Source organism: Nelumbo nucifera, chromosome 1 (assembly GCF_055504915.1).
Source record: "Nelumbo nucifera cultivar China Antique chromosome 1, China Antique-T2T, whole genome shotgun sequence".
NCBI lineage: Eukaryota > Viridiplantae > Streptophyta > Magnoliopsida > Proteales > Nelumbonaceae > Nelumbo > Nelumbo nucifera.
In genome coordinates, this window is record NC_142649.1 from 77,498,462 (window position 1) to 77,642,640 (window position 144,179).

Here is a 144,179-nt window from a genome sequence, read left to right on the forward strand (position 1 = left end):
ATGTATAACATATACCATAATTTTTTTAAACATTTTCAAGCTCATAAGCTACTCAAAGTGTGTGTTAGAGAGAGATATCAAAGTCAAAGATGGTGAGGTCAAGGACTTCTACTCAAGATGTTGTCTTTATATTTTATAAACCAAACTTTGAATTTAGTATCATAAATGGTTAAAGTTAGTTTTAGTAGAATTTTTTTGTCGTATCTCTCCACATCTTGATTGATCTTGCACAGACTTCTATTTCTCTTTTCGAGTCTTATAAATTTGGGATTCTCTTTTGTCATGAAATTTTGGAATTCATCATTTTCAAAGAAAATTCGTTTCTTAATTTTTTTAATGGTATTTCAGATTTAATTGAGTTTGAAATAAATAAAATCATACTCAAGAAAAGTTTTAAATGGTATTTCAGAATTAATTGTTCATTTCTGCCAGAAAAGAACTTGCAATAGAATTTAAATGTGAAAAATTTTAAAAACCATGTCTTGTTGGACACTTGGGTTTCGTTTTCATTTGTTATTCAACTAGTTGATGCATAATGTTCATTGTTCAATAACATCACCTCATAGAATCGACCATTTTCTGTTTGATCTTTAATTTGAAAAATTATATAAAATTAAATTAAAACCCTGTAATTATTTTGCCACGTGGCAAGGGCTGGCTGTTTTGCGATGAATAATCCATCGTGGTGAACTGAATATGTGGCTCCCATTTCTCACCGTGAAAGCTGAACCACGAAGTCAATGAGCTCAAGCCAGTAGCGAAGATTTTAGGATGGATGAACAACTTATCATCTCACTTGACATTATTGTTAGGATGGACTTTCAGTCCAACACGCAATGTTGGACTTTGAAGAATTTCCTGCTACAAATATGTCAGAACAGCTTTTCAAATTTGTATTTTTGTACATCACCATGAGCAGGTCCGACATGACATGACATGCTATTGATTAATCATTTTAATTTTAACTTGCCAAATTAAACCTAATTAATCATGTCAGTTATTTCCATGGGTACAGTAGATGAAGAGTTGGGTACCATTTTTTAGTGGAAAATTGAGTAATATCTCATGAAAAAGAAATCATCTAGTAGTGCTGCTTTTTTGTAGGCGAAGTTTCATTCAACACAAAAACTGAAAGAGAATCACCCTTACATTGGCAATTAGAATATGGGAGGCTTTATAACTAGTTTTTCCATACAGGTTCGAGTTCTGTTGGTTAAAATATGAGCTCCTTCTACTACTGGTCGTTTTACATGTTTTACAAACAGATTATTAAATGATAAGATGGATAATGTTCTTGCTTCTTGGATGATGCTTCTGTGGCTTCAGCCTGTTGCTGTTTGGTTGTGTTTCAAAAAAGTGGCCACTTATCATGAGTCTATGAATAATATTGCCGTTTGGATCTCCATTCTTTGAAGTTGTTTCAGGCCTCTAAGAGCAGCCCAGCACTAGGCATCAGTTGGGGAAGTTGATATGCAAGGTTCTCCTGCTGCAAATAAGCATTCATCTTGACTCTTGAGTGGTTAAAATAATGATAGCTATTGCTCGTATGCCAGTAGAGGGATCTCACGATCCATCTACGTAAAGTTTTGCTCCAAAAATCGTGAGGCTCCTCGTTCGGTCTCCTCTTTGATTGGTATTCATGGGGATGTTGGGAGTGTTATAGTTGATAAGGGCAACTTTTGGGTTTTATTATAAATCTCTAGTTTTTTAGGTCCCTTTCTTGATTCACTGTTGTCGGTTTTTTATCCTGTAGGTGTTTAAACGTTGTTGGATTTTCCATGGACTTGTTTACTCGCCAGCGAAAAACTGTTTATTCCTTACATCCCACACTGCTTGTAAGGTGGCTGTTTGTTCCATTTCTCACTTTTCATTGCCTTAGAAAAGCTAGTGGGCTCGGCTCCTGCAGTGACAGCAGCCAAAAAAGCTTGATATCTAGTAGAGAAATTAGTACATGTCACATAATTTGCTATGGGAAAGGGAGTCGTACCTGAGGACTTTGATTCAGAGTGGGCTTGAGTGTGAATGGGGTCTTTCAAACACCGAGCAGGGTAGGATACGTAGGGATTTAACAGAATAAATGGCGTGCGATGTCGATGTCCCCTACCAAGTTGCTCTTCTGGTGTTGTTCGTAGTGTTGGATCCACACTAATTCTGTCCTCACCGCCATTGATTTCTACTTCCTGCACACTCTCTCCATCTCCTTGCTCCTCCTTTCTACCATCATCATTATTTTCAAGGCTCCCCCTACCACAAATATCGGTTGTATCACTCCCCCTATCTTTATTTCCTCTGTGGCCGTGAAAAACATCATCATCAACCACGGTATCAGCTGGTGCAATGGCTGGGCCAGGGTTGTCTTCCAGAGTTCCTTTTAGATTAGCGGCATTGGAAATACATTCTAATGGAAGACTACATCACGGGAGACAAAGTATTCACCGCTTTCAACATCATATACACGCCAACCTTTCTTATTTAATTTGGAATTAGGGAAAAAAGACTATATCCATCACAACATTATTTAATTTGGAATTAGGGAAAAAAGACTATATCCATTACAACATCAGTTCAATTCAATTCTACATTCATTTCTTTTGGCTCCTTTGCTCCTGATTGTAATTCAAGAAGCTAATAGAAATTTAGGCTAAGTTTGTTTGTGATACAAACACCGAATTGGGGTATTTATGTACTCCGGTTCGCGTTTGCAAGTGTTTGTTTGCGATACGTAGATGCATCATTTATGAGCGTAAAAATGTTTTTCCTGACAAGTTTGTATCGTTTGAAGAGTGCATTACTGCATCAATTTTTTTGATGTTCTGCCAAACTGACGTTTTGCCATGGCACAAAATTTCTCAATAATATGTGCTACTTCACTTTTTTCTAGTAACAAGTAAACCCATACAACACGAGAAGAATCATCAACAATGGTTAAAAAGTAAACTGCACCACAAGAGGCAGGTACTTTATAGGCGCCCCATGTATCACAATGAATTAGAGAGAAACAATCATCAGCTTTATGTTTACTTTCAGGAAAAATTTCCCGTGTTTGTTTTGCTCTGTAACAAGCATCACATGGTTTATCTCCTTCAGTTCTACTATTTAATTTATCTACTTTAGGAAGAAAAGATAATATCTGTTCAGACGGATGCCCTAATCTGCGATGCCACAACTCCCATTCATCCATACCTCTTGTTCTATTCACCCGAACCGATGTTGCTCCTCTAAAATGATAGACCCCATCACACTGCTCACTTGCTCCGATCAGAATCCTCGAGGTTTGGTCGTGTACCACACACAACTTGCCAGTAAAAGTGACAATACAATTTATCTCTTGCAATAATTTTGCTACGGAAATAAGGGTGCAGTTCATTCTTGGTACAAAAAGCACATGATGTAAATAAATATTTCCACCCAAATGTAAAGTTCCTTCCTTCACTGTAGTGGTTTGCTTCCCATTGGGAATTCCCACCGGACACGGTGTAATATTCCGTACATCCAACAATAGATCAATTTCTCCAGTCATATGGTGTGACTTCCCAGAATCAATTATCCAATCCATAGAATTTTTCTTACCAAAAAGTCTTTTCATTCCACCAGATTTGTAAGAGTTCAGAATATTACGAAGTGTTGTCCATTGTTCTCCACTCAGCCCAGGGAATCTGCTACGATAATGATCATTCGTGGTTCCAGCCATCTGTCCTTTACTCACCGCAGCTTGGGCAGCGTTTGCTCTTGCTTTGTTCCCTCGTCCACGTCCGCCGGCACCCATGCTCGAAACACCTCGCCCAGGACCTGCTCCCTTCCCGGACGACGTACCACAGGGTCTGTCTCCCCACCATTCCCACTTACTTGAGCTCTGACCGTTCCGGTCGTTATTGGCAGCTATGATACCGATCAACAAGAAATAATTGAAACACAACATCCTTTGATTATCCTCTGAATCGTCGATTGGCAGGAATGAATGTGGAGCTTCGGTTGTTGATGCTGTTGCGCATTGTTCCAATCCTTCTGAAAAGAAAAGGGAATAACCGAAGAACTCTGCGTTTCTGCCTGAGTGTAGAGTGCCTGCCTGACTACGACAGATGAAGAACTCTGCATTTCTTGATCTCTCGCACCCTTCCTCCTAATGGTCGTGATCTCGTTGCCCATAATCCGTCCCCGCCGGTGGCTCAGTCTGGGCTCTGGAGGGTTAAAAAATAAAGACTGGAATTTGTTCTTCAACACGCTGTTCTAGAACTTGAATTTCTGGGATAACGCAAGCACCTTAGCCGGAGAAGTTGATCGACTCCAGTAGACGTTCCCGATGGCCCTCTTTCCAGTTTTTGGGAATGGGCGACCTCGGTTTCTTGCCCCGATTTTGCGCAGCCTGATCAACCTGGTTCAGTACGCCCTGGGTCGGTATCTTGGTCTCGAGCGCGATCACGCTTGGAGTATCGTTTATGGACTTCACCAATATAATAGCGTCGACGAATTTCCTGTACAGTTTGGGGATGCTATTGGAGATAACATCCTTTATCTGGCTGAGACAGAAGTATCCAACACTGAAGAGGCCACATAAGGTTCCAGGAGGGATGCCGGTGATGGGTCTGCCACTGGTTCCGTTCGAGCAGGGAGAGAAGAGGAACAGTAGCTTCACCGCTGGTTCCGCTGGTCCGTGCTCTGTTTCTGCATAAAACCACCGCAGAGTCGCAGACCAGATAGCAGACAACAAGCAGACTGCAAGGAAATCAACAGGAGAGAAGGTTCCACGAAAGCGGTTGGCAACTAAAGCGGCTCAGAAGTCGGCACCGGCGACCAGAGGAGTGAAGAAGCCTCACAGGTTCAGGCCTGGAACCGTTGCTCTTCGTGAGATCAAGAAGTAGCAATCAACAGGAGAGAAGGTTCAGGCCTGGAACCGTTGCTCTGATACCATGAAAAAATCTTTGTGGAGAATTCTATGTGTCCAATATGCAAGATACACTCGTATATATACAATTTAGGAGATTTAGTTGCAGTAGGAAACTACCACTAGCCAAAGACCCTAGGGAACTACAACTAGCTAAAGATACATAGATGAAGATAAGATATGCATGAGGATTTCCCAATAGTATGCTCAAGTTGATTTCATAAAATATCTAGCTATAGAGTTTAGGTTTTTTAATCAACTTTGTTCATTATATAATAAACTTGCTCAAATCTACTAGTGTCTTGATAACAAATTGACAGATGTACTAGTGATTACATGCTCAAATCAGTTCTAGGCTGAAATGTGGGGATAGGGTTTGGTTGAATATGATATTTAAGGATTAAATCAACGTTCTATCTGTTATTAAGGATTCTAAGTCGTATATTAGTTCTCTTTCTTTTGCATTTATTAAATGCTTAATAATTTAATTGCATTGTATACTAACTCATTAACCTCACAATCATTATTTAATTTGGAATTAGGAAAAAAAGACTATATCCATCACAACATCAGTTCAATTCAATTCTACATTTAGGGATTAAATGGAAATCTACTTCCACATGCTTGGTTCTAGCATGGAAAACTAGATGAGCAGCAAGCTAAGTAACACCAAGATTGTCACACCTTACCGTGGGCTTGGAGACTGGAAACCCGAGATCAGTCAAAAGAGACTGAATCCATAAAACCTCAGTGACAGTATTAGCAAGAGCCTGAAATTCAGACTATGTGCTTGAATGAGCTACAATATGTTGCTTCTTGGAACTCCAACTTATGAGGTGACGACCCAAATAAATAGCAAAGCCACCTGTGGACCGGCGATCATCTAGACAACTGGCCCAGCCAGCATCTGTCAAGGCATTTAGCATAAGTGAAGTAGAGGATGCAGCAAAGTGCAAACTATGATCTAGGGTTCCCTTAAGGTAACGCAAGATACATTTAACCACAGACCAATGTTCATCAATCGGAGTCTGGAGGAACTGGCAAACCTTGTTGACTGAGAAGGAGATATCCGGTCTAGTGAGAGTGATATATTGTAGTGCACCAACAATACTCCTATATTCAGATGGATCAGAGAGAGGGGTGCCTGATGTCTTGCTTAGCCGAGCAGATGTTGCCATCAGAGAATTGCAGGGTTTTGCGCCATCAAGTTTGGTGCAATGCAATAAGTCTAGAATGTATCATTTCTATGATAGATCAAGACCAACAAAGGTCTACTGTGCCTCGATCCCAAGAAAATAATGTAATGTGCCAAGATCCTTAACGGGAAAGACAATAGAGATCTGCTGAAGGATAGATGAAACAGCAGACGAAGAATTGCTGGTAACAATGATATCATTGACATACACCAAGAAGTAAACAATAGTAGACTTATTCTTGTAAATAAATAAAGAGGGATCAACCACAAAGTTACGAAAACCCAAATGAAGAAGAGTGGAAGCCAAATGAGAATACCAGGCACGAGGGGCTTGCTTGAGTCCATATAGGGCCTTCTTCAGTTTGTAGACATAGTTTGGGTAGTCAGAATGTTCAAACCCCTTGGGTTGGCGAACATAGATGTCCTCTGCTATAAGTCCATGAAGAAAAGCATTGTTGATGTCCAGTTGCCGTATAGACCACCAATGAGTAGTGGTAAGAGATAAAATGGTACGAATGGTTACTGGTTTGACTACCGGACTGAAGGTATCAGTGAAATCAATGCCAAGTACCTGATGAAAACCTTGAGCAACAAGTCTGGCCTTGTACCGCTCCAAAGAACCGTATGATTTCCTCTTAATTTTACACACCCATTTTGTACCAACTAAGTTCATGGAAGAATGATACGGCATGAGATCCCCCGTTTGATTTTTCAAAAGGGCATCGAACTCTAGCTGCATAACCAACCTCCATTGGGGAGCCTTGGCTCCTTCTGAATAGGAGCGAGGCTCCATTTCAGAGGAGAGAGAACTAAGTAAGGTGGCTGGAATGGGATACCGAGTGGTGGGATGTGATCGAGCAGGGAGAGTGCCATCCATAGAACGAGTGGTCATAAAATGCTGTCGAGTGGGTGGTGGTACAGCTGGTGTGTGAGCCAACTAGTTCTCCATCATACGAAAATGCTGCTGCCTGCGGACAAGAGCTTATATGGGAGAAGAGCTCTCAGCCGAATTGGAAGTGGTGCGATCAGGAGGAGGTGCTACATCTGGCAGCCGAATTGAAGGCGGAGATACCTGAAATGCTGGGAGATGTGAAGGTACATGTAGATAGAATCCCGGTTGAGCTGCTGCATTGTTGGGCGATGGAGCCGAAGGAATTCCAGGAAAGAGTCCTTCATCAAATACCACATGGTAGGCAATAAATTCACGACCTGTTGACAAGTGAAGGCACCTATACCCTTTATGAAAATGATTGTAGCCAAGGAAAATACACTGCAAAGAGTGGTACTGGAACTTATGAGCATTGTATGGTCGCAGAAGGAGATAGTGGCGCATCCAAAACACCGCAACATAGTGTAGTCTAGGTCTTCTGAAACAACTTCTGAAAAGGAGATGAACCTTGCAAGGTGGGAGACGAGAGCCGATTAATCAAATATACGGCTATCTCTATTGCATCGGCCCAGAAGGAGAAGGGGAGCTTGGAAGTAGCCAATAGAGCGAGAGTGGATTCAAGAATGTGACGATGTTTCCTCTCAACTGTTCTGTTCTACTCTTGTGTGTGTGGACATGACACCTGATCGGAGATACCCTGTGAGTCAAGATAATAAGAGAGCTTGCGATACTCCCCTCCCCAATCAGATTGAAAAGCACAAATTTTGGAATTAAAGACCAATTCAACATGGCATTTAAATTTTAAAAAGACTTCAAAGACATCAGATTTTCGTGCTAAGGGATATATCCAAGAAAATTTTGAATAATCATCAAGAAAAAACACATAGTAAGAATACCCTTTATTAGGCTGAACGGGGGAAGGACCTCACACATAAAAAAAAAATAGTTCCAAAGGACTATGAGACCTAGACGAAGACAAAGGTAAAGACAATCGACGACTCTTACCCATTTGACAAGATTCACAAACTAATAAACTAGAATTTTGACTAGAATACGGTAAACCATACTGAGAGACGACTTGCTGGACTGTACGAAATGCTACATGACCAAGACGCTGATGCCAACCCTGAAGATTTGCCCGTTCACCAACAAGAGCAGAAGGTGCAGTTGTCGAGCTGTATGAAACAAATGCTATTGATGGGAAGAAGTACAACCCTCCTCTACTTACTCCTCGAAGCAGGATTTTCCCCATATAGTCCTTCACAAAGCAATAGTCACGGTGAAACTCAAAAAATATATCGTTGTCCCATGTAAACTTGCTAATGGACAATAAATTTTTGCAAATTGCAGGAACATGACATATATCAGTCAATGTGAAAGAATGCTGATTAAAGAGAAGAGATGAAGAGCCAGTATGTTTTATTTGCAAACATTGGCCATTACCCACTCTACCTGATCTGAACCCTGGTATTTGGATTGATTTTGGATGTTATTAGCACCGAATGTCATGTGATGTGTTGTGCCAGAGTCTGGATACCATATTAGATCAAATGAAGAGTTACCATTGTTGTAGGAATGTGCAGTGTGACTATTGTAGGCGGCAGGTTCATAATTTTGATCACTGTTGTTTGCAAAAATGTATTTCGCCTTCCTGCAAGTGAATGCACCATGTCCAGGTTTGTTGTAGATCTGACAGATAATTGGAGGTGCCTTACCTCATCCACCATTAAAGAACTGATTCTGGTTGTAATTTTGTTGTTGACCTCGCCCTCGACCTTTACCACTGCCATACATATTTTGAGAATTTTTTTGCTGATTCTAGAAGCCTATATTATTTTTTTGGTTTCACCCCAGCTACATTAGCAACTGATGAAATACCCGAATCTGACGAGGTAAGTCCTTGCTCTTCGAGCCAACTCTCATGGTTCAGAAGAGAGCCAATAATATCATTCACACCAAGGGTATGCGCATCTGGTCTATTGGTTATGGCAGTCACAACGGATTCATATTCATTGCCTAACCCGGCTAGAATATATAAAACCAAATCAGATTTACGAATAGGTTCAACAACAATAAACAAACTGTGCGCTATAGATTTTTCTTTTTGAATGTAAGTAGAAATAGATAAAGACCCCTTCTTTAAACTTTGCAATTGCTTCCTAAGTTGCAGGGTGCGAGATCTAGCATGAGTTGAGTAAGAAGTAGCAAGAGAGCACCATACCTCTGCTGAAGTCGAAAATTCCACAACTTGGGCCATGACGCCCTCAGTAAGAGAAGAAATTAACTAATTTAGAACAAGTTGATCAGTGTCATACCATTTGATATATTATGGATTCAAGATACTCCCTTCGCATGCTGGATCAGCTATCATCTCTGGTGGAGGTTGCTTTTTCCCTTCAACAAGATCCATCAGATGGTGATGTTGGAGTATAGGAAGGAACTACGCACGCCATAGTAGGTAGTTGTCACTGCCTAGCTTGATGGGAAGCTAGCACGTCATGTTCTGAAGAGAAGGAATCGAAGATGTCGATCTTGAAATATTTGAACCAACATCCACATTGGTTCGGCTGCCATTGCTTCTTTGAGAAAAATCCATAAGCTCTGATACCAAGTTAAACTAAAGAAATAACAGAAATAGAAAGAGATATGAGGGAATAGACTTTAGTGAAATGGAGCATTGAAGCTAGTGGTATTTATAGACTGTATTGAAGAGTTTGGATCATACAATGATATGTAAAAGATAACAATAGAAAGCTAGATAGAGTATAGGATGGATTGTCTTGATCTTGATCTACAGTCCTTATCCTTATCTTTCTCAGAGTCCAGATTGGATCTGGATTGGTTAGAGGTTCTAGATCTGGTAGGATAACCTCTAGGTGGATTATCTCCTAAGCTGGTTCGGTTATGAGGGTTATCTCCAATAGATGGCAATACTTTCCCAATGAAGCTGGCAAGGAACTCATAGTTTTCTTTGTCGACAAAAGCTTTCGGTATGCCGTGAAGTTGCACCCAAACATTTTTCTCTTGCAATTTTATTTTTTCACCACTTCTGGCATCGACCCAGGGAGCAACTAGCATCCAACATGATTGGATGAACCATGATCCTTCCTCTAAAGTTTTCTTTAGGTCCTCCTGGGATTCGAATGTGAACTCCTAGCTTCCATGCTCTACTGGTTCAACTGTTACATTTTTTGTTGGATTCCAAACATGTTCAATGAACGCTTCAATGTTTTCCATGCTTACTTTGATGTGAGAAAAAATTCTACCACACGGTGTTAGGTTGGCGGCTTCTACTGCCTCCTTGACTGTTTTCAATGTGACCTCATAGTGCATCCATGTTATTTTCACATTTTTCTCAAGCCTTTCTCCTAACTTTGATACATTCCTATCGGGTGCAATGTCATTGCTGATCTTTACTTTGCTCAAACAAGATTCATTCTGCCCTTCACTTGCCATAGGAGGAACGTAAGCGGCTGTTTGGCATCATTGCCGTTTCCTGGAGCAACGGTGCCACATCAGCGCCACGTAGGAAAAATGGTGCTCCAGGAAACAGCCATAACCATTTTTCCATAGAAAATGGTGCTCTAAGCCACGCCTAAGAAATCGGGAAGGCATGGCTTGGAGCAATGCCAAATTTGACATTTCCTGGAGCTGCAGCTCGTTGCTGCCAACAAGGTAGTGATGTGGCACTGAATAATGGGTAGAAGTGCAGAAAACATTTCCTAGAGCATTAGTACCAAACAGAAAAAGTTGATGTTGCTCCAGAAAATGTCCTACCTGGCAGCAACGATTGCAAACAAAAAAAGGCACCGTTTTCTGAAAAAGCGGTGCTTCCAACCCACACATCAACAACACCGTTTGGTGATTGGGGTGAGTGAAAAGGGGATGGTTGAGTGAGTTAAAGAGTTGTTCTAGAGTGATTTAATGAGGTATGGCAAGAGGTGGAGTGTCGGATCCAAGTGGTGAAAGATCCGCACTGTCTGCCTTCTCAGCAACGATTTAGTTGGTATACATGGGTAAGGAACACTCAGTGTTACACACTCACAGTGGAAGATCTTTGCCCGAGTCTGAATTTAATCATCTAGTAGTGTTGTGTTTTAAAATTGTTTGATTCAAAATATACAAGTGATGGTGGGAAACTTCTTTTATTGTTAATTAGTAACTTTTCCTCGACTTTTTGTTTATTTTTATTTTCTATCAAACCAAACACAACCTAAACTGTAGAGGAAGGTGAAAGTAGATATTCTACTTTTAGTTATATTTCTTTTTTTCCTGGGGTGTAAATGGTAAATTCACCAGACTACCTATACAACATTGGACCAAAGCTTGACCCATTCACAAACTTTAAGGGGGTGCTCTGTAGTGTGGATAAGAAATTGGTGGGTGTGGACTAGTCCACACCACACCCTATGGTAGGGACCAATCCACACCACACCATAGTCTATCTGAATTGTGGACAGACTATGTGGACTGGACCATTCCATACCCACAGTGGCATTCTATAGGCGTAGTGTGAACCATTCCACACCACTTTTTTATTCCATGTATCTCATATACATTTTATGAATGACCTACATAGTTGATCATAAATGTCTAATTTTTGCATTTTATATGATAAACATATTGAAAAAGGCATTGATAAATTAATATTAATTTTAATAAAAATTATAAAAAAATAACTTATACATTTAAAAAATATTATTTTATTGATAAAATATTAAAATATTAAAATTTAAATAAATTAAAAAAGAGTGGAGAAGGAGAACCATCTAGCTTGTGCTAGAGTTAACATTAAAATCATTATCTTATTTATACAATATTAAAAATGAAAATTTAAAAATTATTATTTTAAAATTTAAAATTGAAAAGAGAGAAAAGTATGTAGAAGAAATGTATTGTATCAAAATACAGTGTGGAAATGCTGTGAACCGACCACATCCACGAGATATAAGTGTTGTCGAGATTTTGGGCTATGGACGGAGACGGTCCACGATATTTTGTGGACCAGTCTCGTCCACGACCAACCGAATGGTGAATTCACCCCATGGCATGGACCGAAATGGTCCATCCACAAGATGAATACACTACTAAACACCACCTAAATGGCTCAGGCCAAAGTCAGATCTTTTGTTTAAAGCTGAAACATTTTTTGTTGGGCTAGCCAGCCTAGTTCGGATTCAGTGGACCCTTCGGTTCACGGGGCACGTGAACCCTCTAATAGGAGGTGTGCACGTCGCCCTCTTCGGGGCTTGCTATTCCGTTAACATAATGATTCTGTCAACGATGTCAGCGCGGTTCAACCGAGCCCTATCTTTCCCCTCATTCATTTGAATTCTCTTTTCCCAGTTTCATTTTCACCTGAGCCCTAGATCAAGAGCAAGAGCCCACCCTCACCGACGGCGATTTTAGCGAGTCTGACAACGTGGAGTCAATCGACAACAAGAAACAACCGGTGGTAAGCGTCCATTTCCAAACCTGTTATTCTTCTTCAATCTGATACTCTTCCTTTCTACAGACCACCAGTGGCGATTTCTTTGTTTCACCGAGCTCCGACACCATGGTATCAACAGGCGACAAGTGTAAACTGGCAATTGAGTTGGGGGTCTTTATTGTGCTAAGTTCTAACATTGAAAAGTCTAACAATTTTTGTCTCAACTGTATTTCCTTTACACCAAGATAAAAGGTTTGATAAAAAAACAAAGAGAACAAGCTATTATTGGATGGGAATACTTTTTTTGCTAGACAGACTGAACATTTGAAGCTTTTGATCAATCTTCGACAATGTGAAGATCCATAAACCAGACCTTGTTCTTCCCAAGATGTGGATCATTTGATTCTGGAATCTTAACAATCTGTATCTTGGAACTTTGAACTAAAATTGCAAGAACATCTTAACACAGTTGGAAACGTTGACATGGTCATAGACTTCAAAAGAGAGAGAGAGAGACCCATCTAAATTACTCCATGGGTAATGAAAGTAAACTATTTATTTATTCATAATAGAAAATCTCATACGGGGTCGGGGGATCCAAATAAAATGTAAATACAAAAATAAGAACACCATTAATTAATGTATCAGGGTCACATTATATCCGAATACTGCATCAAATCCCGCCATGGAGTGTGTCTTTGCCATTTAATACCCACGTGCAAGCCCGAAAAATCCCGTGCCTCCGACGATTGGCATCTCTCTTACTTCATTCATGATCGGGTTCCGACCCACCACACTCAAGGACCTAGGACCTATTATTGTATGGTCAACTAACAAACGCATAGGTGATATTGGGCGAGATTCCTAGGAGATCCTCTTGCCTAAATTTCACAGAAAATATACAGATTTTCTATGAAGCTTTTTTTTAGAAGTGTAGTTTTTAGCAGCTTTGTTTTTTAGGAAGATATTCAGTATATTTTCTGTACATATTCTTTTTGGATAGTTAGCAGTTTTAGGAAGTCTTTTTGGTTATAGAAAATTGTTTTTAGGAAGTTTTTGATTTAGAAAGTTTTGTATGAAATTAAGAGCAAGAGACTCCATCGAACTTGTATATATACCACAAGATAACACTGAAAAGAGTGAATTTTTTGGCTCCTAAAATTCTTTCATGGTATCAGAGCCGAACCTGGAGATCTATCCAACCTCAGACAAATCTTGTTGATCGGTCACCATGGCTGCCAACAACGACAAGAACAGTAAGAGCTCGAGTAAGTTTATTGGACCGTCCTCTCCTTTCTATTTGCATCCCTCGGATAATCCTGGAATTATTATCAGTCCAATGGTCTTGAGAGGAGATAACTACGACGAATGGGCAAAGGCGATGAGAACTGCTTTTCGTGCCAAAAACAAGATCAGTTTCATCGAAGGCAAGGCCACAAAGACGAAGAACGATGCTCCAGAGATGGATCTTTGGTGGATTGTGAACTCGATGTTGGTGGCTTGGGTTTTCAATACCGTCGATCCATCACTGTGTTCAAGTATCACATATATGGAGACAGTAAAAGAACTTTGGGATGATTTGAAGGAACGATTCTCAATCGGCAACGGACCACGGATTTATCAGATTAAATCCGAGCTTGCTAACTGCAAGCAACATGGATAGACTATGGTTGCATATTACGGAAAATTGAAGGTAATGTGGAACGAATTAGGAAGCTACTCTAAGGTGCTTGTGTGTACATGCGGATGCAAGTGTGGAGCGGTAGCTGAGTTAGTTAAAGAAAGAGAAGAAGAGAAAAGCCATCAATTTTTTATGGGTTTGGATGCCGATATATTTAGAATTGTGTGTTCCAACATATTGAGTATGGAGCCAATTCCAAATATGAACAAAGTTTACTCAATGATCATACAAGAAGATCGACATCGATTGTTGGCACGAGGTAAGGAGGAATGGGCAGATGCTATTGGTTTTGCAACACAAGCCTCGCAGATATCGCGAGATAGTAGAGCCGCTTCAAAAGATAAATCAATTGTGTGTAACAATTATGGTCGATCTGGCCATGAAGCAAAGAATTGCTTCCAATTGATTGGATACCCTGAATAGTGGGGAGACAGACCCCGCGGTACGTCAGCCGGGCGTGGAGTGGGACGAGGAAGAGGGGGAGGATCCTCTGGTGGACGTGGCCGAGGTACGGTAAAAGCTCATGTTGTTCAGTCATCAACGAGGTGTAAGATGGCTGCTAATGCTATTGTGACTGATGGAGATCGGACTGGACTGAGCGGGCTTAATGACGAGCAATGGCAGACTCTTGTAAGCATGCTTAATGCTTACAAAACCGGAACTAATGAAACTCTATGGTAAGAAATACTCCACTGAATGGATTATTGACTCTGGGGCGTCACATCACATGACAAGGAATTTAAATATACTCGTTGACACCTATGATGTTGCACCTTGTCCTATTGGGTTACCCAACGGTGCACACACCGAGGCTGTCAAAAAAGGCACTGTTGTGCTTGGAAATAATTTTAAATTGCTGCACATATTATATGTCCCAAAACTCAATTGTAATTTATTGCCAGTGGGTCGGCTACTTCATGACACAGATTGTATTGTGGCATTTACTAATAAGTTATGTGTGATACAGGACCACATCTCGAGGACTCTGATTGGTGCGGGTGAACAGCTTGATGGGGTCTATGTCTTCAAGGGTGTGGCGCCAGTTCGTGCTTACAAGACAGATGGAGTTGGGTCATGTGATTTATGGCATCAAAGATTGGAACACCCTTCTTATCAAACGGTTAGCTTGCTTCTTAATATCAGTAATAGTAATAAGAATAAAGCCTGTGATGTTTGTTTGAAGGCAAAGCAAACTAGAGATGTTTTTATTCAAAGTAGCAATAAAGTGACTGATTGTTTTGCATTGATTCATTGTGACTTATGGGGTGCTTATAGAGTATCTGCATCTTGTGGTGTTGTATATTTTCTGACAATTGTTGATGATTTTTCTCGAGCGGTTTAAATATATTTGCTGGCTGAAAAGAGTGAAGTTGGTCGAACACTCAAAAATTTATGTGCTATGATTGAACGACAATTTAATAAGAAGGTTAAGGTGGTGAGGAGTGATAATGGAACAAAGTTTAAATCCTTGAAATCATATTTTGACGAGCAAGGAATTTTATTTCAAACTTCTTGTGTTGGAACACCACAACAAAATGGTCGTGTGGAGAGAAAACATCGGCATATCTTGAATGTGGCCAGAGCACTCAGGTTTCAAGCACATCTTCCTATCAATTTCTGGGGTGAGTGTATTTTAACCGCAGGGTACTTGATTAACCGAACACTTTCGACCCTTCTTGGTGGTAAAACACCTTACAAGAAGCTGTTTGGACAAAGTTCGTCTTATAAACATCTCAGAGTTTTTGGTTGTTTGTGTTTCTCGCATACTCGGGACCGTGACAAATTCACCGCTAGGAGTAGGAAATGTATCTTTGTTGGGTACCCTTTTGGGAAAAAGGGATGGAAATTATACGATCTTGAGTCCGGTGAATACTTCGTCTCACGAGATGTGGTGTTTAGTGAGGTCGAGTTTCCTTTTGCCACTCCAGAACATCAACCCTCAGTAACCAATTCTCCCATAGCCACGGAAAATGTTGCGTTGCCTTTAACTGTCCAACCACCGAACTCTGTGACCACTCCTCCTGACATGGTATCTGATTCACCCCATATAGAAGTGAGGGGGAGCGACACAATGGATGAAGAAAGACGTCAGAACATGGGTAATGATGTTGAGGCAGGTCCTTTTGATGAGACAAGAAGCCATACAGGTTACAGGAATAATGAAACTCAAACTACTCCTTAGCCTACCAAGGAGTTATTAGGCCGTGGACATCGAGAAAAGTGCAACCCTAGCTATTTACAGGACTTTGTCACATACTCTGCTCATCGTTTAGACCCCTCAACTGTTTCTCCTGTATCATCTCAGTCCTCAGGTACTCCTTGTCCCATAGCTCATTATGTAACGTATGATAATTTTTCTGTGAAACACAGACATTTCTTGGCAACTGTTACTGCAGGCCGAGAACCTACTCATTTATCTGAGGCAATAACTGATGCTCGGTGGCGTAAGGCTATGCGCCAAGAGATACAGGCTTTGAAAGACAATGGGACATGGACCTTGGAAGACCTCCCACCTGGGAAAAAGGCAATCGGGTGTAAATGGGTCTACAAAATCAAGTACAAGCCTGATGGGTCCATTGAAAGATTTAAAGCACAGTTGGTAGTCTTGGGCAACACTCAAGTTGAAGGTCTTGATTACAACGAGACATTTGCCCCTGTAGCCAAAATGGTCACAGGTCAAACCTTCTTAGCAGTTGCTGGGGCCCAAAATTGGGAATTGCATCAGATGGATGTCCACGATGCTTTTATGCACGGTGATCTCCATGAGGAGGTCTATATGAAACTTCCTCCAAGATTTTTGGCCTTTGGGACTGGAAAGGTATGCAAACTCCGAAAATCTTTGTATGGTCTACGGCAAGCTCCCCGGAATTGGTTTTCTAAATTAGCTGCTGCCTTGAAAACCTTTGGGTTTGCTCAGTCCTATTTTGATTATTCCTTATTTACATATCGCAAGAATGGGTTTATCTTGCACATCTTGGTTTATGTTGATGACTTGATTGTTGGTGGGAATAACCCGGAGTTCATACTCAAATTTAAACAGTATATGCACCGTTGTTTTCACATGAAGGACTTGGGTGTTCTTAAATATTTTTTGGGCATTGAAGTGGCTCGCGGACCATCTGGGATATTTCTTTGTCAAAGGAAATATACACTTGATATTATTACAGAAACTGACTTATTGGGGTCCAAACCTGCTCACTTTCCTATTGCTCAGAATCATAAACTTGCCCTTGCTAACAGCGCGCTCTTGGATGATCCTGAATGATATCGCCGTCTTGTGGGCCGTTTGATTTATTTAACCATTACACGACCGGAGCTCAGTTATTACGTCCATGTCCTGGCTCAATTCATGCAGTGTCCTCCTGTGGATCATTGGGATACGGCATTGCGTGCGGTTCGTTATCTGAAAGGACATCCTGGTCAAGGGATATTTTTGCACTCTGATAGTGATCTACAATTGTATGCCTATTGTGATTCCGACTGGACGAATTGTCCTTTAGCTCGTCGCTCTCTTACTGGGTATTTTGTCATGTTGGGACATTCCCCATCTCCTGGAAGACTAAGAAACAACATACTGTCTCCCATTCCTCTACCGAAGCTGAATACCGATCAATGGCTACTGCCAGTTGTGAGTTGAAGTGGCTCAAAGGTCTGTTGTCGTCTTTGGGTATATCTCACCCTCAACCTATATGCTTGTTTTGTGATAATCAAGCTGCTTTGCACATTGCTGCGAACCCTGTCTTCCATGAGCGAACCAAACATATTGAAGTTGATTGTCATTTCATTCGTAATGAGCTCCAAGTTGGCACCATTGTGCCTTCTTACGTACGTACCGGTGAACAACTTGCCGACATTTTCATCAAGGCTCTCAGACAGAAGCAGTTTGATCTTTTCCTTCCCAAGTTGGGCATTCGTAATCCTCATGCACCAACTTGAGGGGGAGTATTGGGCGAGATTCCTAGGAGATCCTCTTCACCTATTTTAGGCAAGAATTTTTACAGAAAATCTGTATATTTTCTAGGAAGCTTTGCTTTTAGCAGCTTTGTTTTTTAGGAAGATATTCTGTATATTTTCTGTACATATTCTTTTTGGATAGTTAGCAGTTTTAGGAAGTCTTTTTGGTTATAGAAAGTTGCTTTTAGGAAGTTTTAGATTTAGAAAGTTTTGTATGAAATTAGGAGCAAGAGACTCCATCGAACTAGTATATATACCACAAGATAACATTGAAAAGAGTGAACTTTTGGGCTCCTAAAATTCTTTCAGGTGAGAATCATTAGAAGGCTGAACTCGTTCTGCTACGAAGACATGGCATAGAGCCCTTGAGCACAACCCATGAGGGTTGAATTTATATCGGGTATGGCTATCAGTCGGTTGTCCATCACGTAGATTGATCTGAACAATATGGATGCAATTGGATCAGAGCTCGTGATGTTGGATAGCCGGTGGTAAAACGACATGGAGGCCCCAAACCAACTATCGGTTCAGACTTGTCACTGGTTGATCCCACGCTGTTGGAGCTTAGTGAAACAGAGAAATTTCCGCCGGTGGTCTATACAAAGGAAGAACATCAAATTGGAGAGGAATAACAGGTTTGGAAGGAAAATGAGGAGAATAGATGTTTACCACTAGTTGATTCCACACCATCAGACCCACTGGAATCGATGCCGGTGAGGGTGGCTTCTTGTTCTTGAGCTCGGACTCGGGTGAAATGAAACTAGGAAAGGGAGTTCAAATGAATGAGGGGGAAAGATAGGGCTCGGGTTTTGTTTTTACCTAACTGGTTGAACCGGACCAACAACCTTAATAGACTTGTTATGTTAACAAAATAGCAAGCCCCAATGAGGGAGAAATACACACCTCCTATTGGAGGGTTTACGCGCCCTGAAAACCGAAGGGTCCACTGAATTCAAACTCAAGCTAGCCGGCATAAATGCGAGTAGGGGTGCAAGTCGGGCCGGGTTTTTGGTCAACCCAGGCCCAGTCATAAAATTCGGGCTTAAGGCCCAAACCCAAGGTCAAGCGCGACTTTCCCAACCCAAGCCGAACCCACCCTGTAATTTGATGTACTCGGGTTGGGCTCGGGCCCGGGCCGAGCTCAGGTTGGTCAATGAACCCACTCTAAAATTATACATATATAAATATATTTATACAAATATATATACATATATTTATGTATGTATGTTATGTATGCAAAATATCTATACAAAAGTTATATATACAAATATGTATGTATATATATGTAAATATGTATGCAACATTTACATATATACACACATGTATAAATGTATATAATTGGGTCGGGTTTGGGCTACCTAAGGGCTAGGCCCGAGCCCAGCCCGAAAAATAAAATGCCAAACTTCTTGGGCCCAATCCCAGCCGAAAATCCAAGCCCAAGCGATGTAAAATTCCAAGTTGGGCCAGTTCGGGCTTGGGTTGGGCCTGCCCAAATTGCACCCCTAAATATGAGGTGGTTGGCCCTTATCAGCCCCACCCTTCGCAATGATTATTTTAAGTTGTAACTGCCGCCAGGTGGGACACCCCAAGGCAGTTCAAGGGTTAAGGGATTTTGTCTAGCGCACCGATCCTAACTTTATTTTTTTATGTGAGACAAAAATCCTAAATGATAAAATAGATATTTTGACAAGTAAACTTTGTTATCCTAATTGTGTCGCTTTTACACCTGAAAGAAGAGCCATTGGTTTAGTTGTTCTATGGAAAGTGGGTTTTTGGTTACTATAGTGTCATCGTCTCCAAGGTATGTGTTTCTCAAAATTCAGTTACCTACTTGCTCTTGGTTATTATGTTTCATTTATGAGCCTTCATTTAAACACCATAGAAATAGTTTCTGGCTAGATCTAAAGTTGAAATTGCAACAAGCCTCTTTACCGTATTTATTAATAGGAGATTTTAATGAAGTTGCTTCCATAAATTCACTAGAACCTTCAACCTCTTCTAATGCCTCCACCTTATCCTCTAGACAGTATAGGAATCTTATAATTGAGCAAAACTTATTAGAAATGAATATTCAGGGTGGGGGAATGTCGTAGACTAATAAAAGGACATTAGGCCATATCCAAAGAACTCTTGATAGGGCTATGATCTCCCCCGGTTACTTATCTTCCCTAACATAACTCTTTTGTTAGGTTCTAAATGAGGCACAGATCATCATCCTCTTATTCTCAACTTAACCCCTACTATCCGTAGCCTTCCAAAACCTTTTAGGTTTTTTGAAATGTAGCTATCTGATAGTTCATGTAACCAATTAATAGAAGAAGGTTGGCAAATTCAGTTAATGGTCATGCAGCTTACCAGATCATTCAAAAACAGGATTCCTTAAAGAAAAATCTAATTGGTTGGAGGAGGTCCACTTTTGTAAAACCAAGAGATAAACTTAGGAGCTTGGAAGTTCAGATCTTACAAGTTGAACAATCGGAAGTCCCTAACAATCTAAACAACTTGTATAGAGAATACGAACAAACCAATGAACAGTTAGAAAGCTACTAGAGACAAACATCTCATCAAACTTGGCTACAGTTGGGAGACAAAAACACTACTTTTTTTCATAAAAGTACTTTATTCAGAAGGAAAAGAAATTATATTGAAGGAATTAAAGATGATCAAAACAATTGGAAAACTGAGCATGGAGATATAACTCAGATTTTTTTAGATTATTTCTCAAATCTTTATTATTCTCAGATTCCTTAAGAGCTAGAGGATCTATCCAATACTTTCAATCCAATTATATCTGAAGAAGAGAATTCCATGCTTAATGCCATTCCTTCTATTGATGAAGTCAAAGCAGCCCTTTTCAATATTGGTAGCCTTAAATCTCCAGGACCTGACGGTATGCCAGCTTTAATTTTTAAGGAATTATGGGATTTAATGGGGCCTTATTTAGTATTGTTAGTACAATAATTCTTTCGGAACAAAAAACTCTTTAAGCGGTTGAACCATACTTTCATTTGTCTTTATCCCAAAAAAATTGACTGTACTAAAGTCCAAGATTATAGACCTATCAGCCTTTGCAATGTGACCTATAAAATCATCACCAAACTAATAGCTAGTAAACTTCGTACAGTCTTGGACAAGTGTATTGCTCCAAATCAAGTGGCTTTTGTATCAGGAAGGCAAATGTCTAACAATTCAATTACTACCTAGAAAATGTTCCATTACTTGAAACACAAAACACGAGAAACAGGCTATATTGGCTTAAAGCTAGATATATCTAAAGCCTACGACATACTAGAATGGACTTTTCTCATTCAGACCTTGTGTTTTCTTGGATTTTCACCTGAATTTTGTCTCCTGATCAAAGAATGTATATCCACTATGTCCTTTTCAGTTCTTATTAATGGTACTTCTGAGGGACATTTTTTTTTCCTTCTAGTGGTTTAAGACAAGGAGATCCCTTATCTCCTTATTTATTCATCCTAGCAATAGAGGGTCTTTCTAGACTTGTCTACCAAGTAGAATAGGAAAAAAACCTTCAAGGTATTTCCGTCTCTCCTTCATCTCCTAAAATCTCCCACCTTTTCTTTACGGATGATGTCAAGATTTTCTTGAGAGCTAATAGGGAAGAGATAGATAACCTTATCCAGATCTTACATAAGTTTCAAAATGCTTCAGCTCAGATGATAAATATGGACAAATCTGGAGTTTTTTTACAGTAAAAAAATTCATCCTAGGCTCCAAAGATTAATTAGAAGGCAACTCAAAGTAAGACCTTTGAACAATAACTCTAAATATCTAGGTCTTCCTCTCTGCTGGTCTAGAAATAAACATGCTAAGTTGACTTTTATTCTAAACAACATGAAAACTAAACTGAATACTTGGAGAGCTTTAGCCATCAGCCAAACAGGCAAAAAAGTTTTAATTCAATCAGTTTTGTAAGTTATCCCTCTCCATGCCATGACCCTGATCAAATTCCCTCAGAAGACTATTGACCAGATAGATAAGCTAATAAAAATTTTCTGGTGGGGAGTTTCAAAAACTAGATCTCATCCTTATCGTTGGTGTGCTTGCAACATTCTTTTGTTACCTAAAGCTTTTGGAGGCTTGAGATTTAAAAACCTCGATTAACTAATAAAGCTCTACTCAAGAAAATAGCCCGGAGATTCATTAATGAACAAAGCAACTTAAGGGTCCAAAGTTAGAAATCTAAATAACTTAGACACCATAATTTCTTTCCCTACACTATCACGTCTTCAGGTTCTATTTTTTTGGAAATCAGTAGGCCCAACCCTTATAGAGCTAGCTTCCCAGTGTGGTTATTTGGTTAATGAAAACTCTTCATTTCAAATTTCTCAAGGACATTGGATTCAATCACACAATCAGTTTTTTCGGATATCTCTTCCTTTAGCACCTCATCTTAAAAATTTGAATATCTCCCGTCTGATCCACAATGGTCAATGGAACTGTGATGCCATCAATTCTTTATTTCCTCGTGATGAAGCGTCGCAGATTTTGAATATTCCCATCTTTCCTTCCACGCATCCGACTTCTTGGATTTGGTTTCAGCACAGTTGTAGGAAATTTAAAGTAAAGGAAGAATATAAGAAAAATCAACAAATTTCTTTCCCAATAATAGCTCCTGTTCTCAGTTTAGTTTCTGTCTTAAAAAGCTTTGGAAATTAACTATTGCGCCTCGATTTCAACTTTTATTTTGGAGAGTTCTTAATGACTTCATTCTTGTGTTTAGAAGCTGAAACTACTAAACATTTATTCATGACTTGTGTTTATACTCGAGTAGTTTTATTTGGTAAGCCTTGGAACCTTCATTTTCAAAGGTCTTGGTCTTTATGTATTCAAACTCTTTATAACCAAACTACGGATTGCTCTCTCTTTATGAATATTTTCAGTTGGGTAGCTACAACTTCTTATAACATTTGGTATGCCAGAAATGAAAAGTGCTTTAGGAATAGACTAATTCAACCTACAAATCTCCTTCGTCAAATTAATACTTCTTTCCTCCATTCGCATGTTACTGCTCCTCCAATTCAACACTTAATGGATAAAGCTACACTTACTATATCTTACAATTTGGATCTTATTGTGTTTACTGATGCATGGAAAATTTCAGATTCATTATATATGTATGGTGTATGGTGTTATTATCCTGTCTAAAAATTTATCTGTAGAACCAACCAATCAATTCAAGCTGAACTTTATGCAATTATGCAGGCTTTATCAAAACTCTCAAACCGGGAAATACAGGAAGTTTGTATTTATACAAATGCTGGACGAGTTGTTAAGGCGCTTCAGTGGCTTTTGTCTAGGACCAGATCTCTACTATCAAACTTTTAGAATGTTAAATTTGGTTTTGTAAATAAAAAGAAGGTGTTCCAATTATCTTGATTTAATTTAATATATTATGCATCTTTCAAAAAAAAAAGCGAGTAAATTTCAACAAGGGCGTCGTAAGACTTGGAAAAAAAGAAAAAACACGATATTAATGAAAATGCAGCGAAGTTTCAATGTTACTTCCCTCTTCTCCTTCATCCGCGCTTTTAACGAGTTGGAAATCTCGTTTCACATGAAGAAAGGCACCCGCAGAGAACAAAATAACGATCGATGGAATTGAAGAAAAATGCATGAAAAAACAAAATAGCACTTTTGGGTTTTACCAACGAAGAACATAATACTGCTCTGTTTTTCATTTGGTCGGTCGAGGATAACAGCGAAATCAAGGTCGGCGGTGTTTACGACGGGAGAGAAGAGTCATTCATCAATTAATTTCACCGCTGAGTGCTGTCTATGGTCGGCTGATTGTCAAGGACGCGCCGTATCCTTTATACCACGTCCACGACGAGTTTGCTTGACACGCTTCACACATCACGTTGCCAGTCTTAATCTTCACATGTGAGAGAGAAAGAGACACACACACAGTGAGAAAGAGAGCCTTGAAATTTTGGTTTCAACATTCAACTGTTGGCACTCTTGACGTATAAATGACGACGTACCGCTGATATTCAAGGGAACACGCATCTCCTTGCGTTAATTTGGATTAGCCGAACCTGAACGTGATGGCTGTGTAACCAATGATGGTGCCCCACACCAATTATAAGGCCCCCTTTGTTTTTTTATGATATTCATCTGAGTGAGTTTATTTGGTAAAATGTTTTTCAGATAATTTCAGTTTCAGTATTTTTTATTCGATATAACTTTTATTTTAATAAAGAAAGAGATAGAAGTGAGACGATTATTAAATATATAGATAAGCAATTTAATTATCCATCCTTTAAGAGGGCGATGCTCTCTAAAAACTTCAATTATATATCGTATAGCCGCTTGTAAATACAGAGATTGTGGTTATTTAATCGATTAATAATTTAATTACCCCATTAATTAAATACCAGTAAACGGGACTTAATTACCATGGATGTCATGTCATAAGCTTCCAAGTTCCAAATAGCTATGGCGTTCAGCTAATACGAATGTATTTGTCTCAGCGGGTTAAGTAATACTTCATATATAGTTCACACGTGATTACTTTGAACTTAACAATGTTTCTGAAAAAGGTGATTATCTTTCCTCTATTTTTAAACCGGTTCGGATCCCAGCAGTTACGTTAGAGCTGGAGAAGCGATACTGTTTTTTCCAAGGTAGTAACCAGCACATAGCAACGAGAGTTTAAATCGCCTACAGTTGTACAAGTAATAGTAGGCTAATAATCACAATACAGGCATGATACAGCAACCTGATCAGTGGACATATATAGATAGATCCCGCACGTCAGACTGATGGGGCATATAGCGGGGCGGTGATTGGCCAAGTATCATCCAGTTGCCGAAGAGGACTAGAAATGCTGGAATTAATCACCCATCGATCTAAAAGGGTGTTTTTTTTTTTTTTTACAGCAAAAATTAAAGCAAAATATAATTTTTCTTTTTCGCTGGCAATTAATATGAAGAATTATTGACAAGACAATGCCGTTAATAATAATCACATTTTATATGCACTTCAATGAACGTTTTCATCCATCCCATTCTCATCTTCATCAATATGCAATAACAATAATGAGTTCAAAAAGAGAATATTCATACCTATCTAATAAGTGTGCTTGTCTGCCTCTCTGACATGCTTGGTAGGATGCTTGAGTAGTCATTAATGGTGGAAGGAACCTAGGATATTATATAAAATCAAATTCCATCAATTACTATATTCATCTACTCATCTATATGAAACTGTTAAATGGAAATGGAAGCTCTTAATCATCCTACTCAATGAAAGGTGTAAATCGGAACGGGCTGCCTGTGGCCTGGCACAGCCCGGCCTGACTTTGGACCGGTCCGATACGGTGTGGTATGATGGCATGCAGATCGTGTCAGACCCGGTATGATCATGTGGGTCGTGTTAGGTCCGGGGTTTAGAGTCCATGGGACGGGACGGCATGAAACGACTGTGCATGCTTTGCCGCCCGCGGCCTGCGGGCCTATAGCACGGCCTACCCAAAAACTAGCCATTGGGAACCCCACCCCACCAACGACTAGTTTCAGCTTTTTTTAGGGGGGGGGGGTTTATAGAAATACCCCCCAAAAGCTACAAACAACTATATAGAGGGGGGGTATTTATGTATTTTGGTTATGGGGGGAGAAAAAATGACATAAATGCCCCCCTAACAGCTATATAACAACTAGTTTAGGAGGGCATTTTGAATAAAGTGATAAATAACTTTACAATGACCAAAACACCCCTCCTAACAACTAAAAAATTGCTAATTTTTAGGGTATTTGAGGCAATTGAATTATTTTCAATTCCTATAAATAGCCTTATCATCCACCATTCTCGTCACACCATTTCAACAATTCTCTTAATCTCTTCTCTCATGCATTCTCTGAAGTCTAAAGTGATCTAAACTCTAATTGAGTGTTCTCAACTTTATTGAAGTTTCAACAAGAAGAATGATTGCTTTACTCAACTAGCTCAAGTATCTCAAGTTAATTAGCACTTAGCAATTTGGTAGGCTTGGACTCTTGGAGTTGAAAGGCTTCAAACGTTGAAATCAAGTTGGGATTCTGAACTAGCAATCCGAGTAAGTCCAATTAAATTAATTTTTTATTTTTTTAGAATTAAAAAAAAATGACTGGCTCCTCCCAAAACCGATTCCCCAACATGTTCAGTGTTGACGATATTCAAGCGTATCATGATAGTGTTAGCACCGATATGGATGCTATTGATATTGATAGAACTTCCATCCTTAGTACTAATACTAGGGGAAAGAAAAAAAAAAAAAGCCACTAAGTTGGTTAGCCCAGTTTAGAAAATATTTAAAGTAGAAGAGGTTAAGGGGAAGGTAAAAAGAGTTGTTTGCCAAAAATGTAGGAAAGACTTTATCTATTGTAGCAAGAGTGGCACTGGCCATTTGGGCGGATATTTGCTCAACCATGATAAAGAAGAAGAAGGGAGAGAAACAACACAAACACAAATTGGGCAGGAGGTTTTTGGTACATTTAAATATTCTCAAGAAATAATGAGGCAAGAATTAGCAAAATACATTGTACATGCTGAACAACCATTTTTATTAGCTGAAGATACTAAACTTGAAAAATTGTTATATAATGCTATAAATTTACAATATAATAAAGTTTCTAGGATACTATTAGATTAGATGCTTTAAAATTTTTTTATTCATATAAACAAAATTTAATTTATATGTTATCAAACCTTAATTCTAAAATTGAGTTTTAATTCTAAAGAAGTTAAAAATATGATTTGCAACAGGAAGCTAGTCAAAAGTAAAGAGCTATCAGGTCCAACCCAATCCAGCAATGAATACTTTGGATCATTAATTTTAGACTGTCCAATTCAATGTATGAACCGTCCATTTTGTTCAAATTAGTGTTAATATAGATTGGATCCAACTCAAACCTGGTCGATTGACACCTATATTCTTATTTTTTGTAAATTGACTGAATATTGGTTCAATCGAACCCAGTTCAGTATAAATATATCCATTATAAAAAACCAGATCCAATACAATCCAATCCAATATATACTTTGCACCATTAAGTATAAACTGTTCCTATTCAATAATATGCTTCCAACCCTTCGAACTCCAACCCAAACCCAGTTCATTGACACCTCTAATAAGTAATAAAGAGCGCTCAAATTAATGGCATCAGTTGATACACGTCCACTATCTCAGCTCAAGGACTTAAATACTTGCAAAGTTGCAACTGAAACAATACAACATAAACAATGTTTTTAGTTATAATCCCATCCCATTTCATATATTCTTTTTCCCGGGACCAGATTTAGTAGGCACATCAAAGTAAGCACATTAAATGAGTACATGATAAATATTTAGATAACTGTCAAAAATGGGTATTAATCTTTTTCAAGGGTGGGGTGAGGGTATTTTAAGCGACAGCTGTCAAAAAAATTTTCAAGTGCTCATTGAACGTGCTTACAACTTCATGCCTACCTCATCCGAACCCCCTTTTCCCCAGTTACATTGGACTATGGGAGTTGCCAGTGCTACCTCCCATTTCAGAGCCTTCATGCATTGTATTGTTGTGACCTTACCTCACCTTAGGTCCTAGTCTCATGGTATTATATGATGTTGGTAGAGGATTGGAATATAATTTGTTTGGCAGGAGATCTAATTCTTGAAGAGTCTGGATCATCTGCTAACAATTTCAGGCCCTTTAAAATTGGGACTAAGGTGTGTGGAATGTATGGGCTATCCACTCTGTCACACAGAATTCACTTTTCAACAACTAAAAAACATTAGGCTGCATTTGAAAACGATGTGTGTTTGGCAACATTACATTTATGCATTGATAAATGACAGAAAACACATTTTTCAATGCATATTTACATTGATAATAAGATGCAAAAGTACATCAATAAAAAAGAAGTAAATTTGCATTCAAGTGGACTTTTGATAAAAAAAGTCATATGCTTTATTGGAATTCGTGTTTGCATATGATGTCGCGCGATCTGGCTCCTCTTACATGTAAGGTGACTCGGACTCTAATTTGGATATTTCCTTGTTGGGCCGAGCTGAAGATGACCAAGCTAGTTTTAGTTCTACAAGAGGAAGAATTAGAGTGCCCAGGTGTCTTTTACCCAGGGAGGGCACTCCGATGCTTAAGTCAGAGAGTGTTTTGAGAATATTTTAGAAAGTGAGAGAGAGCTTGAGAGCTTGTAAACGCGCGTACCTTTATAGGTAGAAATGAGTGTCTTATATAGATATCGGTGGTCAGAGCCCTCTTACAACAGGTCTCATCTTCTCGTGGAACCATTTCCGCTTAGTCGGCCGCATTAATATGTAACTGCGTGGAGGTTACGATCTGCTCGAATAACTTTGAGGCGTGCGGTGCGGTAAGCCGATCTAACGATCGAAGCATTAACGTTTCGGAGATCTCGGGCTAGTAACACGTTATCGGGACAAATCAGCGGGCTCTCCTCGCAAGTTGCCATGGATTCCTACAGCTCGGCAGGTCTATGAGATAGGTCACCGCAAGGTAGGGAACCTATGAGTTCGGCCCGGCCGAAGTGGAGGTCGGCCTGGGCAAGGTCCTTCAGGCTAACTTGCCGAGCTAGTTCGCTTACTCAGCACTGAGGCATTACTTGAAGGTCACGTGTCGCGAGACGATTTAGAAGACCAAATTACCCCTCATAAACATCTATTATAGCTAAAAGTCTGTTTGATAAAAAGGTAAATTTGTGAGTGCAAAACTAACCCAACTTTACAATTTATATGAATCATTTTACACTCTACATATTTACATTCACACTTATTTACATGCTTTTCAAGTGCAACTAACAAAAAATGCTGCCAAACAGCATGATTGGAGGAAACTGCGCTTTTAAGCATAGGTGGCATATGTTGGAAGAAACACTACAAAATAGCAAAAATAGTATTCAAAACGTTTTTCATCCTCCTAAACCTCAAACGGAAGCCATAGCATTACCAAACACCATCATAATATGAACGAGTGATTAGATGGAAACACTTGGAGCCGCCTATTCGGCATTTGGCAAATCGCAATCCCTTTCACTGTCTGTGTATCATAGATGTGTTGCGAACAGCGTAACAGTTAACATTCCATTAAAGTTTGGAAGCCGTGCAAAACTTCTTCGATGTAAAAATTTATCGATCGAACCATAAAAGTTTTAGATGAGGTTTAACATCATTTACAACTTTTATAAAGTTGCAAGTTCAATGTAATTGAGAATTTAAGATTTAAGAAAGAAAGAAAGAAAGACATCCGATCAGCGGGTTCGTTCATCCACAGTGTAGGGGATGGAACTGGCAATAACAGAGCCACGTGGCATCAGATAAGGCATTCCACGATGCAGCATAAGCGTTTATGGTGGACGGAGACAAAGCAGCTTCTTGATCGACACGTACGTCCATCCCTTCGTCAAAAGACTCAAAACCCCCTTAATTAAACAACGCTGAGATAAGACTGCTCAACTTTTGGATATCGGGCTGGGCCTGGGCTGTTGTTGTGTCAGGACTCAGGACCAAATTTTTGAGGACAAAATCCGGAATCTACTACGGTAAGAGGAGGCAACACAAAACTACGAATCTGCCATTGTATTTTTGTGCACGGCTAAGTTTGCCTTGGCATAAATTAATTCGTTGTTTATTACCCTTTCTCTTATTTTATTAACTCGTCAAACGGAAAAGAATCTCACAGGTGACGAGACATGCGTCGGCCTCTCTTAATTGGGATAATCAGGTCTTGACGTCTATAATTATGCATGATGTATTAATTATTAATAGACTTTATTTTTAATAAAACAAGTATTTTTAACCAAAATTATCGCCTAACGGGTAGATCCGAGTACCGGAGACGTCACCGAGTGAATTTAGTGCTCTAGAAAGTGATTAGTTCTTGTATAGAAGCTTTTAAGCTCACTTTCTCCTGGCCCCTCCTCATTCGGATCTTCCGACCCGATGGAAAACTACCCATTACCCAACATATAAAAAAAATGAAAACATTTCTGAAAAAGAAAAGAACTTTTAATTATGAAAATGTTATACATCTTGTGACTACGACGGCAGAAGACTTGGGTTAGTAACGTGATATATTTCTTTTTATTTTCTGATAAACAATTCATTTTTTTTTTATTTATACGTTGGATGCTTAAAAGGGAAGGTCTCTTAGTTGATCATTCATGTCTTGTTTATCGATTTTACTTCCGCAGATTTTTTTTTTTTTTGTTGTTTAGTTGATAATTATTTGTTAAGATATACTAACAAAAAAGACTCGGAACATGATCAATAATGCAACTTCCCATCAAAACAAGGAGCTCCTGTTTCCTGATACTGTAACCTTAATAAAAATTACAACAAATTCGTATAGATTTTACAGAATCAACACCAGTCATACACAGAAACAATTTAAAAGACAAGAAAAAGATTCTTGAGCAGTGGGGTTATCAAATTTCAAGCTCTCTTCTCCGAGGCAGTAGCTTTTGTAGATTACATGAATTCATTGACATCCAAGAGATCAGGGATTTCGAACTTCAACACGTTACTGCAGTAGCTATCTCTCTCATCTTCAGTGCTACTGTTGATATTCGTCGACGACGAATTCAAGGGCGCTGTGCTCGATGAAGGCGTTGATAGAACTGAAGTGAAGCCAAAATCATGGCTGCTGCTGCTGCTGCTGTTGTTGTTGGATTGGAAAATTGAGTTATTCAGTAGAGTGTGATCGGCAGTAGGATGATCAGAACCAACATAGCTGAAATTTGGTAAAGAAACAAAACTTTCCTGAAAATTACAAGGCATTTCATTGTGTTGCCACAGATTGGTTTGGGAAGTTGGGCAGCTGAAGCTTGTGGGATTTGATGGAAATTTCTCTACATTGGTTTGCAGGAGTTGGGTTTCATCTAGAAATGGAGCCCAGGGAGTAGTAGATGTGGTACAAACTGGGATTTCTTGAATTGGGTTTGTTGGGAGCTGGTTAGGAGGGAAAGAGGCAAACTGATCATTTGGGAGTTGGGGATTGCAGAGTTGGTTCTCATGAAGATTTTGCAGGAGAAATTCTGGCCGGTTTTCGTTTTGGGAAGATAAGAGAGTAGTGGCTAGCCTTAGGAGCTCAGGGTTAACGAGAGGCTGGATGCCGAGAAGTCTTGAAAGATCCAACTGCGATGGGTTGTAAAGAGGTGAGTTGAGAATCGAGGAGAGGTCGAGAAGATCAAGGCGGGGACTATGAGTTACGGGATCAATTCCCATTCGGAGGAGCCTTTTTCTAATACGTGTGTTCCAGTAGTTCTTGATTTCATTGTCAGTTCTTCCAGGCAACCGAGCAGCAATGGCAGACCACCTGGATTAGCAAAGTAGAAGGAAATTAGAAAGATAAAAAGTTGAAAACTGAAAATTTAGCTTTACAAGTTTACATGCTCAATGGTCTAGATTATAAGTAATGAAAGAGTAGAAGTTCTTGAAGTGAGTAGTATACAGGGGAAAAATAGTTTATAGAAAACGGTATTAGACATTCAAAGCTAAGAATATATAGAATCTATATATAATTAATATAGATAGAAGAAAAGAAAAAGTCTTACTTGTTCCCCAGAATACTGTGTAGTTGGATTATAGTCTCTTCCTCTTCGAATGAAAATCTGCCTCTCTTGATATCAGGTCTGAGATAGTTGTTCCATCGAAGGCGGCAACTCTTTCCGCACCTATGAAGTCCTATAAGTTGAGGCAAAACAAGGGAAGAAAAGACTCTTAGTTCTTTTGGTTCTGGTTCAAATATATATATATATATTTCAACCATGAAAACCGATCGATGCGAAGAAAGAGACACAACATCTAGTACTAGCAGAAGAGGAAACGTTTAGACCAAATTAATTTGTATACCGGCATTCTTGGGAAGGGTTCGCCAGCTTCCGTGCCCATGTTTCTGGATATAATCGATCAGCTTCTTATCTTCCTCGGGCGTCCATGGCCCTTTCTTCAATCCATTTTTCTCACAGCAAGGTGCTCTACCCATGTTACCACCAGAAGCAGATCTTTAGATACCTTTCTGCAGTCAACTGTACTTAATTTGCACTTGTTGGAGAGAGAGAGAGGAGAAGATGAAAAAGAGAAGAAGATATATCGGTGGTGGGAAAGGAGAGAAAGAGAGAAGATGAACTCTGTAACAAAAGTGCAGATGTGGGTCGTATAGCAAGTGTGTGTGTATAAATAGTTGGCGAGAGTAAGAAAGAAGAGAAGTCAAAGGGATTCGGTGCCGGCCTCTACGCGACGTGTCTCTTAAATGTGAAATCAATCTTCAATCTGTTTTTAACCCCCAAAAGGCCAAAACTAGAAATCGTTTTCCTTCAGATGTCTCTCCTCACTTTCTGGATTCACATTAGCTGTCACCACCATGATTTGGCCACGTACCCCAAGCGACGGTTTCGAAGACTACATCGTCTAGTCTAGTGATCAACTTCGCGGCTTCTGATCTGCTGCATGCATTCATGTTCATGCAAGCTCTGAGTTCAAGCCGAATCCAGCTTTACACCAGTCAGTCTCAGTCGGCTTACTTCTCATGCGTATATCTTCTTGTTAATCTGTATAGATTAATTATCTATTAATGTCATGTTACGTGAACTGAGTATGAGCATTAATTATGGGTTCCCATAATTTAATAGTTTTTGGGTGGACAATAGTTAGGTGTTTTCCAAAAGTAGGAGCATGAAATGGATATGAAAAAGTGTTAAGGTGGCTGATGAGATATTCTTCTGCTATATACTGCTTAATAAATATATAGACATGCTAATGACAGGTTTAAGTTGAATTGAAGCATTAATTAGGGGGATTTCCATTGCCTAATTAAGCTAGCCAGCTCCTGGCCTCCTGCCCAAAAATTAAATAAATTAATTCACTGTAATTTTTCAAAATGTCTACAATTCACCATGTCATTAATTTGACATTAAACAGACTAACAGGTGTGAATATATTATTATTTTAACTTTCATATAAAAATATAAAATATATATATAAAATAAATTAATGGGTGTTAATATATTATCATTTTAATATTTAGAAATAAAAAAAGAAAAAAGTTCAAAAAAAATATTTTCAAATATAAAATATATAAAAACAAAAAATATAAAAAGTTATAGAAGTTGGCATAAAAAAATTATAGAAGAAAACAGAAGTTGTAAATAAATAACAAAAATACAGGAAAATTTATAGATTGTAGAAAATAGAAAAATGTAAAAAACAGAAATTATAAAAAACATTGGAAATTATAACAAAACACTAAAAATGCAAAAAAAAAAAACAAGAAAATTGAAACTAAAAAAGACCATTTTTTCTCTAACTCGCCATTCCAGGATAATTGAATGATGAAATTTATTATTTATGCTGACATGAATACCTCTGTTAAGAAACATTAACGATACACTAACAGAAGGTGAATTTTGAAAAATAAAAAATATTAAATATTTTAAAATTTTATAATGAATTTAAGAAAAATATTAAAAACTCATGATGAATTTTAGACAATTTCCCTAGGTGACTCCTCCTCTAGGTTAACCAATGTATTAGTTGATATTCTTACCAGTTATGACTTTGGTAAAGGAAGTTTGTTTCCTTCTCTGAATCGGGTTAAAAAGTCAAAGGATTGTACGACTAAAAGTGGGCATTTGTCATACCAAATTTATAAATTCAAACTAGGGCCCATTTTATCTTCATAACCAATTTATCATGTAATAGAACTTGATAAATTAGGAAAAGGCAATCAGAAAAGAAAACGAAAAAAAAAAAAAAGGAGAAAAGGAAAACGAAAAGATTACATGATGAAGTGGTTAGGGCCCAAGAATTGGTACCATTTGTTTGGCTTTAGCTTCTGCAAGGTGGTGGTGGTCCCATCTGACGACTGGCGATGCCAAGGCCGAAAAATTAGGCATCTGGGTCTGGGTGAGACCGTGAACCGTTGGAGAGTAACCGGAGAAAATGTGGTTGTGGGACGACAAACATATATTTTCTCCAGTTGGACGGGCTTCCATTTTCTTTATTTCCTTTTTGAGGAGCTTTTCCCCTTTTCCTGGTGAAGAAAAAATCAACGGTAGTTAGAAATTTGACTGACTGTGGAGATGGAAAGTTGAACTAGTTTTCAGAGTGAGATGTAAATGGTGGCGGTGCGGAGAAAATCTGTTGTCCGCCCATAGTGAAACAATTTCACCGATATGCTTTCTGGATTAGTGATGATCGATAGGGAGGATTTGGATTTCTTAAGAGGGAAATTTTCCAATTGAAATTATAAGAATCGATGGGTAAATAAGATACTCCTTGAGTTGACAACTTTCTCTCAAGTCTAACCTAATCTAATGAAATAATGATCTATTAATACGTAGACCTTCCTGTGTCCTGATGTCTTTTTTCTTTTTGTTCCCCTCTTTACGTTACCCTTTTGCATCTTCTTCTGTGGCCACCAACCTTCTCTTGGTGTCAAATAAAAGCTTCTAGAGAACTCAATAAAAATTTCTTTCATTTTTGCGTTTCTTCTTCAAGGCATTGACGAGTTAGAGAGAGATTCTATTCTTTAGCTGAAGATCATCTTGACATTGTTCTTTCTGCGTCTCTTAATAATTGAGGATTTGCTTTTTAGTCTTTTTCAGCCTCATCCTTTACGTTGTCTTTCTGCACCTCCACCAAATCACAAAGCAGAACGACAGACACTGCCTTTTGAATTAATTTTGATAGACAATCTGTCAAGGGAAGGCATTGTCTTTTAATTTGAAGTTTTCTCATTTTCACTCTCGGTCAAGATGGAAATCTTATAGACCTGGCAATTGGGTTGGGTGGATCAGGTTTGGGTTGGGTTAACACACTTCGGATTGATTTCGGGTTGGGTTATCAAATGCTAGACCCTAATCCTAAATGTTCAGGTTAGGATTGACCCATGGGTCAATTCGAGTCATCCCAAAAAATAACTGAAATTAAAAAAAAAAAAACTACATGAAAAATGCTAAAATTAAAGGAATTAATCTTAAAATTTCAAATATAAAATAAAAAAGCTTGAACATTTAACAATTTAAAGTGTAAACAATAAAGAGTAAAGAATAAATAGAAAAAAAAAATTAAAGAGTAAAAATTTCTAACAATGCATAAATAGTTCCAATTACAGTTTACAATCGGATCAGCAGGGTGACCCATGACCCAACCCAACCCAGTATTTTTTAAATCAATTCGGATTAGATCATTCTCACATTCAAGTAGCTAAATATGATACCCTAACTCTATTTTTTCAGGTTGAATTGGGGCGGATTCACAGATTGGGTCAACTTATTGCCAAGTCTACTTATATACGATCAAATGGGAAAATATGGGTGCCCCCTCCGACCCCACAAGCCCTGTTGTTAGAACAGAGGACCTCTAGCTCGTCCATGTTGGGTCCTGATCCCATGGTGAGTGAGGCCCACTTAAAGTTGGTCCCACCTAATCAGTGCACAAAAGACCTGTACCGTACCCCAATACCTCTTAAAAACTCTCCCTCAAATTAGCTTCTCTTATTCTCTCCCTTATATATAATTAGTATATATGTGATGTAATAATCATTAATGTAACTGTGCCCTTATCAGTTTAGCAACCACCTACTACAGCAACAAGGGTCAATGGGTGCCCTTCGAGCGAATTTTGGCACATGTCCAAACGAATATGGATCGTGGCCCTCCCACACGAGAAAATATTTAGGCTATATCAGTGCAATAAATTATCAGTTATATTTGCACTGTATCTGATGGTGGCATGGATAATTAAGCCAACCAATATAGAATTTTATAATTAATTCATCAATTGAATGGACGAAACTAATTATCTGATCTACTCCATTTTTGTTGGTCGCTAATTTTTTTGGACCTATCTAATGGTGGCATTGGGTCTAGATCTTCTTAAAAATGGGGAGACATGGCGATTCAAGTGAGGACACCTCAGTGCGGTCATGACGAGGGCACTTTGTTTTGTATCTGAGTATCTCGTCTTTTAAGTTGTACCCAAAGTGATGATTTGGAATTTCCGCTACTACGTGTCAGAAAGCAAAGCGCTAGCTCCACGGATGGGGTCCACCCAAAGTAGATAAAATCCGACACGTCACATACTCATATTTCAAGCGTCAAGAGTCAAGACAATGATCGATTTGCCCACTGAAGCCCTCTCATCTCTTGACGTGCGTCTCTCCCTTATTACAACTTTATGATGTTTAGGTTTACATGACAAGCATGCAATCAATCCATTCCCCTTGACATAAAGAAAAGAGAAGCAATGGAAAACCCAGCTGAGACATTTGAAAATCATGCATTTGTCTCATCCACCTTTATCTAACAACAACAGACTGGTCAAATATTATTTTACTCATCTACTAAGATTTGGCCCACGGCCCACCTTTCTATTTTGCTTGCTTCCATTTTCCTGTTAACATTGAGAGAACCCTTGAGAAGTAAAAACATTTCTTACAAGGGAGACCATGACAATAAATTAAACATTCGTCTTATGAACCATATACTCTAAGCTAGTAAATACAGTATTACTTCTACTAAGGCTCAGTTTGGAAGGAGTATAAATACAAATATATTGAGTGCAAATACTTATAAAATATAAGGTTTTGTACTCTATATATTTGTATTTGTATTCCATCCAAACTGGGCTTAATATACAAATATGCAATGATCAAACCCGTTACCCTCAAGCAAGGATCAAAATATCTATATGATACGCCTAGACCTGTTCATGGCTTGGGTTTCAGGCTTGGCTTTACATTGTTTTGGGCTCAGACAATAGGTCAAGTTTATTCAAATTTTGACAAAAGTTAAGTCCGAGCCTGGCCCATGAACAGGTCATACACCTTGTATTGTGTTCGTATTGCTGGACCCCAAAATGCATGGATACACTGATAGCTACTTGAGGGTATCCATGCGTTTCATGGCCTATGGATACAGATGCCATATGCCTCATATTGATATTTTTATCCTTAGTACTATGGGCTTATGTTGCTTTCTTTGCTATCATGAAGACACTGCATTTGTTCCTTGGGCTCCATTTGGAAAGAGTATAAATACAAATATATAGAGTACAAAACCCTGTATTTTATATTATTTTGTATATATTTATATTGTACATATTTGTATTTATACTCCTTCCAAACTAAGCCTTGGGGAATTCAAAGTATGGTCTAATACTCAAAAGAAAGGTTTACATCTAATACCTGCTCTGGTAAGTATTTCCTTCCTAAAACCTAGGGTTTACTTGTGCACGGCTTACTCAAAGAAGGCTAAGAAGCTACCTACGTCTTCAAGTTGACCCCCAAGAAATATGTAAATTTGGTAGATTAACTAAATATTGTTAATGTTGGTTGTGAGGTATCCTTCAAACTCCAACCAACGTTGAATATTCAATTGGGTATATCTTTATGCAAGAGTCCACATTATTTATATGTTATCTATGGATACGGGATCTAAGCATGTGTGGCCGATACTACATATTTATTTAAACTACGTAGTCATGCAAAGGAATCCAAGAAACAATACTCAATTGAGGAACACGAATTCATTTTTCAGTATTATATTAATTGGGGTTGGCTCAGAACCTTCCTAAAATACCAGCACTTTAAATGAAACTGTCTCCACCTACGCCTACGCACGGCCATTGGAACACGTGGTCGATTTCCTACCTAGCTTTATCAGAATGGGTTAACACAAGAGCTTGCCGTCAAATGTTATGGAAGTGTGATCAGGTGTATGTTATAATGTTATGAATAATTCTTGTGTAATTACAATGACATGGGAATGGATGGGTGGTGGGTAAAGGGATGAATCATGAATGGATGGAAACCCCTGAGCCACACAAGTACACCTGATGAATGAGGAAAGGGTAAGGGCCAAAGAGGCATCTGAGGCTTGTCAAAGCGGAATACTATAGTTAGTTGGCCAGAAAACAAACCTGGTGCTAGTATAAGTTGTTAGCTTTAACCTTCAAAAATACATTAAATAACCGCCGTGTCAATTCAGCCAAAAGTAGTTAAAAGAGCTGCTGCCTGATGGGGTTAGATAAAGCCCAAAACGAGTTTGAAGTAGGCTGAGTTAAAGAATAATTTGGGCATGCTCATTTTTTCTTTCTTTTTTGATATCTTTTGAAGTGATATAAAATTGAGGCTAACCCATAACCCTCCTAACCCAGATGCAGGCAGGATTCAATCCTAACCCAGATGCAGACAGGATTTAATCAAAGAAGCACATCACAGTCTGCAGGGAAAGGAACTTTAAAATTATAGTGTTCCTGTTATAGACGACATTTTGTCGACTTTGGATCGTAAACCAACTTAAGGGTATTCGCCAATGTATATGGTTTGTTTATACACATTAAAGAGATCTTTTACTAACCACCCTAGTTCCACTTCCTTAACAATGAAGAAACGGGCATCTCCTTGAAAATTGAAGCCCTTTCCACATTACGACAGAGATCATTAAGGAAAAACTGATCACTTACCAAGAACAAAGTGGCTTCAAGGTCCCTTTTAGTTTTCCATTTCCATTAAACACATCAAAACTAGTTAAGTAACCGAAACTGAGTTCTCCCAAAGCCAATGATGACAGAAAGGATAAATGATAAATCACATATTAAAAGACTTAAATATACCTTTAGTTTTTATAGACTGACTTAAGCATATCTTGAGTTTTTCAAATAAACTTAAATAGAATTTAACAGAAATACTTTTTTACCCTTGATCATTCTTCAAATTTTCAGAGAGACCTAGATTCCAACAGAACCGAATTCCCCAACCAGGTGAACTAAAAGCCTAGATATAGCTTACGACTTCATTTGACCATTGATGCTTATGTTTTGTTCTTGACTTTTTGGCCAAACAATGCGAGCATTCCTCCTGGTCATAGGGGTGCAAGGTGCCAAACGGTTATAAAAACTTTGGCAGTTGGGAGCATTGCCAACTAGGAGGTGCAAGGTGCCAACCAGGGGGTGTAAGGTGCCAAACGGTTAGAAAAACTTTGGCTGTTGGGAGCATTCACAACTAGGGGGTGCAAAGTGCCAACCAGCGGGTTGGTAAGGTCTCATGCTGGTTGTAGCAGAGACTAAGGATCGAATCCCGCCTGCACCTGGGTTGGGGTATGCTTAAGATAATTTATGAAAACTCAGGGTATGTAAGTCTTTTACCCTATTAAAAAGTTGTTTCTAGATTTGGGGTTAATCGGTTAGCTGGCATATGATGTGGAATCTCTAACCCGTAGAATTTGGCAAGATGAGAGACTTGAAATTTCAAACGTAAGTTTGTTTCGTTGAAAAGAAAATTCATATCCATGGTTTTAAAAAATGACCCGGAAACGGAACCATTCTGGCCACCGGCTTCCGGGTTGATGGTTCGATCGTCTGATTCAAGCAGACGGCCCATTCTGACAAAGAAATTAAAAGAAAAATAAAAAATTAATTAAAAAATGGCCAAAACCATTGAACAGGTCGACAGTTTGACCGCCCAGGTCAACGGGTCATTGACTGGTTCAATGGTTTTTGGTCAGAGACAGGGTTTGGGGTAAAACAGAACCGGTTGCCTGAACGGTTCCTGGGCCGAACGGTCGGACCATCCGGGTTAATGGTGGTTCAAAAACCATATTCATATCATAGGAAAGAATGTTTCGAAGTAGAAAAATATCAAGATTGTATTATTTGATTGCAATATGTGATCAAATTTCTTAAGTATATCAAGTTAAAACTTGGTCCAAGATTGGAACATCTATAAACTTAACCTGAAGTGCCTGAAAGGAAATCCTGACAATGAAAATGGTGAATTGACAATATAAATTAATACTTAAATTATCCATACTGGATCCTCAATAAGAAAGACAACTTTAGAAACTCTAATCTTTTGCAGTTCTCTGAGATTTCTACACACTTGAGAACTCCAAACCAAATTTAAGACATGTCCTAACATGCTAGAGGTCCCTAATGTCCATCCAAACATGAAACATGCAATTAAAAGATCCATATGATAAGAATCATCTTCCACCTCAAAGCTTGAATAGAAAGATGACAATAGATTTCATCATCTCAATTTCACCCTAGTTATTCTATTTCATCCAGACTCCAGCTGAGGATGTTATTGGAATCACCAATAATGGCAATGGTCATTAAGATTTCCTGTAACCAGCATAAGCATAAATTCCTCATATAAAACATTTTGTCTTTGTTCCCCTAGAATAAACTGCCATCTAACAAATAGGCAAATGAAGTTTCTCCAGAAGCTCGAGGTTCACAGGACCTGGCTTGCCTCTCCCACCCTGATGCTAACGGATGAACTTGTATTACACTTTCATAATTCATTGAGGTTGAATTATATAGTGTAGCAGGCTTAACCATACCAGTGGCAAGAGAAGTTCAAGTTAAACTGGTAATGATAGCATAGTCAACTGTTCTGAAAATGGTAATGGATGACTTTGAATATCATTTTTACTAAAATTATTTTTTGGCTCAATGTGAAGCATGTTACTGCAAGAATTCAAGAACAACATAAAAAACTGTCAGGAAAAAAAAAATCATTACATACCAAATCGAATATTCAGGATAATGTAATTAGACAATTGATGAACTGGAAGAGATCACCTCCAGTATCTGGTTATGCAAGTTACCATTTGTAACAAGCACACCACCCGAAGGAAAGATGGCCCTCCGCTCCACTTGATCTGCCGCAAGATCAAGTTGACTCCCTTTCCAGTCAGTAACCTAATTACATAGTGTTAGCTTTCCAATCCATGAAATATTGAACAAATAAAAGTTGTCATAAAAAGATCATAAAGTGCAGCTGGATGTAAATAACAAAAGCTCTTATACAATTGTAAATTAGAGAGTATGTCAAGCTTTTAGTTAATTCTTTTAGTTTTATGTATTACTGAAAGAAGTAGAAAAAGTAAAGCTTACTTAGTACTGATGTCGGTCTGCTCAATGTGCAGAGTCGAAAAAATTACAAAAAATTATACCATAAAACTGGAAAAAAGCATACCTGTCCACCAGCTTCATGTACACATATCATCCCAACAGCATGATCCCAAGCCTATATTGCATATCAAGTTAAAGTCAACAAAGAGGCCTACCTGAATCTTTGCCATTCCATCTCCAGTTTGAAATGCTACATACCTTGATAACAGTTTGAGGCTTTGCTCGAAGAATGAAAACAGAAGCTCTACCTGAAGCCACCATTAAGTACTTGCACAGACTGCAAAATAATAATAAATAATAATAATATAAATAAATAAATAAATAAAAGAATAGAAGCCCATATTGAGGGGGTGTAACATGCAAAGATAACAAATAGAATTCATCCTCCATACAAAAATTTAACAAGCTATTAATCTTACAAATAAGCATGATATTCTGGTTTCAGAATTCAAAATTAAAGAGCAAAGACTCAACTTACAAGGCATCCAATTACATGAATTATTAATAAAATCTCCATTTACTGTTGCTTACCGAATATATATATATATATATATATATTAAGGGCCTTTCTTTGTAAATTTCAAAAAAAAAAGAAGAGAAAAAGGAATTCTATTTGTCTGTCATGTAACAAGGAAGATAAACAAGAAGAATACAATGAAGAGGAAAGTAAAGAGGCTATCTAAACACCCCTCCTTTATCAAGAATATGTCCCTATTTGACATCCTATGATAAATAGAATGAAGTGCTCATGCTAGAATACAATGCATAAAAATGCTTGCTAAATGCACTTTTTTTTTGAAGAAAGTAAAGTAATTTTATTAGGACAGTGTAGAGAACACTGATGTGGTTCCCATTGTGTTCATATGACTGTAGTTAGCAGTTAGTTATTTTCAGTTTGTTAGTTGGTAGTTTATTTCAGTTATAGTTATTAGTTTTCTTTTTTTTTTTTTGCCATGTAAGCAGTAAGGGTAATTCAGCCCTTTACTTTCATTCGAATATTAATATAAATTGTAAGAGTGGGGCTAGTGATTTAAAAGGCACGCCTGAGCCGCGCCTAGGCACACAGGCGAGGCGCATTTTGGGGTATGCGCCTCGCCCAGGTCCTAGGTGCACCCCTTTCAAAAGGCACATGCTTGATGCGCCTTGCACCTCAGCCCAGGTGTGCGCCTTTTTAAAATTTTGCACTTTTTGCTTTTTTTTTAGTCTAACGGATGGGCCGAGGGCTCCGCCTCCAGACCCCCAACCATGCCCCTTGAAGCAAGCCTGAACAAGTCTATGTTAGGGTTTGAAATTCTTATTTCTCATATAAAAAATAATGATTTTACAACTTTCATTGCCTTATAAGAAGATATTTTATTGCAATGAATAAATGAACAACATCAGCAAATAGGGGGTACAAAGGCCCTAACATAGACTTGTTCGGGCTTGCCTCGAGGGGCGTGGTACAAAGGTGACTCATAGAATCAAGAATGCAATATGTTTTACATCACATTAGCTACTTGAAGCAATGCAATTAAGGAAAAAAAGAGAGATTGTGGACTTTACATGCTTGAAAATGCTTTATATGTTTACTTTTATTTTTAAATTTTCATTTGAATACAATTTACATGTTATGTTTATGTATTTTAATTTTAGATAATAGGTTTTTTAAATCATTTATTTTAAAATTTAAGTTTATATTTTTATTAACATTATGTTTAATAATTTTTTGATTTTTTTTCCATTTTCTTTAAAAAAATTTGGCATTTATTTTGAATTTTCTGACTTTTTTATTTTTAGCTTTTTTTTTGTAAATTTGCACCTTTCTTAAAAAGGCATGCACCTTGCCTTGTGCCTTGCACCTTGCGCCTCAGGCTCAAATTGGCCCTTGCGCTTTTTTCGCGCCTTACGCTTTTAAAACACTGAGTGGGGCGGTTGTTGATAGCTCTCTCTCTCTTTTCTAAATTCCCTTCTCCGGGTTCTTCTTCTCCTCCTCTCTTCCCTTATCCTCCTCTCTTTTTCAATATTTGTTTGTTAATTTCTCATTAAACCTAGGACAGATTGTAGTCCTATTCGACTACTTGGTATCAAAGCCAACCTAGGACTTCTTATGCTAGTCTAATAAGGCCGACTACATGAGAACCTCGTAGGTTTGGAAGTTTCAGCAGAAAGAAAGTCATCGGCTGATTCTTGGAGGTTGCTGGTAGTGTGAGGCTGCTACTAAAGAGATTGTAGAGTCTTGGAGAGATCCAGTGATTAGGAAGATGTTAGACAGTGTATGCCCTTAGCTCCAATCAGCATGATGTACATTATGACATTTACTGTAAATGAATAAAGTACATATTTGATTCATGTTATTGTGGTGTGTTTATGTGTAATACCCTTAAACTAGACACATATGAGACTCGTGTTAGTTTAGAATCTTCATAGCCATTGGATAGATTTAGAGAGATTTATCCTACCAAGGCTGACACTGATGTGCCACAAAGTTGGTTGGGGTGGCTTGTCTCAGCTGTCAGGGTGAGACCTAAGGTACATGCAGTGTGGGTTTACTTGAAACCCTGAACTAGACCAAATTCTAGTGTTGCCTTGGACCTTGGACACAGATGGGCAAAACTAGAATGTTACACCTGACCCCTAGACTCGATTATGATATTGCATTGGGTGTCGGATTGGATTGTCTTTGATGTGCCAATCAGTGAGATCCTTAGAGGGGGTCAAAACCTGGGTATGTTGGGATAGTCCAAGAATTCATCTGAGTGGGTGATCATAGTGACAGAATCAGCCCTTTGTCGGACAAAGTGAATGATCAGGGAAATGCACTCTCTCTAATGGAAACCTAAACTGCCGGCAGTGGATTTCAAATGTGTTTGAAATTTGGTTTTGCAAAATATATTTATATAGAGATATACTTATATATTATATTTTCAAATTGTTTGAAAAGGTTTTAATTCCCGGGATCCATGCGAGTATAGAGTGCAGCACTGTACCTTGCAGCCGAGGGAGAGGTCCTCTCTTATTGGACAGTGTTTGATCATTAAGGGATAAGACCATTGAGGGTTATACCTGATGGGCTAATCTTGCATCTGCCCACAGTCCTTGGGCCTAAGATGGCTAAACCCAAGGACCATTCAGTGTAAATGTTGGGCCCATTAAGAGCCCATGGTGATGGACTCAGGGGTTCACTGTGTCCTGCAGTGAATTCGGCCAGGCCTTGTAACTAAGGTTGGGCTGAACCCATGTGGCTGATGTGTAGATCAATGATAGGGTCCTGTAGAGAACATTGATGTGGGCCCCACAACTGTGGTCCCACTCTGTTCGTAGGGTAGAATGTATCTAGTCACAGTTGTGGTTATTTTGCTATTCTGTTATTTCTAGTTTCAGTTTTATATTGTTTGTTATTTGTTAACAGTTATGATGTAAACACCAAGGGCAGACATGTCCTTTCATGTAACTAGCATAACCTATAATATTAACTTAAAGTGGCGACGGCAGAATATTGGCATTATGTTCTTCTCCTCAAAATTTGTGTTCTATTACTCTTCCATCACTCTTTCTTCTACATCTTCACTTTCTCTTCTCATCGAACCTGAAATCTCTTAGTGATCAAGACAGAATAGCAGTCTTGAAAACCTACATGGTATCAGAGCCAAGTTAGGGTTTTTCATGTGGGTCTAATACCAGCCGACCACATGAGAATCTCCTAGGACTGAAAGCTGAAAAGGAGTTCGCAGACTGATTCTTGGAGATCGCCAGAGGTACTAGCAGCTGTTGGAAACTTGCTAAGGTTGTAGAGTGTTGGTGGTCAAGAAGGATCAGAGAAGACTAGGGTTCAGGTAACCCTAGAAGGCAGCGAACTATTTTTTCCTTGTAAGTTGTTTACTTTTTAATAGAAGTTCTTTCAGAGAAGATAGGTTGGACCTATCTGGAGGGGAAGGCCGAACCATTCTAGCTCTTTCTCTCTTCGATTTCCTAGGGTTTTAAAGCAAACCCTGGACTGAACTATGTTTCTCTCTACTCTAGGGTTTGAAAGTGATCTGCGGCAAGCCCTAGTGGTTGACTGAACCCTATGGTCTACCTAGAGCTACTCTTAAGTTGATTGGTAGGTCCGATCAAATTCTAGGGTTTCTTATTAACCCTACTGCAAGCCCATCTATACAGTTTGGATTGTGCGACTGAATTGCTTCCTTTCAGGACTGATTAAAACCCTAAGTTTCCCTAGCATATCAGTTTTGTTTTAAAACTGTTCTCAGAGTTCTAAGGGGGTTAGAGATCTACGAACAGCTACTGCTGTGTTGGCTAGTTGGTTTCAGGTCAGAATTACTTCGGTTTTGTGCACATACACTGAGAATACAGATCAGGCCTATACTGTTTTGATTGTGATTGGTGATTCAAGTACTGTTTTGAGACTTGACAAAAATGGAGTCTAAAATTCAGGCAGAAGGCAGTCTTGGGAACACAAGTTATGGTGGTATTTCTGAGATGGGTGGTCAGATTACGACCATAAATTTTGATGGATCAAACTATTTGGAATGGGCCCAATCAGCCATGATGGCTATTGGTGGAAGAGGTAAATTAGGGTACCTCCTGGGAGATATGAAAGAACCTTCCAAGGGAGACCCGACATATACCAAGTGGATGCAAGAAAACTACTTGGTTATGACATGGCTGTGTAATTCTATGCAGCCTCATATTAGCCTGAATTATTTGTGGGCAAAGACAGCTAAGGAGATATGGGATGTTATGAAAGAAACTTACTCCCAACCCCTTAATGTTGCCAGAGCATATGAATTGAAATGTGAGGTGAACACCCTTAAACAAGGAGAGAAACCGGTATCGGCCTACTTCTCTACCTTGAAGTCCCTGTGGCATGAGATTGATCACTTAGAGACTCTTGAGTGGGAGAGTCCCAAAGATGCTCAGACCCATAGAAAGCACATCGAGACAAACAGAGTATTTGAATTCCTGGCGGGACTGAACTCAGAATATGATATTGTGAGGCAGCAGATTTTGACTAGAGACAGTGTGACTCTCTCTCAGGCTTACTCATTTGTACACAGCAGAAGGAAGGTTATGATGCAACCCATATCAGCCTTTGTAGCGGCTACACCCAAATCAGGGGGTGATTCAGAGAAGGACAGGAGAAGGAAGACAAGAAGGATGTAGTATGTGAACATTGTAAGAAACCCAAACATACAAAAGAGACATGTTGGAAACTGCATCCCCACTTGGTTCCTGCGAAGTTAAGAAACAAGGGCACTGCTCATGTAGCCATGAACACTGATTCAGCATCCTCATCTGGCACAAAAGGAACATCTTTGGAGACCTTAGCTGCAGTTCGGGCTGCCCTAATACAGCTAGAAAAGGAGGTTGGAAATTCAGCTCAGCCACCGCAGCCTCTATCAGCCCCTGTCACATTTGCCTTCGCCCATTCAGGTACTCGAGCTTCAGCCTATCATGCCTCAGCTCCAGGTACTACTGAACCTTGTTGGGTAATAGACTCAGGTGCATCTGATCATATGACTAGCTTGCCTTCACTGTTTACTACTTACCATTTGTCTTCTGGTAGGGATAAGGTATCTATTGCTGATGGCTCCCTAGTTCCTATTTCTGGGAAGGGTGACATCAAGCTTTCAGATACTATCTCCCTATCATCTGTTTTGCATGTGCCTAAGCTTGATACTAACCTTCTTTCAGTCAATAGTATTACCAAGCATATGAACTGCTCAGTAACCATCTTCCCTGACCGATGTGTTTTTCAGGACTTGGAGACGCAGAAGGTGATTGGGACTGGCCGTGAGATGAAATGGGATCTATCTGCTTGGGGAGCGGTTCCGTCAGGGAGAGTCAATAGAGAAGTTGCCTTTTGTTTCTCAGAGTGTGAGTCCGGTTATGCTTTGGCAAAACCGATTAGGTCATTTGTCTTTTCGATCTTTACAGAGTCTGTTTCCTACTTTATTTGAGTCTATTGAGTTGTCTCAGCTACAGTGCGAAAGTTGTGAGTTTGCTAAGCATTGTAGAAAGCCTTATTGAGTAATAAAAGGAGTGATAATTTTTTTGATATTGTGCATACTGACGTTTGGGGGCCTAATCATATCCCTTCCATGGGTGGGTACAGATATTTTTTGTTATTTGTTGATGACCATACCCGCTTTTCTTGGGTTTATCTCATGCGTTCACGAGATGAGGTACCTTCCCTGACCCAAAATTTTCACCAAATGATCCTAACCCAGTTTGGTGCCAAGATCAAAGTTCTCCGATCTGATAACGCAAAGGAATACTTTGCTAAATCATTGACATCTTATCTTCTTCATCATGGGGTTATCCACCAGAGATCTTGCCCACATACACCTCAACAGAATGGAGTTGCCGAGAGGAAGAATAGGCACATTTTGGAAGTGGCTAGAAGCCTCATGTTTACTTCCAATGTCCCTATTCGCTTCTGGGGGGATGCTATCCTCACGGCGGTATACCTTATTAATCGGGTCCCTTCCAGGGTCCTTGATATGCGATCTCCTTTTTCGCTTCTACACCCACGTGAGGACTTGTTTTCTATTCCCCTTAAGACATTCGGTTGCACTTGCTTTGTTCAGCTTCTCGGACCCCATCCCTCCAAGTTCGAACCCAAAGCCTCCAAATGCATCTTCCTTGGTTATGCACAAACTCAAAAGGGTTATTGCTGTTATGATCCTGTCTCCAGGAGGAAGTTTGTCTCCATGGATGTCACTTTCTTTGAGGGGACACCTTATTATCCTCGAGTTGCCCCTTAGGGGGAGAGTAGTGAGAGTGGGGGTTTGAGTTCTTGTCTTCAGGGGGAGAGCAGTGAGAGTGGGGCAGTTCCTTTACCTATTCCATTGGGTGATGAGAACTGCAATGGTGAGGGTGGTCAGAGGGATCAGGAGTTGAGGGAAAGCTGCAATGGTGAGGGTGGTCAGAGGGATCAGGAGTTGAGGGTTTATCACAAGCGGTGCAGGCAGGTTGATCCTGATCATCGGCAGTCCAGACCAGCTCCAATCTCATCTGCAGCTCCAAGTCTAGATACTTCAGTCCCAGAGCCCACAGAGACTTCCCCTACAGATGATCTTGACCTTCCAATTGCAGTCCGTAAAGGGAAACGACATTGTACCACATCCACAGCCCACTGTATTTCCCATTTTTTATCCTATGATCGCCTATCTCCTACCTACAGGTCCTACCTTAGCTTCATTTCCAATGTCCCTATTCCAAGAACAGTGCAAGAAGCCCTATCCGTCCCTGAATGGAAAGATGTAATGCAAGTTGAGATGGATGCTCTGTTGAAGAACAACACCTGGGAGGTAGTTGATTTGCCAAAAGGAAAGAAACCAGTTGGATGCAGATGGGTATTTACGGTGAAGCATAATGCAGATGGATCTATTGAGAGGTATAAAGCTCGGTTAGTTGCAAGAGGGTTTACACAGACTTATGGCATAGATTACTTGGAGACATTTGCACCAGTAGCCAAGATGACTACTACTCGAGTTCTCTTGTCCCTTGCAGCGAGTCACACTTGGCCTTTATACCAAATGGACGTAAAAAATGCCTTCCTGAATGGAGATCTGCAGGAAGAAGTTTACATGCGTTTGCCTCCTAGATTCTATGATGCAGAAGTAGGTAAAAAGGTTTGTCGGCTCAACAAGGCTTTGTATGGTTTAAAACAGTCACCTAGGGCTTGGTTCGATAGATTCAGACTAGCACTTGTGAAGTTTGGATATGTACAGGCCCAGTCATATCATACCATATTCATCAAGAGGGTGGAGTCCTCTTTGACACTGTTGGCAGTATATGTTGATGATATTGTGGTCACAAGGAATGATAGCCATGAGATTGAGTCTCTTAAACAGCTTCTTCACCAAGAATTTGAGGTGAAGGACCTTGGTGTACTCCGGTATTTTTTGGGTTTTGAGGTTGCTAGATCCAAACAGGGATCTTTATATCTCAGAGGAAATATGTCCTACACCTGTTGACAGAAACTGGAAAGTTAGGTGTCAAGCCTGCAGATACACCAATTGAGCAGAATCACAGGATTAGTGCCGAGAGTGGGGAGCTTCTTGAAGACAAAGTTATGTTCCAGCAACTGGTAGGAAAGCTCCTATATCTCTGCCTCACTCGGCCAGATATTACTTATGTTGTTAGTGTTGTCAGCCAGTACATGCATTCTCCTAGAACCACACATCTTCTTGCGGCAGAAAGAATCTTAGCCTACTTGAAGAGATGCCCAGGTAGGGGTATACTTTTCAAGAACAACAATCACATGAAGGTGGAGGTTTATACTGATGCAGATTGGGCTGGGAGTGTTGATGACAGAAGGTCTACCTCGGGATATTGTGCCCTTGTGGGAGGAAACATTGTCTCCTGGAGAAGTAAGAAACAAAGTGTTGTCTCCCGATCAAGTACTGAAGCAGAATACAGGTCCATGGCCAATGGAGTGGCTGAAATCCTATGGCTAAGATCTCTACTTGAGGAGTTGGGTATTGAGTATGAGAAGCCCCTGATGCTGTACTGTGATAATCAAGCCACCATTAATATAGCACATAATCTAGTACAACATGACAGAACCAAACACATTGAAGTCGACCGCCATTTTGTGCGAGAGAGGGTCTCATCTCAAGAAGTATGCCTCCCTTACATCACATCCAGTATGCAACTAGCAAACAATCTTACTAAAGCCGTATCAAGAAAGAAGCTAGAGGCGGATCTATCCAAGTTGGGAATGATAAACATATACTCCCAACTTGAGGGGGAGTGTAGAGAACATTGATGTGGGCCCCACAGTTGTGGTCCCACTCTGTTCGTAGGGTAGAATGTATCTAGTCACAGCTGTGGTTATTTTGCTATTCTGTTATTTCTAGTTTCAGTTTTATATTGTTTGTTATTTGTTAACAGCTATGATGTAAACACCAAGGGCAGATATGTCCTTTCATGTAACTAGCATAACCTACATATATTAACTTAAAGTGGCGGCGGCAGAATATTGACATTCTGTTCTCCTCAAAATTTGTATTCTATTACTCTTCCATCACTCTTTCTTCTACATCTTCTTCACTTTCTCTTCTCATCGAACCTAAAATCTCTTAGTGATCAAGACTGTATAGCAGTCTTGAAAACCTACAGGTCCCATGCCATACAAAGAAAGCCAAGCTAACCAACATTAAAAGGAAGTGAGCCTAAAAGCTTAATGGGCCTAAAGCCCATTTCAAACTGGGTTAATTGGATTAATTAATTAGGGGCGAATCTGGGTATGGATCAATAGATAAGGATATGAGGGTAACTCTTATCCACTTAAAGAGTCTAGATCCAAATAAAGATTCGATCAGGGAACTACTAATTTGATTAGGAATTGTTGATCTTGATCTGTAGATAAAATAAGGGATTATCCTTATCACTTAAAGAGTTCAGATCCAAATAAAGATTTGGATCAAGAAACTCCTAATCAGATTAGGAGATCATCTCTTTAAGGCTATATATAAAGAGCAAGGCGGACCAAAAAATAATACAACACAGTTTGACTGTTTCTACCTTCAATTTTCTCTCCCTGCTCTTGCCGCCCTACTCTGTTCGATCTCCATTTCTTGGAACTGATCAAGATTTGATCTTGATATTGTTTCTTACTAGAAGAAACAATTCGGAAGTTGTGCTCACTACCCCATTCTTGCTGAACAATCAGAAGTTCTTGGTGAAGAACTACCTACTGATCTTACCTTATCCTAAGTTGTGTCATCTTCAGTGGAGGAAGGATTTGGTACACTCTTTGGGCGTGAACACTTGCGTTGGGAGGAGCATTTTTGTGTGGAATCCGTATCAAGGTATACCTCTCTCTAATCTTGGTTTCAGATTTGGTCTAGTTCGATTACAAGAACGGACCTTGAAAATGCAGTTTTCTAAATTGGAAATATGATTCCTGAATGGAAGTAAAGAAATTTTTGAAATTTCGCCCAACCTTCCTACAGGGTTCGGTCATCCATATGATGGATCTCCCATCCCTTCAGAAGAATCAGAAGTAGGTTCGAATCCTCAAGATTAGGGTTCAGATATCAGTTTGAAGGTGGTGGCCAGAGTTTTTTCATGAAGTTGTTTTTCTTGAGATCGAGCTAAAAAAAAAAGATTATTTTTGCTTATTCTGAGAGGTGAGGTTGAGAAATCTCCTCTCTTCTCTTGAGTTTTTTAGGGTTTTAAGAGAAAACCCTAAAATTCAGTATTGTTGTTAATTATGAGTAGTAGTTGGACCTTTTTTTTTATTCCAGACCAAGTGTTCTTGTTCTCTGGAGGTCTAGTAGAGTTGTTTATTGTTTCTGGGTAGTTGTCGAACCTAATTCATCCTCCTAGGTTGGCTGTTATCAATTTCTAGGTGCAGTTTCTCTTATCACAATGATAAAAAAGTGTTTTTTTATTAACATCTTAACCAAGAATGGATTTTAAGAACCAAGGGGAAGGTGTTTTGGGGGCTGGTGGTTCTGGTAACATGTCTGAGAACACCTTTCAGATTACAACTGTTAAGTTTGATGGATCAAATTACTTAGAATGGGCCCAATCAGCCATGATGGCCATTGGGGGTAGAGGAAAACTGAATTATTTGATGGGGGATGTGAAGGAACCAACTAAGGAAGATCAAACTTATGCCAAATGGGTTCAGGAGAACAATTTGGTTATGACATGGCTGTGCAACTCCATGCAGCCACATATCAGCCGAAACTACTTGTGGGCAAAAGCAGCTAAGGAAATTTGGGACACCATGAAAGAAACCTACTCCCAACCCCTTAATGTTGCTAGGGCTTATGAGCTGAAATGTGAGGTTAATAATCTTAAGCAAGGAGAGAAACTTGTCTCGGTTTACTTCTCAACCTTAAATCCTTGTGGTATGAAATTCGCCACCTAGAAACAATTGAGTGGGAAAGTCAAAAGGATGCACAAGCTTACAGAAAGCGAGTTGAAACTAATAGGGTTTTTGAGTTCCTAGCTAGTCTGAATTCTGAATATGATAATATGAGACAACAACTACTAACGAGAGATAGTGTGACCCTATCTCAAGCCTACTCCTTAGTGCACAGTGAAGAGAGTAGGAGAAAGGCTATGTTGCAGCATCAGTCCTTTGAATCAGCCTTGGCAGCAGTTAAACCTAAGTCTGGGGGTGATAAGGAGAGGGATATGAAGGAGGACAAGAGGGACCTAGTATGTGAACATTGCAAGAAACCTAAGCATACTAAAGACACCTATTGGAAGTTGCATCGCCATCTGGTTCCAACAAAACTCTGAAGCAAAAAGGGAAATGCCAATGCGGCTGTTACTACTGATTGTGCAACCTCATCGGGCACAAGAGGCACATCACTAGACACTCTAGCTGTTGTCCGGGCTGCTCTGATTCAGTTAGAGAATGAAGTTGGTAATTCAGCACCATCATCTCAGCCGTCATCAGCTCCTCCCACCTCAACTTTTGCTCATTCAAGTACATGGGCCTCAGCTTATCATGCTTCAGCTCCAAGTAATACTGAACACTATTGGATGATAGACTCAGGTGCATCTAATCATATGACTGGCTTGCCCTCACTATTTACTTACCTACCACTTATCTTCTGGCAGAGACAAAGTATCTATTGTTGATATCTCTCTTGTTCCCCTTTCTGGCAATGAAGACATCAAGTTGTCTAATGCCATTTCCTTGTCTTCAATTTTGCATGTTCCTAAACTTAGTAATAATTTGCTTTCAGTTAGTAGCATTACTAAAAATCAGAATTGTTCAGTGACTTTTTCCCCTAATCGATGTGTTTTTCAGGATTTGGAGACAAGGAAAATAATTGGGATTGGCCGTAAGACGAGTGGAATCTATCTACTTGGAGGGAACTCTCATTGGGAAGATAGTGAAGCTAGGAGGTCTTTTGTTTCTCAGTCTATTAGTTAGGTTATGCTTTGGCATAACCGATTGGGTCATTTATCTTTTAGGTCTTTGAAAAGTTTGTTTCCTAGTTTGTTTGAGCCTGTCTAGATGTTCAGTTTGAGATGTGAAAGTTGTGAACTTGCAAAGCATTGTAGAACAACTTATTTATTGAGTAATAAAAGTAGTATTCCTTTTGACATTGTACATACCGATGTTTGGGGGGTACAGATATTTCTTGTTGTTCATTGACGACTATACCTGCTTTTCTTGGGTTTACCTTATGCGTTCTCGAGATGAGCTTCCTACCTTGACCCAGATCTTTCATCAAATGATTTTAACCCAGTTTGGGGTCAAAATCAAAATTTTTAGATCCAATAATGTAAAAGAGTATTTTGCAAAACCATTAGCCTCTTATTTGCTTGACCATGGGATTATCCATCAAAATACTTGTCCTTATACACCTCAGCAAAATGGGGTTGTTGAGAGAAAGAATAGGCACATATTGAAGGTGGCTAGAAGCATCATGTTTAACTCCAATGTGCCTATACGTTTCTGGGGAGATGCCATTCTTACAATGGCATATCTCATCAACCAAATTCCTTCACGGGTTCTTGACATGAAACCTCCATTCACTCTTTTATATCTTGATAAAGAGTTGTTTACTGTTCCCCTTAAAACCTTTGGTTGTACTTGCTTTGTTCAAATTCTTGGCCCTCATCGTTCCAAATTTGATCCTGAACCCTCAAAATGTATTTTCCTTAGTTATGCACAAACTCAAAAGGGATATTGTTGCTATGAACCCACTTCTGGGAAGAGATTTGTCTCTATGGATGTCACTTTCTTTGAGGATGTACCCTATTATCCTAGGGTTTCTCCTCAGGGGGAGAGTAGTGAGGTTGGGGTTAACTCATCATAAGTTCCTTTACCTGTTCCATTGAGTGAGGAGGGATGTAATGGGGAGAGTTGTCAGAGGTATCGGGATTTGAGAGTCTATCACAAACGGTAGAGATAGGTTGATTTCGGTCATCAACAGTCCAGGCCAGACCCAATTCCTTCTGCGGATCCAAATCCAGGTACCACTATTCCTTTATCTGATATTACAGATGAGATACCTTCCATTATTGAGCCTTCACCACCTTTTGTTGAACCTTCACCTCCATTGGATGACCTTGACCTCCCTATTGCGGCTCGTAAAGGCAAACGCCATTGCACCACATCCACAGCCCATTGCATTTCCCAGTTCTTGTCTTATGACCATCTGTCTCCCTCTTACAAGTTCTTTCTTGCATCCATTGTTGATATTCCCATTCCCAAAACAGTGCAGGAAGCCTTGTCAGTTCCTAAGTGGAAGAATGCAATGAAGGTAGAAATGGATGCCCTTCTGAGAAACAATACCTAGGAGCTAGTTGATCAACCTAAAGGGAAGAAACCGGTTGGATGTAGATGGGTGTTTACTGTGAAGCATAATGTTGATGGCTCCATTGAAAGGTATAAGGCCCGATTAGTTGCAAAGGGATTTACTCAGACATATGGTATAGACTACTTGGAGACTTTTGCACCAGTAGCAAAGATGACCACTATCAGAGTTTTATTACCTCTTGCAGCCAGTTACTCCTGGCCTTTGTTTCAAATGGATGTTAAAAATGTCTTCCTTAACGGAGACATGCAAGAAGAAGTTTACATGCAGTTGCCTCCTGAATTTTATAGTGTAGAAACAGGAAAGAAGGTTTTCCGACTGAACAAAGCCTTGTATGGACTAAAACAGCCGCCCAAGCTTGGTTTGATAGATTCAGACAAGCTCTTGAGAAGTTTGGCTATGTGCAGGCTCAGTTAGATCACACTTTGTTTATTAAGAAAGTGGATTCTTCCTTAACCCTGCTTGCTATATATGTGGATGATATTATAGTGACATGGAGTGATAACAGTGAGATTGAGTCTCTTAAGCAACTCCTTCATCAAGAGTTTGAGGTAAAAGATCTGGGAGAGCTACAATACTTCTTGGGTATTGATAAAATTCAGATGAGGTGTTCGTATGATTCCAAATCAGAAGAAGGAGAAGGAGAGAAAGAACGGTCTCAGCCGAACCAGAGAGAAAAGACACATCTCTAGTCGGCCACTCTTTTATTTATACTTTTCTAAAATACACAGGAATTACTATTGTGCCCTCACTTAAGTAAGAGCCACATCAGCTAAACAACTAATATATAACTTAACATAAAATGTCTATACTACCCTTCTACAACCAACTCTAACACTCCCCCTCAAGCTGGTGAGTATATGTCATAGAGTCCCGGCTTGTTACATATGTAGTCCACTCTTCCCCGATTCAACCCTTTGGTAAACAGATCTGCCCATTGATTTCCTGTGTTTACATATGTTGTACTTATCACTCCACTAAGCACCTTCTCACGTACAAAGTGGCAATCAACTTCTATATACTTCGTCCTTTCATGAAACACTGGATTAGAGGAGATATGAACTGCAGCTTGATTATCACAATATAGCTTCATAGGAGTGTCAATCAAGTATCCCATCTCCTCTAGGAGATGCTTCAACCACACTAGTTCACATGTTTGTGTGTGCCATAACCCTATATTTAGCCTTTGCACTGCTTCTTGCTACCACTGTCTGCTTCTTACTTTTCCATGTCACTAAATTCCCACCAAGAAAAGTGCATACCCTGTAGTGGACCTTTTGTCAAATATGGAACCGGCCCAATCAGCATTTGTGTATTGCTCTATCTCCAAACTTCCTCCACTCTTATATAACAAACCACGACCTAGAGCTCCCTTCAAATACCGCACAATCCTTAGGACTGCCTCCCAATGTGGAATTCGAGGATTCTACATAAACTGACTCGCTACACTGACCGCAAATGAGATATCAGGTCGAGTGATGGTTAGGTAATTAAGCTTACCCACCAACCTTTTGTACCTTCCTGGATCCTCAAACTCCTCACCTACATCACTGCTCAACTTAACATTCAGTTCCATGGGTTTTTCAACTGGTCTGGCACCCAACAATCCTATTTCTTCTAGAAAAGCAAGAACATATTTCCTCTGACACAGATTAATACCATTCTTGGACCTCGCTACCTCTAATTTGCCAAGACCCTTTGTCTGGAAGTGATCATGCAAGTAAGTTTTCAACCTGTCCCCTGGTCTACCACTGCCTGTAATAACAATATCATCTACATATACCACCAAGAGGATCTCCCCAGCATTTGATTCATAGCTGAATACGGAATGGTCAACCTGACACAGTTTCATTCCAAACTTCTTCACCACTTCACTAAATCTCTCAAACCATGCACGGGGAGATTGTTTAAGTCCATAAATAGCCTTCTTAAGTCTACATACCTTCTCACCCTCCCCCTGAGCAACAAACCCTGGTGGTTGCTCCATGTACACTTCCTCAAGGAGATCACCATGTAAAAAAGCATTCTTGATGTCAAGCTGAAACAAGGGCCAATCAAACATAACAGCAAGAGAAATCAAAACACGAACTGACCCAATTTTGGCAACCGGAGAGAAGGTGTCTATGTAATTGACACCATATAGTTGTAAATAACCCTTGGCAACTAATTGAGCTTCCAGTCGTTCAACACTCCCATCAGGTAAGTATTTAACCGTGTACACCCACTTATAGCCTACAACATGCTTGCCAGGTGGAAGAATGGTGAGGTCCCACGTATGAGTACGAGTCGGGGCCAAGAGTTCTTCCATTGCTTGGCGCCACCCTAGAGAAGTGAGGGCTTCCTAGACATCCTTGGGAACAGAGACAGAGGATAACATAGAAACAAACTAGCGATGGGAAGCCAAAAGGTGATACAGAAACATAATTGGAAATGGGGTGGAGACTGCAACTGCGCTTACCTTTCCGCAAAGCAATAGGGAGATCAAGGTCAGAAACTGGGGGTGGGACTAGGGTGGTAACAACTATCGGATCTGTCAACGGTGACGAAGCTGGAGGAGGAGCCGGTGCCTGACGATGTGTATACACTTGCCGGATAGGTGGTCATTCCGCAAGTAACTGCAATAGAGGCAAAGACTGGGTCACAACTGGAACAAGGGGAACGAGGTCCTCAACAAGAACTGGAAGGAGAGGTGATGGCAACGGAGAAGTATCCGACCCGGAGAAGAAAGGAACAAACTCAAAGAATGTAACATCAAGACACACGAAAGAACGCTGAAAATGAGGATTATAACACTTATACCCTTTTTGAGTCCTGGAATAGCCAAGAAAGACACACTTAGTGGACCTAGCATCTAACTTGTCCATTCCAGGCCCAAGATTATGAACGAAACACACACATCCAAAAACTCTGGGAGTAAGGGGAAAAGGAAAAAACATGGGAAACAAAACAAAGAAAGTGGACTGACCTTCAAGGATAGACATAGGCATGCGGTTAATAAGAAAGCAGGATGTAAGCATAGCATCACTCCAAAAGGGTTTAAGAACATTCATATGATGTAAAAGGGACCGAGTAGTTTCCAAAAGGTGACGGTTCTTTCTCTTAGCTACCCCATTTTGTTGAGGGGTGTAGGTACACGAGGTTTGATGGATTATGTCGTGTTCCATATATTCTTGAAATGGTGTGGAAAAATACTCACGGCCATTATCAGAACAAAGAATTTTAATATGTACTCCAAATTGATTGCGAATTTCAGCATAAAATTTTTGGAAAATAGAAAACAATTCACTCCTTTCTTTCATAAGGTAAAGCCATGTCATCCTTGAATAATCATCAACAAAAATTACAAAGTACTTGTAACCATTATAAGACACTACTTTGTTTGGACCCCAGATGTCCAAATGGACTAAAGAAAAAGGACTCGATGTATGACTATCAACTCTAGGACTAAAGGAAACACAATGATGTTTCCCAAACTGACGCGACTCACAATTCAAAGTAGAGTGACGACTTAACGACGGAACAAGTAACTAAAGAGCCCTAAGAAACGGATGACCAAGTCTGCAATGCCACTGATGAAGGGAAAGAGATGTCTGAAGGGTTGTTGCCGAACCACCTCCATCAGATAATACAACCCACCAGCTTCATACCCTCCACCAATCTTCATCCCCATCTTGAGATCCTGAAACACACAAGAGGAAGGGTAAAAAGTTATTGAACAATTAAGAGACTTGGTCAATTTACTAGCAGACATCAAGTCAAAGGGAAACTTGGGAACATATAAAACTGAGAATAGGGATAATGAGTCTGTGTCAACATTACCAACACCACATATGGCTGATGTAGAGCCATTGGCAAGAGTAACAAATTGGAATGTGGAGGACGGAGAAATGGATGAAAACACACCCGGAGTCCCAGTCATATGATCGGAAGCTCTAGAATCTATAATCCAACGGGAAGGTGTGGATGCCAGACAAGCCATACCTGAGTGTGCAAGGGTAGTCGTGTTCTGTTGAGATGTACCCTGAATGAACAGCTCATACTCATCCCGTGAAACACTCGCCATCTCCTTTCTAGAAGCATCTGTAGATGTAGAGGGGATCTGATCAGTAATCTTTGGCCACCACCATTTACAGTTGCATGATTTGCCTAGGTTGAAGGTGGGCCATGTAGATCATAGTAGAAGTTGATAGTATGTCCCTCCATACCACAATGAGTACACCTTCTCTGAGTATTACCATGGGCTCCCCTTGAGTCTTGACCTCCAACACGACCACCACCACGACCATACATGGGTCCACCACCACTACCACGGCCAGGTTGACCTCCTCTACCACCACGACCTCCCCCTCTCGTAACTGCAAATGCAGACCCATCCGATATAGTGGAATTCTCTGTGGGTCCAACTGAGATCCTCCAAAGACAAGCAAACACTTCCTCAAGAGAGGGAAGAGCAGATCCACCTAGTATTTGTGCCCTTACTGGTTCATATTAAGACTTCAGCCCTACTAAAAATCTGGTCACATCCAATTGCTCTCTCTGTTGTTGCTGAATTTTGACATCAAGTGTAAGAGAGTGATACACATTCAACTCGTTTCGCAGATTTCTCATACTTGCATAATAGTCCTCAAGACTCTGACTCCCCTGTTGCAAATTGAAGTACTCTTGGTACAGTTGATAAACCCTAGTAGTGTTATCTTGTCCAGAATATAGTTTCCTTACATGATCCCAAACCTCCTTGATTGTATCTAAAAACATGAAGTTCACACTGATTTTGGACTCCATGCTGTTCCATAGCCATGTCATAATTTTAACATCCTCTTGCTCCCACTCATCATATCCCAAAGAATCAATTGGGGGTTTATCTTCCCTCACATGCTTCACATTCTCATCATTCAGTTTTATAGAGGTCATCTGCACATTCAAATAATCAGAAGGCACCATCACACTCAATTTGCATTTATTGTTGTCTCCCATAACTGCACAAGGGGGAGAAAAGGGAGAAATTGTACCACTAGGTTGTCACTCTACTGCCCTAATGAATCACCACATACACACGAACAACTGAATACTACTAGGGTTCCTAGTACCATAGGTTTCAGCAACAACACTCACAACTCTTCACCACTATTAGCAACAACACCACTGTTGTCGTCCTTTGTCAGCACTAGAAACCCTCACAATACATCTCACAAATAGGATATTCAGTTCTGCAACATATAAAAAAAACTCTGCTACATACAAAAAAAAAAAAAAAAACTCTGCTACATAACACAATTTGATTCAAAGATCATGTACCTGTCAAGTAGAAGGTACCAAATCTGCACTGTCACCATCACAAAACCAGCCCTCTTCGAATTGCCGAGTAAAAGGTTTTCTACCAACCACAACAACAGCACTCATTAGAGGCATGGAAACCGCTAGAAGAGAATGCACAGACCAGTCTTTTTCTTTCTTTCTGAGAAACTCATAGTTATCAGTGGGAATTCTGCAAAACCCTAGAAGAAAATGCACAGAACAGAGAAAAGAGGAGATGACTGATCTGAACTGATTATCGTGGCTCTGATACCATGATAAAATTTAGATGAGGTGTTCGTATGATTCCAGATCAGAAGGAGAGAAAGAATGGTCTCAGCCAAACTAGAGATTAAAGACACATCACTAGTCGGCCACTCTTTTATTTATACTTTTCTAAAATACACTGGAATTACTATTGTGCCCTCATTTAAGTGAGAGCCACATCAGCTAAACAACTAATATATAACTTAACATAAAATGTCTATACTACCCTTCTACAGCCGACTCTAACAGGTATTGAGGTAGCTAGGTCCAAGCAAGGGATTTTTGTTTCTCAAAGAAAGTATGTTCTTGATTTGTTGGAAGAAACTAGAAACTTGGGTGTTAAGCCTGTTGATACACCTACTTAATAGAATCACAAGATTAGTGCAGAGGGTGGAGAGCCCCTTGAAGATAAATCTATGTTCCAACGGTTAGTTGGAAAACTCCTCCTTTGTCTCACACGACCAGACATCAGTTATGCAATCAGTGTTGTTAGTCAGTATATGCACTCTCCTAGAAATACTCACCTACTTGCAATTGAGAGGTTATTGGCATATTTGAAGAGGTGTCCAGGCAGAGGTTGAAGGGATGGGAGATCCATCACATGGACGCCCAAAACTTGCGGAATAGGGCGGGCGAATTTAAAAAATTTCTCTCCCTTCAACTGGGAATCGCATTCCCTATTTTAAAAACATCATGTTTTTCAAGGATCAATCTTGAACCATAAACCGAACCAAATTTGAAACAAAACAGTAGGAGAGGAATATACCTGATACAGAGAAAGAATATCTCTCAATGGAGGTGTTCACGCCCAAAGATCACAAAAAACTGCTCCCACTGAAGATGACACAGTGGATGGAGGAGCAAAATCAGCAGGGTCCGTCCCACGAACCGAATTCTTCAGCAATAATCCAATGAAGGTAGTGAGCACAACTTCCTATCAGCCTTTTAGCAAAGACTGATATCAAGATCCAATCTTGACCACTCCTACAATGTTGGAGAACGAACTGGCAATATGGCGGCGGCAGGAAGGGATCACAGGGAGAAGGTGCAGTCACACTGTGTATTCTTCTCTCTGTAGATCGAGATCTAGTATCTCTAGAACTTCTGGATGCTTTGGATGGTTCGCCCCCTCCTACTTTTATAGGCTTAAAGAGATCAGCTCCTGATCCTATCAGGAGTTTCCTAATTCAGATCATCATCTGAATTTGGACTCTCTTTAAGTGATAGGGATAAGACCCTTATCTTATCTGCAGATTAGATCAGCCTTCTCCTGATCTTATCAGGAGGTTTCCAGATCTGAATTCAGATTTGGCCTCTCTAAGTGGATAGGGTAGGACTCTATCCTATTTGCTGATTTAATCCCAGATCCGCCCCCTTCTATTTAACTAATTAAAAGGCCAGTTCGAAATGGGCTTTAAGCCCAATAAGTCTATGTGCTCAAACTGCTTCCAAACTGCTGCCCAGTTGGGCTTCTTTGTATGGCGTGGTACCCAAGCATTGATCTACACATCAGCCACATGGGTTCGGCCTAGCCTTTGTTACAAGGCCTGGCCGAATACACTGTTGTGGACAGTGCACCCCCTGAAACCCATCACATGGGCTTCTATTGGGCCCAACACTTACATTAAGTGGTCCCTGGGCCAAGCCACCTTATAAAAACCCAGGGACTGTGAGCAAATGCAAGATTATCCCATCAGGCATTACCCTCAGTGGCCTTACACTTAACCTCTCAGCCCATAATGATCAAACACTGCCCGACAAGAGAGGACCTCTCCCTCGGCTGCAAGGAACAGTGTTGCACTCTCTACTTACATGGATCCCGGGAATTAAAACCTTTTGCAAACATTTTATAAACCGTAATATATATACTTTTATATCTCATATAAAATATATTTTGCAAAACAAATCTCAACGATTGAAATCGGATGCCGGCAGTCTTGGTTTCCATCAGAGAGTGCATCCCTGATCATTACCTTTGTCCGACAAAGGGGTTGATCCTGTCACTATAATCACCCACTTAGATGAATTCTCAGACTGTCCCAACATACCCAGGTTTTGACCCCTACTAAGGATCTCACTGATTGGCATATCAAAGACAGCCCAATCCGACACCTAGTGCAGTATCATAATCGAGTCTAGGGGTCAAGTGTAACTTTCCAGTTTTGCCCATTAATCTCCAAGGTCCATGGCAATACTGGAAATTTGGTCCGGTTCAAAGATTCAATTAATCCTACACTGCATGTGCCTTGGGTCTCACCCTGGCAGCTGAGACAGGCCACCCCAACCGACTTGGTGGCACATTAGTGTCAGCCTTATCAGGATAGGTCTCCCCAGACCGACCCACCGGCTGTGAACATTCTAAACTAACACGAGTCTCATTAAGTGTCCAGTATAAGGGTATAACACAGAAACAAACCACAAGAACATGAATCAAATATGCACTTTATTCATTTACAATAAATGTCAAAAGTACATTCTGATTGGAGCTAAGGGCATACAAAGACTGTCTAACAGAGGTGTACTATTCAAGGATAATGATCACATGAAGATAGAAGTTTACACAGATGTTGATTGGGTTGGGTGTGTTGATGATAGAAGGTCTACCTCTAGATATTTTGCTTTTGTAGGAGGTAATCTTGTCTCTTGGAGGAGTAAGAAACAAAATGTTGTTTCTCGTTCCCGTGCTGAAGCTGAATATAGGTCCATGGCAAATGGTGTGGCTGAAATACTATAGTTGAAATCACTATTTGAGGAGTTGGGTATTGCTTATGAGAAGCCCTTAATATTGTACTACGATAATCAGGCTGCTATTAATATAGCCCATAATCCAGTACAACATGACAGAACTAAGCATATTGAAGTGTACCGAAATTTTATTAGAAAAAGGGTTGCATCTCAAGAACTGTGTCTTCCATTTATCACCTCCAGCATGCAGCTCGCAAATCTTCTCACCAAGGCTGTTTCAAGGAAGAAGTTAGAGGCAGATCTATGCAAGTTGGGAATGACAAACATCTATTCCCAACTTGAGGGGGAGTGTAGAGAACACTGATGTGGTCCCCACTGATGTCGTTCCCACTGTGCTCGTATGACTGTAGTTAGCAGTTAGTTATTTTCAATTTGTCATTTGGTAGTTTATTTCAGTTATAGTTATTAGTTTTCTTTTATTTTTTTGCCATGTAAGCAGTAAGGGTAATTCAGCCCTTTTACTTTCATTTGAATATTAATATAAATTGTAAGAGTGGGGCGGCTGTTGATAGCTCTCTCTCTTTTCTGAATTCCCTTCTTCGAGTTCTTCTTCTCCTCTTCTCTTCTCTTATCCTCTTCTCTTTTTCAATCTTTGTTTGTTAGTTTCTCATTAAACCTAGGACAGATTGTAGTCCTATTCGACTACTGACAGAACCAAATTACAGAATACAAGAGGCCCCAAAATCATAAATCTGGGAACCAAGAATCCAGAAAACAATACAATTAGAAACTGCCAGCGTTCAGCTGGGCTCCCAATACCACCCTTGGTTGAACCCCTAAAGCAACAGCATTCCAAGAGATTAGTTTTCCAACAGTACAGGACAATAGTTGATCCACAGTGTTGTGTTTATCCTGGAAAATTCTTCTGTTTCTTTCAGCCCAAATGGTGCTAATTACAGCTACAGGAGTTGAGAGCCAGACTTTTTCCTAACTTAGACAAGCCTCTCTGGTCCCAACACCACAAGAGATCCGGAACAGTTGCAGGAATGGCCCATGATAGCTGCCTAGAGGAGAGGAAGTGGATCCAGATTTTATTGGAGATAGGACAATGCAGAAACAGGAGGCCACTGTCCTCCTCCCCTTGATTACAGAACACACAAGAAGAATCCTGCAGCTGCATACCTCTCCTCTCCAGATTTTTCTTGGTAAAAGGATCCTGGCAAATGAAGTAACAGAAAACAGACCATCTATGCTCCATGACCAAACCCAAGAATCTTCATCTGAATAATTCTAGAGACTGGTTAGATAACACCTCCAACAGCCCTGAAACTTGATCTAGTTCCCAGTCCTGGAAATGCCTTCTGAAAGAGGGGCCCCATAGGCAAGTATTGTCTCTAACCTCATAGCAATCGGCAACCAAGGCTTCTTGGTTTTCTGCCATTTGGAACAGCTGAGGGAACATCTCAGCAAGGGGTCTATTAGTGCACAACACATCCTTCCAGAATCAAGTCCTCTGGCCATTCCCAAACTTTACCGAAAGACCATTACTCAATAAAGGGAAGACTTCCATGATTTTCTTCCTAATCGAGCACCCAAGAGAGATCATGGAGCTGGTAGCAACCCAGTCCCCAATGTCTGGAATCTGGATTATACTTGGCTGCAATTAATCTCCTCCACCAGCTTCCGCTTTCTCTGCCAAATCTCCAAATCCATTTCCCCAAAAGAGCCTTATTGAAGACCTTCATTTTTCTGATCCTTAGTCCACCTTTGTCTTTTGAAGCACAAACTTGATCCCAGCTCACCAAGTGAATCTTCTTCTCTTCTTCCCACCCTTTGGGCTACTTTTCCTGGCATTGGGAATAGAGACATAAAATAGGAAGGAAGATTTGATAAAGCACTCTTGAGTAGAGTAATTCTTCCCCCCCAGAGAGAGATATTTGGTCTTCCAACCTGCCAGCTTCCTTTCTAACCTCTCCACTACCAGCGCCCAAATCAGAGAAGAGGTACATTTAGCCCCCAGAGGAAGACCAAGATAAGTAGTTGGAAGGAATCCAACTTGGCAGGCAAGCAGCTCTGCCAGGTTTTCTATATTTTCCACCTTTCCCACTGGAATTAACCTGTTCTTGACCCAGTTGACTTTCAAGCCTAAGACTACTTCAAACCAGCACAACACCCCAAGAAGAACATCCAATTGCTCCAAACTAGCATCAATGAAGCATAGGGTATCATCAGCAAATTGAAGCAACTGTACTTTTTCTCCACCCGAAGTAACTTCAAAACCTTGCCATAGGCCCTCCTCTCCCACCTTGTTCACAAAGACAGAGAGAACCTCCATCACACAAATGAATAGTAGAGGAGAGAGGGGATCTCCCTGCCGAAGACCTCTAGAACTCTTGAAGAAGCTAGCCGACTGACCATTAACCAAGACTGAAAATTTTGGAGAAGTGATGCATACTTTAATCCAATTTTGCCCAAAATTCATTCTTTCCATAACAAAATCCAAGCACCTCTAACTCAAGTGATCATAGGCCTTTTCCAAGTCTAACTTGCACGGCAGCCCAGGTTTTCCTTCCCTTTACCTTGAGTCAATCAGTTCATTAGCCACTAGAACACTGTCCAACATTTGTCTTTCCGGCACAAAAGTGAACTGATTCTTTGCTATCACTGAGTTAAGAACCTTTTTCATTCTTTCAGCCAAAACTTTGGCCAGGATCTTATAGAAGCCGTTCAACAAGCTTATACGTCTGAAATTCCTCATATTTGTAGCTCCTTCCACCTTCGGAATCAAAGATATGAAAGTAGCATTCAGATTTCTTTCAAGGGCAGCATTAGAATGGAAATCCTGAAACACTTTAAGAAGGTCCACTTTAACTACCTCCCAATATTTCCTATAAAAAATGTTTGTGAGACCATCCGGCCCTAGTGACATGTCCACTTACTAGTTTTTTGATCACTTGCCATACTTCTTCCTCTAAAAATGGAGCTTCCAACTCTCTTCGTTGTGCTGCTGATAGCTTATTGAAAGGCAGATCTAGGGGGAGAGTCTCCTTTTCCAAGTCTCCTTAAACAAATCTGATAAGTAGTGGGTTGCTATGTTTTTTAATCCAGTCCAAGATTCTCCCACCTGGCCATCACACTCCAGCTTTTCGATATGGCTAATTCTTTTCCTTGAATTTGTCATCTTATGAAAGAAGCCTGAGTTTCTATCCCCCGCCTTTAGCCAGCTGGTTTTTGATCTTTGCCTCCATTTCAGTTTGTAGAGAGACTGGGCCGAATGGGCCCTAGTCCTTTAGTGTCATTCTTATTAGTTCCTTCTTGTTATGTTTTCTTATTGAGCCTTCTTTCTTTATGGGCCTTTAGCTTCTGTTTTGTTTTTTAAGTGTATTGCTGATGTGGACGCCTACTTAAGGGCCTCCTTGTAAATTATGTAACTTAAGTAAGTTTAATAAAAGAATAAAGTAAGGGAAAGAGGAGATAATCGAACTCCTCCTTTCTTTCTCCTTTCTTTCTCCTTTCTTCTCCATTTTTAACTTCTTCTTCTTGCTGTCTTCCTCTTCTTTCTTCCTTCTTTCTGCTCTAATCTAAATATTTCTGCTAATTTTATTGGTCTGAATCACATCTTGGTTATCAGAGCAAGTCTTCCTCGTTTTCTCTTTTTTTTTCCCCATACAATTTTTTTTCTAATCGAAATGTGTATGGAGAGATAAATTGCTAAGGAATCAAAGATCTTGTTTGCCTAGTTGGTAGAGGGTTTGAAGAGGCTGTTTGAGTGTGGCGTTCAAGGCTTGGAGGGTTCCTTTTTATCTCCAAAAGTGGGTGGCAACAGTTGGAAGTGGTTTGGATTGTTCTGATTTGAGCGGCTACCTTTTCTCTCTTTCTTTCCAGAGGCCAGGTACAGTAAAACCCTAGTTTTGGGACTTTTGAGTGTTTGGCTGACCTCAATTAGGTCTATAAAGGTTGAAAACATTGTTTTTTTTTCATTTGATTGATGGAACAATCTAGAAGTGAGATGAAGCACCCGGTGTTGGGGGTTAGTCCCGTAGATTCCATTCTAACAGGAGTGACTACAATTAAACTTGACGAAACAAATTTCCTTGCTTGGGCACAATCTGTTAAGATCTCTTGACAGTATGGCCGGCCAGAAATAAGAGGAAGAGAAGAAAAGAGAGGAGGAGAAGAAGAGAAGAGAAGAGAGGAGGGAAGAAAGAAGGGTTTTGCAATGTAACAGTGCTGGCGGCGCCAGCCTTTATTTTAATATATATAGGGCGGCAGAAATAACAAGGGAAAAGACCCTTGTGCCCCTGAGTACAATAACAGACATAACAGAAAGAAAAAACAAAATAAAAACACTTTAATTAGCCAAACAGACCCTAACATCAGCAACTAAATTATTTTAACACTCCCCCTCAAATTGGAGCATAGATGTCAATCATGCCCAACTTTTCACACAAATCTTTGTGCCGCACAAGATGGAGACCTTTGGTGAAGATATCTGCAAGCTGTTCTTCTAAGCTGACATATGGTGTACACACTTCTCCACTTTCAAGTTTCTCTCTAATAAAATCCTTGTCCACTTCAATGTGTTTCGTCCTGTCATGCAGAACTGGATTAGCAGCAATATTGATGGCAGCTTTATTGTCACAGTAGAGTGACAGGATTGCTTACTGCAAAACCCAGTTCACCTAACAGATTTCTTATCCACATGATTTCCACAACCCCATGAGCCATCGCTCTATACTCTGCTTCAGCACTAGATCTAGCCACCACACTTTGTTTCTTGCTTCTCCAGGTGACAAGGTTTCCTCCTACAAAGGCACAATACCCACTGGTAGACTTTCGGTCATTGACTACTCCTGCCCAATCTGCATCAGTATATACTTCCACTTTTAAATGACTGTGTTTCTGGAACAACAAACCAGCTCCAAGAAACTTCTTGAGATATCTCAAGATCCTCTCTGCAGCCTCAAAGTGAGTTGTCCTAGGGTTGTGCATGAATTGACTAAGGACACCCACTGCATAGGCAATATCAGGCCTGGTCATAGACAAATACAAAAGTCTCCCCACGAGTCTCTGGAACATCTTCACATCTTTCAATAACTCTCCCTGACTGTCTCCCAGATGGTGATTAGGTTCAATAGGTGAATCAAATGGCTTTACCCCCAACTTGCTTGTATCCTCTAGTAGATCTAGTACATACTTCCGTTGGGAAATAAAGATGCCCTTGTGAGAGCGGGCAACTTCAATTCCAAGAAAGTATCGTAAGGGGCCTAGATCCTTCACCTCAAATTTAGTGGCTAAGAATTTTTTCAGTCTCCAGATTTCAGCCTCCCAATCTCCTGTGATCACCATGTCATCCACATACACAATAAGAGTTGCAATTTTACCTTCACCTCTTTTCACAAACAGAGTATGATCCGATTGGCATTGTTTGAACCCCATCTGTTGAACTACTAAATGGAACTTACTAAACCAAGCCCGAGGTGATTGTTTCAACCCATATAGAGATTTTTTTAACCTGCACACCTTTTGTTCACTGCCTTTGGCACAGAACCCTGGGGGTTGGGTCATGTACAGTTCCTCTTCCAAGTCACCATTCAAGAAAGCATTTTTGATGTCCAATTGGTGAAGATCCTAGTCAAGATTTGCTGCCAAGGAAAGAAGAATCCTGATAGAGTTCATCTTGGCTACCGGAGCAAAAGTCTCTGCATAGTCCACTCCATATACCTGTGTGAAGCCTCTTGCTACCAATCTAGCCTTGTACCTTTCAACAGTTCCATCAGCCTTGTGTTTCACTGCGAACACCCACTTGCACCCCACTGGTTCCTTCCCTTCAAGAAGGTCTACCAACTCCCAAGTGCCATTTTTGTGTAAAGCATCAATTTCTTCCTGCACTGCATTTGTCCATTCAGGTTTTGACAAAGCTTCTGCCACAGTCTTAGGAACGGGGACACTATCCACGGAAGAGAGAGAGGCACGGTACGAAGGCGAAACATGCTCATAGGACACAAAATTAGAGATAGGATGATTAATGGTACAAGACCTAACACCCTTCCTCTTAGCAATAGGAATATTAAGATCATTGGTGATAGGTGAATCAACATTTAAAGGAGCAGATATATCAATGGGAGCAAGTGTACCTGGCTGATGAGACGGATCTGCCTCGGGTGAATCCGATGATGTTGGTTGCATAATGTTAGGCTCCACGACTCTTGAACTTTGCTGGCTCTTATGGCGACGATAAAAAATCCAGAATGGAGGAGGATCGGGTAAAGGAAGTAGTTGAATTTGAGTCCTTGTTTGTTTCTCCTCAACCCTACTCTCCCCCTAAGGAGAAACCGAGAAAAAATGTTGATTCTCAAATAATGAGACATCAATGGAAACATAGTACTTGCGAGCAATGGGATCATAGCAACGATACCCCTTTTGAGATAAAGGATAACCAAGAAAAACACAAGGAATAGCCCGAGGATCAAGCTTACCACAAGTAGGGGACAGGTTATGGACAAAACAACGACACCCAAAAACACGCATCAGAATGGTGGACAGCGGGGCTGTAGGGAACAAGAGCTGATGTGGGGCCTTATACTCTAGTTGCCGAGAGGGCATGCGATTGATGATATATGTCGCACACAAGACTGCATCCATCCAGAACTGTTTTGGCACATTCGTATGAATCAACAAACCACGAGCGACTTCGAGAAGGTGACGATTCTTCCGTTCAGCCACACCATTTTGTTGGGGTGTCCTGGCACAAGAGCTTCGCTGAAGTGACCCACTCAGAGCAAAAAACTTTGTAAAATCACTATGAAAATATTCCTTTGCATTGTCCGACTGATAGATATGGATTTCCATTTGGAACTGAGTGAACACCATGCGTTGAAAATCTTTCACAATTTGTGGCACTTCATCTCGTGATCGCATAAGATAAACCCAAGTGTATCTAGAATAATCATCAATCAAAGTAACGAAGTACTTATAGCCAGTCGCAGTAGATAGAGTAACAGGGCCCCAAACATCAGAATAAACAATATGAAATGGAAATTCAGATCTTTTATTTCGTAAAGGTAAAGAACTTCTACAATGCTTACTCAACTGACAAGTTTGACACTGTAACTGACTCACTGACAAGGACTCAAACAACTTTGGAAACATAACTTTTAACGACTCAAAAGAAAGATGACCTAAATGACTATGCCATAAATAGGCTCGACTCTCACTTGACGAAATCGTGGACTCTGTCGCCACCAGAACAGCATTATTCTCCAACACGTAGAGACCATCCACCATGCTTCCTCTACCAATTGTCTTCCCCGAGGTTAAATCCTGAAACACACATGAAGAGGGAAAAAAAATGACTGAGCAGTTCAAGGAGTGAGTCAGACTACTAATGGACAGCAAATTAATAGGTAATTTCGGAACGTGCAGTACATTAGGAAGAGTAAGGCCAAGTGGGAGAGGTATGGTGCCTCGGCCAACTATGGTAGAAAAAGAACCATCAGCCAGTCTTACCTTATCTCTCCCAGAGAGAAGGTTATATGTCTGAAACAAATTAGACTTACCGGTCATGTGATTTGAGGCTCCGGAGTCAATAATCCAAGGAGAATCAATAGTATGAGATGACGCATGGAAGGTTGTGCCATTACCTGATGTAGACGCAAATGAGGTAGGAGTAGGCCCAGAATCCATCTGGCGGAGAGTCCTACCATACAATTCCAAATGTTCACGGAAGGAGTTGATAATATCTTCCTTAGGGTCAGAACTGGGATGTCTCTCCTGAGTTACTGAGGGACTAGTCTCTGTCGATGCCATATTAGCTGAGTTATACCTTTTTTTATTCTGCTGGTGATGTGGGAGCAGCAGCAGTAATGATCCCGTGTTCTCATCCTATCCAATTCGGCAGCAATAGTCTTATTCATTCGGCAGATTAGATTAGACTATCTTGTTATTCTTATCTTATCTTATTAAGTTAGTAGATTAGATTATCTTATCTTATTAGGTTGCCTTATCTTATTAGATTAGGATTAAGAGAGGCTTATCTTATTAGATTAGGATTAAGAGAGACTTATCTTATCTTATCAGTCTTATCTTATCAAGATAAAGCTGGAGGTCTCCCTATTCAGCAAGGAGTCTCCCTAAGAATAGGACTCTAGTAATCTCCTATTTAAAGAGCCACTATTAGTGAATAAAGGCATCCAAAATTTCAGTCAAAGAGAAGAGTAAAGGAGAGTTAGGGTGATCTCTTGGACAAATCACCCCTTAGGTCGCCACGATAGGGTCTGCACGCAAAGGGAGGGCAAGGGGAAACTAGAGGTTCTCCCCGTGGACCGACCCATGACGAGATCCTACGCCCGGGCCCATAACAGCTGGCCTGGTTTCTTGCCCTGATCAGGTGCTGACTTCTTACCCAAATCCTGTGCCCATTTAGGTTTTCCATGGAGATCCCAACATGTATCTTTCGTGTGTCGTGTCTTCTGGCAGTGAATGCACCAAAGCTTGCTCTTATCATCTGAATTTTTCTGAGTGTCACCCTTTTTAAAACCACCTCCAACATTTGTATCTGAATTTCCCTGGACAACTAGGGAAATTGACTCCCCTTCTACACCATTCATCACACTTCTGCTTTCTTCTGACTGCACCAAGGCATGCACCTCCTAAACTGATGGCAAGTCTTTACTACCCAAGATCTGCACCCTGATGGACTCATATGACGGATTCAGCACTAGGAGGAAGGCAAACACTCGTTGCTGAGATACAAGTGACTTATAGGCCTTTGCATCTTCATCACACTTCCAATTCACATTCTGATAGTGATCAAGTTCTTTCCATATTGATGTCAAATCAAAATAGTACATTGAGAGACTCCTCTCCCCCTGCTTGCAAGTAGAGGATTCAGCTTGTAGTTGATATATCTTGGCATAGTGTCTCTGCTCTGAATAGGTGGACTTCGCTTGTTCCCATATCTCACAAGCGGTTTCAGTCCACATAAAAGTCTTCCTTACTTGTGGCAGCGTTGAAACCAAGAGCCAAGACATCACCATATTGTTCTCTTGGTTCCACCTATCATGCTCAGCACTTCCATACTTCGGTTCCTTCACTCTCCCATTGATGTATCATATTTTCCCCCTAACAGTGATGTAGAGTTTTATTCCCCTAGACCACTCAAGGTAATCCAGACCATCAAAGGGAATAACAGCCATGGGAAAGCTCATATCCATTCCCCCACTCACTCCATTGTGGCTCCCTGAAATCTCTGAAGTAGCAGAATTCTCAATCGACATGATCACACAGCAAATCAGTCCCAAATACCGAACTTAGGACCCCTCCTTACTCCACAAAACAATGATCCACTCAGTTCACACCCACACACTTGGGTTTAAGAACCAGGTTGAGCACAAACAGTACCAAATTCCGGACAAAACAAAAGTAATATTTGGCAGATTTTAGACCTGTATAGTTTTAACAGTCCCAACCTACCAGAAGTCTAGAATGTCCAACAGCCACTAATCAGTAGGAGAGATCCTTCTTACTTATAGTCAACTCAAATCATTGAGAAGATAGGTCATCCTTGACCTACAGTTGTCTTAACACATGTACAGGATCACACGATCCAAAAAAAAGAGGGTACACGGATTCGACAGCATTCAGCCGCCCAGACTCATAGGGTTTTCACTCGGCACATGACCAAGGAGGGTAAAGAAGAGAGAAACAGGGAGAGTTGTACCAGTTGTAGCTGTTCTTTTTCAGTCCCGAATCAGATTTCTGTTCCGCTCAGGTTCTGCTAGTCTGTTCGATCTGTTCTCTTTAATCAGTATTCCTGCTCTGATACCATCTTGACAGTATGGCCGGCCAGAAATAAGAGGAAGAGAAGAGAAGAGAGGAGGAGAAGAGAAGAGAAGAGAGGAGGGAAGAAAGAAGGGTTTTGCAATGTAACAGTGTTGGCGGCGCCAAGCTTTATTTTAATATATATAGGGCGGCATAAATAACAAGGGAAAAGACCCTTGTGCCCCTGAGTACAATAATAGACATAACAGAAAGAAAAAACGAAACAAAAACACTTTAATTAGACTAAAAGGCCCCAACATCAGCAACTAAATTATTTTAACATTATTTTAACAAGATCCATGTCTATAGTAGAGGTAAACTAGGGTTTCTCATGAGTAGTAAGGTGATGTTGGAAGAGACTGATCCTACATATGAGAAATGGATGCAGGATAACTACACAATTATTGGGTGGTTGGTAAATTCTATGCAACCCCACATAAGTCAACACTATCTGTGAATAACTTCAACCAAGGAGATTTCGGATAGTGTTACAGAAACATACTCTCAGAAATTAAATGTTGCAAGGGCCTACAAACTAAAGAATGATGTGAAAAATTTAAAACAGGGGGAGAAGAGTGTGGTTGTCTGTTGAAGTCACTATGACAGGAGATAGATGTTATGGAAGCAGTCGTATGGGAAAGCACCAAAGATGCAAAAACTTTCAAAAAATTTGTGGAAAAAAACATAGTGTTTGAATTCCTTACAGGACTCAATCCTGAATTTGATATTACAAGGCAAAATATTCTGGCCAAGGATGAAGTGTCACTTACTCGGGCATACTCTATGGTGAGTAGTGAAGAGAGCAGGCAACAGGTACAGCTACATACCCCACCTCCCCCAGAACATTTTGCACATGCTAGATTAAAACCAAATGGGGTAAATGAAAGAAAGGAGGTGATATGTGAATATTGCAAGAAGCTGAAACATACGAAGGATTCTTTTTGGAAATTTCATCCAGATCTTCCAAAAAGGTTTCGGAACAACAACAATTTTAAGAAGGGTGATTAGTCTGGAAAGCCCAAGAATGCAAATGTTGCTACAGTATCTGAAAGTGAAGAAAAATTTGCTATGGAATAGTTGGAAGCAATGAAAGCAGAATTTGAGAGATATGGGAAGTTGATACATCACTTGGAGTTTACTGTTGCATCTTCCTCCTCAGGCACCCCCTCTACAGCCTCAGGTAATCGTAGAATTCCTTGGATCATAGATTCTGGTGCATCAAACCATATAACTAGCATACCCAACCTTTTTGGTTCATACCATCTCCTCTCGGGTAGAGAGAAGATTTCTTGGGTCTCTTGCTCCCATCTCTAGTAAGAGGGATGTTAGAGCCTCTGACTCACTTGTATTATCCTCTATCCTTCATATTCCCAAACTTAGCACTAACCTTTTATCTGTTAATAGTTTAACAAAATCAATGAACTGCAACATAACCTTCTTTCCTAACTTATTGTGTTTTTCAGGACCTGAAGTCTCAGTGGACGATTAAGTGGCCATGAGGCGAATGGGATATACTTGCTAGATGTCTCTGATCAAAGTTCTGGATTACCTAGAGGAGTAGCTTTGGAGTCTGTTTTATTAGAGTCATGATAAGTCATTTCAGATTTGGTTATTTGTCATTTTCAGATTTGAGTCATTTGTTTCCAGAAATGTTTAAGGGAATAACCCTATCGAGTCTTCATTGTGAATCGTGTGAACCTGCAAAACATTGTAGGCAATCTTTTTCAGTGAGTAATAAAATATTTGTTTCTCCTTTCCATATTGTGCACTTTGATGTGTGGGGGCCATATCATTTACCTGTTATGGGGGGGTTACAAATATTTCATTCTTTTCATTAATGATTTCTCTCGTTATACCTGGATTTACCTCATCAAATCCCAGGATGAAGTACCAAATATTGTACAAAAATTTCATGACTTATACTTACCTAGTTTAACATTTGAATCCAAATATTCTAATCTGATAATGCAAAAGAATATTTTGAGAAGAGCCTTTCCTCCTACTTTGATACCTTTGGAGTTGTTCATCAGAGTTCCTTTTCCTACACTCCTCAACAAAATGGAGTGGCGGAAAGGAATAACAGATATGTGGTTGAGATTGCGAGGAGACTCCTTTTTGCTTCCCATGTTCCTATTAAGTTTTAGGGGGATGCTGTCCTTACAGCTACATACTTGATAAACCGAATGCCTTCCTGGGTTCTGGGATTTAAAACTCCCTTTAGCTTGCTTTTTCCAAATGAGGATCTCTTCTCTCTTCCTCTCAGTGTTTGCGTGAATTTGCTATGTTCATGTTCACAGTCATCAAAGACATAAGTTTAAGCCTAGAGCACACGAGTGTGTCTTTTTGGGATATGCCTCCACACAAAAGGGATACTGCTGTTTTGATCCGGTTCGTGGCACTCGCTTTGTTTCTAGAGATGTCACATATGCAGATTATGTTCCTTTCTTTGGTACTTCTCCTGAGGAGGAGCATTCAAAGGAGTTGTGTGCATTGTCACCATCTGTTCCTCTTCCAATTCCCATTGAATCTTCTATGGAGTCTCCTCCAATCGAGTCCTCTATTGGCTCTTCTTCTCATATTCCTACTTCCTCTCCACCTACTCATTCCATATTTTCTTCCCATCCTATTATCCAAAGGTGGTACCAGAGACAAAGACTCAGAGACATGAAAATTGTTTCCACGCCTTCAAATGTGCCTCTTGCTCCTCCCATCACTACTAAGGTAATAGGTCAACCCTCTTCTACCACTTCGGATACCTTCCCTGACCTTGATCTCCCTATTGCCCTTCGCAAAGGCAAACGGAAATGTATAGTTCATTGCATTTCCAAACACCTGTCCTACAGCCTTCTTTCCCCTTCTTACTATTCCTTCTTTGCCTCTGTTTCCACACATGTGACTCCCAAATTTGTCCTAAAAGTCTTGTCCAAACCAGAATAGAGGGATGCTATGATGACTGAACTAGAAACTTTGCATAAGAACACCACCTAGGAATTGTGGATTTGATTGAGGGAAAGGAACCGGTTGGTTGTAAGTGGGCCTTCACTATTAAGTATCATTATGATGGTACTATTAAGAGATATAAGGCCCATTTGGTTGCTAAAGGGTATACTCAGATGTATGGTATTGACTACCTAGAAACTTTTGCCCAGTAGCCAAGATGACTTTAGTTTATGGCCTTAAGCAATCTTCTAGAGTCTGGTTTGACAAATTTCGGGTTGCTCTTGTTGCTTTTGGGTATACACAGACTCAGTTAGATCATATCTTGTTTGTTAAGAGGAGAGATTCCTTAGTGACCCTTCTAATTGTCTATGTTGATGATATTGTGGTTATTGGTAATGACACCCAGGAAGTTGTTCATCTCAAAAGTTTTCTTAACACTGAGTTTGAAATTAAAGACTTGGGGGAACTCATATATTTCTTGGGAATTGAAGTTGCCAGATCTAAGGATGGTCTCTTCATTTCTCAACGGAAGTATGTTCTTGATCTTCTTGCAAATACTGGTAAACTGGGTGCTCGACCTGCTTCTACTCCTATAGACCTAAATCATAAGTTGTTACCTGATGAGGAGTGTTCCAGAGACTAGTTGGGAAGTTATTATACCTTTGTATGACACGGCCAGATATTTCCTATGCAGTTAGTGTAATTAGCCAGTTTATGCATTCTCCCAGAGATACACATTTAGCAGCTGCTGAGAGGGTTCTGTGCTACCTAAAAGGGACTCCAGAGAAAGGTATCTTGTTTGCTAAGCATGGACACATGAAGCTAAAAGCATACACTGATGTTGACTGTGCCGGATGTATTGATGATAGGAGGTCCACTTCAAGTTATTATGCTATGGTAGTAGGGAACATTGTATGGGGAGTAAGAAGCAATATGTAGTGGCAAGATCCTCAGCTGAAGCAGAGTACAGGGCAATGGCACATGGAGTTTCTGAACTTTTGTGGTTGAGATCACTTTTAGAAGAACTGGGTATAGACTGTTAGAAGCCAATGATGTTATATTGTGACAACCAGGCTGCTATCAACATTGCACATAATCTTGTTCAACATGACAGAACTAATCACATTGAAGTTGACAGGCATTTTATACGAGAAAGATTTGCCTCAGGGGAAGTCAGCCTACCATTTGTTGCTTCTGAAGAATAGTTGGCTGATATTTTGACAAAAGGTGTTCCTAAAGGAAAGCTTGTTCACTATATAAACAAGCTGGGCATGATTGATTTCTATGCTCAACTTGAGGGGGAGTGTAGAGAGACTGGGCCGAATGGGCCCTAGTCCTTTAGTGTCATTCTTATTAGTTCCTTCTTGTTATGTTTTCTTATTGGGCCTTCTTTCTTTATGGGTCTTTAGCTTCTGTTTTGTTTTTTAAGTGTATTGCTGATGTGGACGCCTACTTAAGGGCCTCCTTGTAAATTATGTAACTTAAGTAAGTTTAATAAAAAATTAGAGTAGGGGAAAGAGGAGATAATCGAACTCCTCCTTTCTTCTCCATTTTTCCTTCTTCTTCTTGTTGTCTTCCTCTTCTTCCTTCCTTCTTTCTGCTCTAATTTAAATATTTCTGCTAATTTTATTGGTCTGAATCACATCTCAGCTCATCCCTGTATGCTAGACTATCAAGTGCCAGTTTTGCTTCAGACCTTTTCTTCCTATCTTCTTCAGGTAATGGACCATTCTCCTCGGCCAAGTCTATGTCTTTGATCAGATCGAGACAATTTCTCTTTTCAGATTCTATCTGATCTCTAAATTCCTGCTTCCAAGATTTAAGATACTTTAATTGAACTTAACTTTGCCAAGATATAAGGGCTAGAACCCTCAAATTCTATTTCTGTCCACTTTGAATAAAATAAAGGAACTAAGTTCTCTTCTTCAAACCAAGCATTCTCCATCTTGAAAGGACATTGCCTGGATCCCTGACCTCTACAACTCAACTGAATTGGAGTGTGATCAGAAACAGGCCTCGGAAGGGCCCTGATTCACTTGCTAATAGATATCCTCCCAACCCAGTGAGATTAGAAATCTGTCTAGTTTAACCAAAGCTGGGTTCTCTTGATTGTTTGTCCAGGTGTATTGCCCTCCTAAGAGAGGTAAATCAATTAAGTCAAACTGGTTAATAAAGTCCGCAAATTTTTTCATATCCCTAGTTCTCCAGGTTTCTCCCTTTCTGTCCTCCATGAACCTGACAACATTGAAGTCACCACCCAAGACCCAAGGAATGTTGAGCCCCCTTCTTGCATTTGCTAAATCCTCCCAAAGTCTCTCCCTATCCGAGCTGACTATCGGACCATACACATTGGTGAATTACCTTTGGCTGCCTCCTTCAAACTCCAAAATTACAAAGATCAAAAACTCCCCTACCTGAGAAGAAATTAATTTACATTTTTGCCTGTCCAATAAAATTAGTAAACCATCAGCTGAACCTCTAGCCGGCTTGCTCGCCCATCTTACTTGACCTTGCCCCCATATGCTTCTAACCACCCCTGCCTCCACACATTCCAGCTTTGTTTCTTGGAAGAAAATCACATCTGACTTCCACCTATTCAGAAAGTCACACACCACCATCCTCCTCCTTCCTAAACCCAACCCCCTCACATTCCATGAAATAATTTTCAGATCCATATAAAGCAGAGAGCTTCCTTAAACCCCTTAGATCTTCTTCTTCCCCCCTCACCCTTTTGACACACCCACCCCTTTTCCCACATTGTCATTCAGGTCCCAAGACAGCCTCATCATTTCCCTACTTTTCCTCACCCCCGAATTCCCTTTTTTTGCCAGTAATTTTCCTCTCTTCCAGACATCTGTTTTCAGTACTTTCCAGGTATCTCACCATCTCTTCCTCCAAATCCTCTATTGAAACCCCCAAAAACATTCCCAATCCCAACAGTTTTGACATAACCCAGTTCGAGGTTTCCGCCACCTTCCTACCTTTGTCTTCTCTTTTCCCTTGCTCTTCTCCTTTTTCCCCTGCTTTTAAAATAGCATCTTGACCACAGTTCCTTCCCTCTTCCCTTGCTCGTACACATGAGATTCTACATAAGCCTCAACTTCTTCTGGCCTTTGAATCAGAGGGATCCCAACTTCCAGAATAGCCAAGGGGGTAGCCTACATCACCTCCACCTCAAAATTTTGGAACAAAGATGGGGTTAGGGTCTTGTAATCTCCCACATCACGAGAGGCAGGAACAGTTGTTGACGAGTTCATCTTACCTGAGTCTGTAGACATCGAGGAGGAAAAATTCAACTACTGTGATCTTGACGGAGTCTGGACAGGTTTCAGTCATTATCTGTTCTCGCTATCTCTTTCTTTTGAGGCCTGACAAAGGGTTCTTTTTTCATAGATGACTGGATGGGGAGGAGCCGAGAACCAGTTTGGGCCTTCCATCAGACAGGGATGGTCTTCTCTCTGGTTCCGTCAGACAGGCCATATTCGGGTCACACTGCAGCTGGTTCCGACTTGGATTGCCCCAGTTCTTTGGGACCGAGTCAAGTGTATTTGAACCTTCATTTTCCAAAGCAACCCTTTCCCCAAAATCTCGAACTTCTTTTAATCCCGCCTCTTCATTGCTTTTTTTTTTTTTCTGAAGGTTTCGATCATGTTTCATTCATTCAAGAGATTGGTACAAAGAGATGCCAACAAGGCCAAGGTAAAGATCCTCTCAAGAAGAACAAAACCAAGAGATGGATTTAGGAGAATCGGAAGAACTTTTGCAACCAAAGCAAAGTGACTTAGCATCACCAACAGAAGTGGATAAGTACATCTCCAAACCACCATAACTGGTGAGCAAACTGACAAGAGGAGTTACCAACTAAAAAGAAAACTGATAGAGGAGGTCGCATAGCCGCAAGCCATGAACTCTAACTTCCAACCACTCCAAAACTGCAAAAGACGGCATCATCTGTAACTGCCATCCAGCACACCGAAGAACTGCCGACTACAAGTTACCATCCAAAGAACACCGGAGAATTGTAACATCCATCCACAATGCCAGAGAACTGTAATGTCCATCCACAACGCCAGAGAACTGTCACTGCCATCCAAAAAGCCGGAGAAACTGAAACTGCCATCCAAGATGTCAGAGCACTATCACGGCCATCAAGAACACCAGAGAATTGAAACTGCCTTCCAAAACGCTGAAGACGGCAAAACAAGGGGCAAATCCACCGGTGATTTTTGCAAAAAGGAGACTAGAGCAGGAACACCAAATCAAAATGCCTGCAGAAAGAAAGCAAACAAAGAATAATACAGATGAGGGGAGAAACAAAAGAACAAACAAGAAAAACACAAAAAAACAAAGAAACATAGAAAAACAGAGAATGGGGGAAGACAAACAGAAGAGACACAGAAATACAGAGAAATACAGAAAAACAGAGAACGGGGGAAGATGAACAAAAGAGAGACAGAAATCACGGAGAAACACAGAAAAACAGAGAAACACAGTAAAAAACAAAAAAATAGAGAACAACAAACAAAGGGCTGAAGGAAAAAGAAAACCTCAAGAGTCTCGAGAGTAAACCTCGAGAGATCTCGAGGGTAAAACCTCTCTGGAAACAGAGAGAGAAGGGGGGGGTCACCCCTAGCAAACTTCTAAACGGCCAACTGGCAGCAAGGGAGTCACCCCTAGCAAACTTCTAAACGCCCCTTCATTATTTAATTCTTCTTTTATTTCCCCCCACTTATAACGCCAACTTGCAGCAGGTGAAGGTCTAAGGCATTCTAATAAAGTTTCCTTAAACCATTCTTTAGATGGATCTTCTTTCCACATTTTGAAATTTGAAAGAGGGGGCACTGTCGAGGAAATTGCCCTGTCACACTCCAAGATTGGACGATTCTCCATAGGTATCTTCATCTCACCCCCCCCCCACACGACAATTGAGGAGGCTACAGGGGATCCGTTTGGGACACAGGTTGTCTTCTAGCTCCAACCTCCCCCTTCGAAGCACCTTCCTCTCCATTCTTCGGCGTCGATCTTCCCCTAGAGCTATCCATCTCATGTTGGATCAATACCACCGTCTCTCCCATCACCTATTCACCCCCTGAAGACCTCCCTCTCCCTCTTGTCTTTTAGCCTCACCTTCGGTCTCTTAACTTTCATTCTCACCCATTCACAAATCTTCAGCTCTTCCGCAAAATCGTCTGTTCCCAAAAAAAAAACCCACACAAATTGTCAATCACTTCAATTACACTCAGGCACCACAGAGGGAGTGGGAGCCCAAAAACTCTTAACCAGATCTCCTTTGGGTTGTTCGAACTGTTCAACTTTTCCGGTAGCAAACTCGCCACCGTTTCCGTCCACCAATCCAGGGCCAATCTATTCCAACTGATATACCAAGGTCTATTTAAGAGGACCCACTCCGCCTCGTCCTTGGAAGTGAAGATGAAAAGGTAGCAATCCTCGATCAATTTCTTGACTCTGACCCCTCCCACCGCTCTCCAACTTCCTATCGCCCACACTTCCAACTCATCTATTGGGATTTTCCAATCCAAACATCCCACCAGGCACCTTTGCAAGAACTTTCTCGCCTGTACACCTCCAGTCACCGTTTCCAAGAAAGATCTATCTCTCGAACTCTTTAAGGAAGTTTCCCCAAAACTCGGCCAGATTCCCGCCGCAATCACCTTTTTGAAGGAAAGGTTTCTTCTAACTCCTCCGAAGCTGGATTATACCAAGCTTCCGCCCCCCGTCTTCTTCCTCCTCTTCCCTTTTCCCACATCCTCGCTCCCACAACTACACTCCAACCAGATTACCAAAACATCTTTAACCACCTACAAGCTATCGACGAGCACCAATGAACACCTCTATCGAAAAGCACCGCCAAACACCGACGAACACCTCTACAACCACTGACGAGCACTGACGAACCACCACATCCTCGCTCACAATGCTATCTGTATAGTCACTTTTTATAGTTAGAGCCCTGACTAATCATATTGGTAGTGTTATCTTCAACTACAAGGTTTCATATTCCTAGATTTTTGTGCATTATTACTAACTAGAAAGCTATTGGTGTTATTAATTTATAAATGCCTAAACCTCATAATGCATTCAGAGTTTCAGTACAAAAAGTAAAAGAAATAAATTGTCCCCATATTCTCTTGCGTCTTGAATAGGATCCATTCTTCCCAGGCTGTCATTTCTTGCTAGTTGCCATCATCAGGGCTGAAAGATACTTTTTCTTATCAGTAAGTCAAACTCTTCATTAAAGAAGATTGAAACTAAGACACAAAATATAAGTAAAGCTAAAGAATTTATGACCAAACACACAGGCGAGCCCCTCATCTTCACATGAGACCTCACCAAGTAAGTCTAACCCATTCCATTTTCATCTCACCCTCGTATTAATCATAATGTATGAGGAATGGTATCACCATCGCAACTCTGCTCTTTGGACTCCCAACCTCACTAAGCTATAAGCCAAAGAATTAGCAGACCTCCTTATCGGATCAAAGAGATTTTATCCCTAAATAAAAGAGTTGATGATTCTTTATAAGTATTGTGAACTATCAAAAGAATTTCTTTAGATAAGTGCCCCATCTACCATGGTCCTTCATCTTCATCATTCTTCTAGATGATAACACCCTAAGATTCACCTTCCACTTCCAACCTTTGGAATTTCAATAAGTAAATTAACCTTAAACTTTAAAATAGAGCAAGAATTCTCACCTTAACAGTAGGCTCAAATTCAGCCAGACCCAAATAGGCATAAAGATTATGGCCATTTGCATTTCTAAAGATTCTAACAATACCCAAACAATCTGGATTTCCTAAAGAATAGACATCAAAATCTTAGATTCATTACTCCTTGAGGAGGGAATCCTACTTGGACTTGAATCTCTCTTCTAGTGGAAGATGTAGAGATCTCGTGCCTTCCAAAGACGGATGTAAAGGGCAACTTAAATGAGGGAGGAATGGAGATTGCATTGGCTAGCCAATATATTTTGCAGTTTTGACTGTTAAGCACTTGTTGTAAATCTACTATTCTTTCATCCATAAGCAATAAAATCCAATCATCACCAATTTAAAAAAAAAAAATTGTACAGATTTCATTCCATGCTCTCATTACACCACACACTGAAAAATCTGTAGATTCTTCTCCTAAGAGAATTCAACGCACTACCCTTAGATGTATGGTGTTTATCAATGTTTCTAGATGATTCTTCATCTCTTGAAAAATTTTTGTTTTCCTTTCCCTTCATGAGTACAAAGAATAGCTGCTCTGGTACACCTCCAGATGTTCATCTCGCGTTTAATCAGGGGAAAATGAAGCAAAAAGCATCTATGATACCAAGGTACCTGCACAAGTGTTCCATATCATATCAGATACTTTAGTTTTTAGTGTAAATTCCATATCCAACACCTTGTCCAGCCATATCCATGACATATCTAGGTAACATAGAAAAGCATTATGTCGTCTCCAAATCACTATCCAATATGTTTTAGAGGATTTTATTGATTTTCAGACATCATTACAACATCTCCAAACCACTTCATGTAATTAGAATTGCAAGTTGAGTGGGTTCGGATTGAATATCTGTTAAAATTTGAATGAGCCAGGCCCAAAACAGTGTAAATTCTTCAAGTCAAGTACCCAATTTGCTCCATTACCTATAGTACAGATTCACCATTAATTTCAACTGAAATGGTTATTCTATGAAACTCTAGGGCATAGAGTTATTGAGGTGCTTTCAAAAATCATAAAAGGGAGGCTCTTTTGATTTCTTTGGTTCGTTAGGATAGGTACTTAGGTAGTTTACTCAAAGCTAGCTATTCACTCCATTAGGGATTTAGGCTTAATTTCTTCCTTGATTATGTGCAGGAGGCAATCAAATGGATATGAATTTCTTATGGAAGGTGTTGGTGTTAGCTTTACTTTACCCAGAGGCTTTGATGTAAGCATGATAAAAGGGAAAGAAATCAATCAAGGAAGAAACCAAGTTTCTTCAATAAAATATCCTTACCTTACAAAGAGGCTTTGTGGATTTTCCATGCCCCTTCAATAAAATATCCTTACCTTACTGAAATTAAAAAAAAAAAAAAGGAAAAGAAAAGAAAATATTTGAACTCCCGATTAAAATGGTTTGGTCATGTAAAATGAAGACAATTAGTGAACCAGTAACAAACTAACAATTTACTTTTGTGCAAGTTTAAGGTTGTAAAAAGACAATGGAGAAACCCAAAAGGACCTGGGTTTGCTTGCCCCTTGTTTGGATACCCTTATATGTGTACTTTCTGTGAATTGATGATTCAACAAACTAATCTAATTCTAATTATTCCAGAAAATCAAAAAATTCAAATGGACAGATACCATCTCAAAGACAAATTTGGTATAAATGCAAGTTAGAAATAGAGAAAAGTAACAAGGCAATACATTTCTGGATTTTACTGCAAATAACTGTTCAAATAAATGACAGAAATAATTCTATTGTGAATTAGTTAAGAATGATACCTTCCACAACATGTTGGTAAAAGGAGAACTTGCCCATCCTTGATACTATCACAATTAGTTGTTGAGCTGAATGAAACTGATAGTGGCAACGATTCCCAGGTTTGGCTATCAGGAATACAAAAACGTGCTGCATGAACTAAACAACACAAATCCACAAAGCATCTGACCCAACCAGTATGCACTTTAACCATGCTATCTGATATATGTGATAAACTCCTCATCCATGTACCACAGCCAACATGAGCAACCATAATGGCCCCTAATCCAGGTAAATTTGATTTATCTTCCTGGCCTTCAGCAATGAGTTGGTTAGAAGTATCCCCCTGCCAATTGGGGCAGCCCATAACCCCCAAAACAATGTTTCCTGCCACTACAAGAGCCAAACCTACCTGCAAATTGGGGTATTTGGCCAAATAAAAGAAGATATGAGCATTAATTGAATCAAGCTGAAACATTTCCCTTTCCTTTGTAACATACAGTTAACTTCTCAATTTACATAGTCAGCTTCCCTTGATTGCAGTGCCTTAAGATTTCATGATAAACATGAAAAGATATTCAATTCCATAACAAAGTATCGTGTAGAATCTCATACAGCATTTTTTCTATCCAATCCAATATTACAAATTTATGCACTGACACTGATACTTCATTCGTTCTAACAAGAATGTGGCACTTGAGTTTGCACCTTATCCGACCAAGTAGAACAAAGAGAATCTGTGGATCCAAAATGGAGGGGTGCATCCAGAATCTTATGTAATAGGAGAATACCACTTAGGCTAAAAAGAAATTTGTTACAACATTTTTCCTGAAGAAGGTAATTGAGATCTATTTAGGGGCAAGCCCCCCCAAAAAAAAGTATACTGTATACAGCTCCTCAAACTTTTTTTTGGTAATAAATAAAAAGAAAATTTTTATTAAAAAAAAAAGAGAGAGAAACAAATGGGTGACAAGATATCACCCCCAAAATAACACCCAAGATCCACCAAAAGACACCCCTTCATCCTTTTTTTTAATTACAGAAGAACAAAGACAACAAAAAACCAAAAGATCAAAACAAAACCCAGAACCCAATCAAGACCCATCAACCCTTTTAATAGGTCCCACCCCAATACAGTCCTTGCGATAACAAGCCCCTCAGAAATCCTCTTTAGACTTTTCTTCAATCAATGTATATCTCTCCTCCAGGGCCTTGAATAACTTCCTTGTCATTTCTTCCCCTCCTAACACCAAAAGTCCTAAAGCCATGTTTGCTTGAATTGCAGTTTCCACTACTTATTCGCATCTACTTCTTTTCTACCTTTCTAACTCTGTCAACAAATCCCCCTCCTCTTCTTGCTCCACATCAGAATTTTCTTCCTCTGAGATTACCTCCTTTTCCTCACCTTTTTTCTCTTCGCCTGGGTTGTTTTCCCCCGAATCAGCTTCTTGTCCCCTTCCCTCCACCACTCTTTACAAGGAACTTCCTAACTGACCTTTATGAAGAAGTCTTGCATCCTCTTTGTCAACCTCAACCTTTGACTTATCAAGGACACCACTTCCAGAAGAGTTCTTAGCAGGTATAAGTTAAATTACTGCTATATACATAATTGCAACAGAACAACCAATGCTGCATCAAAGCTAATAATCTGTATCCAATTGCTTGAGAAATCATGAAATCCAAGATCAGTCAAATTACTTCACAGGCTGGACCATCTAATGATGGCCCTTTCCACCTTTCCTAACACAGATTCAAAAGTGCATGACTTATAAAAGGATGGCAATGCTGTATAGACCAAAGTATTGGGCAATCAGGAAAACACATGGCCAAAATGAGTGTGGCAGAAAAATGAATGTTGAGATGGATGAATGGAAAACTAGAAAAGATAGGATCAGAAATTAACCTATTCAAAGAAACCTTGGAATAGCTCTAGTAAGTGATACAATGAGGAAAAGTAGACTAAGATGGTTTGAGCCACGTACAGAGGAAACCAAGGTTCAAAATATCGATACAGGCTGATACGCAAGATGGGGCATAGAAGGGGCCCCGATATGATACATATTGGCCAATACGCCACGATGTGTTGCGACATTTCAATCCTTGGAGGAAACCATCTACAACAACAGTGAAAAGAAGTGACCTGTTACAAATTGAAGAGGATAAAAGAACTACGGGTATTAAACTCCACCAGTGTGAGCTTGTCTTACAGACTTACACTGCTAGTCCCAAACCCATATAAAGTATGGTTGCATGTCAGGTTGGTTGCAGGCACTTAAACTTTTGCCAAACTCTCATGGTCATGGATGAAATAAGATTCTTGTAGCCAACCCCATATAGTTGGGACAAGGCTTAGATGATGACGACAACGACAACGACGACGACGATGATGATGACGATGATGAGAAGAACTAGGGGCAGACCAAAAAGGACATGGGCTGAAGTAGTGAGGAATTATTTAAGAGCCTATAATTTGACAATAGATAAGGTATTGAACAGAATGGAATGGAGGAACAGAATTCATGTGGCCTACCCCACATAGATGGGACAAGGCTTAGATGGTGGTGGTTGTGGTGGTGACAGAGTTGTACAAGTCGGTAATATTTTAAATAATGGATATGGTACTAATATTGTGGCAAACAGTATGTCAAGCTAAATTTATTAACATATATCTCCATAAGAACCTCCAAAAGTGACTTAATCATCTGAAGGGCCGTCACCCAATGATGGTACTAGCTAACCAGACACACACTTAACCGTTGACATTTTTTTTGCAGAAAGTGGCTTCTCTCAGACTGAAATTGAGTTCTTATGCTTGTCATCCCTAGATTTTACCATTGCACCAAGTATTGGCCCCTAAAATGGCTTTATTAAAAGCATATCTGTCAAAACCTTATGATTTATGACAGGATTCAATTCAAATTCCCAAGTGTCTGGATCCAAATCATACCATCAAAGCCTTCTCTGGAAAAGTCTACCAGCTACCATTCAAATTTTATTATTCCATAACTGAATCTTATGGTTTATCCAATTAATGCAAGTTAGTCAAGTTGGCCATGACAAGTTCCTTACTTGGCCATTCCTTTAATATTTTTTTTTTCAAATGGTTTTTGTTTTAAAAGCATCAGTTGACTAAAGACTAATTATAGTTGTATAAAACTATGCAACCTTTTTGAGATTATTTCCACCAATATATTGATTTTTGTTTTTTCTTTTGAGAACATATTGGTTAAAGAATCAGTACATGTAAATTGACTTTGAAGTTGAATTTGATTATATCATCCATTGGTTATAGTATTTAAGTGGTAAATACCTTGATGGCAATTATAGTATTCAAGTCATTTTTACAATTTAATTAAGTTTTCAAATATATACATTTTTTGTATTTTTGGCAAAATTTTAAAAATAAAACAATCTTATAATGTATGGTTCTATTCACAATTAAATCCAATTCAACCTTATGTATGCTTCGAAATTAGAAATACAATTACAATTTTTAGGGGATGGCTAAGTGTCAATCCTCTATTTGGGCAGGATGTTTATTCTTCTTCTTTGTTGGTTGTTAATTTTTTGGGGGTGAAAGAAGTTCATATGTACAGAATCATTACACTTGTATTCATTTTTTGCTTAATACAATCTTACCTTACATTTTCAAAAAAAAAATTACAATATTTAGAAGATTGACTCAAAGCCACAAAATCAATAACTAGCATTGAAGAAAATCTCTTCCTCAGGTAAAAATAAATAAAATAACATAAAAAATAAACATACCACATATAACGCCTGACTACCTTTCAAAAAACCTCGTGTACCATCAATTGGATCAAGTACCTATAATGAGTATATGAACTGAATCAGTATAAATAACATAGAGTATCTATTATAAAGCACAAAACAAGCTCATATTCTTTACATGGAAATGAAGTAAACAGTGGCAATATTCTTTACATAGACGGAAACTCAGTGGACCATGCCAATGAAGTAAAAACAGTTCACCATAATTTTATTAAAAAAAAAAAAGATAAAAGGTACCTCACAAGATCCAAGAGTAACAAAGATTTCTTTTGAAACAAATCCAATGGACAAGCCAGAGTCTATGTTGCACAGGTTGTTAGAAAAACCCAATTGGGTAGGACCCAGATTGTGGTCGGTCCATCATAGTGGCCATGATCCATATTGAGAAGTCCCAATCTCTACTGCCTCAGAAAGAGTTCATATGGTAGGCGGTTGAGACTAGAACTCCCCCACTAAAAAAAAAAAGAAAAAAAAAAAACTATTCAGTTGAGATCATGGGGCAATTGAGAGAAAGAGAAAATAGGGGATTAAACCCTATCTATTTCAGGTAGTTCCTTGATAGGTGGAAACCACCCATAAAAAACTTTATGAGGGCCCTTTTCTCCCAGTCGTGACTGCCATTCTCTCATCCACTGAAGCTCCAAAACTCTTCTTTTCCTATCAACACTAGAGAGAGAAAACTTGTTGAGACTGAGGGAGAAAAACCAGTCCTTGTTCCACTATACAATCATCTTGCTGGAGGTTTACATCAAGCTAACACTAATCAATCTGAGAACTGTAAGGAGACCCTCTCACGTTGCTGGTATTTGCTGGGAGAAGAACCAGATCTTGGAGGCGTTCAATAGTGGCAATGGTGTCTGGAGGTAATGTCTTATAACTTAATATTGTTTTTTTATTATTTGTTCGATTTCTCAGTGATCTATATTGACGACCTTCACAGGTGACAAGGCCCATGACCATTTCACGAATGGAAGATAAAAGTCATATAGCAGCATAGTACTAGATACTGCCTTTACAGGAACTACTTTTGAGCGACAAAATATGTTTACTGACCAATTCCCTGGAAACATATAGCAATAGACAAACTTCATTCAGTGTTTTTTTTTTTCTGATAATTACCAAACATCATTTAGTGTTAACCAAAAGCTTCCACTATACTGACCCAATACGTCTCGGGCTTCACTCCAAAAACAAATGCACTCTTGCCTCCTCTGTCAATGGCTTGCATGACATCATTGCTGGTTAATGGTTTATCTCCAGCGCTCGTTTTATCAGTAACAGCACTTACCACAGAGTCCAATAGAAAACTCGAACTTGAGCGCAGAAACGCTGAATCCTCTTCCGCCACCAAAGGAATATCAGGAAATAGCCTGCTCAGCTCTGACACAGTAGTCAACTTAGAAGAAGAAATAACTCAGCAAAATTTGTAGCAGAATTTCTGAAACAAAAATATTTTTGACGTAAAGAATATTGACAAATTAGAAGCAAAATATAATGGTTTGTAGCATGTAGGAACAATATCTATCTTATTTAGTCATATTTGAGCTTAAAACAAGGCAAATTAGAATTCGAGAATAGGGAATAGAACAGGCACTACAACCAACGTAAGATAACCTGTAAAATATTGGAACTATATCCATCTTATTAGTCAAATTTAAACCAACAACGAGTTCAACTAGCATTCAACAATTCTGGTTGTATTAAAAAAAAAACTAGGAAATCAAAACTGAGCAAAAGAAAATAAAGATTACCCAAGCTGACGAGAGCCTGTACCCCAAAATCAGCCACCGTTACAGGAGTTTTATCGCTCTTTTCAAAAATACGTCCATCGCTGGAGAACAACGACTTTTGAACCTATCAATTGCCGGATGGAAAAAAAAATGTTTCTTTCAGAAAATAGACAAAAGTAACTTGGTATGAGATTAAAATCCTTATAGAAATTACATCGGAACAAAGACGACAGGCTCTCTCGACCACATCCACTGCTGCTTGGAGTTCTCTGTGGTACATTGCCTTCTGCTGTGGAAAAGGTAAGCTTGATCTGAAATTTCATCAAACAATGAAGATCTTCAAAAACCTAAACACCAAAAGAACGAACATTTACTGTAATTGATGAATAGATGCAAGAGGTTACAACACAGAGACCTTACAGTGAAAAACCGAGTGGAAGGGCGAAGAGTAGGACAGGAAGAGGAACTCATATGATTGATGGAACAACCAATATGGAATCCAGAACAAGAACGTATAAGAAGATCCATGGCGGGAAAATAATGGAGTGTGAAGCTAATGGATTTCTCACTGCTTGCAAGGCCTCAAGTTAAACTCTATCAGACCATCCATTGTGTGTGGTCTGCGCTTTCATTTGTTTGGCGCTAAAGCGAATGATTTGTTCCAGCCTTCCTGGAGATGTGGTCAAATGAGCCGAACGCACTAACACTATTGATCCCGACAAAAATTCCCTCAGACTCGGAGTCTCAGTCCAGATTTGAGAATCTGAGGATTCGACTAGTGCTGAGGTTGCTGAGCGTTGGTGATTGGTCTGGGCTGGGCCGAGCCGGGACACGGGCTGTGAAGGCCTGTCTCCAATTCCAATCCAGAGCCGAGGCACGGGCTGTGAACGCCCGTCTCCGATCTGAGTTCTGCGCCACGCCATTTTGTTTTTTGGGAAAATTCTCGATAGTTACCCTCTACTTTAAGCCGAGTGCCATTAGTATCCCAACTTTAAAATGCAACAATCTAATACCCGAACTTTTGAAATAAGATAATCTAGTACCTATTGTTAATGGACTGTCAATTATGTATATCACGTGACTTCATGTATGATTTAAGACATTTGTAAATACCAAAATTACCCTTACACACTGTTCATCATCTTCTTTATGGTCTCCCAACCCCTTACCGATCTCCCTAGTTCTTCATCTTCTTCACCATTTGAGTAAGATCGAACGTAATAGTCTCTTAACAGGAGCTGGTACAACGACAATCTCGTTACCAACTCCAACCACCATCCAAATACTAGAAGTACACTAAAGGAAGGGGTGGATTACAATAAGAGAAGAGATTACCAAACCACATATACCTTGAGATTTGGCGTTGCAACAGGGGAAGCCGAGCTACCTTCGTTTTAGAATGTTTTCTTCTAAGTGCAATGTTGAGTCGGGCCTATAATCAGGAGCTTTGTCGGTGAAGACAATGTTTCAGATGTGGGTAATGTCCAAGTGAAGAATGGTAACTTGGGTCGCTATTGTCATCACTCTTCTTGACCGGCATATGAAATAGAGGATCGGTGAGTTGGGGAGTCGAAATGTTGAAAGAAGTTGGCCTTAATGTTGGGGAACAATAAGACTTCAACAAAACGGTGAGGTTTCTCCGAAAATCTGAAAGGGAACGAATGAGTATTGTCGTTATGGAGGTTCTTCCATGACTGAAGGAACAGAGGCGGAGGAATGGATGTTTGCCAATTGAGAGATTAGTTCCTAGGATGACCTCTTGGATGTTTGCCAAGCACAATTTGAGACGTTGAAACGGCACCTTGGAGACAGGCCTGAGGTCTGACTTCTTGCGCACCGACTACGATGACATGTTGTGCGCAGTCCTCCTGTGTCGAATCTCCTTGCTCGACCCCTTGAGGCTATTGTCATTGTCGTGGCCGTTCTCCATTAATGTCCAATGCTCCTTTGAGCCCATGATGCTTATAGTAAGCTCTACAACCAAGAAGAAGAAGAATGTAGCAAACCGGAGATCTTTGGTGAAGAAGGGAGTGGTGCTACTATTAATATAGAGAGAACTGTGTAAGCCATTGATATCTTTTTTGTAAGTAAGCCATTAATATCTGTTGTAAAAATAATAATGAAGGCATAATGGAACCTATCGATAAACGCTTTCCAAACCGAAGTTACAGTGATGAGAAGTTGTTGTAGGAACATGACACTGGGAATTGCGGGAAGAAGGAGGGATGAGACATGCCACTTGGTCACTCTCCTTAAAACCGCATTTGCCCCTTATGGTGCAGTTGGGTGATCGCAAATCGATCGTCAAGATAAAACAACCCACAGGCTTCTGGTAGGCGTGCACTCGCTTACCAAACCTTCGCGAACCACAGAAGTATGATGCTCAAATTTCATAGAGAAGACAAAGAAGAAGAATGTCGAAAATGGTGTGTGTAACCTCAGTCAACCATCATCCCATTTATAGATTGGTCTCAGACCCGAATGGACACAGATGTGTTAGAAGAGACACGAAAATGCTTTGATTCAAAAATGAATTCGAAAATGAAGAGACGCAATTTTAAAAATTGAAAAAGTTTAATTAGGTTAAAACAAAATGATTCGGTGCATCATACATACACATACACGTACATTCTCCAGCACCCTTGCCTCGGCCTGGCCCGACTCAGCTCGGCTCGATAGGAAGTACCATGTACTACGGGAGATTGTTGGTAGAGAGGACATCCAGATTCAAAAGGTAGCATCAACAGAAAAATGTAGTAGACTCATTGACTAAGCCACAGACACAGAAAGTATTTGAGAAACATGTGGAAAGTATGAGACTCTAGCTTATACCCGGTTGGACCTAAGTGCAAGTGGGAGCTGTTAGACAACGTATGCCCTTAGCTCCAATCATCTTGATGTACATTATGACATTTATTGTAAAAGAATAAAGTACATATTTGATTCATGTTATATTAGTGTGTTTCTGTGTAATACCCTTAAACTGGACACTTATGAGACTCGTGTTAGTTTAGAATCTTCACAGTCGTTGAATAGATATAGGGAGATTTGCCTTGTCAAAATTGACACTGATGTGCAGCCAAGTGGGTTGGGGTGGCTTGTCTCAACTACCAAGGTGAGACCTGAGGCACATATAGTGTGGGCTTTCTTGAAACCCTGAACCGGACCAAATTCCAGTATTGCCCTGGACCTTGGACATAGATGGGCAAAACTAGAATGTTACACCTGACCCCTAGACTCGATTATGATGCTGCATTAGGTGTTGGATTGGGTTGTCTTTGATATGCCAATCGGTGAGATCCTTAGAGGGGGTCAAAATCTAGGTATGTTGGGGCAGTCTGAGAATTCACCTGAGTGGGTGATTATAGTGACAAGATCAACCCCTTCGTCGGACAAAGTGAATGATCGAAAAATGCACTCTCTCTAATGGAAACCTAAACTATTGACAATTGATTTCAAATTGTTGATATTTGTTTTGCAAAATATATTTATATAGAGATATACATATATATTATGGTTTCACAAAGTGTTTGCAAAAATGTTTTAATTCCCAAGATCCATATAAGTAGAAAAGTGCAACACTATACTTTGAAGTTGAGGGAGATGTCCTCTCTTGTCAGGTAATGTTTGATCATTATGAGCTGAGAGGTTAAGTGTAAGACCATTTAGGGATAATAAACTTAATGGGTTAATCTCACATCTGCCCACAGTCCTTGAGCCTTCATAAGATGGCTGGACCTAAGGACCATTTAGTGTAAATGTTGGGCCCATTCAAAGCCCATACTGATGGACTCAGGGCTCAGGGGTTCACTGTATTCAACAGTGAATTTCGGCCAAGCCTTGTAAAAGAGGTTAGGTTGAACCCATGTGGCTTATGTGGAGATCAATGATAGGGTCCCACACCATATAAAAAGAGTTAAACTAACCAACATTTAAAGGGAAAGTGAGATATATGACTAAATGGGACTAAAGCCCATTTCGAACTAGGCTTAAGTTAATTAAAAAGGGGCGAGTTCTGGTTTATAATCTGATTAGGATTAGTTAAAGGATAAGATAAGTCTTATCCATTTAAGAATCTAGATCCAAATACCATATTTGGATCAAGAAACTCTTTCCTAATTGGATTAAAAAGTTGATCCAAAGAAGGCTATAAACAGGGGTGAATTCACTAGTTTCACGCACTCACCAACCTGTAGAGTTCTCCTTTAGTTCTTGCCGCCCCTACCCAGTTCGATCTCCTGTTTTGGATCTGATCAAGAATAGTTCTTGATATTGTTTCTTGCTATAAAAAACAATCTAAAGTCATGCTCACTCACCCTTTGCATGATTCTTGCTGAAGAATTACGGTTCTTGTTGAAGAACCACTTTGCTAATCCTGCTTCACCATACGCTGTGCCATCTTCAGTGGAAGTGGGTTTTGGTCACCTTTTTGGGCATGAACACCTATGTTGAGAGTTACTGTTATTCTCTATCAGGTAAATCCCTACTTGCTTCCTTTTAGTTTCAGATTTGGTCCATTTGTTTCAAGAACGAACCTTAAAAATGCAGTTTTCTAAATTAGGGAATAGGATTCTCGGATGGGAGAAAGATTTTTTTTTTAAATTTTGCCTAGCCATCCTGCATGGTTCAGCCATCCATATGATAGATCTCCCATCCCTTCAAGAGCGATTGTACCTTCGCTGAAGTATTGTCTTACCAAGTTATGCCTTAAGCGGATGTGCCTTCTTTTATCGTTGTACGTTTGGTTTTTAGCTCTGACTATTGTTGCTTGGCTATCACAATGGAAAGATATGGATAGAACCGGTCGTGGCCAAAGTAGTATCTCTGCCAACAAGTTTCTTATCCACTCTGCCTTGTACCCCACCAATTCTAGTGCAATGAACTCGGCCTCCATTGTTGAATTTGTATTGCATGACTGTTTTACCGATTTTCACGATACTGCTCCTTCACCTAGAGTAACACATATCCACTGGTGGAAGTATTATCCTTTCAATCTGAAATCCAATTCGCATTAGTAAAAAACCTTCTAAAACAAGAAGATAACATGAGTAGTATAAACCAAAATTTATGGTTCCTTTTAAATATTTTAGTAATCTTACTAAAGCTTCCCAATGTTCATTTCCAATATTATGAGTATGCTGACTTAATTTTCTCATAGCTATAGTTATGCCCGGTCTTGTACAGTTCATTGAGTAAGATACAGATCCAATTATACTTGCATATTCCTTTTGTGAAATAGGTTCTTCTACATGTTTCCTTAAGTGAATACTACAATAAAGAGGTGTTTTAACCGGTTTACAATCATAGTATCCAAATTTTCCAAGGATACTCTCTACATAATGTGATTGGGAGAGAATAAAGTTTCATTGTTCTTTATGGATTTTAATCTCTAAGATTACATCAGCCTCACCTAAGTCCTTGGTATCAAATTTGGACATTAGAAATTGTTTTGTTTCTTTTACTACCTCTAGACTAGTTCTCTTTATTAGCATATCATCGACATATAGACATATCATGACTCCTCTATTATTTTTAAATTTGCTATAGACACATCTATCAAAATCATTTCTGTTATATCCATTAGTTACTAATACATTATCAAATTTTTCATGCCATTATTTGGAAGCTTGTTTTAAGCCATACAGAGACTTAATTAATTAGATACTTTATTTTCTTGTCTTGACATTATGAAGCCTTCAGGTTGTCTAATGTAAATTTCTTCCTCTAATTTCCCATTTAAGAAAGTTGTTTTCACATCCATTTGATGAACTACTAGTTTGTAAATGGATGCTATAGCAAACAAAACCCTAATTAATTGTTGTTAATCTTGCAACCGGGGAGTAAGTGTCAAAGAAGTTTACATATTTCTTTTGTTTGAACCCCTTAGCAACTAATTTAGCATTGAATTTATTTATTGTGCCATATGGTTTAGTTTTTAGTTAAAAATCCACTTACAATCTAGTGCCTTAGTTCCAGGTGGGAGATTTACAAGTTCCTAAGTGTGATTAGTGACTAAAGAGTTTATTTCACTTTTTATAGTTTTTTTCCAAAATACTGCATTAGGTAAAGTTATAGCTTCCTAATAGGTTATTGGGTCATTGTCCATTAGAAATGTGAACATTCCATCACCTAAGTTTGTTTATCTTCTTTGTCTTTTACTTCTTCTTAAATTTGGTTTTTGCCTAGATGAACTACTAACTCCTTGAGCATTCACTTGTTATTGGTTTCTAATTTGGTGTTGGGAAGATTCCCTATTTATTATTTCTTTTCTCCAAGGAAAGATGTGCTCAAAGAACTCTGCATCTCATGACTCTATTGTTGTGTTGTTTTCGACAACATTATCAATTGATTTAATTAAAATGAACCAATAAGTCGCATTGTTTTGTGCACATCCAATGAACACAGTCACAAATTTTTGGTCCTAACTTCTTTTTTTTAGGTTCAGGTATTCAAACTTTTGCTAGACAACCCTAAACTCTTAGATGGTTCAGACTAAGTTTTCTGTTATGCCAAAGTTCAAAGGGTATTTGTCATTTCTTCTTGGGTGGTATTCTATTGTAAAGATGACAAGCCATCATGATTGTTTCCCCACACAAATTCAGAGGTGCACATGAACTAATTAACATTGCATTCATCATTTCTTTTAATGCTCTATTTAGTCTTTCTGCAACTCCATTAGATTCAGGTTGATAGTGAGCTGTTGTTTCATGTATGATTCCATTTTCTTCAAAGAATTTTCTAATGGTTTGTCCATCTTACTCAGTTCCTCTATCTGTTCTAAGTCTTTTTTATTTTCTTTCCTAAATGATTTTCTACTTCATTTTTATAGTTTTTGAAAGCTTGATTAGCCTCATCTTTTGATCTAAGTAGAACTGTTTTTGCATATATAGAAAAGTCATTTGTAAAAGTTATATAGTATATTTTTCCTCCTCTATCTTCATGACATTTTAGGTCTCCTAAATTACTGTGAATAAGTTGTAATAATTCAGTTTCTCTTTGTACATTTGTATGAGGTTTCTTAATAAATTTTGCTTCTACACATACTTGGCATTTTTCATTTGTAAAATTAATAGGAACATTCAAAACTCCTAATTTACATAATCATTTTAAATAAGGAGCACTACGATGTCCTAGTCTAGCATGCCAAATATCAAAAGATTCAACAATATAAGCAAAAGAAGAAGCAGTTTTATTCATGATTATATCAGAAATATTTAGTACAAATAATCCTCCTACATTGTATCATTTTCCAATAAAAACATTATTCTTAGTTAACACAGCCTTGTCTGCTTCAAATGTGAGATTCAGTCCTACTTTGTTGAGGAGTGCTCCCGATACCAAGTTCTGTCGGATCTCCAACACATGTAGCACATCATTCAGCATTAAGATTTTTCCTGAAGTCAATTTCAGGAGCACCTTTCCTTTTTCAATGACTTTCGAAGTTTGTAAGTTTCCCATGAAGACTTGCTCTCCTTTAAACTAATTTGTATACTCATAAAAGGAATTGCGGTCTCCACATATGAGCTTGGTAGCAACGGTATCCAATACCCACTCCTTTGGCTTATCAACTAAATTTACCTCAGTTACTATTGTTGCAATAACATCCTTAGTCAAATTAACTTTCGGTTTCCAAGAGTTCTTCTTCTTTCGGTACCGACAATCCTTCTTATGATGTCCAGGTTTGCCATATGCATAACAAATTCCTTTCTTTTGTTGCTTCTTGAATTTCTGATCATTTTTTACATTCAAGTTCATTTGAATTTTGCAGTCTTTCCTCCATCATATTGGTTTTGGAAAACTGGTCATCATCTTTCTTTCTGTTCCAAAGTAGTGTCATTTCTCTTATGTTTCATACTGATTTTGAAGTTATTCCATGTATGTGGCAGTTTCTCTATGAGAGAACTGGCAATGAATTCATCTGGGAGTATCATGCCTTCCAATGCTTGTAGTTGGTTCCATTAAATGGTTCAATTTTAGAGAAATCAAGAACTTTTGACAGTATCCGGTTCCTCATGAAGGGGTTAGCAGAGATAGGTTCCATAAGTGCAGTTTTAAGATTGTTGTAAAAATAATAAAGAAGGCAAAATGGAACTTATTGGTAAACGCTTTCCAAATCGAAGTTGCAATGATGTGAAGTTGTTGTCGGAACTGAGAATTATAGAAAGAAGGAGGATTGAGTCATGCCACTTGGTCACTCTCCTTAAAACTGCATTTGCCCCTTACGATGCAGCCGAGTGATCGCAAATCGGTCCCTTTCACGGCCACGCATGAAATATCTATAATACTCGCTCTCCTCCTATGGGTCCCTACCTATAGAGAGAGCAAAGCTACAAATATATTCAACTTCCACTCCTTTCTCAAGCAATGTGAGACAGGGAATCTTCCCATGCACTCAAGGGTGAGAAGAGGAAAAGACAAAAACAAGAGGGAGGAGAGAGATTTTTGAAAATTTGAATCTCCCTCCAATAATATCTGAATCAAGATTTGGGAGATAAGGGCAAAATTTTGCCTTGAATCAATGAAAAGTAACATTTTTATAAAATAACTAAAATAAGAGAAATTTTTAGAAAAAATATCAAAAAAGGGCAGTGGCACTGTTCATAGTCTTCCTCTGCCTTCCTCTGTATTCATGCCAGCCATTTCAATGAATCAACGGGTCTTGACAGTCTATCCCGCGTGCCGGAGGTTCAAGAAATCGGAAATACAATGGGCTCTATGCGAGACTGGTTCTTCCAACAGAAGAAGTAATGCAGCTCCTTGGAAGGGCTGGCAAAAGGACCCCGGGTGAAGTCAGGTTTGCCGGTGGAGTTTTGTTGTAAAGAATGAAGCCAACGCGGGCTGCTCTACTTCTAGCTCTCGGGGCCCCAACGTTAGTCACCGTTCTCTTGTATGTTAGCATAATAGCACCATTGTCAGAAAGCAGAGCGAATGACGGGTAGTTCATATCGCCTGGCTGAAGAAATTGATTTGTAGGAGGACAAGTGAAACTCCGCCGAGCTACAACAGCCATTTGAGATGAAGTGTAGTTCAGACTGCACAGGTAGTTCAAGTAGTCCTCAATGCCGATATCATAAATTAGCCCCAGGTCGGATGCTCTCTCGGGGTTAACATGTCCTGATCCAAATGCAAAAGGTATTGATAAATCTGAAGAGGAAGAAGAACCAGCAACAACATCTCTGATTGGAGTAAATTTGTCATTTAACATATAAGCTGTTGTCATTAGAGCTGATTTGATCGCTGAGGGAGACCAGTCTCTATGTACAGATTTAAGGAGGGCAGCCAGGCCACTCACATGTGGACATGACATGGATGCCCCTGAGATTATGTTGAACTCAACACTTCTTTTATCACTCTTCAGCCATGTCGGGCTCATTGTAGGAGGCCAGGCAACCAATATATTCATCCCTGGTGCCGTAACGTCTGGCTTCATCACATCGGGTGTGATTGGGTTGGGTCCTTTTGCCAGCCCTTCCAAGGAGCTGCTCTACTTCTACTGGAAGAACCTGTCTCGCGTAGAGCCCATCGTATTTCCGACTTCTGGAACCTCCAGCACACAGGATGGACTGTCAGGACCCATTGACCCGTTGAAATGGCTGGCATGAATACAAAGGAAGGCAGAGGGAAGACGATGAACAGTAACACTGCCCTCTTTTGATATTTTTCTATAAAAGTTATTTATTTTAATTATTTTATAAAAATATTATGATATTCAAGGAAAAAAGTTGCCTTTTATCTGCTAGAAACCCTTAAAATAATAACCTTTCGCTGTTGACACAGCACTGTTCATCAACGCCTTCATTGTCCAGGATCCGACAACTCCTTTATCGTCTAGAGGTCACTCTCCAAAGCTGTTCTGGCCACCTTCAACTGTCTGGAGTAAATTTGTACATGGTTGATAAAGAACATTAGGTGACACTTGAAGGGCATTTGTGTCTTTTTTCATGACACTTGAGGGCTGGTTAATAGCATGTACTATATTGTTGCATTTCGAAAGTTTGAGTACTAGATTGTCGCATTTTAAAATTCGGGTATTAAATTGGCACTTGGCCTAAAGTACAAGTAGACCTGTTCATGGGCCGGGCCAGGCCGGGCTCGGACTGGGCTTTGACTCTTTATTAACAAAAAAATGTTAGGCCCGAGCCCGAGCCCAAAGTCCGACCTAATAAAAGAAATTCGAATTTTTCCCTATTCAAATAGACATTATCTATTTTAATTCAGATGTTTTTTTCCCCTATTTAAATGAATAATGAGCCTACAAGTGAATCAACAACCTTCTCAAATCAAAAAATTTATTCAAATGGACATCGCATAGGGTTTTTGCTTAGGTTTAATTATAGGTTGAGCCGGGTTGACTTAGGTTTAACTATAGGTCGGGTCGGGCTATTTTGGCAAAGTCTGAGCCCAGTTCGAATTTTATGCGGGCCAGACTTTTTGGCCTGAGGTTAAGCCCACGAGCCAAAAAGCCTATTCAAGCCCGTTCGGGGGTGGCCCGACCCACCCGACCCATGAACAGGTCTAAGTATAGGGTACCTATCGGGAATTTTCCCTTTTATTTCACCAAATTTCTTAAGTCACCCTTATGATTTAGTTAATTGAATGATTCTCCTTTACTATTTAACTATTGTCTACCACCACCTTATTGTTTTTGATAGTTGATATTATAGTTAATTATCATAAAAAAATGAAATATCTAATTCATCCTCTATTATTTTTCAAATTTTTAAAATAAAACTGATGAAAATTTTCAAAATGATAGGAAGCGAATCAATCTCAGTATATGTTTTCTGTTTCCATCTCTGTCTCTACCTCCGCATTTGTCTCCATTTTCCATCTTCCTTTGTCTCCATTTTTTGTCTTCCTTTTTGTCTCTACCTCCACCTCAGTCTCCGTCTGTATCCTTTATGTCGTCTCCCTTACCTGAGTAGAAACTGCGTCCTTCTTGTTGTCTGTCTCTGCCTCCACCTCTGTCTCCCTCTCCGTTTCCCTATGCCTTTGCCTTTGTTCACAAGTTTTAAAATATTTTACATTATCTTATTGTAAAATGAATCACTCTTTCTAAAGTTCAAACTTTTTAAATAGAAGAGATGAAAAGGTTGGAGCCTTGGAGGAGGTGGTTACTTTGCGGCGTTTGTGCCAAAGTAAGAGGAAACCGTTGGAGGAAACTCAGTGCAGCAAAGCTGGCACCACCATCACCACTCTTTCTTTATTTAATTGAAAAGGAAAAGCTACTCCAAAAGCAATAAAATGGACATTGCCTTTTTTTGATTCCCAGCTCGGAAAGGCAAATGGCAACCGAATGGACAACAAAGCAGAACCGTCTTTGTGTAGCCCTAACTTTGTGTAGATGGAGGCAGGGGCAGAGCCAGGGGGACCCAGGGGAGCCATGACCCTCCCTATGGTTCAGAAACTCCCCATTGAAAAATAGCTTTTCATCTAAATTTTCTTCTCTTCCCACTCTCCATCTCAATGGTTGGCCCCCTCTATTTATGTTTTGGCCCCCCTTATAACAATTTCCTGACTCCGCCCCTGGATGGAGGTGATGGTGATTCTGGTAGATGCTCCCTCCATGCACAGACAAAGCCATGTCTTTGCTAGAAGGTGGTGAAGTAGGATGATCTTGGCAGTTTTGGTGGTTTCCTCTGCGGTATTGGGGAAGAGAACAAGAGGGATATGTCAAAACGGAGATCAAAATTTGGATATATCAAAACATTTTACTCTAAAACGTGTCTTCCACCACAATGAACAACTACAGAAATTCTTGTTTGCCACATACGATGGGTCTCAACAATAAAAGCAATGATTGTTTATGCTTGTGGCGGCCCTTTCTCGAGTGAATAGGATGTCACTGGGTCACGGTAAATCTGGTTTTGCTTGACACTATAGGGCCGGGTTATGATTAAGTATATTTGGTTTAGGGTCGAGTTTGCGTTTGATTCTTTGACCCAAGTTGAGTTTGGGTTTTGACCGATCCGCCCCATCGGGTCATGGTACCTTGCATATATACCAAGTATTCTTGCAATTTTTTGATTTCTAATTTTATAGGCTTAAATTTTATAATTTATTTATATGTTGATTTTGATTTTCTTATTTTTTTAAATGGAAAAAATAACACCTTAGAATCTATAAAACAATTTCCTTATTTAAATTAATGTAATTTAGGTCTTCAAAATGTGTTAAAAATACATTTAAAACTATACAGGTCAAGTCGAGTCAGGATCAGGTTAGACCCTACTGGGTTGGGTCGGATTCGAGAGTCATGTATTTTTAAGCTGGGTCAGGGTCGGGGTCGGATTGGAGGGTTAGGTTAGGATTGAGGCAAAGCCGCGCCAAACCTGACTTGTTGACATCCTTACTGGTGAACATCATGTAGCGGAGTCAAAACAAACAAACGATGGGTATCAACAACAAAAGCAACAGCCATTTTATTGGCGAACACCGGATCCCTACCGGAGTTGTAGGAAACAAATGATGGGTCTCAACAATAAAATGTCGTTGGTTTACTATGTCTTCCAGCAAACTCGCCATTTGGACATGCTTCAACCGCTGAAACCGATTTCATGCCCCGACTCCTTGAACCCATTTTCAAACGGTAAACATTGGCGCCATGGGTGAATAGAAGCAAGCACCTATTCCTAAGGTTCAGATGGTAGGCACTGGCACCCCCACATTTCAGACGACAAGCATTGGTGTTGGGGGTGAAAAGGGTATTACTATCATTTTTTCAAAATATAACAGTCACATGGTGTGGCATATGAGCAAATTATGATGGAATCTAATGATAGGGGAGTAATTAGTCAATTATCAGAAATAATAGAGGTGCTTTAAGACAATATATAAACAATAAGGATATAATTAGTCAATTAGCCAAACAATAGGGGTAGTTTGAGAAACTTGCCCCTTTTTCATTGAAATTATATGCCTGAACCAATGAACCGTGATAGGGGTTGTAAATCTTTTTATCTTTTTTTGGTGCAATATTGCAAGTCAGCAACACATAATTCACTCATAAATAAACGTGGCAACCAAGGTATAGACTTGGTTAGGTATCCGTTATCTCTAGTGGGTATTCAATTGAAAATTTGCAATATAATTTCCATGCAAATATTTGAAATCTAAAAGGCATTTTGACCTTCCAAATGGATCTCCATTGAAACAGATATAAGAATGTATAGGTTGTGATGAGAATGACAATGCTCTTGTGAAACAAAGATAAGCTGATTTCACAAAGAATGTATAGGAGTTTGGGTGCTTCTGAAGGAATTTATCATAATTTAACTCATAAGAATGTCGAAGCTTCAAGATCTCAACAATTGTGCTTTGTATTAAGAGTTCTTTTGAGAATTGCAAATTCCAACAACCATTTTATTATAGCATATCTTTAACTTGGATTCTTATGGAAAAATCTCTTTCCCTATGTATCACTTACCTGCACCCATCTCCTAGGTGGATAAATAACTTTCCCATATGGGGGAAAAGTTGACAAAACAAGTTGGGACAATTTTGCCCACTTTAACATTGACTTTTTATGTATAAAAGAGTCATTGTATAATTTACCTATGAATCAAAAAAACATGGGAAAGTTCACTTGCCATGGTAAGTGTTTCTCAAGTAACACTTACCCGAATAAGTGAACTTACCTAGGCAATTAGCTTGTGTGGTTGCATTGTGTGTCCTCAACTTTTTTGAGGGTATCCTCCATCTAGGGGTGGTCACAATCCGAGCTTCTCACAAGTTATTCGAGCTCGGCTTGGCTTGGTTTAAACTAAGCTTCAAGCCAAGCTCGAGCCTAATATATAGGTTTGTTTGCTAATCAAGCCGAGTTCGAGCCCAGTGAAGCTCGACTCATGAGGCTCGCGAGCCTAATCGAGCATAGTATCATAAATAAATATTTTTTATTATATACATACATACATTGATACATACATACATATATACATACACATATAAATATATAAATATATAATAAATATTTTTTATTATATATAATAATATTTTATATATAATATTTTTATTTTTTTTATGTATAATAGTAACTAATTTTTATAATTCTTATTTTTTTGTTATTAAAATAATAATATTTTTATATGTAAATTTTTTATTTTTTAGAAAAAAAACTTGGCTTCCAGTCAAGTTCGAGACGAGCCAAGCCAAGCTCGAAATTGTGAGCTTTGAACCTAGCCAAGCTCGAGCTCAAGTCTCTAGCTTGAACTGTGCTCAAGCTCAAGCCTAACACAATTTCAATGAGCCGAGCTCGAATAGCCAAGTATTCGGCTCGACTCAGCTCAAATCCACCCTTACCTCCACCAATAGAGGGAACTCAAGGATCATCAACAAGAAAGATTTGACTTCCATTATGGAATTGCCATATAAAATCATATTTAAGGCAATCTGCAACACAGAGCATTTACCTCCATCATATTGAGTGTCCAAAATTTATTTGATTAAAAAAGGACTAATTATTTATGCAATTTATCCTTAATGACTTGGACCCATAATTTATTTGGTTCAATATTGAGTCTCCAAATCTGTTTGGCAAAAGTGCTTTTGTTCATTTATACTTGTTGAGTCTCCAAAACATAAATTGAAACCCAAATATTTGTCATTCATACTCAATTGTTTCATCTAGGGTTGGCATCTTTGACCCTAACCCACCCACCCATACCCACCAATTTGAGTAGTGGGTCAATATGGGTTGGGTTGAGGGTGGCAACTGGGTCATATGGGTCATATGAATTTCACATTTAGGGTTTGAAGCCTTATTGGATTTTGTTCATCGTCTTCCTCATTTGAAGACAATAGTGAATAGAACCACTAGCTGCTAGGGGTGCTCACATTTTGGTTAACCGAACCATGAGATAATTTTTGAAACTGAATTGGTATCACCAGTTTTTGAAAAAACAAGAACAAAAAATGAACTGAAACTAATCAGTTAACTGATTGATTGGGTCATATGAATTTTACATTTAGGGTTTGAAGCCTTATTGGATTTTGTTCATCGTCTTCCTCATTTGAAGACAATAGTGAATAGAACCACTAGTTGCTAGGGGTGCTCACATTTTGGTTTACCGAACCATGAGATAATTTTTGAAACTGAATTGGTACCACCAGTTTTTGAAAAAACAAGAACCAAAAATGAACTGAAACTAATCAGTTAACTGATTGATTGGTTTGGCTTTTGATCGATTCCATTCATCGGTTTCTCTTTTTTATATTTCAAATATATATATTATAAAAATATGTAAATATATAATATAAATGATATAAATATATATTAAAAATATATAATGTATACAAATATATATCAATTGGTTCAATTAACCATCGATTTTTCTTTTAGGTTAACTAAAAACCAAACTTCTACCGCTGCTTTTTTTTTGCAAAACATTAAAACAATTGTATGGTTAATTGGATTTTTTTGGTTTGATTTCCTCGATTCCGTTGGTTTGATTTTTCGGTTTTTGTTAAAAACCCTACCAGCAGCCTTGTTTATCTCACATGGAAGACATGATGATCTTTCTATTCTAGTAAATCTCTCTCTCTCTCTCTCTCTCTCTAAGAAGCTTGATCAATTCCAGACTCCTCAACCAATCTAAATCAAAATGAATTTGAACATATTGAATGGTCCAAACATTGAATTGGACTTGTCCAAATTGGTCCAAAACATTTATTGGATTGGATTGGACCTGGTCCATTTATAATGGACTCACATTGGACTGGATTGGATTGGACAAAAACTAGTCCAATTGACACCCCTACTTCAACATGATAAGGTTTCTTTCAATTATTAATTTATGCTTTCCTTTTGTATTTTTCCCATGCAAGCACAAGGCCCTCCCATTTCATTGTCTTCATTGATCAACAACCATGTGCAAAATGGTAGAAGCCATGGGGAATTTGCCTAATTGATTGCTCTTAAAGTAACTGAAAGTTGAGGACGAGTCGTCATTGATGCTAAGTTCATTGATGCTCCTCCTCACTCAATGGATTCTTTTGCTACAGAAAGAAACCATTTAAATCACATCGATAGCAATAGTTGTTGTTTTGTGATCTTTTTATTTAATTTTTTCTAATTTCTTGTCCGTTTCTTATAATATTTCTTTTTTGCATTTTAGTGTTTTTCTTTAATTGTTGGTGTTTTTATAATCACCCTATATAAAGCCTAAAGCCTAATCTGAACATAAATTTTATAATATATTAGTAATAATAAATTATATATTATAATATTATATAATACTTTTTTTTCTACTAATAACATTATCACATAATAATATATAATATATAATATATATTATACATTATTAATATATATATATATATATTGTATTTTTTATTATATACAACATTATTCGACCAAGCTCGAGTTTAGACCAAGCTTATTTGGGAAAGCCCGAGTTGGAGCCTGTAGTCTTAAAAATTTGTCCAAGCCCGATATAGAACGTGTTGGGTTGAGCTAGATCATTGTGCTACCTAGCCCATGAACATATCTAGTTGTGACCCACTAACAAACATTTTTAATGGGTCACTAGTGGGCCAATGAGTCAATATGGGTGGGTTGGTACCCAACTTGCACCCAACCCACCCATTTTGCCACCCCTAGTTTCATCCCAAACCTTTTTGCAAAATGAATATCCTCTTCTTCCCATGAATGTTGGAATTGAACAAAATAGAGTGTTTTTTATGTGTTTATTCTTTCTCTTAAGAGTGATTCAAATTGAGCAATCAATTGTTTCAAATTTTGCAGCATAATAGTAGAATAAAAGACAATCATTTGCAAATAGTATATGATGGGGGGGGGGGGGGGGGGTGACAAACAAATTCCTTTTATTTGACCATGTCTTTTTGGAGCAAAGAGGATAGCACTTGAATGGACAATATAAAAAAAGGGATAGAGGATCCTAGGGATGAGCAAATGGGCATGTTCTACTTGAAACTAATGGAATTGAATTGACCTTGAACCAGCTTTGAACCAACGTTGTCCAATTTGTTATTGGGTAGGATCTAGTTCCAAATTCTTGGAACCGACCTCCACTCAAGAAGAGTTCCAAAGTCTAAAGGTTTACCCTACCTGAACTAATCTAAAGAACCAACCTTGGAACCGAACCTGCCTTTAAAAAATTCAAACAACAGAAAATGAATTTTTTCTTATATTTGGTCTTAGTAACCAAACACATAATGCAAAACTGAAAAAACACAATTTCTTTTCTCATCCAATCATTTTTATCTTGTCCTTTCTCGACAACCAAACAATATGCCATTAAAGAATAACTTGAAAAGTGTTCATTTTTTACAATCATTTTATATGTAATGCAAATAAACATTATAAAATATTGATCATTTTCACGAAATGATCATTTTCTTTTACATGCAAACGAATGGATGTATACATTGTCTTTATTTTTCAAATGCACAATTGAAACATGCTGTGAGGTTGGTGTGAAGTGCAATATGATGCAGACTCTCTCAATTGAAGGTGATGTCTTGGACATAGTTTGTGCCCTGTCTCAAAAGCTGGTAGCTACTCCTCATTGGTGCGTTCTCTAACTTCTCCCCACCATCGCTAGGTAAGAGATCCTTCGAATCAGTAAGTTTGTCACTGTCAATCGCTTAAGAAATTCCACCACTCATTTCCTTGTCTACTTCTCTCTTGATTGCCATTCTTTTTTTTTTTTAATCAAATGAGGAAGTTACAAAAAAGAAACAACAGGAAACAAAAGAAAAGAAAATGGCAAAAAACAACAAACACCCTAAGTAGGGAGGTCTGCTGCCAGAGAAGGTAGAAGCCAAGTGGAGGGCAACACAAACACCCTAACTCTCTTGATTGTCGTTCTGTTCAATCTTGGCTTTGGCCTTTAAAAAAACGAACAAACAAAGAAATAAAGAAAGAAAAAAGGCTATAGTTTATGAGTTAAAATCAGATTGCGCCCCACAACGTTCCACATAGGGGTGTAAACGGTATTTGAGTATCCGATTTCGAATTTAATATCCGATATAAATGAGTCGAATTTGGATTATTCGATTAATTTAATGATCGAATTCGAATCAAGTTTTAATACTGATTAATTTATCAAATCGAATTCAAATATAGGTTGATTTGATTCGATAAATATTCAAACTTTATTAAATATAAATATAATATATTATAATATAAAATATATAAATATATTGTAATATAAGATTTCGTGTCTTATACATTTAATACTCTTATACCTTTTCAAGAAAAAAGGTGTAATAGTATTATCAAGACAATTAAAGATGCACAGTCTTTTTCAGAAAACTGACAAAACCCTATGTCTTCATCGAGCCTCTCCCCACTTACTTTCACAAGACTTTTTTTTCTCCCCTTCCCCTAACCCGCAACTCTTTCACTTTTACAGACTTTTCCTCTCCCCATCTTCTAACTTGTAGTTGTGTTTCTCCCCATCTTCATCTCATCTCCCTCTCCCCTGGTCGTGTTATCGTTCTTCATTTTTACTATTTTAAACTTGCAATCAGAGATTCAGACGTAGAAGAAAAAAAAGAAAGAGCACCGGGTTTCATCGAAGACAAATGAGTTTTATGGCGTTCTTCTAACTTCTTCCATTCATATTTTAGCTTTTTGATTTGTTACTTCTTTATATATCTTTTTTATTTTTAGATTTTTCATGTGGTTTTTGCTATTATTTTCTTCTTATTCTAGTCTTTTGAGGCTTTTTCTTTTTTTGCTCAGAGTCCACAACAAAGGGGTTTCTTCTTGTATAATCTAATTTCTAGATTTAGGATTTTTAATATTTATAGAATCAGTCGAATTCAAATCGATTCGAATATTCGATATTTTAATCTAAATCGAATTCGGTGGGAATTTTTGAATATCCGACGGATTTCAAATCAAACTCAAATAAGTTATTTTGTATCCGGAATTGAATTCAAGCATAGCCTAATTCGATTCAAATTCACTCCGTTTATAGGCCTAGTTCCAATACATCTCCGCCATGTATTGGGAATATCTCCATATGATGATATCATCATTTCTGATACTATTATCGGGAGATATTTCTAATACACGGCGGGGATGTGCTGTGAAACATTGTGGGGGCATAATCTTGTGAGCGGCTGATTTGATCTCATAATTTCTCTGAGATGACTAAATAGATAATGAATCACTGGAATGGTGGCCCAATTCCTCCAGTTACTCTATTTACAAGCAAAACAACTAAACAAAAGTCTGGAATTTGCTCTCACTGAGTGTTCCTCACACCGACCTTACAGCATGTTTCAGCTGTATATCAGGAACATCTCCTGCTTTTTGTATGTTATTATTATTCAAGATAAATGTTCTCACATGGTGGGATGTGACTATAAGGTCAGTGTAAGGAGTATGCAGTGAAAAACATATCCCAATTGGCAAAAAGAACACTAATTACAAAAATATATACATACTCCTACGTACCACATATGTCACTCAAAGCTATATATTTTAAACAAATCATAAAAACCGGACCAGTCCAATATTTTGCCTTGTGCACTTACTCTTTTATTTGCTATCAAAACAGAACCCATGTGCCAAATTACCCAAGTCTATGCCACTATGTGTAAGCATAGAGGAGCTTTAGGGAATGGGTCATTGACCCTATGGCATTAACCCTTGTTTTTTTTCCCTAATTTCCAAAAGCATTACAGGTATTTATTTATTATTTATTTGTAAAGAAGCATTACAGGTATTTATTTGTAAAGAAGCATTGCAGGTACTTTACATCATCATTCATCCAAAGTATTATTCTAACATGGGGTAGTACATCATTATCACACCAATGTTTATAATTATTGATTGAATCGATAACTCTAATTCGTGGCCAAAATTGATCAAAACTCTTATTAAAATACTCTCAAAATCAGTGAGTCTAAAACAATCTGCTCCTTCAATTACCTTATATTTTCAACGTGCTCAGGTCAAATAAAATATACGTCTTCACCATCTTCCTTCATTTAATTAAATTGATTGTTTAAGACTACTTTATCGCCTGAACCCATAGACGACTCTCACACACCTATTGTTTCTCATTTCTCATTCTCATCCTATGGAGGACTTATTCTCAAAAGAAAATCAAAAGTCAAAATAAAAAAATAAATAATGACAGATGTAGAGATAAAAAAAAGAAAAGCACCAATTGTTCAACCTGGTAGGCTACAGAATCATCCATGTGAAAATATTAATATAATAATAATAAGACACACAACGCACTGATATTCTGATCTACCCGCAAACATACATGGGCATGGGTTATACAGTAGCACTGGCAAATGATTCCTAATCATATATATTGGGTCAATCCATAGAATATAGATTTTAATTTTACACAAGAAAACTTATTTCAATCCCAAAATATTCTTGCAGAAATGTGCAGAACAACAACTAACTTCTAGGCCTCTAGGGGCTGTTTCGTTCCGTTGTTTTTTATTTAATATATGTTGTATATGTCATTCATATTGCAAAACGAGAAAAACATAAAGATTGAAAATTATTCTCTGATATTTTTGAGGGAAGTCATTAGGCGTTATTAAGCACCATATACCCAAATCCGATATGGTCCGGCCCAATTTCATGCCGGGTGGTCGACACGATTTACACCTCACTTCAATGTAAAGCTACGAACGGTGTGAAGACAGTCTGGTGAGAATAATCATAAATTTCCTCCCAAATTTATCAAATTATCATTGACGGTTCGACACCTTGGAAATGAGTAGGATCCTTTACATAGCGTCGGCGGCCGCAGCCAAACGGGTGAGTAGGATCCTTTACATAGCCAATGAAAAGCCACCACGTCATTTAAGACACTTCCGTAAATTAGTGATTCACGTGGTTGGTCCATGGGGTTGTCTTAAGTGATGCGATAATTTCTTTTTTTATTATTTGAATGAGCCAATGAGGTGGCTTTAACAGCTCCTGGCCCTAAGACCTTGGAGTTGGGGGAAAGTTCGAAAAAAGCAAACAAACCTCCAGCTCAACCCGAACAAAGACAGGATAGATTGGGAAAAATTTCCTGTCTTCATCTTATACATATCCGTATTTTAATACACAAAAATATCTTTTAGGGCCAAAGTTGGCGAGTCCCGACATGCTCCTCAAATAAATCGCCTCACACCGATCTCTTTAGCCGCACATCGAGAATATCTTTCCCATTTGTATTTAGGGTAAATTACAAAGAACCCCCTATATTGTGGGGTCTGTGACAAAGGCCCTTATACTTTGTTTTGTGATAAAGAACCCCTATATTATGATCGTGTGATAAAGACCCCCTTCTGTTGAAGTTTGCCCGTTGCAATATTTATTAATCTATATACTACCCTTGTAATAATTATTCGGATAAATGAAAGAAAAATATTGTTCATCTATCTTCCTCGACCTTAGGATACATGAACAACAACAACAATGTTGCAGCGGTGGTGAATTTCTGTTAAAGTCCTCCCTCTCTCTCTCCCCATCTCTCTTCTTCCCCTTCCCCTTTCTCTCCTTCCCTTTATTCTTTCCGATTTCCTTTGTTTTCTGTTCCTTGCAGATGGAGAGAAATCGGACTGGGCACACCAAAATAAGATTCCTAGGTGAACATCGACACCGGAAGCAGCTTGAGTTGGGTTTGACAAACTGCTCTAAAATTACAGTTCAGCTGATGATTATATAGAATTATAACGACAACAACAACAACCATGATCTGAGTTCATTATGATACTAACCCATCTCTGATTTGTGAATGTGAGAGGAAGAGACAGACATTCACAAATTTATAAAAGGTTTGGCTGATTGTCTCATGGCTGTGATTCCAAGCGACAGGCGGTAGTTGGGTTGTTGCAAAGATTCTCTGGCTCTCGTCTTCTCTTCACCAGTCACCCCTTTACACACTCCATGATTACTATGTCTATGTAAGTGAAAAAAGAGTCAAGAGAGAGAGAGTATATTATTGTTTGAACATGACAATTGAGCCATCCATTTAATTTCCAAGTGGTCCTTAAAAACTTTACCTCAATTGATGCCCACCTCCCTATCCTCCACACCTTCATTCTTCCCTCCCTGAGTCCCAACATAGCCAAATAGCCATGCTAGCGAAAGAAACTGGATTCTTGTAATTAATCTGTCATCGTCGTTGTTTGGTATAGACGGAGCTTGATTGGAACAATACTAGACGAACGAACATGGCTAATATAGGAGGATGGAGTAGATAGGAGGAGAAGGCGTTCGAGATTGCAATTGCAATGCATTGGGCTACTGACGACTCAAAAGACCGATGAGAGAAGATTGCTTCCATGGTTCCAAGTAAGACTGTAGCTGAACTGAAGAAACACTATGAGGTTTTGGTCGAGGATGTATATGCAATTGAGTCGGGCCGAATCTCGATTCCCACTTACGTCAAGGAGGAGAGTGCCAATAGCAAAGATCAACTCTTTCTTGCTTTTGCTTCTGGGGCTGTAGATAAGAGGTTGAACTATAATTTTGGAATTGGGTTTTCTGGGTTGGGCAATGATTCAGGTAGGGTTGGCATCAGACCCAACTCAAGCTGCTTCCGGTGTCGATGTTCACCCAGAAATCTTGTTTTGGTGTGCCCAGTCTGATTTTGACTGTAGTCGGATGTTCGACAAAGTGGCCTAACTTGATTCGAACTTTGGTCTTGAAGTCTCCTTGACCCAGAGGGGATTGTTTGTTGATAGTCGATTGGATAGAGGGAACTCGGAGTTCTTCTTGGAGAATGATTTCATGGAGACCGAGACTTGCTTTGCCTAGTGGTGAGTAAGGTCCAGTTATGTCCACTAGATGCATCTTTTTGTAATGATCCGAACTTGCATGCAGAAACCATGGAAAGCTCACTATATTATTAGTTTACTCTTTCTCTCACTCAGAGAGAGGGAGGACTTTAACGGAAGTCCATTACCACTGCAATAGCTACCGCCGCTGCTGTTCGTGTATCATGAGGTCAAAGAAGATGAACAATATTTTTTTCCAATTGTTCAATAGTTATTATAAAGATAATATGGGAATTAAAAAATATTGCAAGAATTAAAAAATATTGCAACGGCAAAGTTAAACAAAAGGCTAACGGAATAGGGTTTTTGTCTCACGGTCATACTACAGGGTGTTTGTCGCAAAACAAAATACAGGGGGTCTTTGTCACATACCCCATATTACAGGGGTCATTATAATTTACCCTTGTATTTATTATTATTTATGGAGAGACGTGAGGCGCGATTTGTAAGGAGCAGATCCCAGTTCAAAGTTGACTATCGCTTGTCTGCGGTCTTCATTTTCGTTGAATTTTTTTCATATTCGAAGATCGTAGAATAGGATTGCTCATGTGTTAACTGGTTTTTGTTGTTTTACTACTCTTGAGAAGGATTGGTCTGAGGTCCGTCCATCTTCTATTAATCAGTTCTTTGTTGATATTACAAAATTTCCTTTCAGCTAAAAATCAAGAGCTACTGATCCTATTTGCGGTGGATGTTGAAGTTAAACAACGCGTTTCGGCTTTTTCCTTGAATTTTCTGCTTCGGATAGAATCAAAAGTCTTTTCCCTCCCCTTTTAAGTTCGTTTGTACAATGAATCGCTTCTAACTAGAAAAGCCATCGAAATTCTCTTCAGATCTCTGCAATTGACTTGTTTTTCCGGTAAAGCATCTGTTCTCTTTATATTAATGAAACGATGATGAAGCTGCATCTTTTTTCCCCTTCTTTATTTTGCTCGAATTCCTCCTATCTTTTCGTTTTCCCTTCTCTTTTTGTTTGTGAATAGCCTTTCTGGGATTCACCTTTCTTCACCTTTCTCTTTTTGTCTTTCTTAATATGCTTCTGAAAAAGTGGAATTTTCCGAGATACAGTTCCCGGAATATGTATCTTCGTTTTTGTTTGTTTCTTTTTCGTTTGATGTGCGTCGATCTTTCTTTTACCATATGAGATTATGCAAGATACTGCTCAGGAAGATTATTCGTTCTTATTGGTAATGACAGACATTATTTTTCTCGATTGGATTGGGTCCTCGTGAACAATCATCTGATTCTTGTTTACTCTATTAAGTTCTCACAGAATTTGATGAATCTAAGGCTTTTGGTAACGTTTTGTTGGAACCTTTTTGTTGTTCTGGGCAACAGAAAAGAATTGATTTCCTTCCAAGAAAAAAAAAAGAAAAAGAAAAGCAGTTTCTGATCCCCGGACCAAAGTTGACTAAACGTCACCTAACGCCGTCAAGTTACTACTTTCAATTGTTTTGGTCCTGAAAAACAGGTTTCATTTGTATGCTTAAAAAGGGACATTCTGTTCTTGGGATGTAACATTTTGTAGGTTGATTTATGTGCCTGTAGAACAGCTTGAAACTCAAGCCATGCCCCAAAATTTTGTCGGTTGATTTATGTTCTTGGGATGCAAATTTTTTGTGGGTTAGTTTATATGTTTTGCAAGGGAAATTATGTGCTTGTTCAGTTTCGGCTCGAGAAACTGAAATGACCTAATTTTCTTATGCCAATTGATCTCTCATGGAATGTGGTAAATCATACTTTCTTCCTGATTAAGTCTTCGGTGTATCCATGATCTGGATTATTATAGGAAGAGGGTATAGAAAAACAAAGTTCGTAATGTGATAGATTGACTTTCTTATTTGTTATCATCGGAATCCAAATTGGCCAGTTCAGATGCCAATGAGAAGTGGCATGTGAATTTTGGAATTGGCTTATAGCGTGGAGCGTTGGAATATCTTTATGTTCACACTTTGGCTATGTTTGGTTTGAAGGAAAATGTAGGGAAAGGTAAGGAAACCTTTACAAACCTTGTATTGGTTTCCCTGTCTTTCCCTTCCTTTCCCTACCTTTTCCTTCAAACCAAACATAGCCTTTATGCATCTCTCTTTAGGACATCTTAGGTTGCGTTTGGTAAAAGTGAAAATGTAGAATTAAAGTGAATTTGCACTCAAGTTCAGCTTTGCAGTTATTTGGTAAGAATTTTGGATTCAAAATGGGAGCAAAGTTTGCTTCAAAAAGATGGAAACAATCTTTGCACTCAAAGTTGGTTAGTGCAAAATAGGTTGGTTTCAGCCCCAAGATTCATGTTTGCAGCCATCACAACCAAACAGGATACTCTAAATTTCTCAGTGCAAAACCAAACCGGTTTTGCATCTATATGAACAAATTTGCATTCACTTTTTGTACTCTTGCCAAACACAGCCTAAGCTCTTATTGATGTTGACCTGATTTAATTTATATAGTTTATGCATGCATTATATAAATAATATGTCACTGCTGCCTTGTATGTATCTATTTGTAAACTCCAGTGGCAAAAGATAAGGTAGGTATAAATGTTTAATTTTCCTATTGATTGTTGATGGTTGATCATCCACTTTAATGCTGTGAAAAGGGTAATAAAAAGAATGAAAGAAAAAAGTAAAAAACAAAGAGGAGAATGCGTAAGATTTATGTGGTTTGTCGCTTTATACCTATGTCCATGGAAGATCCATGCAGAATTCATCATTCCCAAATCAACAGTGTACAACTAGGAATAGATGTCTACTGAAAACACCCCTCTAGTTCTTTTGGACCCCTTGCTTTTCTTGTTAATTCATCCCTTTAATACAATGTACTATTTACTACATAAACTAATTAAAGATGTTCGGCAGCCTAGTGCACGAGGCTCCCGCCAATGCGGGGTCTGGGGAGGGATAGATGTTTGTGGCCTTATCCCTGCACATACAGAGAGGCTGTTTCCAAGATTTGAACCCTGATCACCCAGGTTGCAATGGAGCAACCCAACCATTGTGCCAAGGCCCCCCCAACTAATTAAAGATGTTCATAGATTGAAAATCACATTCGTAGGTGATGGTGCGCGATCTGACTACTCCTAGCTGGAGGGCGATCCAGACTCCAGGTGGACGGCGAGCTGGATCGATCTGCAAAACAATCTATCAGAGAACCTGGGGTAGCTAACCCGGCGAGGTCGTTCCGATGCTTAAGTCAGTAAGTATGCTGTAAATGCGAGCTGAATGCTTGAAAGCTTGAGTGCTAGAGAGTAGAGTAATCACGCGTACCTTTGCCTTGAGGTTTCTGTCTTTATATACTGGAGTAATCGTGGGTCTCATGAAAGAGCTCCGGGATCTCCGGGGTGTGGAGATAAGGTTCGTTATGCTTTTGAAGAAGTAGTATGTAGATAAGGCTTATCGTTTCACCTCCGACTCTGGCGGAGTCGGGACGAGTTCTCATCGTGATCTCGGAAAAGTTGGGATATGTTAGCTCATTGTGATCTCGAGAAACTTGGGATCTGTTGGAGAGGCCTCTGGAGTCGGTTACGTGGCGATTTGGGTCATTAGCTCTGAGCTGGTACTTCGATTTTTTAGTCTTGAACTGGATTGGATGCCAAGGTGCCTCTACACCGAAGTGGGTTTTGGGTCGAGGTGGCTGAATACCCGAGCTCCAAATGTTGCGAACTAGGCTTGCCAGGCTGATCTGTCATCCCTTGATCAGATCGCGCCCACGTGTCCCCTTCTTGCTAGGTTGAGCCAAATCACCCTTCATCAGTAGGCTAGTTAATTATGTCAATGGGCTTGACATTCAGAGTGGTTTTTAGCGTAGTGGAGGGCAATATGGTTGTACAGATTTAAAGTTTTAGGTGACACTATCATCTTTTGCCAGTAGTATCAAGAGAATGGTACTAGGAACTTGAAAGCCATGTCCACTTGTTTTAAAAGGATTTTAGGATTCAAGGTGAACTTAGCAAACAACATTTCAGGCATAAACCTTGAGAATGGATAACTTAAGGAATAAGGAGCATGCTAAATGCATGGATGTGAAATCTTTGAGTAGCCACATGAGTACCTTGGTTTTGTTCTTGGAGATCAATAAATTTCTGGAATGAGATAATTGAAAGTTTTTTTTTTTTTTATTTATTTTTTTGGAAGAGATGGTGGCATGAAAGAAGAACTACATCTCCTTAGGGGGGAAGGATCATCCTAACTAAGTGTTTTTCTCTAACTGCTGGTTTATTCTTAGTCTTTAAAGCTCCTATCAAGGTGATAAGACAGTGGAAAAAGTTGTGGACGATCTTTTTTGGGATGTCATGAAACTTAAGAAGACCACCTTAATAACTGGAGATTGTTGTAAAATGATAGTGGATGGCGACTTATGTATAGGATAATGAAGGATATAAACATGCTCCCTCTAGGAAAATGGCTGTGGGAATTTTTTGGAGAGTTCAGCAGTATGGTTTTCAAAATAATGGGTGAAGATAGTGGTTCTACCAACAATGTCACTGTGGTATACCCTTGGAATATGCATTAGAATTCCTCCTGTCTCCTTTCTGTCCTTCAGATGTGTTGTTATTAGTATGGGTTGGGAAAAACTTGTGGTGGGGAGATTTCCCATAATACAGTCTTGTGTACCATTTGATATAGTGTTTGGATGAGGCAATTTTGCCTTTTGGAATGTTCTTTCAACACTCTTTCATTCTTGTAAATTCTCTTTTTTCATTTCATTAATGAATTTTACTCTTCTATCAGGAAAGAAAAAAGGATTTCACAATGTAGGTTGCATTTTATTTCAAAAAGCGTTTGGGCAAGAGATACATCTTCACTTTTTGAAGAGTTCTCTCAACATTGTTTTACTTTTGTAAAATTTCTTTTTCATTTTATTAATAATTTTTTGCTCTACAATCAAAAAAAGGAATTTCTGTAGTGATAAAGATTTCTATATTTTATCCTGTTGGTTCTTTTTTTTTTTTCTTATCATGAAAGCCTTGCTATCTCATTCAATTGTCAAAGATGTCTTTACTTATCCCAAGGCTATTGGTTCTTGGGTGTGGACACTCAGTCATAATAGACACTTAAGTTTCTTGAAAGTTGAAACAAGTGTCTAATTGACTAATCGTACAGTTTGTTTAATAAATTTCAAAAGCTATATATGGTTAGACCTTTCCTTTTACAAATAAGACTTGTAAATGTGAGATGTTGTAAACATGACAGAGGACTTGGAATTTTCCTCACATGTGTGTCCTGTTCAAGGTAAGCAGGGAATTGGTTAATCTGTTATTACATGTTATACCTTTAAGACATGAAATTATTTCAAACCACTCTTTGGATTCCAGTGGCAACTCCTGGATGATATCTGGGGTTTGTTGGATACTAGCTTCTTCTCACCTCCTGCCAGGAGAAGGAAAATGATATTAAAGAGAAGTCAAGTGTGATCCTATGGAGTAAATAAATTGGAGGACCCTAGAATTTTCTGCAGTAGTCTTGAGATGGAAATGATGACAGTTATTGAGAAGATGGTTGAGGTTGAGGTTGGGTTTTTAAGATGATGCTCTTTTTGGGTTTTGTTAGGTTTGAGGTTGATAGCTACTCCTAGCTTGTTAGCTGGATGCATTGTGGTGCAGAATCGGCATGGAGTTTGAAATATGTTATCAGGGAGGCAAGATCCCGGTTTATTTTAGTTGTGGGTTAGCCTTTAAAAAAGGATGGTTGTGCTCCCATGATTGAGCATCATGTAATTCTGTGTTTGTCATATCTGTACTTCAATTTTGATAATTTCAACAGCTTTTTTTTTTCATTGATAATAAAGAGTTCTGGTGCCCAGAGTGAACTCTAAATGGATTCTAAGGTTAGCCAATTCCTTTGCCAAGAGGCCTTGCTAGAGGGTAAGTTCATAGGGTTGGTTATTTTTGGGGATCAGACATTCAGGGATTGTTAGTTGTTTCTGCTATTTCTTTTGGTGCTTTATATGTTCTGGTGCTTGTACTATTTTTCCCTCTTGTAGTTGCTTCAATCTATTTCATTGTCTCATGCAGATTTTCTAAATTTCCAAGGTTGATGATCTTTTGCAATGTAACATTGCAGTTCAGAAAGAACTATGGGTGATTGTAAATCTGAGCACTTCTTGAGAGACTTCTATATCCCGAGTTACATTCTTGTGCCCGACTTAGAGGTTGAACCTGTTTCCTATATCCCTGCCTGCCCTGTATTGGTGTTCATAAACTCCAGAAGTGGTGGTCAGCTTGGTGGGTCTTTGCTTGAAACATATCATGATCTTCTCAACAAAGATCAGGTATTGCCAATGTACAGTAGGTTTTTACTGACAAGGCAGCTACACTTTTGGGCCATATATTTAAAATTGAGAAAGATTCTGTAAGTTCAAAGATGGGTATACTTATTTTTGCAATGGGAACTTTCAGGTTTTTGATTTGAGTGAAGAAGCTCCTGAAAAGGTTCTAAACAAGATTTATGTCAAATTAGAAAAGCTTAAGATCAGTGGAGATGGTTTTGCTGCTGAAGTTGAGAAAAGATTGAGATTAATAGTAAGTTGGGCTGAAAATGGTGTTACAATGGCATATGATGCTTGATGTCTTGATGTTTTTTTTACTCTTTTCATGTGCATATCTGATTAGGTTGCAGGTGGGGATGGTACAGATAGTTGGCTGCTTGGAGTTGTTTCTGATCTTAAACTATCTAAGCCACCCCCAATCGCTACTGTGCCACTGGGAACTGGGAACAACCTTCCATTTTCATTTGGTTGGGTAAGAATATCTACTATGGTGCTATTTTAATAATGGTTTTACAAGATGGTTTTCAAATTACTGCAGATATCAATGCAGACAATAATGAGTCAATATATTGGGTTGCATTTCATTTCTTCAACTTTAGCTGCATTCCTTCTCACTTGACATATCTTCTTTTCCTTGTTTTGATTTTATCTTTTGTTAATTAGAAATGCAAGAGTCACATAATACTTTTTGTTCATATAGGTGCATATACTAGGAATTAGGGAGCAGCATTTGTTTCTCCTTCGTGCATTTTCCTAAGAACACATATATCATTTTTTGTATGCAAACATTCTATGGTTCATGATTAAAATCTATTGAGACCAATGCTCAGGTCGTTTGAATTTTGTACAAGGAAACTGCATTTCTTTCTACATTCATATTGGTGGATTTATGCACACACAAGCAACCTTGGAGTTACACTTATCATCAGATCCACAATATCCATTTGTGGTAACAACATCATAATGTTTTGTAATAGATCTTAGGTCAGTATTGATTATTTGAAGCCTAAATGAGGTATGCTTAAACTGTGCTTTACTAGCATGCAGGGAAAAAAGAATCCTGGCACAAATAAGGAGTCTGTGAAGTTGTTCTTGAAGCAAGTAATGGAAGCAAAAGAAATGAAAATAGACAGGTATTTCTGGCCTTAGTCAACTTGGAATATGTTTAATGTTATTTATTCCTGTTCTTTCCCACTTCTGAAATTTATTTTTGTTTTTGCCAAGTGCACTAAGGAACTTGGCATAAACTAAATCTGAAATGAAAAAGGATTTCCTATTTGGTATGATGGAATAAGTTCATTAACTTCTGCATGGACTTAGTTTATTTCAGAGTATCATAGAATTTAGAGTGTATCTTGCAGCAAGGCCAGGCAAAATTGCTAGGAAGATAACTTATGGAACTTTTACATAGTTGTCAACTTGCCTGACTTTTAGGATGAAAGGTGTATGGTTGGATAACAAACATCTAGTGAGGCTTAAATTATTTAGGCCACATTTGGGGAGTGCTTTTTTGGCCTAAATGGGATTCTGAAAAAGCCACTTTTTTGAATTAGGATTTTTGAAAAAACACTTTTTAGTGTTTGGCTAGTCACCAGCTTTTTGTTCAAAGTAGCTTCTTGCAAATGTAAAAAGCTAAATGAGTTTTTCCTGCTTTTTCAAATTTTTTTTTGATGCATATCAGAGTATGCAGAAACAGAGAAATGATTAGCAGGGTATACCGTAACAGTGAAATGATTTAAAGAAAGACTACTCAGATGTCTCAAGAGAGTTAATTCATTTATAAAATCACAGAATAGTAGTTGCAGCGGTTTTACAAATAATCAGTTACAGTAGTTGACTGAGTCAGCATCAATAATGCAAAAATCTGTTTTGTGCTTTTTTGCCAAACGATTTTTGAATGGCTTTTGAGTTTTGGCTTCTTCAACATTAAAAGCACAAAAAACCTGTTGGAGAAGCACTCCCAAATGCGGCCTTAATGGGTTATATCCATTCTCTGATAAATATGTTCACCTGAAATGTGTTGGAGGATTCATTGTTTGGGATATTGCTAATTTTCTGTAGCCTAGTCAGGTCAGTATATTTTTTTGTTTTTTCCTCCTCTAGATGATCCACCAATTTTTGCACATGGTGGAGAAACATGGGCAATCCAAATTGTTCCTCAGATAGGGGAGCTTGTGGATTAGGTTTTCTACACTTATCTTACAATTGAACCAACTAGGGGTGTTCACAGGTTGGTTTAGTTTGGTTGCGGGCTGTTTGGCCAACCGAACTGACCTGGTCAGGTTGGGGAGTTGGTCACTCGAAACCGACCGACCATTATTGAAAACTGGCCAACACGGGTTGTATTGGCTTGAATAGGTTTTCGGTTTGGTCTCGGTTCAAAAGATTTAAATTTTAAAAATTAAATTTAAATTTAAAGTATTGCAATGGCATTATTAAAAAATTAAATTTAAAAAAATTAAAACTTACAATATAAAATATTTTACACTAGGAAATTTGGGAATATCCCACTTTCCCATATTAAAAAAATTTAAATTTAAAATATAAAATATTAAAACCGACCCAACCTAGGGGTGTCAATGGTATTCAAAAATCTGATTTCGAATTCGAGATTCGACATAATCGAATTGAATTCAGATAATTCGAATATCTAACCGGTCGAATTTGGATATGACCTGATTCGCTTTGATAAATATCTGAATTCGATCGATTATTTAATTCTTTATATAATATATAAATTTTTTAAATGTTTTATATAATTTATATATATTATAATTAAATTATATAAATAATTTATATATTTATATACTTTATATAAATAAAATATTTATTTTAAATATTTATTAATTACCTAAAATACTTAATTAGTTGAATTCGAATCGAATCGAATCGAATATTCGAATATTTAATCGGATTCGAATTCGGATATTGCCTGATCCGATTCGCATTTGATCCGTTTACACCCCTAACCCAACCTCTCGATTTAGCACAATAGCTGAACCAGTGCCAACTGAAAATACTAGAAAACCGACCAACTCAGGTTGAGTTGGGTCGGTTGGTTGGTTTCATCAGTTTCATCGGTTTGATGAACAGCCCTAGAACCAACAACTGGTGTTCTCTAGCACAGACATTTATCTATATGTCCAAGGTGCAGTTTTCTTAATCAAATGAAGAGATTTTCCATAGAAAACAACAAACCTAATAAGTTGACTATCATAGAAGTCACATTTAAACATAAAATTTGATACACTTCTAACAGAAATTCATAAACCCAAAAAACTAAGTGCATTTTTTTTTGTACCCTGTAATTGTATGGGTATGAAAAATACAACATTTTGAGCTTTCGTAGGAAAACACTAAAAGGAACCTATGGATAGTATTGCCTGGTAAGAATTGTATTTGGCAATATCCTATTACTGTATTTTTGCTCCCTTCTTCTGTTCTCTTACTTCTTAGTAATTCTGTTATTAATATTGCCAAAATATATCAGCTGGCATATTATCATGAGGATGAGAGCTCCTGAAGAAGGTTCTTGTGATCCCATTCCACCTCTGGAGTTACCACAGTCTCTGCATGCATTTCATCGGGTCTCTCAAACAGATTCACTGAACATGGTAAGCAGCCCTTTGTTGCATTTTTTTAGTCACTTATTTTACTTTGTGAAAACATTTCTAATTATGCATAGTATAATTAGATATAGAGGCTGTTCCAATATTTTAAACTCCATAAAAGGATAAACAATGCAATAACATGAGAAATAAATTAATTTGAAAAATCATACTTTTTATATTAAGTAAATAGAATAAAATACATTTTTGATTGGCATCTGGTAACTTTATTAATAGAAAAAACTTGATTTACAAAGGGGAGCACCTAGTGCCCCAAGATTAAAATTTATAATGTTCTAAAGTTTTATAATAATTCAACAGGAAATTTCCAATATTTCTAATACATTTCTAAATTTCCAAGTGGTCGACATTTTCATGGAGATGGACATTTTAAATTCTGGTTGAGTCCCAGGCTTTGATGACATGTGATTGTTCATCCTTTGTGCTTGATGCATCTGAATCAATTATCACGTTTTGGTAATTTATTTTCTGCTATGCAAAAGTTCTTTTTGCAGCCCTTAAGGGGAGAGCTCTCCATAAAATTTCATCTTCTTCTTGTAGTTGCTTGGTTTCTCCTTTTTATACCTGCTTGAATGGTTTTTTTTTTATTTGATGTATTTCCTATTTTTCAAGGGTCACTTACACGTATTATTATTTTTTGTAATTCAAAGTTTGAATATTTAGATTTTAGAAGATGATGAACCAGAAAGAATTCTATTGAGTTGGATGATCTATAGTTTGAAGGTTAGGGTTTCTTTTTGAATATCGAGTTCTTGCTGTTCTCTCTATTATATTTTTTAGTATTTTGAATTGTTAACACTGATTTGTGATCCAGTCCCTCTATGGGTTGATGAATTGGCTGAGCTTCTTGAAATAGATTCTAAGCAAGACATTCTCTTTGTAGTAGGATTTGTTTGTCATTGACCTGCAAAATCTAAAAGATCCCCAAAAATTTGTCATTAATTCTTTTGTTGGATAATCAAGAGTTGTCATTCTAATTATGGCCTAACATGTTCAAAGAGAGGGGGTGGGCCTTGGCACAACGGTTGGGTTGCTCCATTGCAAGTTTCAACCTGGGTGACCAGGGTTCAAATCTTGGAAACAGCCTCTCTGTGTATCCTCCATGGGTAAGGCTGTCTACATCTGTCCCTTGCCAAACCCCACATTGGCAGGAGCCTTGAGCACTGGACTGCCTATTTTTTACACGTTCAAAGAGAACACAAATGCAGTAGCGTGATGTTCCAATCCTAAAAGAAGAAAATAAGCTTGCTACATACATTAAAATTTTCCCAAAACCTCAATGACCATACTTTAACAAACCAACCTTAATGCATTATTTCTAATTTATATTAAAAGCCTTAGTTTCTGGGAGGTACTCTTAAACTTCTGTGCATCTGAAAATGAAACAGAGAATGTAGAAGGAAAAATGATTACTTTGTTGGATAAAATAATTGTTGAGTGCTGATCCCAAATAGTTGGAAAAATCCTTCTTGAGTTTACTAAAATAACTGATCATTACCTTCTTTTGAAGATCCTGTCTCAAGTGAAGTATGAATATGACATTATTTACTTCCATACTAACAATCTGTTTTGTTGACCTCCCTTCAGGAAGGTTGTCACACATTTCGTGGAGGATTTTGGAACTACTTTAGTATGGGTATGAATTTCCATTGTGTGAATCCATACTTGGGTTATATTATTTTCCTTACGATTTTTTTTTGCATTGAAAATAATTAGAAGTTCAAAATCGGAAAGTTCCATTTGTTTCAGTGCATTATTAAGTTATTATTGGTTTATCTTAAAACTTCTGAAGAATTGGTAACTCATAGGATCTATGTTGACCTCATTAGAGCACTCAGCTTTTAACTTATTGATCAGCTAGCGACAGAAAGTATTTAGAACCATGCTTACATTCCTTACAACCAAGTACTAAAAAGCCTACTTGGGCAGTTCCATTCTTATCAATTGAAATCTTTTGGAGTAAGGCAGTTATACATTAATGGAAATTGCTTTTAACTTTTTCTATCATAGAAGGAAATAATAATCTGCCTGCTTGAGGTTGTCCATTCTTCCAGGTTCCTTGAGGCATAGAACAGCTGTTTTAACTTCCAACATCCAGTTTAAGTTTGCTAGCTATATCATGCATCTACCTCTGGTTATCAGTTGTAAAAACTGTGTTAGGAAACCAAAAAAGGACATTAGCTAATGTTGGTTCCAGTTATCTAGAATCTTGGGAGGGCTAGACTGGGTTTGGTCCTGACTTTTGAATTTTCACACAAAGCAGCCACCCTTACTTGAACCGACGTTCTCACACTAGATTTTACCTGTTTCAATAATTGATCATTGATCTAACAAAAAATAGAAACTGAAAAAAAGGAAACACACACACACATGCAAAGTTGTTCCAATACCCCAGCCCATATGCCATCTCATCCAACAAGTTTGCAACTATTTCCCTATGTGTTTTGTCCTCATAATATGGGCTTTCTTGGAATCTCAATTTAGGAGGGGTCAAAGGGATTGTGAAACTATGTATTCTTGAAACTCTTTAACTCTATGGAAGGTGAGTGTTTTGATTTCTCCATTCTTGATAGTAAGTTGCGGTCTTCTAATCCCTTGGGGTATTAATATTTCTCGTATGCTTTGTTCTTCAAAGTCCAATTTTCTCCTCCTGGAGATCCTTCTGATTTCTTGATTAGGGCAGTTTGTAAGGGACCAGTTTCAAAAAAAAAAAAATAGAGCTTTTTGTTGGGAACAAACGTATTGGACACAGTTGAAATTATTTGTATTAGGGAGAGGTAGAACACTCTAGACATGAATGATAAATTCACAATACTTAATATAGTTGCTGTTTTTTCTTCATTGATTTATGTATCCAAGTTTGGCTTTTCTTGTCCGTCAATTATCTAATTAGTTATATAAAAATAAAAATTATCATAAAAAAATATAACTTGAATAGAAGGTGAGTCTTGAAATTTTATTCTTTTTTGCTTGCCTAGTCTGACACCTTTTACCTGTGTCAGCTACACTAATACCAGTATCCATGTTATATAGCCAAAATATACATGCCGAAACTACGATAGGAAAATGCATATATGTAGATAAAAGCTATATGATTATGATTTTATATAAAATGAATGCTTGTTTGTGTCTGTTAACGTAAGCTACAGAGTACCTTTTTTTTTTTAATCTAGAATGGTGCAGGCAGCTCTTCCTATTAGTTTAGTGTATTTTTGTTGCACAAATTAAGTTTTTTTCCTGGAATTGTAATGAGATGTATGGTAGAACTCTGTTATAGAATTCCAGCACAACTTGGTAAGTAGCAACTGAGTATGCTATTAAATTAAAATAGTTTTTGAGACAAGAAAAATTATGTTACTCTTTTACAGGAATGGATGCCCAAGTATCATATGCATTTCATTCTGAGCGGAAGTTGCATCCTGAGAAATTTAAGAATCAGCTAGTTAATCAGGTATAGTTTTATTTTATCTTCTGTATTTGGATTTTTTTAGTCAACATTTACTGCAATCATAGTTGTATTTATAATAGACTTTTTCTTTTAACTATGCAAATGATTGTTGAACTACAATCTAGAACCTTGATTTTGATTACCAGCATAACTGGGTAGCTAAATCGACCATCATATTTTCATGGGCCTCACTGGAAAAAGTATAATGTTCAAATCAGATGGTTAAAAGTCTTGAGCAATGTAAATCTTTTAGGATTTTGAGTTTCGAGTTAAGACCAATTACATGGTTGACCCTTTGGAGGTTTTATTTTTATCAGTATGTAAAGTTTGGATGAACAAAGTACAGTTTTTTGCTCCTATTTTCGTTATTCTTCATGGAGGCATGTATTATTTTTTCTTTTCCTAGTTACAGTCAACATAAGAAGGTGGTCCTTGGCGCAAAGGTTTGGTTGCTTCATTGTGACCTGGGTAACCAGAGTTCAAATCTTGGAAACAGCCTCTCTGTATGCGGGGGTAAGGTTGTGTAAATCTATCCCTCCCCAGACCTCGCATTGGCGGGAGGCTTGTGCATTGGGCTACCTTTATTTTGTTCCAGTCAACATAATTTTTCTTGCTTGCATCAGTCTATTGAAGTATATGAATTCATTGTATTATTGGTAGTGCGACTCATGCAATGCATTCCATCAAATATTTATAGGGAATATGTGCACTTATGGATTTTATTTTGATCAGAGTACTTACGCAAAGCTTGGATGTACACAAGGATGGTTTTGTGCTTCTCTTTTTCATCCTTCTTCACGGTGGGTAATTTAGTTCATAGCTCATACAACTGTTTGTGTTTATGAGAAATACCATTGCTCTTATTTTTTTCCTATTAATTCTTATCATATATGCACACAGGTAAATGTAGATTTTTGACCCTGAGGTGTTTTTGTTATTTACTGCATAATTCTAGTTGGCTATTCAATTGTTGCTTATTTTTTTAAAAATATTATCAGTTGAAATTGTGACTCAGGGTAGGAGAAGCAGAAGGGATTTGCTGCATTATGGATTGGGTAGCATATAAATTTTAGTAGAACCATATCAATAGGGCTCTAGACAACAAACCTTGAAAGAGAAAGGTATCCGAACCTCACATTAGGATCTCTAGAAATCAGTTAATCTTCTTATGGAGATAAGAAAATTCTTTCTCAAAGAAGACGGTTAATATTTTTCATTACCTTTAGAAAGAAAGTGCAGCAAATCCAAACCAATCCAAAATAATAATGAAAAAAAAAGAAAAATGCTGCACATGAGTAGATATTTGGATCGGAGGTACTTCATGAACAAGTATATTCTTCTCATTGGGAAGAAGTAAGCTGCTTGTCACCTGAGAAATGATATCATTAACACTCATGTTTTGTCACCTAATACCACCAATAAATAAAAATGGAATAAAACTATACTTAAAAACAAGTATATGTTATTTTTTTTGATAAATGGTAAATACGTATTTGTATTACTGCAATGGTTGGTGAGAAACCCTCAATTCTTTACAAAAATACGTGACTCTATGTATTCGCAGTGAATACAAAAAGAAGTGGAAGATAAAAAATAATTGAAGACTAGTGGTCTCTAAAATTTGAAAATTGAATCCCCACAAAAAGGTTAGAAGTCCCAGCCCATCTCGTCAGGGATCATTCTATCTTCCCAATGATTGATGATTGCTTCCACTGGGATAGTCTTTCCCTCAAAAGCCTGACATTTTCTTTCTTTCCACACTGGCCAAGAAATGGCAATAGGGAAAAACACATAACTATTAGATTATCACATTGTACCCAAAAGTAGCATGCAAATTTGATAACTCATTTTTTAATGGAAGATATGACTTAATACTTTAATAGAAGAATGAGGATACTTTCTCTGGATATGTTTTAAGTGGATCATGCACCCTTAATGCACACTATATAGTTGTCATGAAATCATTTACGTCTTGGGAATCTGTTGTTGCAATAATATATCTTGTATCATCTAGGTCTCTTGTATAAGGAAAATGAATGAGTTAATATATATGCAGGAACATAGCAAATCTTGCAAAGGTTAAGATCATGAAGAGACATGGTCACTGGAAAGATCTCCACATTCCTCACAGGTGAAATTAATGGATTTGTTAATATGCCATTCAGTTGAACTTTCTAAAGTTTCAGCTTCCATATAATTGTTAAACTTTATTTCTATAATTATCATGGTGGTACCTGGAAAAGATTGAAATATGCTCAGGTTAATTGTTTCGTATATTGGTAGCTTGAAGCAATGCTACTTATATGCAGTATTACGACCTGTTTTATTATAAGAAGGTGAGAAAATATATGTGGTTGATTATGTGAAGGAAATGTTGTCTATATGCTAATACATTAAGGAGTTTCTTTGGAAAAAGAGTATTTATTTCTGATTTGTATCTTCTATTAGAGAACAATAATTTTTATCAACTACCTTTTCTCTTTGGAACTTTTACATGCTAATAAACTTTTAATAAACTTGGAAGGTGTTCTCATGGTCAATCTGGCTATCAATTTCAACTGATAGAAAAAAAATCTGGTTATCAATTTTGCAACATGGTCCATTACTCTCCTGCTTTTCAATGGTTTATTCTCTGCCTATGTTAACCCTAGGTCCAACTTAAGTCGCATCTCTAGTTTTTATATAGCTAAATCTTGAACTTACTAGACATCCCATACCATGCTCAATGCCAAAAAATGTGATTTTCCATATTGCTAATGCACATTTGGCATCCGGTGCCAAATGGGATATCTCAACTTTGTTCTGGAGGCTGTTAATTCAATGGAGCTTTGAAGGGGTGTGGAAATCATAAGTTGCACTGGATACTGGAGAATACAAAAGTATTATTGTCCTGTCAAATGGTTAAAATAACCATGAAGTGTGAGAACTGTATAGTCTAGAATTAAGGATGAAAAAGGGTGATATGGATCAATTGGAGGAAAGGGACAATTAACAACTTAGGTTAAAATTATAGATAAATTTGAGAGAGAACCAGGGAATCTAGGGCTAATTAAATGGCTTGATCAATTGGCTTTATGCAATTAAATGGTTGGACAAATTGGGGGCAGGGGAAGGGGAATCCACATGATATAGAAATAGTAGCAGGAAAAGAATACCTTTATTCTACAAATGATATTAATCTAATACACTAGGGCTCCCTGGTCCAGTAGATCAAATGGCTGTATTGATCAATCTTGGGTGGTCAGAAAAAGAGCCTTAATCTTGTCAATGAACTAGTACAGCTGGCTTTGGTTGATGCAGTACAGGTTTTTGATTGGTCTGTTAGATGGGGGTGCCCTGACATTTAGAGCAGCACTTGGTTGCTTGCCTAATGAGGAATTTACTCCTTACACCTCATATTCTTTTTCTCAGCTACATAATTAGAGTTTTATGTGTTCGGTTTCTCTTCACGAAACAACTGGAGCCTTCCTGTTGTTTCTTTTTACAGGTAAGTTATGCTTTTTTTTTTGTTTTTTTTTTCTTTTTATAAATTTAAGATAGCAAGAGAAAAAAGACGAGGAAAGAAGCAGAAATATTCAAGGTCATCAACAGAATATGACTTACCCCTATAGCCCCCACCCCCACCCCCACTTTTAATATTGTTGTGGTCATCCATTTCCTATCAATTTTACATTTTTCATTGTTAACAAAATATAATAGAATACTGATAACAGAATATTAATTAGATATTTACCAGATTGAGGTCAAATGTGCACTAAAATATGGAAATTCTACAATCTCTGCCATCTGTTATTTGTCACTGTGACACTCTAGCTTTTAATAAACAACAAGAGGAAAACCTCATCTCAACTATATGGGGTGGGTTACTTGAATCCTGTATTCCCATTCCACTCCATCTATGGCAATATTTATGGTTGGAATAATTTCTGCTATTTCAACCTTGTTTCTTTTGGCCTGCTGCTGGCTCTTATAAACCTTTCAACTTGCATGAAGTTGCTAGGCTACACTTGGTTTTGTATGCACATGCCCAAACCATCTTAGTTTGCATTTCCTCATTTTATCACCTATTTGGTCAACTGTTAAGTCTCCATGAATATGCTCATTTCTAATCTTATCTTTTTTTTTCCATTCTTCCGTTTCAATATCCACACACTTTCTATGCTCATTTTTTGAATATGCTACTTTTTGACTGCCCAAAACTCTGTCCCATATAGCATTGACAGTCACCAGGCTTTTGATAACATATTGTAAAATGCTATGATAGTACTTTTGCTATGACTATCAGCCATCTCTATTATATCATCATCATCATCGAAGCCTTATCCCAACTATATGGGGTCGGCTACATGAATCCTGTTTTTCCATTCCATTCTGCCTTTTATATTATAGTAGTTGATTTATGCTAAAACAAGAAAAATTTGGGTTTTGATGTAAACTGAAATACAATATACCTGATCAATTTCTGTTCTTTAGGGATGCTGAATGAATGCTCTTGAATGCTTTCCACTAGATCTTTAGTAGTTCATTTATGCTAGAACAGAAAGCTTGTAGAGAAAAAATAAAAACAAGAGAGAAGAAACCTATAATAACTCAATGGGCACCTAGAGTCAGTCGGTTCATGAGAATCAGCTACCATAAACACAATATTTAGAAAATTTCACTCAAATACATTTTTGCAATGGTAAACACATATATAGACTCTCTAGGGTCAGCCAAACAGTCAAAGGCTGGACACAACAATATCTATTTTGCCATTAGTTAACTTCAGTCCAAACTCCAAAGAAACTAAATAACAAGACTATGACTAGACAAGAGTACCTGGCCAAATCTCACATAAAATTTGCAAATGACCATAACGTCTACATTATTTAAATATACAACATATAAAATTCAAGAAATCCAATATCTGATCACTTGGTTCCTTCATTATATGTACATTGTGAGAGCATATTTTACTTAAATATTTTGACACAGGGTATTGACATTATAATTGTTACTTTCTGTTGAGGCTGTGTATTCTATGTGAATTGTGAAGATCCAATGTGCTATAAGTTATTTTTTTTAAAGCTCTCTCTCATCAGTATATTCTTTTAGCACCACAAGAATGAACTTAAATATTTACACTTCTTATCCAGACATGAGTAGTTCTATTCTCTGTGCAGGTATATCTTCATGGTTAGTCTAATAAATTACCTGTCTTTGATATACAGCATTAGGTCAATTGTCTGTCTCAACTTGCCTAGCTTTTCTGGTGGACTTAATCCATGGGGAACACCAAATAAGAAGAAAGAACTAGATGTGAGTTCTACTTTTTAATACTTGTTTTGGAAAATCAACAGTATCAATGCCATTTCCATACTGCAATTACGTTTACCCAATTGATTTGTTACTTTTCTCTAAAAAAAGTATTTCTGCTTATATTTTTTAACAAAAGTTTCTTGGATTATACTCTACAGAGAGGCTTGACCCTTCCATATGTAGATGATGGCCTTCTTGAGATTGTTGGTTTTAGGGATGCTTGGCAGGGGCTTATTTTACTTGCTCCAAAGGGACATGGAACTCGTCTTGCACAGGTTAGAAGAAAAACTTCTCATGGTGTGATAATTTTCACTTTTTTTTTGCATTAGGACCATCATTTTGAAATGAGAATGCAAGGTATATCATGAATGAGAATTGAGATGATTGCATAACTTGTAATTCTAGTTGCATGTTTATACTGATATATGAATGTTACCATAGAAAAATCAAGGGAGAGATATTTCTATGCATAAACTCCATAAATTTTATGTCCTTGGTGCTATAATGAGCAAGCATAAGCATTTGATATTTAGTTTTCTATTGGTTGGCCCTTTCTTGGATGGGTCAGAGCCTAAATGGGTACTGGTTGACTATGATAATGATCTTTAAGAGAAATATAATAAAAGAGTGACAAATTAAAAGTAGTTTGCTTTAACACTAAAAGACTTGAAAAATGTTGGCTGGTACTCTTTGATTGATATGCTTTTGAGGGAATATCTATTTCTCCATGTAATAGGTTTCTCACCCCAATTGAACATCTAACTCTCTTCATATCCCAGACCCATGTTTTTTGTTGTTGAAGATGGATTTTATCACAAAATACTTTACTGGATAAAGTGGTCTTGTGGGGACATGAGAGTTTGTGATTTAGTCTAAGTTTTGAAAAAGTTTTGGTGTGGGTACAAGAGTGGAGAACCAAGAATTAGAGAAGATATGAATGCTAGGGCTGTCAGCTCCCCTCCCAACATAACAATCTTGAAAAAGATTCTAAGTAGCTTAGGATTACAAAAATACCCTTACAAGGAATGTACCCTTATTATTTTATGATTGACGTCCCTCTGGTTGATCAAATAAATCTTAAAATTTGCTGCTTGTCAGTTAGTAGCTACTGTTTTTCATTCAAGATGAAGCTATTCTCCTTTATCTTCCAGATGGTATGTCTATAAAAGTTGGAGCACATTATTGGATTCATCCTACTTACAGATCTTGATAGTATGTTGGACCAACTAAATAGTTGTGATGCGTATTGATATGCATAATCACAGCATTTTTTTATTTTATATTTACTTTTTTATAATTAATAACAAAAGATATTAATTGAGGATCAAAGGTGAAAGAGAGATATACTAGAGGCAGGCTGGAAGCCCCAAAGACAGGAAAAACAAAAGGGCTTACAAGATAGAGATATGGAATAGAAGAACACAAAACCAACCTAAACAACACTGCTAAAACCCCCAATGCAACACTAAGACCTAGACATGCTCACCCACCCAAAAGCACAAGTAAACCATAACTGACCTTACTGCTGAACCTCCAAAAACTTCCTCTTCCCTACACAGCCATCACAAAAACAAAAGAAAATAATGCCATCTCATATAATATAACTATTATAGAGGGCAAAAAGTATGAAGAAACTGAGAAAATAGCATCAAGTCTTTAGACTTGCATGATGGCTCTGCTGACCTACAAGAAAGGAAATGTGGTAGTTTGGATAGTGAAGTCTTTCCAAATGTTTAAATTTTGTGGTGTTCTTGTTGTTCACCACTTCTGACCAAGTAATGTTCTATCTTAATAGGGTGATTTTAGTGGAAAAAATGTTATTCTATTGAGTAGGGGTGTCAATGGACCGGTTTTGGATTGGACCCCGTCCAAACCAAAATTAATTTGAATGGATTGGATGGACCAACAAGACATTGAATTGGACCAGTCCAGACTTAATGGTCCTAATTGGATTCGATTGGACCTGGTCCATCCATAGTGAATTTATATTGGATTGAGCCAATATCTGGTCCATTGATAAAAGATATGAATATAGGTGTCAATGGACCGGGTTTGGGTTAGAATTAATCTAAATTAAAACAAATTTGAACAGATTGGACGGTCCAGACATTGAATTGGACCGGTCCAAAATATTCATTGGATTGGATTGGACCTGGTCCATTTGTAATGGACTCACATTGGACTGGATTGGATTGGACCAAATCCAGTCCAATTGACACCCCTACTATTGAGGACCATTCTTAACAATGGTCATAGTTGAATGTTCAACAACATTTTTTTTTTGAGAAAAGGTGAGGTATTCTATTATATTAAAATAAAAGATAAATGCTGCCATTAAAACTAGCACAGCAAGGAGCTGTGTAGCTCAGAAAACCCATACATCAATTTGTTCTTTGGTGATTACAAAAAAGAGTATCATAAAAAAAAGACCTATATGGTATGTTCCCGAACATTTTGTGCATTGCAGTCCAAGAGTAGATTCTGCCCCAGAGAGCATTGACAATGCCTTCTTCTGTCCTGCCACTTCCTTCAAAAATTCTGGAATTTCTTTCCAGTCACACAGTCCAAATTAAAGCCAAGGGAATAATTCCCAAACAACTTTTCCTTTTCTGCTTAATCCATGAATGTGCCAACCCTTAGAGCCTCCATCACGGTCTAAAGAAAGCTGTAATTCTTTCGTCACTCTATTTTCTTCTTTATCTTGAATTTCTCAAGCAGTTTGGGTGATTTTTGCTGTAAAAATCACTAGAACCGATCTGCTAGACCCGTTCTCCTGCATTAAAAGGTAAGTCTCTGGCTGACACGCATGAGAATGCAGGTTTGAGTTTGATAGGAGCCACTTTATGTAAAAATGCCAAAAGTTAGGTTCGTATCCAGTGATTCAAGTCCACCCCTCCCAAAACCCTAGATAGCTAGGACCAAAATTAGGTAATGGCCTTTTTTTGATAAGTTTTCTGTTAAATCTGTCATAATCAATCTTTTGGAAACTCAAACTACACTGACAACTCTAAATAAACAATAGAAATAAACTTAACAACAAATATTTGTTAGAATTAAAGGCAACAAACCAATAATGTCTTTATTTTACATAATCAGGGGTAGAGTCAAGAGACACATTACTGTTGAAGATTAATTAGTTTTATGATGTTTTTCTGAGTAGATGTCTATGTTAGTTGTTGTGAGCTTGAGAGCTGTACTCGAAGTAGAGGAGAGGAGAAGAACACCACTGATATGTTGTGAATGTCGAACTGTACTGCCCAGTCGACCATGCTATTATTTATATTTGAATGTAGTACAATGATACAAGTAATTACTGGAATGCCCTTGATTAGTGATGGGACACCCAGTTAAATTAAAGCATTAAACAGGCTTAGGCCCATTAACACAGGCCCAGTTACAGGATAACTTAAACTTAAGTATGGGCTAATAAGAACTCTTATCAACCGAACACTCATACAAAGAGACTTCATTCTAACATTCTAACACTCCCCCCTCAAGCTAAGCATGGATATCAATCATGTTTAGCTTGCCAAGTATGTCCCTGAACTTTGTTGCTGCCAGCCCTTTAGTCAATATATCTGCAATTTGCATCTCTGATGGAGTATAAGGCACACAGAGTTCTCCCGAGACAATTCTCTCTTTGACAAAGTGTCGATCAATTTCAATATGTTTTGTCCTGTCATGCTACACGGGATTGTTGGCAATGTTGATAGCAGCTTTATTATCACAATACAGCCTGAGAGGACCCTCAACCTTAATACCAAGCTCATTAAGAAGAGTTCTGAGCCATAAGAGTTCAACAACCCCGTGTGCCATAGCTCGGTATTCTGCTTCTGCACTTGATCTAGCCACTACATTCTGCTTCTTACTATGCCATGTGACCAGGTTTCCTCCCAAGAATGTACAGTAACCTGAGGTTGATTTTCGGTCTCCAACAGACCCCGACCCAATCTGCATCAGTGTAGGCTTCAATTTCAAGCCTACTGTTTTTCTTGAATAGAATTCCTTTCCCTGGGCAAGTCTTCAAGTACCTGAGAATTCTTTCCACTGCTCTCATATGAGGGATCTTTGGTGAGTGCATGAATTGACTGACAACATGCACTGCGTAGGCAATGTCTGGCCGAGTAAGGGATAAGTATATCAGCTTTCCTGCCAATTTTTCGTACCTCTCTTTATCACAATATTCCTCACCCATTGATTCTTGTGGTTCATGGTTCGGTTCTATTGGAGTGTCTGCTGGCCTGCACCCCATCATGCTTGTTTCCCCTAGGAGATCTAGCATATATTTCTGCTGACATATGTAGATTCCTTCTCTTGATCTAGCAACTTCAATCCCAAGAAAATATCTCAGGTTTCCCAGGTCTTTGATCTCAAATTCTGAAGCTAAGAACTCCTTCAGCCTCTTCATCTTTTCCAAGTCATTTCCGGTAATCACCATATCATCCACATAAACAATGAGTGCCGTAAGTTTGTCATCCTGTCTCCTTGTAAACAATGTATGATCTGCACTGCTCTGAGTGTACACTTTCTTCATGGCCATACAAAGTCTCTCAAACCATGCTCGGGGAGACTGCTTCAAACCATATAATGCTTTCCTTAGTTTACACACCTTCTTTCCAACATCATAGCCTGGTGGGGGTTCCATGAATACCTCTTCATGAAGATCACCATTTAGGAAGACATTCTTCACATTCAGCTGATGGAGTTCCCAAGAGAAATTTGCTGCTAGTGACAGTAGAACCCGGATTGTGTTGAGCTTTGCTACTGGGGCAAAGATTTCTTTGTAATCAATTCCTTCCTTTTGTGTAAATCCTTTTGCCACAAGTCTGGCCTTGTACCTCTCGATTGACCCATCTTCCCTGTGCTTTACTGTGAATACCCACTTGCACCCAACAGTGCCTTTCCCCTCTGGCAGGTCCACTAATTCCTACGTTCTTGCTTTCATTAGGGCTTTCATCTCTTCATTCATGGCTTCTTTCCACCTTGGATCAGATGCCGCCTCTGAGTACCTGGAAGGGACACATACAGAGGAAAGAGCAGACACAAAGGAGTGATAGGCAGGAGATAAGTGAGTAAGAAACAAAATCAACTATGAGATGCCGGGTGGTACAAGAACGAACAGGCTTACGGAGAGCAATAGGAAGATCCAAATCCGAAGTGTGTGAGTCAGAATTACCTTGGATTGCAGAGACAAATTGATCTGAGTTCAACTGGTTGCAATCATGAGGTTGAGTGCCCTTCTTCCTTCTGCTGTATGTAAGTATCTCTTTCTCTTGCCTACTGGAACCTTCAGGAGCATCTGCTGTATCAAGAGAAGTAACTGGCACAGTGGGAGCCTCACTAGGTTGACCCGGAATGTCACAGCTAGGAGTAGTGGAAGGTGATGAAAGGGGAACAAAAAAGAAGGGAGAATGAGAATCCTTTTCCAATCCACTAGTCTCCCCCTGAAGAGGATTCTGAGAAGACTGGAAATACGGTTGAGACTCAAAAAAGACTACATCTCTGGTGACATACTTTTTCTTGGAGACAAGATCATTACACTTGTACCCCTTTTGTGTAGGAGAGTACCCCAAAAATATTCCCTTTGTAGCCTTGGGATCCAGCTTGGTTTTCTTTGGATCCTTCACATGTATGAAGCATGTACAGCCAAAAACCCGTGGGGGAAGAGGAAATTTTGGAAGAGTGGGACACAAAACAGAGAAATGAGTCTTCATACCCAATACCTTGGCATCCGATTTATCAGGTATGATGCAGTGAGTATAGCTTAAGACCAATATTGCTTGGGCACTTTGTGCTGGAATAGTAGGGCTCGAGCTGTCTCCAATAGGTGTCTGTTCTTGTGCTCAACAACCCCATTTTGCTGAGGGGTGTTAGCACAGGATGATTGGTGTAACATGCCTGCATCTTCCACGAATGAGTTCAGGGATCTTTCAAAGTATTCAGCCGCATTGTCTGACCGGAATTGCTTAATCTTCTTATCAAATTGTGTTTCAATCATCTTGCAAAAAGCCATAGTTATCCGTGGTACTTCATCTCGTCCTTTTAACAGATAAATCCATATGCACCAAGAATAATGGTCAATAAAACTGATAAAGTAACGGAAACCATAAATGGAAACAATGGGTGAAGGTCCCCAAACATTAGAATGAACCAAATCAAAAGGAGCTCGAATTTCATTACTAGAAGTTGGATACACTGTACTACATTGTTTTGACATTTGACACACATCACAAATTAAAGACTGACTTGGAATTCCCTTAAACAATTCGGAAACAACATTGCTAAAGAAGAGAAAGACACATGACCTAGCCTAGCATGCCACAGGTGCAGCCTAGCTATTGACTCCACACTTTCCGGACTAGTAGTAGCAGAAGCTTGTAGGGCTGAGCCAATGTCTGCATCAAAATAGTAGAGGCCCCCATACTCATGACCACTCCCAATCGTTCTCCTCGTCAATCTGTCCTGGAAGACACAATGAGTAGGAAAAAAGTTATACTGTAGTTCAAATTTTTTGTAAGCTTTGAAACAAACAAAAGATTTGAGGTAAGACTAGGAACATGTAGGACTGATTTAAGAGAGAGGTCCTTGTTTAGGTCAACCACCCCCTTTCCAGAGATGGTGGAGAGAGACCCATCAGCCACTCTCATCTTATCCTGGCCAGACAACAAATGATATGGAGAGAATAAGGAGGACATATGTGTCATATGGTCAGTTGCTCCGGAATCAATCACCCAAGAGGTAGAATCAATGGAACTAGTTGCACTAAAGGCAGAGACTTTACCTGATCTGGCAAGAGAGGTGGAAGCTAAAGAATTGTTCTTTAGACGGGCTAATGCCTAGCTGAGAATCTCTACCTCACTAGCCGTGAAGCCTAAAGTACTTGGTCTAGAGGAGTCGGCAGCCTGCCCTATGGAGGAAGAGGACATAGTCGGAGTACTTTGTGAGTTGTCACTACTGTTGTTGGTGGCAAGATTCCCACTTGCTGTGTGACCCTTATGTTGTCTTTTGTCCTTTCTCAAAGCAGCTGGCTTCAGATGAGGATACAAGACCCAACATTTCTCCTTTGTGTGTTTCTCACCACCACAATGGATACACTTGAGGGACTTCTTGTCTGGATATTTATTTCCCTTAGTGGAGACTAGGGCTGAATGTTCTCCAGATAGTTCAGTTGACTGTGTCTGGGAGTCAACTTGCATCTCCCTTCTCCTGACTTCTTCATTCCTCACCAGGTAATAGACATGGTGAAGCTCTGGTAATTCATCTCTCCCTAGAATTTGTGACCTTATACCCTCATATACTGGGTCTAGGCCAGCCAGAAACTTGAAGGCTTTGCTCTCTTCAATTTGCTTGTCATGTCTCTCCTTGTCCCTGTCATTTTCCCAATCCAATATCAAGTGATGATCAAGCTCTTCCCAAAGGCCTTCCAGGGTTGCAAAATATGTTGCCATGGACATGTCTCCTTGCCTTAGAGCTGCAATATCTTGGTTCAATCTGTAGATTCTAGCATTGTTCTTTTTCTGGCCGTAGGTCTTGGATACTTTCTCCCAAATCTTAGCGGCTGTGGGGAAATGATGAACAGTTCTAGCCACCCGAGGAGTCATGGAGGCCAGCAACCAAGACATGATTGTGGTATTCTCCTTGTGCCACACGACATGCTCAGGACTGCCAACTTCAGGTTCTTTCTTGTCTCCATCCAGATAGCCTGTGAGATCACGAGAAGTAATGAACAACCTTGCTGAGACGGACCACTCTCTGAAGTTATATTCATCCAGCAACACGTTTGTAATCTGTAAACTGTGCAGATTAGGGTTTTCCAGGTTAGAGAACCTTGCGGCAGGTCTGTTATCTCTGGAGGAAACTTCTCCAGATAGTGAGGACATGCTGACTTCAGTCTTAGAGTAGGTTTAGAGTTCACCGAAGTGTTCACAGTGCTGGACAATTTTGTCTTTTTTATAAAGATTAATATAAATAGAAGACTGGTGGCTGCCAGTACTGAGTTTGCTTTTCTTTCTATCATCAGTACCTCTCTTTCTCTCTCTCTCTCTCTCTCTCTCTCTCAATCACCACAAGCAACAACATGGTATCAGAGTGGAATTTCTGGGCTGGAGAAGACCTACGATCCTAGCATCAGCCTTTCTAAAGAGGACTGGACATGGCTACTTTTGTATCAAAAAAAAAAAAAAAACCCTAGCGGCGGCTGGTCTCAGTTCTCTCTAGCGGCTGCACTTACAGAAACCCTAGCGGCGGCTTGTGTTTTCAATCTTCTCTGGCGGCTGTGCTTGCAGAAACCCTAGTAAGTCCTGCGGTTGTACTTCTGCTGAAACCCTAGTGGCCCCAAGCGATAGTTACTGAAAAACCCTAGCTGTGTCTGGCCGTGGGATGGTGCTGGTCTGCTGAAACCCTAATCGACGGAGGGTGTTGATGGTGCAATGAAACCCTAGCAGGTTCTAATCTAGTGCTGAACAGGTGTGGTTTTGTTTCAGTTTATCTCAGTATTCTTTATCCAATGGTGCGTAGGGCTTATGCCTTGATTATATGATTACTAGTTTGAATAATTGGATGGTTAGAGTGGGGAACCACATTCAGACTGACAGTAATGTCTGTATTGGTGGTGCTGAACCGATGACCGGACTATTTATTGTTCTGTTTGGACGTTGTAGTGACTGATCTCTTATTCTCAGCAGTAGTTCTTGTGCTCTCAGCAATATTCAATAGTTTGTTGCTCACATTCTAGGAGTAAACCCTGAGTTGCCACATTCCAGTTGTGGCGGCTGTGCTGTTAGGTGGCATTTGGACTGGTTGGTTGTAATATTCAATGGCAAGTCATGAACTGACCTCACCGGGGAACACCCCAACCCGCAACACAGCAGGTATGGGAGGTGAAACCATGGTTTTTTCCCTGCCAATTACCCCCTTGAACGGTCTGAACTACCTGGAGTGGGCTAAGAGTGTAAAACTCTATGTAACGGCAAGGGGTAAGGCCGGTTACATCAATGGAAGGGTGAAAGAACCCAAGGGTGAGACGGCTGAACATGATAGGTGGGACCAAGAAAACAGTATGGTGATGTCTTGGCTCCTCGCAGCCATGGAACCTGATGTGAAAAAAAATTTTATGTGGGCAGACACCGCCAGTGAGATTTGGGAACAGGCCAGAATTACCTATTCTGAGCAAAGGCATTATTGCCAAGATTTACCAACTACAAGCTGAGTCCTCAACACGTAAACAGGGAAACCGTATCTTGTCCTCATATTATTCAGTTCTTACCTCCATATGGAAGGAGTTGGACCATTATCAGGCCATAGAGTGGAAGCACGATGATGATGCTAAGGCCTACAGGAAGCTGATCTCTCAGCAACGAGTGTTTGCTTTCTTGTTAGGGCTGAACCCTGTATATGAACCATTAAGGGTGCAGATCCTAGGAAGCAAAGAATTGCCTACAGTACACGAAGTATATTCCCTTGTCCAATCTGAAGAAAGCAGGCGAAGTGTGATGGTTACAGCTGAGGGGGAGCAACAAGTTGCCTTGGCTGCAGTGAATAACAACTCAATAGGGAAGAAAAGTGATCCTAAGAAGGCAGATGATAAAGATAAACTCTTTTGTACCCACTGTAGAAGGTCACGACATACACGTGACACCTATTGGGACATCCACGAGAAACCTAAGTGGGCAACAAGGAATCAAGAATAGGGTAAAGGTCACTTGAAAAGAACGAGTGCAACACATGTGGCAACCCAAGACACTCAGGTTGCCGGTAGTACCCGGGACTCTCCTAATAAGCCTGACCCCAAGGAGGATATAATGAATTCATTTAGAGAGCATCTGGAATCTTATGGTAGGGCATTGCGGCAATTGGACAGCTCAGTCACTGGTACTCCCTCTACCTCTTTTGCATCTACTTCAGGTAATGTGGCTTCTGCATTCCATGTCACTCCCATAGATTCCCCTTGGATTATTGACTCAGGGGCTTCAAATCACATGACTGGTAAGCCTAACCTATTCCATTCTTATAGCCTTTTGTCAGGAAGGGATAGAGTGAGACTTGCAGATGGTTCCTTTTTTTCCATTGCAGGTCAAGGATCGATATCCCTTCCCCATGGCCTTAACCTGAATTGTGTATTGCATGTCCCTCAACTTCCCATAAATTTTCTTTCAATTAGTAGCATTACAAGTTCTTTAAACTGTAGTGTAACCTTTTTTGCCGACTCGTGTGTTTTTCATGACCTAACTTCTGGGAGGACGATTGGTAGAGGAAGCCTGATGGACGGTCTCTACATTCTCGACAACAGAGCTGATCTCTCCGTGTCATCCTCAGAGTCACATAGTCAGTCAAATAAGAGTCAAATTTTGTTGTGGCACAATCGTTTAGGTCATGTTTCTTTCGAAGTAATAAAATGTTTGTTTCCACTTTTATTTAAGTCGTGTTCAGTGTCAGAGTTCATGTGTCAAACGTGTCAGTTGAGTAAACAATGTAGAACAACCTTTCATTCAAGCAATAAAAGATCAAATGTTCCTTTTCATGTTATGTATTCTGATGTATGGGGGCCTACAAATGTAATCTTTGAGGGTGGATATAAGTATTTTATTACATTGATTGATGATTACTCTCGCTATACATGGGTAATCCCTATGTGTAGCAGAGACGAGGTTCCAAAGATAGTGAAAGACTTCCAGAGGATGGTGTTTACACAGTTCCATGTTGAAATACAGATCTTCCAATCCGATAATGCGAAGGAATACTTCCATGGGGAGCTAAATGAGTTCTTCGCCTCCCATGGGTCTATTCATAGAAGCTCATGCGCCATAACATCACAGCAAAATGGGGTTGCAGAAAGAAAAAACAGACACCTCCTTGAGGTAGCCCGCGGGATGATGTTACACATGAATGCCCAAAAAAGGTTTTGGGTGGATGCTATACTTACAGCTGCGTATGTCGTCAACCGCATGCCCTCCAGAGTATTGAATTACATGGCCCCTCATTAGTTACTGTACCCTCAGTCACCTTTATTTTCCATCCCCATGAGAGTCTTTGGTTGTCGGGCCTTTCTCCATGATTTGTCTCCATCCAGAGGTAAGTTAGACCCTCGGTCCATTCCTTGTGTCTTCCTGGGGTACCCATCTTCTCAAAAGGGGTATCGGTGTTTTGATCCAGTTAGTCGTAAATATTTTGTGTCTATGGATGTGTCCTTCTTTGAGTCCGAACCGTTCTTCCCTCCTCCTCAGGGGGAGAGCCGTAGTGTGAAAGAGGAGAAGTAGGTTCAGGTGTCTCTTCCTTCTATTCCGGACCTCACTCCCTTCCGTGTCTTCCAACGTACTCGTCGGAGAGATCAGCAGTGTGATAGAAATGTGGAGCAGCCAAACACTGAGCAATTGACATCATCAGAATCCCAGGAGGTAAGTCCAACCCCTAACCCTACTTCCATTGTGGACGACCTAGACATCCCTATTGGTCAACGAAAGGGAGTCAGGTGTTGCACTACCAAACACCCCATTACCCACTTTGTTTCCCATGACCACATCTCTCCCTCGTACCGAGCCTTCCTATCGGCAGTTGACTGCATCCCTGTTCCCAAGAATGTTGCAGAAGCCTTAAAATACCCTGAATGGATAGATGCCATGAAGGAGGAGATTGATGCCCTCCACAAAAATCAGACTTGGGAATTGGTGGATTCTCCAGAGGGGAAAGAACCCGTGGGGTGCAAATGGGTGTTCACAGTTAAGCACAAGGCAGATGGAACAATTGAAAGGTACAAAGCAAGACTAGTAGCCAAAGGGTACACAGGTATATGGAGTTGACTATGATGAGACTTTTGCTCCGGTGGCTAAGATGAACTCGATTAGGGTTCTCCTATCTTTAGTTGCTAACTTTGACTGGGAATTGCATCAAGGACCTAAAGAATGCCTTCCTGAATGGTGATTTGGAAGAAGAGGTATACATGGTTCAACCTCCTGGATTCTCTGCCAAGGGAAGTGAAAACAAGGTGTGCAAGTTACGGAAGTCTCTCTACGGCTTAAAACAGTCTCCCAGAGCCTGGTTCAGTAAGTTTCACATGGCAGTTCAAGAGATGGGGTTCCAACAGTGCCAGTCTGATCATACACTTTTTGTGAAGAGATGTCAGGAGCAGGTTGCCGTATTGATAGTGTATGTAAACGATATCATCATTACAGGGAGTTGGAGTTCAGAGATACAGAAATTGAAACAATTCCTTGCATCCAAATTTGAAGTGAAAGATCTAGGACTTCTAAAGTATTTCCTTGGGATCGAAGTTGCCCGTTCAAAAAGGGGTATCTTTGTCTCTCAAAGGAAATACACCCTTGATCTATTACGGGATACAGGTAAATTAGGTGCAAGGCTGGAAGACACTCCTATGGATGTGGACCACAAGCTAGGTGACTGTATTGGTGAACCTCTGAAAGATGTAAAGCAGTTCCAAAGGTTAGTGGGAAAGCTGATTTATCTATCCATGACCCGTCCAGATATTGCCTATTCAGTTGGAGTTTTGAGCCAGTTTATGCACTCTCCTAAGAAGCCACACATGGAGGCAGCAGAGAGAGTCCTTAGATACCTGAAGAAACATCCAGGAACAGGCATACTATTCAGTAAACACAATCACCTAAAGGTGGAAGTCTTTACAGATGCTGATTGGGCAGGAGTCGTGGATGATAGAAAGTCCACTAGTGGGTATTGCACATTTGTGGGAGGAAATCTGGTGACCTGGAAGAGCAAGAAGCAAAGTGTGGTGGCAAGATCAAGTGTAGAAGCTGAGTATAGAGCTATGGCACATGGGGTGGCTGAAGTCCTTTGGCTAAAGAACCTCCTAGGTGAGCTTGGAATTGCTGTTCATAATCCTATGTTTCTTTACTATGACAACAAGGCTGCAATAAACATCGCCAGCAACCCGGTCCTACATGAGAGGACTAAGCATATTGAGGTGGATAAGCACTTCATAAGAGAGAAACTGGAAAAAAGGGAAATTTGTATCCCTTATGTCAACTCCAAGGAACAACTTGCTGATGTCCTCACAAAAGGACTTCCGTGTTCGCGGCACAATAAGCTATGTGACAAGCTGGGCATGATAACATCTTCAGCTCAACTTGAGGGGGAGTGTTGTAAGGCTTAAGTGTTCCTTGTAACTGATGTTAGTGGGACAGTTTCATCTACTAGTCCTTTCTTTTTTTTTTCTTATTGTTCTTATCCTAGGATATGCCGCCAGGGGCATACTTGTAATTTTGTCTTTTTTTATAAAGATTAATATAAATAGAAGACTGGCGGCTGCCAGTACTGAGTTTGCTTTTCTTTCTATCATCCGTACCTCTCTTTCTCTCTCTCTCTCTCTCTCAATCACCACAAGCAACAACATTTTGAAATGTACCAAGGGACAGTTAGGGTTCTAGCTTATTGAGGCCATACAAACCCCATAACGAAAATCACCATATCTCCTCCCATTTTCTATCAAACTAGAATTCCTTTTCTAAGCTCCTCCCCTTCAGCTCTTATTCTTCTGGATCTGCATC

The 144,179-nt window shown here is 39.0% G+C and overlaps 3 protein-coding genes and 1 pseudogene across 10 annotated transcripts in view; 1 reads left to right on the forward strand and 3 right to left on the reverse strand.

Moving 5' to 3' along the window:
* Positions 1–30,331: 30,331 nt before the first annotated feature.
* Positions 30,332–32,198, reverse strand: LOC104605709 (transcription factor MYB102). The gene is made up of 3 exons (XM_010270577.3): positions 31,900–32,198; positions 31,602–31,731; positions 30,332–31,363 (listed from the first exon to the last, which is right to left on the reverse strand). The coding sequence occupies exons 1-3, from the start codon at positions 32,030–32,032 to the stop codon at positions 30,517–30,519; spliced, it is 1,110 nt and encodes a 369-aa protein (XP_010268879.1). The 5' UTR covers positions 32,033–32,198; the 3' UTR covers positions 30,332–30,516.
* An 8,245-nt stretch (positions 32,199–40,443) lies between these two features.
* On the reverse strand, positions 40,444–90,197 carry LOC104605708 (Inositol monophosphatase family protein). Of its 3 annotated transcripts, XM_010270574.3 has the most exons (10): positions 89,675–90,197; positions 89,474–89,570; positions 89,281–89,383; positions 88,692–88,909; positions 87,506–87,565; positions 83,761–84,149; positions 41,167–41,245; positions 41,033–41,083; positions 40,636–40,755; positions 40,444–40,521 (listed from the first exon to the last, which is right to left on the reverse strand). In XM_010270574.3, the coding sequence occupies exons 1-10, from the start codon at positions 89,785–89,787 to the stop codon at positions 40,519–40,521; spliced, it is 1,233 nt and encodes a 410-aa protein (XP_010268876.1). In that variant the 5' UTR covers positions 89,788–90,197; the 3' UTR covers positions 40,444–40,518. The 3 variants fall into 3 exon arrangements, with proteins under 3 accessions (XP_010268876.1, XP_010268878.1, XP_010268875.1); XM_010270576.2 differs by having other exon boundaries at positions 40,444–40,755; positions 89,680–90,197; XM_010270573.3 differs by having other exon boundaries at positions 40,444–40,755.
* A 7,775-nt stretch (positions 90,198–97,972) lies between these two features.
* On the reverse strand, positions 97,973–98,689 carry LOC104605756 (subtilisin-like protease SBT1.7 pseudogene; annotated as a pseudogene).
* A 13,770-nt stretch (positions 98,690–112,459) lies between these two features.
* LOC104605706 (diacylglycerol kinase 5-like) overlaps positions 112,460–144,179 on the forward strand; it is a 33,608-nt gene continuing 1,888 nt past the window's right edge. For 2 of the 6 annotated variants that reach the window (XM_088886646.1, XM_010270571.3), the window contains exons 1-12: positions 112,469–112,888; positions 118,037–118,293; positions 118,421–118,543; positions 118,634–118,762; positions 119,338–119,423; positions 121,781–121,904; positions 123,507–123,555; positions 125,288–125,370; positions 126,100–126,167; positions 127,424–127,498; positions 130,578–130,665; positions 130,824–130,940. In XM_088886646.1, the coding sequence (XP_088742772.1) occupies positions 118,099–118,293; positions 118,421–118,543; positions 118,634–118,762; positions 119,338–119,423; positions 121,781–121,904; positions 123,507–123,555; positions 125,288–125,370; positions 126,100–126,167; positions 127,424–127,498; positions 130,578–130,665; positions 130,824–130,940 (1,137 nt within the window). In that variant the 5' untranslated portion in view covers positions 112,469–112,888; positions 118,037–118,098. Of the gene's footprint in view, positions 112,889–118,036; positions 118,294–118,420; positions 118,544–118,633; positions 118,763–119,337; positions 119,424–121,780; positions 121,905–123,506; positions 123,556–125,287; positions 125,371–126,099; positions 126,168–127,423; positions 127,499–130,577; positions 130,666–130,823; positions 130,941–144,179 lie in introns of all 6 variants that reach the window. The other 4 variants (XM_010270569.3, XM_010270568.3, XM_019199176.2 and 1 more) reach the window with 4 other exon arrangements.

Coding starts and splice junctions, on each gene's coding strand:
- LOC104605709 (XM_010270577.3), bottom strand. CDS start 32,032: ATGGGTAGAGCACCTTGCTGTGAGAAAAATGGATTGAAGAAAGGGCCA. Junction 31,732..31,899: donor AACCCTTCCCAAGAATGCCG/GTATACAAATTA, acceptor CTCAACTTATAG/GACTTCATAGGTGCGGAAAG. Junction 31,364..31,601: donor CACAGTATTCTGGGGAACAA/GTAAGACTTTTT, acceptor TTGCTAATCCAG/GTGGTCTGCCATTGCTGCTC.
- LOC104605708 (XM_010270573.3), bottom strand. CDS start 89,787: ATGGATCTTCTTATACGTTCTTGTTCTGGATTCCATATTGGTTGTTCC. Junction 89,571..89,674: donor ACTCGGTTTTTCACTGTAAG/GTCTCTGTGTTG, acceptor ATGAAATTTCAG/ATCAAGCTTACCTTTTCCAC. Junction 87,566..88,691: donor TGAAGCCCGAGACGTATTGG/GTCAGTATAGTG, acceptor TACTCATTATAG/GTACTTGATCCAATTGATGG.